This window comes from Emys orbicularis, chromosome 1, assembly GCF_028017835.1.
Source record: "Emys orbicularis isolate rEmyOrb1 chromosome 1, rEmyOrb1.hap1, whole genome shotgun sequence".
In the NCBI taxonomy this organism is placed as follows: domain Eukaryota; kingdom Metazoa; phylum Chordata; order Testudines; family Emydidae; genus Emys; species Emys orbicularis.
Window position 1 is genome coordinate 111,680,216 of NC_088683.1, and position 144,179 is coordinate 111,824,394.

At 44.8% G+C, this 144,179-nt stretch overlaps 1 protein-coding gene across 1 annotated transcript; it reads left to right on the plus strand.

Moving 5' to 3' along the window:
- Positions 1–29,908: 29,908 nt before the first annotated feature.
- Positions 29,909–99,019, plus strand: PKP2 (plakophilin 2). The gene is made up of 13 exons (XM_065417603.1): positions 29,909–30,125; positions 43,782–43,894; positions 47,155–47,864; positions 57,037–57,175; positions 64,452–64,659; positions 74,601–74,778; positions 87,193–87,310; positions 89,789–89,950; positions 90,462–90,635; positions 91,257–91,410; positions 93,399–93,588; positions 95,395–95,482; positions 98,951–99,019. Exons 1-13 carry the CDS (start codon positions 29,909–29,911, stop codon positions 99,017–99,019), a joined length of 2,520 nt encoding a protein of 839 aa, XP_065273675.1.
- Positions 99,020–144,179: the final 45,160 nt, after the last annotated feature.

Genomic DNA, 144,179 nt, shown 5'->3' on the forward strand with positions numbered 1-144,179 from the left:
TCCACAGAGAAGGTGACTGAGTAGGGCTAGTTAGAAATTTGCCATCAGAACTGTTTTTTGCCTGCAACGGTGTTTTTGACTAAATGAAATGCAGAAAACTTCAAGTTTTTGCTGAAACAATAAAAATGCAGCCAAAAAGCAAAGTGTTATTTTTATTTTATTTTTTGGATGAAAATTAAATTTTGTTTTCATCAATTTTCTGCCGGAGAAAAAATCCATTTCCAACCACCTCTATGGCTGGGGTTGTACTGCCTTGATAGTGTATTCACCATGTGGCTGTGTGTTCAGCGCACTCATTCCCTTGGTCTCCCACTCCCCTGTATGCCTGGCGCAGCAGAGGACTCTTCAGCCAAAAGGGCAGACTCTTGTTCCACACAGAAAGGTCTGGCCTCTGGGAAATGTGACAGGTAACCTTTATGTCAGAAAAGCACGGGGGGGAGGAGGGGGAGAATGGGTGAAATATTTCACCCAGTTACAATTATCAGATTCTTTTATCAGAAGAAAGTAATCATCAGGCTGAACGAGCAGTTAATATTACCCACATGCAGACCATAATACAGCAAAGCGTTTAACATATGCTTCAGTCCATCCCTTGCTTAACTGGACCTAAGCAAGTATTTAAGTGCTTTACTAAATTGGACCCTAACAAGTTTAAACATACCCTATACAGCCCTTCATAATCTCCATTTCCAGCAGAGTGATAGCCCCATTTTTGTCTCCTATGGCTGGAAGGAGCATTTTAGCTTCTCTTCTGGGATTCCTTGTACCAGTGTGCTAATGGCTGTAACATATCCACTAGTCCATCCTAATGGAACATTTCAAAGGAGTTAGATTATATTTGATCTGATGGTTGTTTACCTGTCCTACTTAGCTTCTTTTAAAGGGTTTATGATGTATCCCAAAGGTTACTGGCATTTAAAGAAACTAATGAAAAATGCCCGCATAAATGACATGACATTTCAATAATCTGCACTCAGATTTTCACCTTTATGGCTTTCTGCTTCAGTGAGACAGTTTAAATATTCCCTTTAATGATTATTTAGGATTAGGATATTCAATTGGAGATGAAGGTATGACCTTATAAAACATTATAGATATGTTGAGAACATTTCGACACTTCACTTGCAGACATCTGATCTTATACATACAGCATGTGTATACATCCATAGGGAGACAAGGTGGGTGAGGTAATATCTTCTATTGGACCGGCTTCTGTTGGTGAAAGAGACAAGCTTTCAAGCTACACAGTTCTTCATCAGACCTGGGGCACACGTACGCATGCATGCAGATGTTTTATGCCAGCTGTAGTTAAGGCTATGTTGAGGCTTTCATTATAAATTCCTTCTTTCAACATGTTTGTTGTGTTCTAAAAGATTCTCTTTTGGGGCTCAGATTTTCTGTGGTTGGCCTCCACCCACAGGGGACTATTTCTGGAAAGCTGAAGCAAAATTTTCTCATTCTGTCTTTGAGTTATGAGAGTGAAAAAAAATCCCATTATAGTGGATTACATAGATTATATGTAATCTTTAAAACAGCTGAATTTTACAGTTTGAAATGTTGTAGGCCCACCTCTGAAGAGCAAGGCTGGAATTATCAAAGAATCCTAAGGGAGTTAAACACCTAATTCTCATATCAGTAGGAGCCAGTTACCTCACCCTTAGGCAAGGTCTACACAACAGACCTGTATCGGTATAACCACATTGCTTAGGGGTGTGAAAAGTCCACACCCCTGAGCAATGTAGTTATACCAACCTAACCCCCCTTGTAGACAGTGCTATGTCAGTAGCGTTGGAGCATCTTCGCTTAAGTACTACAGCGATGCAGCTCTGCCAATTCAGTGTTTTAAATATAGACCTGCCCTCAGACTCTTTTGAAAATCCCAGATCAAGTTCTTTCTTTCTTTACACAAAATGACTGAGTTGGAAGCATATATATACTTAGTCTTCGTTCATGCATAGGAGTAATGCTAATATTGGGAACACCAATACTAACTGCAGAACTAAAGCCTGTCTCCAATGCAGAGCCAGTATTAATGGACTGTTCACTGAGAGAAGGAAGGGCAAAGGAGTGGAGAAGGAATCCTCCTCCAGACAGCAGAGTGGCACCTGAGCTGTTTCATAGCTGCTAAAGCAGGGCCAAGGCCTTGCTCAGTCACTACGCCACAGGGCCGCTCAGAGGATTCAGGGGGCCCGGGGGAAAGCAATTTCAGGGGCCCCTTCTATTAAAAAAGTTGCAATACTATAGAATACTATATTCTCGTGGGGGCCCCTGTGGGGCCCGGGGCCTGGGGCAAATTGCCCCACTTGCCCCCCCCCCCCTCTGGGCAGCCCTGCTGCGCCATTCTGGAACATTCAGTGGCACAGGTAGCCCAGTCCTGACCTGTGCTTCAGAGAGTGCAATGGGTCTGACAGCCTGCTCAGCGTTTGCCACCAATTCACTCTTGTAGTGGATATCTGTATGGAGTGTTTTCAGGAGAGCTGGATGATAAACAGGAAAATCATTATGTGAAAATTAAATTTCAAAGTTCTTCCCATTTTGCAGGATTCCAAATGGACCATTTCCTGAATTTTTTTAACTGAAATTGTTTTTTGAAAATTTTTGTTTACCAAAACCCAGTTTTCTTTACAAGACTAAGATTTTTAGCAAACTGAATTTTGTGATGACTACTTTGAAAACTTTCTATAGGTACCTTGGGAAAAGTTTAACAATGGACATTTTTTCTCAAAGATTTTTTGATAAAAGGGCCACTTTTCTATTTTAAAAAGTTGTTCAAGAAATTTTCTGTCATCTCCACTTTTCAGTGTAGAAACTTCCTACACAAGCAGATTTCAATGCAGAAATAGATTCTGTATTGAATTTTTTATGCTTCCAACTCAGCATTTGCAAGCTCAGTGGGAGAAAGGCTCCCTCCTGTGGAGCTTATGATCTCTGCAGCTTTTCTCCTGCAAAGCACATAAGATTTTATTTCCTTTATTTTATTTTCCTTTCTTTATTTTAAAGTTGGCAAAATTTTTGAGACAGCCAGAGTTCAGGATAGGTGGATTCAAGACGCCATAATCAAACAGCCATTGAACTTGAAACCTTAGGATGAAATCTTGGCCTCATTGAAGTCAATCACCGTTAGGATGACCAGATGTCCCGATTTCATAGGGACAGTCCGGATTTTTCGGTCTTTTTCTTATATAGGCTCCTGTTACCCCCCACCCCCTGTCCTGATTTTTCACATTTGCTGTCTGGTCACCCTAATCACTGTTGATTTCACCCTTGGCTTTGGCAAGGTGGCTTTGGGAGGCCTTGACTAGGGATGACTATGTTCAGAGATCCTGAGTTAAGCTCAGCCATGTCTGAGAAGCTTTCATGAAAGGCAAGCTTGTTTAGAAGGTGTCAGTTGAGAACATTTGGTTTAAGGAAGCTGGGTTTGGGACCTTTTACTTAAGGAAAGCAGCATTCAGAAGGCATAAACAAACAGAAATACCCTATGTATCTAAAGATATGGGGAAATTGCATCTTATTACAGAACTATACAGTAACAGACATTGAATTAAGTTCACATTTACCAATCCTACTCACAGGAAGATAACACAGGCCACCCACTTCAAGTACAAAATCATCTTTCATCCCTATATCAGCAATTCTTTGATAGATATCTAAAAACATCTATACACCCCCTCTTCCTCGTTACTGTCCAAAATATAAATCAGCATATTCGGAGGATATTCCAACTGTACACCCACAAAAATGTGGGTTTTTTCTAAACTCGTGGAGTGTTATCCATCCACTAGACTAGGGTGTTCATTGACAAATTTTGGCGGGGTGGGGAGAAAAGAAGTAAACTATAAGTAAATGTGTTCATTGATAAATGTTACCGTTTTATGTAAGACTTTCAAAGACTGTTCAGGGTGTTTTTAAATACACTTTTGCATTTGTCTTTTTTTAATGATTACTTCATTTGCAAGATCATTTCTTTGATTTCAGATAATCCATTTGGTGCTGTGCTTCACACATTCCAAGGTCCCAGTGTGCTCTGGTGGTTGTGTGATGATCAGAAATTTCAGACAAAACAGAGTCACTCTGAAGCAGTATGCTGTTAGTGTTTTATCTGCATTACAACACTGCAAGGACACTAACCTATCCAAACCCAGAGTTTATAGTAATAAATGACTTTCTCTTAGCAATTTGAAGTGGTGGTATAGCTGTCTTAGTCCCGTGCAATTAGAAAGAGACAAGGTGGGTGAGGTAATATCTTTTATCGCCCCAGCTTCTGTTGGTGAGGGACAGAGCTGAAAAAGAGCTCTCTGTAGCTCGAAAGCTTCTCTTTCTCCAACAGAAGTTGGTTCAATAAAAGGTACCCTCATCCACCTTGCTTCTCTTAGCAAAGCAACATGGCACATCCACTAGACGTTGCTGACCTTTTTCTACCTACAGGAATAGCAGCTCCCCCTGTGTAGTATATTCTAGGTGCATATGACCCATCACTAGGAGAACAGACAAACCACTCTAGTAACTAAAGTTATTCTGCACATCTGTTAGACTTGCAGGAATGTAGCTAACAGATAATGATAGAAAATGGGTATTGGCGTTATAGAACTCTAAGCAAGGATTAGGTTAATCATTCCATTTAAATATAATGTACTGTATCTCCCTCCTGGAAGGTGATTATTTACTTTCCTTTGCTGGCATGGCAGAATTATATATTACAATCTTACTGCAGAGGAACAAGTCAGACTACTGAGTCATAGAAATAATAGGGACATTACAAGCTTCCTCAAGAAATACATTTTGAAAAGCCATTGACTTCAGCGGACTTACTCTACATTTACACCAGGGTGACAGAGTGTAGAGACGGGCCCAGTTGTCCTTTAGGGTGTAATATTGTTCTTTAATAAATTAAATACATTCATTTCCCCCTAACCTCAAAGGAATCTGCTCAAAAGAGACCGTAGGCTGAGTGGTTGTATTCCGTGCCAGAAAACCCCCACTGGGGAAGTTCTGGAAGCAGCGGACAATGGGGGAAGCTGACAGAGGGAGGAGGGTGCGAAGGCAGTGCAGAAGCCCCTGGTTTCCAATGGATTGTCCAACAGCCTGGTGTGACAGATTTTTGTTGCCAATCTGCCTGGGCCACAGTTGATCAGGCTGGGCCACAGGATCTTTTCAGGGAGAAGATGATGAAGCACACCAAGGGTCTAAGTTTTAAAGCTTTATTAATAAAATAATAAAATACAGCAGAGAGTGCTGGGAACACTCCCCCATCACTCAGGGGAAGAAAGAAGAGCCCCAAGCCCTAACCCACTTTCATACTCAGTCACGCACTACCCAAAACTGGCCAGGCCTGGGGGTAACGTAAAAAGAAGAGGGGGAGGGGTGGACAGGAGTTCTTGCCCTGGGCCCAGGTTGTCCGGGGAATCCGCTGTAATCTCCGAATTGCTCCAGCTCTTGGGAGGGTTTTAAGTCCTGGGTTCCTTTGGGGGTGTCGTCATCCAGGGCCCTCTGTGCCTGGTGCTCTCTTTGTACCAGTCCAAACAGGCCTGCTGTGGCCTTCCCTGTTTCCCAAGACATCCCGGCTCCGGAGACTGTTTTCCCTTCTGTTGGCCTCTGCTGTTGCTCTCACTGTTCTCGTTGTTATCTCTGCAACTCTGCATTTCATTCTCTTCTCACAGCTGGTCGGGGGGAAGGGTTGGACTTCCCCCCTTCTGTCTTGACAGGTAGCAACTGGCCTTGGGTGGGAGTCAACTTCTTATCTTCAGACAGAGCTTGCTAGCTACAGTGTTGAGTTAACCCATTCTTCTTCCCTCCCCCCTCCCCCCTCGGACTCTGTAAGGAAACTTCCACTCTCCACTCACACACCTTTGACCCTCCCCAAAATGCTTTGCGATGCTTGCAAGGGCATTAGCAATATACAGTGCTGATCTGCCTTCCCAGGGGACTCCCTAAAGGGAGGGGGCCATTGGATTGTGACACTGGGTTCTACAGTTCTGCCAAGGGAATCTTATGGCACCCCCGGCTGGTGGCTTTCTCCCAAGGAGGCGGGAGGAGTGATTTGTCCTCAAGCTGAGAATCTTGGCATCACTGTCAACCACACTTAGACCATGGAAAGCCATTTATCAGCCATGATAGAAGTGTTTTTTCCAGGCATTGAATTTATGTAAGCGATGCTTTAATTAAACCCGTGATAACCTCTGAACAGCCGTGCATGCCTTGAGACCACAGTACCCCATTAGCAGTGTCTAAATCCCCTACGCTGCTTTGAAAAGCTCAACTGTTGTAATTTAATCCAGTTTTGTTCTTATGCAGCACCCTTAGTACCGCAGTAGATATCTACTCTGCAGTATATAGAAATATTTAGTCAGTCAATCACTTTTCCCTTCCTTAGACCTTTCATTTGAAAGTTCCTCTTAAAAATGTAACCCTTTCCTGTCAGACATAAATCAACTTTTACACCAGTATAATTTGTGTCTGTCTTCATTTCTTGCAGCTTTTATATCTCTGAGTTGTTTAGATGCTTTTCATTTCTATGTCAAAATGTAAAATTAGAATTTACACTTAACTGATATGGATGGAAACTGTTAACATTATTTTCCAGAGAAGACTGGAGGCATTTAATTTAGTTAAATCAAGCAATAATTTTTAAAGCCATGGTCATTTTTTGAGCACCAGTATTAGCCATCACACACACACACACACACACACACACACACACACTGTTTGCACATGGAAAGTTTCTTCCATTTGAAAAGCTTCTACTGGCTTGAGAGAAATTCCTTATTCTTAAAAGTTGTGATCCAATGCCCATTGAAGTCAATGAGTCTCTCCTTGGACTTCATTGGGTGTTGTATCAGGCTCAAAGTGGGGAATGCTGATAGAACTGGTAATAACTCTCAAATGAGAAATTTTTAGGTTCACCCTCTGTATGTTGGTGGGTATGTGTGCATGTATAAAATAATTCTTCTAATATACAAAGAAAAGGCAGTAACTTAGCTAAATGTATATTTTAAAATGTACTTGTACAACGCTCAGTAGCTCCATAATGTAAGTTCCATCTGTCCGTGGCAAAGTTGCAGCCTGTCCAATTCTTGATCAAAATAACAGTAGAAAATTAAATCTCAGTATTTATACTTAATGCAAGTAATTTCACTTTATATACTGTACAAACTGAAAGATTAGTGTCAGCCTATCAAACATTCAGTTCTGTGAAGTCAGATGCATCTGTAGAATTAGATTTCAAGTAGATAATCTGCTCAGAGTAACAGCTCTCACTGCAAATATAATTACTCCTGTCTTAATCCATTTTAATTAGGTGAGCAAAAAATAGGTAGGCCAGTTTAGTAAACAAACCTTGATAAATGTAATCAAGAAAGACATTACTTCAAAATTACTAGCTACTTTTTTTTTTTTTTTGCTGCTATTTGGTAGATTAAGTTTAGCCTGCTATTTTTAGTTAGAGGTAAGAATACTTAATTGATAACCTGCAAGATGTAACAGTTTTCCTGGTAAATGAATTCTGCCACACCAACTTTATTAAATTCTAGTTAATATCATGTATTTGTCACAGGCTTGAACAGGTGGGTCAGTAATTTAATTAAAATCAAATTGGATATGGAGATTAGGCATTAGTTAATTTTATTTCAATTATGGCTTGCAATTGGATTAGAAAGCATATTAATACCTGGGTTACATATAATGTATACAATGTTCAAGTGAGCTAATGTAGAAGTTAAAATTTCATGCGTCAAAACATATTGAAAATAACAATATAATCAGTCTTGATCCTTTTTAAAAAAAAATGGTTTAAATGTTGACTGTGTTTACATAGGAAGTAAAAAGAATTAACAATCCTCTCTAGAAAGAAAGAATCATTGAAAGGCTGCATGGTCCAATGAAAAGGGCACTTGACTGGGACTCAGACTTGGGCTGTGTCACTGATCTGCTGGGTGACCTTGGACAAGTCACTTTGCCTTTCTGTGCCTCTGTTTCCCCATTCTATGTAGTGTCTATTATAGGCAGGGCTGGAAGCAATGCCCATTATTAAGGGTGCCCTGACATTTCCCATTATGAGACCCTGTTTTCAGTTATAATGTTGCCAAACTTTTGCCAGTCAGACTGAAATTTTACATTCCAGGTGTATGCCTTAATTTGGGCATTTCCTAACTTTTGAGTACTTGACGTTGCAACCTTAATGTTCTTTTAATTGGAGTGTGGGGCGAGGGGAAAGAGAGAATAATTTAGGCTGCAAGCTCATTATGTTTTCAGTATGTGTATGTACAGTGCCTAATATGATGAAACTCCAGTTGTGGCTGCCACCACTAGGCAGTATTGTAATAAGAAATCATCATCACAGTTGATGGATGCTTGGACGCCTTGTACTGCTTGTAGACAGGGTCAGATCAGCACAATTGCCCCAGTCATTGGCTACAGGCAAGGAGAGTACACAATGCAATTTGGAGGCTGACCGTGTGTTCAAAGATGGCTTTAAGCCACCTTTTCTCTCCTTTCTCTCCTTCAGTGGGTGATCACCAGAACACAAAGAAGCCCCAACTATACCCTTTTTTCCATGGCCGTTCTCATCCTCCATCTCTCATTCCAACTCAACTCCTCCAGCCAGGACATCTACATCACTTCTCCCAACCGTCTCCAGTCAGCATATTGTTCCTCCACTGTTCGTGACTGACATGCTGTTGCTGCAATGCCCAGCTACTAAACATATGCCCGGCCAGCCTCTCTTCATGGTTTTTCTGTCTGTGCAGCTCCCTGCACAACTTCTGATCTAAGCCAGCTACCTGCCCACATCCTTCTCCAAAATTGCCACAGCCTAGTCCTGGATCTCATGAACCTGTGGTTTAATACACACCTGCCTATAGTGCTGTGCAAATTCTGCAGTAGTCACTTGCAAGCCATGCAAGTTCATGCAAACCATATCACACAGAGTAAATTCACGTGTTGACAATGTGTCACTTGATGATATGAGTTCCATAGCAATTGTGCTCTAGAAGAGAGTAGTGATAGGAACACTGGGGGCATCTGTGCCTGCCAGCTCTGAGTCAGCATCAGAAGGAATGGGAGACATTCGTGCCATTCATTGTCTTCCTGGGAAGGACAAGTGAATCCTGCTTCTTTGTAAACCATATATAGGTTGGAGGGGTGCATAGGCCCATACAGGACACACACCTGCACAAAGACCCTTTTAGAGCTATCAGTGACTGCACTTCCTGAAGATCCCACAGAGATGGACAGGCCACCCAAACACCCTGGGGGAAGGTAGGGGAGGATGGTAGTTGGAAAGGGTGACTGGAGGAAGGATGTGGGTGGATAGTAGTAGGTGAACAACATTAACACAGATTTGAAATCGCTGTCTTATCCTTCCACTGCTTGGCCTGATTCTCCTCTCACTTCAGTCAGCCTGCCACTGGAGTAGCTCCTTTAACTTCAATGACTCCTGAGAGACACTGGCATAAGGCAGAGCAGAATAAGGCTTGTTGTCCATCACTTTGTCATCCTTTTGGCCTGGTTCCAACTGCTTAGGCAGAAACACCCTAATAACCAGAGAGATTTTCTAGGGAGTGTAATACTGATAATTCCTATGCTTCCTCATATTCTCTCTCTTCTCTGGTGTTTGGATCCAATAAAGGTCATTCCAGAGGTTAATTTATGTGGATTTATATGACTACCGGTACTTAAATTGCAGTTAACCACATTTTCAAATCACAATTTCAAGCAGCGTGATGTAGTCTTGGAGTGTGTACCGTGACTTGGCTCCATTTAGCTGGTTCTTTCTACAAACTGTTAAATTTCTAATGGATGCTGAATAGCCAATGTGATCTCTTCAATTTTCCTTTTAGAAGCCTCCTGGCTTTGAGAGGAATTTAGACCATTCCTGACCTCATTTCCACTGTCTCTCATTCAGGCTAAACTTAAATCTAAGCACCCTCCTGACGATTATCATTTTAGCTCAGGTCTTTCAATCCATCACTCTGTGATGACCTGCAAGAAATGTTGAGATTTCTTATTTAATCCATGATTTATCACTGCTTTTTTTATGTAGGAAATTATGACATTTCTGCTCAAAATAAATCAGCCAAAAGAGACTGAAATTCCTGTCTTCACTAGCCCCAGACAGTTCAGTCATCTCTTAATACAAAACATATTTTATCCTTATTTCTCCTATAGTATGCTGCTTATGTTAACATTCCCTTTCTTGTGCTGGGAGCCCCTGGATTGCTTGTAACATTACTGTATGCAATAGATTAGTTTCATTCCTGGTCCCCTCATTGTCCAGTCAGGAGATACTGCAATGTCAGCACCAGCATTTCTCACAGGGGAATAGAGAAAAGAATTCCCAGTTACTAACCGAACTCCTCCTCTTCCCTCTCCAACTTTCCTCATTCTCCCATTTTCAGTCAGTGCTGAAAGTATCAACCCCCAGTCCTGAGTGACAAGGAGGATGGTAACTTTGACTCTTTCCTCTCCCTTACATCCAGGACTTCTGTTTCAATGAAACCTAAGGATATGTCTACAATGGTGCTGGAAGGTGTAATTTCCAGCTTGAAGAGACACAGCCTGCTAAAAATAGAAGTGTAGCCATAGCGACACTAGGGGTTGGAGGTGCTACCCACCCAAAGTACATACTTATGGTCTCAGATGGGCTCATACTTGGGACAACTAGCCTGGCCCACCACTCACGCTGCTGCGGTTACACTTCTATTTACTCCTTCCAGCTCTAGTGTAGACAAATCTTAAGGAAGGGGGAGAAGCTGTGAGCAAAAGCAGTCATACAGCCGGATTTCCACACCCCTGTATGTGGCCAAGAGACTTGGAGCCAGCTTGTAGAAATGAGATGGGAGAGGGGCCTCAGGATCCACAACCATGCTGATCCAGGGAGAAAACCAATGATTACATACAATGACTTTTTAAAAAAATTCTCTACGAACTGATACAAGTAGAACTTGGAGTTTTCTTTTAATGTTTGTCCCAGATTTTATGGCATTTAATATACACTCTCCTCATTTATTTTTCTAGTTCCAGAAGCTGAGTTTATATTTTTTTTTTTTTACATTTTTTTAATTATAACAGTTTAGTATGTACCGGTAACTGCACTGCATTTAAAAAAATCCTGAAGTTTACTTTCAGTTAGAGAGACTCATAATGCAAACCCCAGATCTAAATATCCCTAAACTTAAAGTGGATTGTCTCCATCTCCATGTTCAGATATCTATGCTCAGACTTAGCGGTTTCATAGTAGCATTTTTATCTAGTATGTAAATGTAGAAAAGCACCAGCCCTCCACCTCTTCCCATTCTGTCTCTCCTACATAGTATTTTTACTCTTCAACAGGGCATAAGCATAAGCTCCCCTACTCTCCTACATAACTACTTTAAGTCCCACTTAACAAACTTCATCTGTTTAAAACCCTGCCGTTGATACACGCTTTACCTAAATGCAGACTATCAAATCCAAATAGTCCTCTCTCATAACATATGGAATTCCAGTGCTCCTTGAATTCAGATCACAGATGGTGCCTTCACTGGTATCATCCTTATCCTTTCTTTCTTCATGCTTGCCAACAGTAGGATCTTTGAGAAGATTACATGCTATGCTCCTCCAAGGCCCTTTAGACATTTTTGGTTCCATCAAACCTTTCTCACTGATGTCAGTTGTTCCCATATTAATTCCATTCAGTGGTATGTACCAGCATTTTTAAGGATTGCTCTTACTCTTATTGTGACATACTTTAGTCTAGCACCCTCCCAGCAGCCTACCTTCCTTTGTTTACCTTATCTGGACTGCAGGTGTCATGGACTATATTCCTTATTATGGACAGATTTCTTTGTGAATACTGTCTGCCAGTGCTTGCCATGTGTTCTTCAGCTGAGCTATTCTTAGTTTGATCCTCCTCCTGTCACATCAAGGGCATGATAGCTATTGTTGATATCAAATTAAATGGTGCCATCCATGTTTCCCTTCTTCTCCTCCTACAGCTTCTAATCTCCTTGACATCTTCATCTTTCTTCATTTTCCTACTCTCCCCCATCTAATGTATCAACCTGCCATGTCTCTCCTGATTGTTCCCATTGGTGTCTGTCCATTAAAACCTGTTTTGTTTTTATCAGGGACTCCAGCTTGTGTTCAGGCTCCTACAACTGTTTTGCTGATTTTTTTTCTTCTCACAACAGTTTTACACTAGTGCAATTCTATTGGTTTCAGTGGAGTTGCTTCTGCTTACACCAGTGTGCGAGGAGACTCAGGCCTCTCGTCTGCAAATAAGGAACCAAGCCTCAGCAAAGGGCATGTTCAGACTCACTGATCTCTCTGTCTCAGGGTTTGCCATTTGGTTTCAAAATTAATATCATACAAGTACATATGTAATAGCATGATTATCCTCACTATCAAAATTTCATTGTCCATATCCTAAGTAAGAGACCCAACCGTAGAAATGGGACTAGGCAACATTTTAGGCAACTTTGACTGCAATCAGAGATTTAATTCAGGAAGTAAATCTTGATGTATTTTAATTTTGCTTCTCAGTAAGATCCGCCAGATATATCACTGCTGCATAATGTCCCTAAGCAGGGAAAATGACTGACAAACACAGTCCCATTTGTTTTCACTTTACAGGAATTGCCAAGTAATAATGGTAGCAATCATAAACAACACCAGCTTTAGAGAGCACAGTCATCAAATCGACGTCTGTTTGATTCATGTCCATGCCCCCAACCTAGCAGGTTTCTCCTCCTTAGGACTGTGGTTTGCTTCAAGCCAGGATAACCATGTGACCAATTCAGTGCTTTCTTGAGGACTAAATTGTAGTTTTTCAACACAGCTGTGCATGACCCCACATCCCAGTTAACATTCCCACATAAGAATACAAGATTTTCAGCATGTGTATGTTTACATATGAATACATACATGTGCTCATATATGAGGAAAGGTGTCACTTCGCCCACTGCTAAAATCCACCAATTTCTGAAAGCAGAGCACAGCAGCAGCTTACAAAGGCTACAGTAGCACTGCACAGCAACTAGGACAGAAAATGAAGAAAAATCACCCCAGAAAATTGAAATGGCACCAGAAATTTAGATAAGCAGAACATAAATTACTTGAAAGGGACTGTGGCCATGAATCATCCACCAACACTGCTATTTTTTATGGAAAGTAATACAGAAATCTGCAGTCAGATTTTCAAAACATTTTTGCGTGCGCAAGTCTGCTGTAAATGAAAGAATTTACATATACATTCAGCACTTGTACATGCAAGTATCTTTTTGCCTGTGCAAAATCTATTTGCATGTAAGTACCATAGTATGTCTGACTGGGGCTCCAAAAGGAGTTCCTAATAGTTCTCTTTGAGTGAGAAGATGACGACTATGACACTGGATCAAAAAGGGTAGAAGGGACATACTGGGGAAGATCTTTAGCACTCTAAAGCAAGTGCAGAGGACCCACCATGGTAAAACAAGTTAAGTAAAGGTAATTTTCTGCATATTCCACAGCCACACTCATTTTCATAATTATTGTACAGAAGTATTGTTGACTGAGGGAAAACCTGTAGCAGAGTTTTTACAACAGAGTTAGACCTACCAGGGATAGAGGGTACACAACATGAAACTCTCAGTTAAACACTTGGCCGCTGGAATCCCAGTAAATAGCAAACACTGCTGAGCTAGAATCCTTTTATGCAGTTTATTGTGACAGGTAGGGTACGGGCAAGAAATGTACATAGCTGCCTTCCATTCTGTTCATTGGAACGAATATTCTATTTTAAACTGCTCCCTGGGTAATAAGCAAAGTCCAGTAGCAGCAAAGCAATTATCAACAATGGTATTCTGAGGGATCAATTTGGCCACTGGCAGGGAGAGCACAGCTTGAATAAGAATACCAAACCTGGTCTAGCACTATGGCAGACCTTGCTAATACATTAAATAAATTCTCCAAGGATGTTCTACTAAAACAAATTAGAAGGATTCATTGGGCACCATGGACCACATTCATTCCTGATTTCTCTGTGTTATCCCCAACGGCACCACATGAGGAATAAGTTTGGCCAGATATGTTCAGATTTCCAGGAGGTGCTTTTACAGAGCTCTTTATTCCCATCTGGACTTATTGTCTAAAGTTGATAAAGAGTCATGGAATGGAAAGGGGAGGAATACTGTGGATTGAAAATGCTCTGAAAGAGGAAAATGCTTGTACTCAACTTCACGGAGCTAAAAAGAAGCAGGATACGCCAGTGACAGAAATTGGAGCGCTAGCCTTTTTTTATTATTTAGTTAAATAATTCCAAGAGTTGGCAATAGAAGCAACACATCCAGATTTGCATCAGATATTTTAATGATATTATTTGGGAGCCACAGCAAATCATGAGAAACAATGTATTGGCACAGAGAACTTCTACCATTTAGGTCTAACACCTGGGCTAACAGATGGCAAGTGGCACAAAACTGATCAATATAAATGAATAAATCCAAGGAGGCGGAGAACAGGGAAGAGCTTGCGCATATTGATCAAGCAGCATATTTGTAGAAAAATCCCCAAAGTTTCACTTCAGTTTGCAGATTGCCTGGAGTAAGGGAACAGGATTCCAATCATTTTGTTCCTAGTGATGTTGTCATGTTTAATTCATTATTCTATGCAAAACACCTTGAGATCCTTGGATTGAAGACCCTGTAACTATGCAAACTAATATAATTAGAATGCAATCAAAGGAGAGATCATCACTGCACAAGGTGTTTGCTAATCAATACATTTCCAGCCCAGAAAAAATGAGTCTTGTATATCTTTATGTGGGCGGGCAGGGAGGGAAGAGAGAGTGCATAATTTAGTTTTTATGTAACTAGGGTATAGCCTGTTGGAAGTTTGGAAACATTGAGAGAGGTCAGTGAGACTTTTGTTCGAAGTTCACTGTCTCTCATGATAACAGCTGCCTTCCTCTTGGTTCCTGCATTTTATTCCACGAAAATTTTTCTTTTGGCTGAAAAGCCATTTTCATTGAAAAAAGCTTTCCCATAAGATCTTCAAAATAGATGTTAAGGTGTGACTGCATTTTGATTTAAACTGAACGATTCTGCACCACTCTCTAGTCTAGGCGGTAAACTATAAACAATACCGAAAGGGTGGGAGGGAATGGTTAAAGCACTGGATTAAGATTCAGGCGGTTTGGGTTCAATTCCCAATTCTGCTACCAGCTTTCTATATGCCCCAAGGTATATCACTTAATCTATCTGTGCCTCACTTGTAAATGGAGATAATAAGACTTCCTTTCACCTACTAGTTGTCTGTCATGTTTATTTATACTGTAAGCTTGTCAGGGCACACAGACTCTCTTACTATACGTATGTACAGCACAATGGGCCGCTGATGAAAAATGCGCTACTGTAATCATTACTCTAATGAACTCTTCTACTGTGCCCCCTCTTTCAATGAGTCCTGTAGTCTAACTACTCACGCCTTCACAGAGGTAGGCAGCACCATTTTTATTTATTTATTTATTTTACTGTGGCCAGGTTGTCAAAGCATTGAGAAACAACAGCTGTTCAAGAAGTTTAATCACACTTGTCATTTAAGGCAATGACTGTAGCAGGGGTTAAACCTCCTTCGTTGCTTTCCAGCACTGAGCTGACTGTACAAAGAAAGTGACTTTCTACTCACATCCGCGACTCTTTTCAGCACCGCCAGCTGGTGAGATGATTTGAATTTTCTTCCTGCCACTTTCCTGGCTGTCTCGCTTGTGCCCAGAGCGAGCAAAAAGTGACAGGAGCTGAGCTCCCTCCACAACTGGCCCAACTACCTACACATCTGAGTCTAAAATATAAACAGCTTCTAATTGTTTCACTGGAATATGAAAGAAGAGAGACAAGGACAGAAGGCAGGAAAGAGGAAAGAAGGAACGGAGGGCATGGATGGGCGGCTAATGGTAAAACATGCAGGAAGGGGGTTAAGGGTAGAGTACTCCACAAGGAACTCCTCTACTACCGTTCCATTGAGTGGGCCAGGATTGTTGCCCACACAGAATGAGCTGCAAGTTTGGTCCCACCCCCGCTCTCCACTCCAGAATGAGCTGCAGGTCTAAGTCCAGGACCCATGAACTTTGCAGGAAGTCTGCGCTATCTCAACCAGTTCGGGTCCCTTTCCCGCATTTCCCCCTGGTCCCCGTGGGCTCCCCATTTCCCTTTGCCCCTAGCTCCTACATTCCCAGCCCTTGCACCCCCTTCACCCCTAACCCCTGCCCCTTCCTGTGCCCTAACCTCTACACTGTGTCCCTTTGCCCCTAACTCCTGCATTCCCCTCCTGCGCCCCCAGCCACTGCCCCTCTCCTGCTCCCTCTTCACCCCTAACCCCTGCACCCCCCTCCTGAGCCCATGTAGGGAAACTGATCTGGATGCATGGAGCAGCTGGCATTGCTGCCTGCTCCCCCCTGGAACGCTGCTCCTCTGCGCACCCGTAGGGGGCTGGCGGGGGGGAGTGAGGAGCCATGTCAGGGCTCCCTGCATCCAGGTGACTTTCCCCACCCAGGCTGCATAAGTGGTGGGCAGAGAGCAGCAGCTTCTGATGCTCGCCTCACAGCACAGCCCACAGAGGAACGTTGGGGGGTGGGGGGTGAGCTGTATCTGTGTGTCACCGCTTCCCGCACCTCCCCAATGTTCCTCCACTGGGAGGAAGCAGGGAGAAATCTGGGAGCCCCCCAGAAAGCAGTTTCTGACACTACACCAGCAGCGCACATCTTTGTACTGCCACAGGGCACCCCCTTGACCACCGGGTGCTCTGGGCAGCTGTCTGGGTGGCCCACCCCTAGGGCCGGCCCTGCCTCTAGGTGGCTTTGAAAATGTGAATTTAGATGGCCTTAAAAGACAAACTGAGGAGATCTGCCTAGTGCTCTTGCACATGCAGAAAAGGCCTAAAAATGCTACTACAGGTCATGAACTGAGATGAAATGCTGATCGCCTATACGTTTAGTGCAAACAGTGAATTTCATGGTGTTCTAAAAATCCTGAGATGTCCAGGGCTTGCAAGATATGCCATAATAATCTAATGAAAGAAAAACAGATTGCTTGTGAGGATTATTGTGAGATAAATGTGGTTTCCACATGATGGCAGTGTAGCTTCTGCTCTCTCTGAGGTTATACAAGTCCGCAGCACAGAATCAAATTGCTCATTGATCTGAATTCCATGGGGCTTAAACTTACTCTGATCTCTTCTGACAAGGAGTTCCACTACCAAGGCCCTATTACTGACACTATTTTGTTCTCAATGCCTCATCGTCAGAACCTGGGTCTACCCAGACACATACAATGGGGAGTTGTGCTGAAAGAGCCAAGTCTTTCTTTATTTGTATTACCATAACACCTATGAGCCCCAGTCACGGAGCAGGACCCTATTCTGCTAGGCGCTGCGCAAACACAGTACAAAACGATGGTCACTGCCCCCAAAGAGCTTACAATCTAAGTATAAGACAAGAGGCGAGTGATGGACAAAACCAGACAAGGGAGTACAAGGAAACAATGAGACAGTATTGTCAGCATGGTAGACATTGTTCTCTGCACACCAGCAGCCTGTTTGCCTTGTTTTTTGTAGGCATCTTGGCAAATGAGAGTTTTGGGGTGGGGTTTTGAAGGGCGATACCGAAGTAACTTTGCAGCTGTTTATGAAGAGCACCTCCCAGGCATGAGGGGCAGCATGGAAGAAAGCACAAAAGTGGTTGCTGAAAATTTAACAAGTGGGCAATGGAGGGGTTGTATCCTGGGCTGATTGGAGGCGAGCATCAGCAGCCCGGTAGCAAATGAGAGAGAATAGGTAGGGCGGGGATTTACCATGAATGGCCTTGAAAATGAATACAAGCTGCTTTTGTGTGATGTTATACAAAGGGGGAGCCAGTGGAGGGATTCAAAGAAAGGAGTGACCTGGTCAAAACTCCTGTAGTCTTCACTCAGGGAAAAACTCCCATTTACTTTACCCAGTCAAAACTCCTGGTAAAGTTTGCAGGTTTTGGGCCAAAAACTTTACAACAAAATAAATAAGTTTTAACTTGAAATGTTTTGGGTTAAATGACCTAGCAAGTCAGAAAATAAATTATTTCTTAGTATGGGGCTTCTGAATGATTTACCATATGTGTTCAAATCTAAATGTCCTGTCCCACTGAGCCCTTTGGGAGAACTCTTCTCTCACTAGCTGCTGCTGGCACTCTGGGAATAATTCAAGCAGATGGCCCCAATGAACTGCTTTGTTTAAGAGCAACTCTCACATTTTGTATTTCAGTCAACCCCTCCACCAACCATTAGCAGATTTTGGGAAGTTTCCCACTGGAGGAGAAAGCAGCGACACAAAGTCTGTGTGTTTTCTTAGTGTAATTAATTTTATTGGCACTTTATACCCCAGACCTTGAACAGAGGTGGTCACAGATGGCATGAAGCAAACTCCTTTTTCAGAACTCTCAGCCCCAACACCAGTGTCTAGGTCCCAGAAAGCAACTCTGCCCCAACAATTGACTTTTGTTGCAGAGATTAAGGCAGAGAACAAACTGCCTGGCCTTTTGCATACAGCTTGCTCAAAAGACCCTGCATCTAAAGGAAAACAATCCAGCAGTTCTTCAGAATTATGTGTAACAGTGCCATCTGGTGATTCCTGTCATAACACTGTTTTCAAAATCTTAAACAAATCTGCTGCACAGTTATTGTATATGTGAAACTGACTTGGTTTAGATTTTAAAAACTATCCATGTTTTGTGATTGTGCTTTAATTCCAAGTCTTAAACTGATTGCTAAGGGAGGTGATTAATCTGTAATCATTGATCATGTGTGCAAATCCCACTCTTTCTTACTGTCTGGAAAGAAAGTGTAATCTGTTCTTTGCTGGAAACCTTTGTAAATCAGTAAATAGTCCTAAAATATTTTAAAATCATTTCTAGTTCTGGGGTGTCTCGCTTACTGTTTGTCCCTTCCCTTCCTTCCCCACACTTTACATTTTCTTTTTCTCCATTTTCCTGAGATGTTTTCTGGCCATCCACCCCTCTCTACCTACAAGTCCTCCCTTACCTCATGACTGTCCCATATCTCTGGTTCCATCCTCTCCACAAATTCCTGGTCCTTCTTTCTCTCTAGGTACCCCTGCAGCGGCGGTTCTCAAACTATAGAGCGTGCCTCCCAAGGGAGGCTCAGGAATGTGTCAAGAGAGTCACAAGCTGTGTGCTTTTTTTTTTAAGAGCTCGGGCTGTCAGCCCTGGGTGGCTGGGGCTTGTGCAGAAGGGCTGTGTACACCCAGGAGGCGGGGATAAAGAGGACAGAGGGAGCCCCGCTGCCCCGGGACTGACAGACAGTGTCCCACCCTGGGCTTGGCTCTCCTTCTCCTCCCCCCTCCTCAATCCCTCACCGGGAGGCAGCCTGGGCTCAGGCTCTCCTTTGCTCCTCCCCGCAGTCCGTCACCGGAAGATGGCAGGACTCCGGCTGTCAGCCTCAGGGTGGCAGCAGCAGCACAGAAGTAAGGGTGGCAATGGGGCGCTAAGTCTGCTGTGAGAAACGATATTGACAAATATCACTCTTCACATTGCCACCCTTACTTCTGTGCTGCTGCTGGCACAGCGCTGCCTTCAGAGCTGGGCACCTGGCCAGAAGCCACTGCTCTCTGCTCTGCCTCCAGAGCTGGATAGTGGGGAGAGGTGTAAACGATTACAGACACAAAGAAGGGTGTCCAATCAAGTAAGTTTGAGAACCACTGCCCTGGAAATTATCTCCATATCTCCTGTTCCCATAAGGTTCCACACTAACTCACCCCCAGATTTCTTCTTCCTTTTCCTCCCTGAGCAGAAAGGTCACTTACTTTGAACGTAGGCCTCCCTTCTTCTTATCTTACATCGAAACTATCCTCACATATCACTGATTCTTTGATGAGTCACATTACCTCCAGGGACTTCCCAGATCATGTCTGATCCTCCCTAGTAGTAGCATAATTTACCTCAAAGAACAAGAAATGGCAGCTGAAAAAGTATAGGGCCAACACCAGGGGAGGGAAAGGGAAGCTATTAGGGACAGGCAGGGAGTTGCAGTGAAGAAAAATGGGAGACAGACAGACTGAATCAGCCCAGAGGAGGGGACCTATACTGCTGGTGTAGCAGGTATGTCAATATGGAAAAAAAACACTAGTAGGAAATACTGGCTATACTGGCTCTGTTTGTGCCCTGATTGCTCCATAATTCACAGTTACCTATTGTTGGGGTAATACCCTTTTTTCATTTGCTCCTAATTTTCAAAAAATTCACTCTTTTAACTAAAAATCTCCAAAGTTGGTCCAAAGGTTTTGTTTGTTTTGTTTTTAAATTGAACAACACTGGTTCCTCTGTGTCTTTTTTTTAGAACAGGAAAAGTGAAAGTACACACTTTCCCATTCTAAATAAATTCCTGTGGGTTTTTAATCACTTAATTGCCAAAATGGCTGGAAACAGAAAGTCAACACTTGGTTTTGAGATTGTGTGCACAACATTAAGCCTTGATCCAGCAAACTCTTGTGCACAGGTATTCCTTCACCCCCAGCAGTATAGTTAAGCACATTGTAGCGGGGCAGTCACCCCGCTCCGGCCCTGAAGGGGTTAAAACAGCCCTGGGAAAGGGCTGCCCTGGGGAGCCAGAAGGCTAGGCTGATTGGGAAGGCAGCCACAGCTGGGGCCACACCCCAATCAGGCTACAGCAGGCCCTATAAAAGGGCTGCTAGACAGGTGCTTAGGCAGTGTCTCTCTCTAGTTGTGGAGAGAGATGGGCTTGGTTGCAGGGCAGGGCAGGGCTGGGCTGGGCTGGGTTAAGTTAAGGCGAGAGAAGCTGGGGAGCTCCAGCCTGGAAAACCCCAGGTTGCAAGCCTTGGTAAAGGCTGGGAAGGGTACTGGGGCTGCAGAGGTGCAACCCAGGGCAGGCAAAGGCAGCAGGTCTAAATCCCTCTTGCCAGTGATGAGTGGTTTACAGACTGCAGTGAGCGGGGGCTAGATGGTGACTAGCAGTAGCTGCTGAGGTGAGGATAGGGAGTTGGAGGTTCCCCTAGGAGGGGAGACCTGAAGTGTGGGGGTACTGCCAGGGGGCAGCACCCCAAGATAAAGAGGCACTGGGGTCTGGGAGGGACATGGGACCAGCAGCAAGGTGAGACACTGGCCTGCAGATGGTGCTCTGGAGCTGGAGAGCTAATTCCCAGGACAACCAGCAGGAGGTGCTGTGCTGGTGAGTCATTGCCTTGGTACACATATGCATAAGTGTTTGAGCCTTAACTTTGGTATTTTTGATTGGTTTATTTTTTTTAAGTAAATCATTCAACCTTGACGATTATTATTATTATTATATTTATTACATATCTCAGGAAGTTCTAATGATGATGTCAATGTCAGGGCAACTGCACCTGCCTTTCCCCTGCATGGTTCACCAAGGGCACCCACTCCTTGCTTGTGGTTCCCAGAGGTCACCTCTCTTGGATAAAGACCAGCATCTCACTCCCTCTTGACTGGGGATTTTAAGGCTGTATAGCTCCCTGCCTTACACTGTGATATCCCCATCAAGACGAAACTGCCTAAAAAGGCATTTTTTTCCCTCTCTCTCTGAGGGCCATGACTAGTGTATTGCCCATAGTTAATAAGTTACCACAAAGCGCCTTCTAAGCCAGCACATGTTAAAGCACTATAGACAAAATATTACAACCATAAAAGAAGCTAGACAAATGTTAGAAAGCCTATCAGAGTTCAACTCCAACATAGGGTTCTAGGAGATTTTAGTCCAGGGGTTCTCAAACTGGGGGTTGGGACCCCTGAGGGGGTCATGAGGTTATTACAGGGGGGGGGGGTCGTGAGCTGTCAGTCTCCACCCCAAAGCTCCCTTTGCCTCCAGCATTTATAATAGTGTTAAATATATAAAAAAGTGCTTTTAATTTATAAGGGGGGTTGCACTCAGAGGGTCGCACTTGCTATGTGAAAGGGGTCACTAGTACAAAAGTTTGAGAACCATTGTTTTAGTCCCTTAAAACCCACAATGGCAGTTTCCCCCACGGTTACAAGTTCATATCTGTCTTGGTTCTAAAACCAGAACAAAGGCTGGGCAGAGCAGCCATTTCTTTATACAGTTCTAGCTTTTGATCTTGGCCTTATGTATCAGGTAATCAGCAGACAATGACTGTCTCCTCAGGGCATAGCTTCAAAAGGCTGGGTTTTTTGCATAACTGGAGCTGGGGAAACCTCTCCCTAGGGATTTACTAGGAATCCACTTAATGCTTATTATCCCAAAAATCCATATTTGTCTCCTGTGGCTCAAAAGCTTGTCTCTCTCCCTAACAGAAGTATTCCCAACAGAAGTCCAACAAAGTATTCCCATACTTGTCTGGCACATTTTCAATAGTCTTTTGAACTCCTTTTTGCTTCCCAGGTCTCACATCTGTCACATCTCTCCCCTCAGGGAAGTTGCATACAATCCCGGCCCGCATTAATAAATTTAATACAATAAGGTCTTCCCAGGTGATTGCCATATCTGTCACTCAGTGAAAACATCCAAATCAGTAGGACTTCATTTTCATAGTTGTCAGAATCCTGCATAAACAAAGTTATCTACAGATTAGTAGTGTCATAGTTAAAGAACTGCCCAACATTTTGTATTTTAAAATGTGTTTATTAAAATCATATACAGTATATCCTTCTGTCTGCATGTTTACTATTTTTAAGCTTCAGTTTCTTAGAAACATGGGAAGGAAGGTGTGAAGCTTTTTGGGAGTTGTAAAAAAAAAAACAAACAACCCACATTTGTTTGTTTTCAAAAAAAAAAAAAAAAGCATGATGATTATATCACTGATAACAAATAAATCAGCATCATTTTCTTTATTTGCATATAGTTCTGTCAGTTAAAATGGTGCCTGTAATTTCCTTTGGGCTTTCTTCTCACATTCTGAAAAAAGTATTGCTTCTGTGAAGTCATAGCTGCGAAGTATAGCCTTCACAATACTTCATGGTTATGATATATGTATGCTATTACACATGTCAAAACTCACATTATAGGGTAATAACATATTTTAGCTGTGTTTTTAAGGTCTGAGTGCATGAAGCTCTGATCATTCCTATTACAGTATCACATGTCTTGGAATATGTCATTGCTTCTAGTTTTGAAAAAAAAAATGTGGTGTATGGGGGGGGGTTATTTTGTTTTTTTTAATTGTCTGGTTGCTCCAGTAAATCTACTAACTTGGATTCATACTTACATTTGAAGCAATTAAAGCACTGTTATAGCTAGGGTGACCAGATGTCCTGTTTTTAAAGGGATAGTCCCATATTTAAGCCCTCCTGCAGGTCTCCTGACTCTTATTTTCTGTTTCTCCCTTCCCCCCCTCCCCCCCCAGCAGTACTGGTGGGTCCTGCTCGCCAGCCGCCCGTCCACCAGCAGTGAGCGGGAGGGGTGCCGACGATGGAGGTGAGTGTGTGGCGGGGCTAAGATGCAGTGCATAGGGCCAGCCGCTCCCCTGGCTGGCCTATCAGTGAAGCCCCCACTGCGTGCTGGCTCTTGGCCAGCAGGGTCCCAACCCGTCCCGTTTCCTGCCAGCACTGGGTGCGTGCTGTGAGCTGCGGTGGCTGGTGCATGCGGGTAGGCACTAGGTGGCGGCCAGTTACGTGTCACCTCTGCTGCACATCCATCAGCCCTTTACATGCTCCCCCTCTTGTTGTCTTCTCCCTGCTTTGCCCCTTCACCACCCGCCCAGCCCCACTGCTCCTCCATATCCTCCACGGCGGGGCACATTCCACTCCCAGCACTATAGGGAGAAGCTGCCCCTGGTCAGAGCGCTCAGCTCACTAACAGACTGGCCAGCAGGCTCCTTCCTTTCCCCCACTGCCTGTGGCTGGGCTGGCATCCCAGGAAAGCCCAAGACCCTCCAGCCTGGGGCACTGGCCAGGAGGAGCCGAGCCCTGTGTGCAGGGATTTCCCTACACCCCCCCCCCCCTTCCCCAGTTTTGTGAACTAGTTACATGTAGTGTTGCCAATTTAGTGATTGTTTAGAAATTTGAATTGAAATTGAAACATTAATACACACTTTAAAAGCATATAAAGTGTATGGTAAAATGCATGTATCTGAAAAAGTTTAATAGATTTGAAAAGTATGAACATAGACTAGCTTCCTTATACAGCTGTTGTTTTTTATGACAATGTCAGTGCATTCATTTCGGTGATGTTGGCCAACCTAATCATTTCAAATTATGATTTGTAAGCAAAATCTAAATGAGCTCTCCCTGACAGCTAGTGATGAGCTAGGGGCTGAGGAAAAAGGCTTCAGGACCAACTGACTGGCTAGAAGGATGTGGTGCAACAGTGAAAGACTCAACAGTTGAAAAAGTGAACTCTCACCACATTCAAAACAATTGCATACATTGCTGATGAATGCACCAATGCAAATGGGCATCAAGTATTAAGTCAGTGTACGTTATCTTGATGTCAGTGGTAGGCCAGTAGATGCATTTCTAGATCTTCAAGTTATAGAAGACACATGGGCTGCATCTGTGACAACCCACATCTTAGAGTTAAATGCTTATCAATTGGACCCCAAGCAGATGGCTGCTTGTGCATTTGATGGAGCTGCAAACTTCTCCAGAAGACATGGTGGAGTACAAGCTTTGCTCAGAGAAAACTGTAACCCTAATCTCTCCTGTACACACTGCAGAGGCATCTACTCCAACTAGCGCTAGTATTAAATTTAAAGCTTTTAAAATATCTTTTGATATCTTCATATTCTTTTTTCAGTAAGAGTCCAAAGACTGAATATCTTGGAAAATATAGAAGATACACTTGGACTGAAGTTCAAATTAGTCCAGCCTGGGAAAACCCTCTGACTGTCTCATGAGCGATTCTTGGCTGTCTTAAAATTACTGCAGTGTTATTACTGGCTTTGGAAAGTATCCACCAAGATGGGATGGATCTAAGTAGTGAGGCCGGTGGATTACTTTTTGCTACTACGTTCAGAGAACTATTGCCATTCTTTCTTGTAACTCTACGTTGAAACCACTTGGGTCATTAAATAATACCATCCAAGCATCTGCTACAACAGTAGTAGATCTTTGTCCAGCAATTGATTGATCCAAATGTAGCTTCTGAGAGCTATCCATTGAAAAAATACTGGAAGAAGCAAAGACTTCAGTCCAGAAGTTGACTAATGAAGGCATTTATATTGAATCCTTAAGTGAAGAGATCAAGAAGTGTTTAAGACAACTGAAAAAGTACAGACTTTATTCTTAATCTACAACAGCCATTTCTAGATTCTACTCAACCTCTACGTAGCTTTTACAGATCCCTGTCCTATAAAATACCGACAGTTGAATGGAGTGAGGCGCTACCAGCAAGGGGACTGCCATGTGCTCAGGACAGAATTTGAACACAGAGTGGAATATCATACAACAAATGAATGAAGATGTGACTTCAACTTCTTTTTTTATCATCACTAGTGGCTTGACCTGATCTTTATGCTGTTTCCCAGGATGAAAGAAGTAGGAATTCATCCCTTGCTACTCCCAGTCACAACAGCTACAGTTGAGTGTTCTTTTTCATCATTGAATAGAATTTTGTGTTCTGAAAGAAGTCGCCTTCTGCCTGATCATGTGAATGAACTAATGAGCATATCAATTGAAGGAATGGAAGTACTGGACACACAAGAAGCCACCAAAGATGAACGCACTGCATTCAAGAAGTTCATTAACAGAGTTGTACAAAATTATAACAAGAAAGCAAGAAGGATGTAGATGTAGTGCTTCATAGAAGGCTTGAGTAGCCAACTTTAATTTGTGTGATTTTTAAAACATGAGTTAAATCTAATAAAAGGGTCATGAAACATTTTTCAGTTTTTACTATGATGCCATACAGCCCACCTGCGCCCTCAGTCTCACCCCTCATCAGCCCTGACTCCCCTCTTCCCCCCACTTGCAAATTCACACACACACACACACAATTTAAATTTCTGGGGAAAACACTGCCTGTGTATGCAAAAGCCCTGCACAGCACTGGTATGGGGAAGCCTCTGTCCCTCAGCTAAGCTCTGGAGTGGTGGGGGGGGGGAGGAGGGGGAAGCGATTTCCAGCCTGTTCATGCCCCAAACCTGCAGCCTCCAGGGCTGAGCCACCTCTCTGGCCTGGTTCACTGAAGCCCCTGCAGTCAGGTTCCCTGGGCCCTGGTGCACAATGCATCCTTAGGGCTTAACCCCTTCCTGCCTGCGCTGTAGCCAGAGATGGCTGGGTCATAATAGGCTTTGCCCTCCCTGGCACTACCACTGACCCACTGCCAGACAACTGGGCTGCGGTGGCCCCCCTCTTCCCTGAGACCCCCACCGCTTCCTATTCCACCCTCCTCCCCTGAAGGTCCCCACTGCTTGCCACGCTGCTGGGGCTGGCAGCTCAGCAGGTGGAGAAGGCCTTCAGGAGTGGGAGGCTGCCCATGGCGCTTGGCCTGGCTCAACTCTAGCAAGGAAAGAGCTGGTGGCTCAGCCTGGCGCTGGGGCCAACCTGGCACTCAGGGGGCCGGTGGCTCAGCCCGGGGTGGGTTGGGGATCTGGCTGGGGTGGGCAGGCCAGGGCTCCACTGGTCTGGGGGGGAGGGTGCCCCCTCAGGGCTTTTCCTTTTAGGGGGGATTTGGGGCTCCAGTGCACGGGGGGTGGGGCTAGCAGGCTAGCCTCCCCAAAGCAGAGGTTCACCTGCCGCCCATGGGCTGGGTTATGTCAGTGGCCAGCAGCTGCCGCCGCGCCTGGAGGTGTTAACTGCATTTCCACACTATGCAGGCACGAAGGAACAAGCTGCTTCCAGCCACATGGCAGCGGGTGGTGGTGGGAGAGAAGAGATGAGCTCTGCAAAGACAGGGGCCAGGCCATCCCTTCTCTCTCCCCTGCCCCCCTAACAACTGGAAGCCGTTCCTATTCCTTCCCTCCCGCACAGTGCTGAAAGGCTGCTGGCAACGTTCTTGTGTGAACCCTGGCAGAAATCTGGGGAGGGGGGGGGCATGTGACCCTGTGTGCCCGCCCCCAGTGTATTGGAAGATACAGTACCAGGAGAGGTGGGTCCATCCCGGGGGCCCAGCCAGGCATGGAGGGTAGAGAGTACTGGGCAGGGAGGGTCGGGTTGGTCAGCCACCCTCCCTGTGTGAGAGAAGTGTACAGGGTGTGTGTGTCACCTCTCCCTGTGTGAACCCTACAGCCATAAAGATGAGGTAAATAAAAAGAATCCAACTACACAATTTCTTTTTAACAGGGGCTCAGTCAACTTGTTAATTTGAATATACTGCATAGTTCTGATTGCCATTGAACTCAAATACAAGTAATTTTACCACGTGTCCTGTATTCACCATAAAGAAATATAGTCACCCTAGTTATAGCTTTAACACTACTTTTAGTGTAGTACATATTGTTAATATTTATAATTTATCATTTTAAGTACCCAGACCCTAAGACCTCTGTGTCATGAGAAAGAAGTAAAAACAATAAATACCTCCTAACATAGTAGGAAAACAACCACCCGCACACAGGGCCATGATGCTGCCAACACTTAGGCTAGTGCTGAACTTTACTGCCCTGTATGCCTAAGAGTTGGCAGGGTCAGGCCACAGTTAACAAGGGAGAAAAGATGTACAAGTCCTGTATGTATGTGTGGACATATCTACATGTGCTTTGGACTGTGCCCCTTACCCATCTGGATTATACATTCTTTCCTGTTTGGAAAGTGCCCAGCACATTGTCCCAGCTGCTGATCATAAGTAATAATTTGTGTGCGTGTGTGGTTGGGATAGGGGGCTGTCTATGTAAATGTGTGATTGTGTACCTATCTTTTATGTGCCTTTATGGCTGGTTGCTTGGGTGTGTTTGAGTGGGCATGGGTGCGCCTAGAAGTGTCTGCATTCGTATGTTTGTGCACGCCTTTATGGCCGGTTGTTTGAATGTGTGAGCGAGCATAGAAATGTAGGGCTAGAAGGAATCTCCAGAGGTCATCAAGTCCAGCCCTCTGCACTAAGGCATCTGACAGTGTAGGTGTGTATTACTAGATGTGGTTTTGTTGAAATCAAACTAACACTTTTATTCTAAAATATGTGCCCATGCGCTATACTGGCACAAGGACTTTTTTGCTGGTACAAGCTGTGTCTACACCGGACCTTTTGCTAGCATAGCTATGTTGAGTGGGAGTATGGGTTTCCTCCCACCACATTCCTAACAGACATAGCTATGCTGGCATAGCTTTTTAAAATGTAGATTAGGCCCCAGACTTTTACCAAAGTAACAGGTATGGGTTAAAACTAGATTAGTTAAATTGGTGCAGCCCAGCCCCATGGGTGGCTGTGTATGACAAAACTTCTACATCTGTTATTCAGTAGGCCTTGTTCTAGGCCCTGTCTACACTACAAACTTTGATGGAGGCCCGTTATTGGGTATAATTAGTGTATTGCTCAGGCAGGGGCACACTTGGTGCTATGGTGCCAGAAGAGCTAGTCTGTTGCCTATAGGGTTGCCAGGCATCTGGTTTTTGAGTGGAACACCTGGTCGAAATGGGCTCCACACGGGTCCCAGAAGTGGCCGGCATGTCTGTGTCCCCTAGGCGTAGGAGCGGCCACTGGGGCGCCATGTGCTCCCCTGCCCCGAGTGCTGGTTCCACAGCTTCCAGGAGCCAGGAACTGCGGCCAACTGGAGCTGCAGGGGCAGCACCTGCGGACAGAGGCAGTGCACAGAGCCATTTGGCCCTGCCTCTGCCTAGGAGCCAAAGGGAAATGCCGGCTGCTTCCGGGAGTCACCTGAGTGCCACCCAGAGCCTGCACCCCAAACGTCCTCCCGCAACTCAACCTCCTGCCCCAGCCCTGAGCCCCCTCCTACACCCAAACTACCTCCTAGAGCCTGAACCCCCTCCTGCATCCCAACCCCCACCTCAGCCCATAGCCCCCCACTCATACCCTGAACCCCTCATTTCTGGCCCCACGCCAGAGCCTGCACCTCCACCCCAGAGCCCAAACCCCCTCCTGCACATCAACCCCCTTTCCCAGCCCTGCCCCAGAGCCTGCACCCCCAGCTGGAGCCCTCGCCTGCCCTGCAGCCCAACCCCCTGCCCCAGCCCAGAGACCCCCCTGCACCCCTAATTTCTGGCCCCACCTCAGAGCCTGTACCCTCTCCCAAACCCCTGCATCAGACCCGAGCCTCCTCCCACACTCCATGCCCCCTAGCCGACACCGCCAGCTGGAGCCCTCACTCACCCTTGCACCCAACTTCCTGCCCCAGCCGAGAGCCCCACCCTGAACCCCTCATTTCTGGCCTCACCCCCTCCCACACCCCAACCCCCTGCCCAGCCAGGGAAAATGAGCAAGGGTGGGGGAGAGCGATGGAGCGGGGCGGGGCAGGGGTGTTCGGTGGTTTTTCCGCAGTCGGAAAGTTGATCACCCTAGTTTACCTACACGCTTTGTTTGGGGGAGTCTCCTTTCGGCCCTGACCAAAGCTCATGGCAAAGTTGCTTTGTCCCCTCCCCTGCTATAAAGCGCTGCCTGAGCCCTGCCCAGCCGGATCCTTGTGTAGCAAAAGGGTTACTGATCTGCCCCGCCCCCTTCCTGCCACGCCGCGTTGCCGGTGAGCAAACGCAGGGCGAGGCCGGCTGGGCGTGTGGGATCCGAGGGGGCCGCGCCCACGCCGCGGAAGTCCAGGAGCCCTGCCCCCGGGGCTAGGGAGGGAGGGTGCGCTCCTCCCTGCTCCCATCGCCAGGCTGGGGGCGGAGCAGGGGGCGCGGCTCCCTCCTGCCCCTGGGGCGGCAGGATCCTGGCAGCCAGCTGCTACCTGCGCTGCGGGGAGGGCGTGGCAGAGCCACGGGCTGCCCAGCCCCGTCCCTCCTGCACTGGGCGCTGGGCGGCGGCGGCTGCTCAGCTAGGGACCGTCGGGAGCAGGCTCCACCGCAGCCTCCGCTGGAGCTTCTTCCCCCAGCTGGACCATGGGCACCCCGGACTCCTCTGCCGCCGACCGCAGCTACATCCGTACCGTCCTGAGTCACCAGACCCTGCAGGAGCTGGACAGTTCCACCCTGGCTTTGCCCTCCGAGGCCAGGCTGAAGCTCTTGGGCAACCGCGCCGGGACGGAGAAAACTCTCCGCATCCAGCAGCAGGTCAAGCAAACGCTGTCCAGGAAAAGTAGAGGACACTTGTCAAATGGTGAGTGCCCCAAGCAGGGCCCGATCACGTCCCCCCTTGTCACTCCCCCCTTTTGCTTTCCTCACCATCCCCCCCCCCCTTTCTTTTCTTCCTCATTCTCCTTGTTCTTTTGATTCTTCCTCCCTCCCCCTTACCAAGATTAATACCAATAGTCTCTGGTACATTTTGCTTTCTTCTTTGCAGTTCTCTCACAAGGCAGCCTTATCCTGTAGGAAGGCTCCTCCTGAAGGTGACACTGATATTCCATGACTCTCTGTATTTCCATCTGGCCCACACAAAAGTTTGAATCACTCACCTCCAGGAGTCAAATGTTTCCCTTACAACCTCCCCCCCCCCCCCCCCCTTCAAACCATTCTGCCTGTCTTCCCCCTTATGGGCTGTTATGCTAAGACCAGCTGTGAGGTTCTCCATTTTTCTGGCTTCTTTCAACTGTGTGTCAGGTCTCCAGTTGAAATTGTCGCTATGCAAATGTAACCAGGAGTGCCTAAAGGATTTAGGAGTGCAATCTTGATTTGAAAGTCAGGGGGATTTATGCTCTATCAGTGCTTTTGAAGATTGTGGGCATTTTGATTAAGCTCAGTATCGGTTATGTTCTCTATCTTAGCATTTGTAAACTGCAGTGGCCCTCCGGGAAATCAAGTATCAGGGGGTAGCTGTGTTTCTGTGGTGTGGTGTGTAGTTGCTGGTGAGTATTTGCTTCAGGTTGGGGGGTTGTCTGTAAGTGAGGACTGGCCTGCACACCACAGAAACACCAACCCAGGAACCAATCCCTGTAGCAAACCTTGTTGCCTACTCTGTCCCCATATCTACTCTGGCGACACCATCAGAGGACCCAACCACATCAGCCACACCATCAAGGGCTCATTCACCTGCACATCTACTAATGTTATATATGCCGTCATGTGCCAGCAATGCCCCTCTGCCATGTACATTGGCCAAGCCGTACAGTCCCTCCGCAAAAGAATAAATGGACACAAATCGGACATCAGGAATGGTAACATACAAAAGCCAGTAAGTGAACACTTCAATCTCCCTGGTCATTCTGTTACAGATTTAAAAGTCACTATCATTGAACAAAAAAACTTCAGAAACAGACTTCTTCAAAGAGAAACAGCAGAACTAAAATTCATTTGCAAATTTAACACCATTAATCTGCGCTTGAATAGGGACTGGGAGTGGCTGGCTCATTACAGAAGCAGCTTTTCCTCTCCTGGAATTGACACCTCCTCATCCATTATTGGGAATGGACTACATCCACCCTGATTGAATTGGCCCTGTCAACACTGGTTCTCCACTTGCGAAGTAACTCCCTGCTCTCCATGTGTCAGTATATAATGCCTGCATCTGTAACTTTCACTCTATGCATCTGAAGAAGTGAGGTTTTTACCCACGAAAACTTATGCCCAAATAAATCTGTTAGTCTTTAAGGTGCCACCAGACTCCTTGTTGTTTTCCTCAGGGAAATGGCCTTGAGATGATCTAATGGGACTTTCCTGCCTCTTACAGTATTTACCATAAGATCATAGCTGTCACTGTGTCTCTTCTTTTTTCTTTAATGCTCTCTCTCTTTCCTTTCTGATTAAATAAATTAGCCCTGATTTTCCTCTCTTGCTACAGTATTTTCACAGTAGTATACCTCCATTGACTTCAGCTGAGTTACTCCTGGTTTACCACAGGGTGGAAGAAGAATCATGTTTCTTCCTCCTCCACCCTGTAACCATTTCTGTGTGTGTGTGTGTGTGTGTGTGTGTGTGTGTGTGTGTGTTAATCCTCTTTTAACTATTTTTTCTAACTGTCCCTATTTGCTAAAGAAATAAAGAAAATATTGTCTTGCCTGCCTTCAGGCTACAAACATAAAATAAACAAAGGAGAGGCATAATAAAATATACATGGGAAAGGAGTTATTAGGAGACATGGAAACAATAATACCATAGAACAGGGATCAGCAACCTTTGGCACGCGGCCCGAGGGAAATCCACTGGTGGGCTGGGGTGGTTTGTTACCTGGAGCATCCCCAGGTTCGGCCGATCGCAGCTCCCACTGGCCGCGGTTTGCCATTCCCAGGCCAATGGGGGCTGCGGGAAGTGGTGGCCAGCACATCCCTCGGCCCGCGCCGCTTCCCGCAGCCCCCATTGGCCTGGAATGGCGAACCGTGGCCAGTGGGAGCTGCGATCGGCCGAACCTGCGGACGCTGCAGGTAAACAACCCCAGCCTGCCAGTGGATTTCCCTGATGGACCGCGTGCCAAAGGTCGCTGATCCCTGATATAGAAGATTATTATTCATACTATGCATTGGTGTGCATAGTGCTTTATAATTAAATAAAAGGGTATCAATCCCTGCCTTTAGGAGTCTCTGACCTGTGGGTTGGATTCATGCAGCCACACTCTTTGCACACCACATGGCCTAAGAACCTAAATTTAAATAAATTGAGATATCCTATCTCCTAGAACTGGAAGGGACCTTGAAAGGTCATTGAGTCCAGCCCCCTGCCTTCACTAGCAGGACCAAGTACTGATTTTGCCCCAGATCCCTAAGTGGCCCCCTCAAGGATTGAACTCACAACCCTGGGTTTAGCAGGCCAATGCTCAAACCACTGAGCTATCCCTCCCCCCCTCTAAAGCGCTGAGAGATGGGTGCCTTCAGCTCTTCTTATAATAGGCCCCTATATTAGTATTAATTGGTGTTGGAAATATGTTTTTATTTTAAAACAGAGGCATCCAAAAAGCTGAGGATATAAGGATCAATCATGAAAGCTTTAATCCTGTTTTTTTTTTAAGTAAAAAGATGAGAAATATTGACTCACTCTTTATTATAGTCTGCTCCATTTATGTGAAGAGTCTTAAGCTGAGTTTTAAGTATGGAAGCTATCATCTTTTTGTTCTCATAAAAATATGAGATAAAGTACCTCTTATGGATAAATATAATTCATCTAGCTGTCTTGTCCCCAGCAAAAAAAAAATAATAATAATTCTGATCTAGTGCTATTGGTGGCTTCCAGCTTAAAAAAATTCACTAAAAATGAATGGGATGCAGTCACAACTGTACCTTTGTTAAAAAAAGTTTGCAAGACATCCATCAAAATTACGTACCCTTGGTTTCACAATCAAGTGCTCAGTAGCTCTAGACAGAATACAGTTTATATGTAAATTCTCAGCTTGTGAGCTTGAGTATAAAAGAAGCTTCCAAAGATTTTAACAATTGCCATTTGTTCTGTTGAAATGCATTTTTATTTTACTTTATTTTATGGCTAACAATAGAGTTGAGACTTTGAAAAATGCTTCTTTAAACAGAAGCTGACAAAGGAGGGTGGATTAGGACAATGCAAATGTCAACACACCCAAAACACTCTGAAAGAGAGCTCCAGACCTACTACTTTCTCTAATTCCTCTGCAGGGTGTTTGCAATTCTGATGGATTTGGGATATTTGGGGTTTATTTATTTATTTATTTATTTATTTACTTTGTTTATTTGAAATTCAAGTATTGCAGACATTTTGTATTTTTGAAATGCCAATAATTTTTTTTTAAATAGGCTTCAGAAACAAGAAGCCTATATATAAAATGCCTGTGATATGTGCACTAGTTATGGCACTAAGGACTTTAACAACAGTTCTTTTTCCTAATATGTACCTGTGCTCAATTTATCACACTTCTTTGGGTTATTTCCAACTCAAAACACAGAAAGACCCAAGAAAACTGGATTTGCTTCATATTAATGTTTATACTTAGGTAAGCCCCCTCCACAGAGATTTGCTACTATTTTAGATGAAAAAAATGTCCATCTTCCTGAATTATAAAGCCTTTTAAACTTTGCTTTGACACCACTGGCTAAATATACACCAAGTGCCTAATCCTGCACCCCTTAAAGTCAATGGGAAAACTCTCATGCACTTCAAAAGGAGAATGCTCAATCCCCTCTGATATAAATGCCCCATTAGTAAGCATTTCAGACCCAGTTCAGCAAGCCACTTAAGCATACGCATAACTGGACTATTCACACACTTAAAGTTAGGCAAGCACATAAGCACTTGTTTCTACATGTGTAAAGAGGAATCAATTATAGGTACTGCAAAGGGCCTGATCCTATAGTCCCTGTGTCCTAATGATTTCCATTGACTGAACTGGAAGTTTTGGGTGTGCAAGGAGTATAGCATCAAACAGTATATTTTCTATAAAAGGCACCAGACTAATGGTTCCAGCTCAGCCTTAACAAAGAGAAACAGATTGGGTTTGTGCCCTTTTTTGCTGTTTCATAATGCATAAAGAAGTCTGAAAGTGTTTTGTTGTTGTGGGTTTTAATTTAGTTTCTTTCTGCTTCTTTTTTCTTGTTAGAAGTTCAGATCCATCTTGAAATATGTGCCTTTTTATTTATTGAAAAAATGTATAGTTAGTCTTGAAATGAGAATTACTCCAGTTGCTATACGATTAAAATTAAGTGCTGTTTCAGTTCTATTTTAAAAGAAAAATACCTGGTCAGTGATCAATACCAATAAACAATCTCCGTTGTCAAATTATTATATTATTATTAAATATAAGATAGTAAGTGGCATTAGTTCCAGCTACTGTTGAACCAGTTGCTGTAGCTTTAAAAGTTTGGTCAGAAAGAAATAAAATTGAGCACTAAAGCAGTCAAATGAAAATTTTGATTGTCTGCATCAATAAACTCTCTGCCACTTGGTCTCACTGCAAAACAGAATCTGTTATCATCACAAAGAGAGATAGCAGTATCAAAATGTTATACAATAATGGGTCTGGAATTCCTCCCTTCAGTTCACATGTGTAATTTAACAGTAGTGGCGATTTCATGTGCTCTTCAAGAGATTAGAACCCATAATATTTCTATTTCTCCTTTTCACCAAGCTGGATCTCTTTGATGTGTCTTTTACTGGCTACTTAATTCTGTTTCTGGCAATTCCATTCCTCTAGTATAATTGACCAAAGTCCACACTCTTTTACATCCTTAACAATTTTATTGATGGGTAGAAAAGCAGAATCCGGCACCGTAGCTTATCAAAAAGGGCCCTGACTACATAATTAATTTCACTGAAGGAGTTGCATTCAGTTTTATGAGTAATAGACCTATAAATCTTCTGAGGTTTTGGAGGACAGTTTTGGGTGTAGGCCAGTTATGGATTAGGTTCCCTTTTATGTCTCCCTTACGTTTCTTCATTTGAATAGGTCTTAATGGGATTTTTCTCCCTTTTAGCTGATTTTCTCTCTTCTAGTTTGAGTAGATGTTTCAGTAGAAGTTGGATCATACTCAATCTCACATTTTAAAATCAAAGAAAATCATTCCCTTTTAAAATCATTGTAGAGAGAGGCGTTGGGTAGAAGGAACATTTGCTGAAGACTTCCATTCATATTTTTTCCTGTTAAATTCTTTGCTACTTCTTCCTAAACAATAAAGGCTTTTTGTTTTTCTTAAACTATGAGAAATTGTGCAACTGTTCCAGCCTGGACAAATGTAAAGTATAAAACATTAGGAAATATTCTGTAGGGATCACTCCTCCATTGGCAGGGAGATGGACTGAATGATCTGGATGACTCTTTATCTCAAGCATCTGTGATTCTGAGAAGGGCTGATACAATATGGTACAAATGTAAGTGCTTCCGTGTTTCATGAATGTTTGAATATTAAATTAGATAGGAGAAGGAAGAAGGCAGGAACCCACAACTCTGAAGGGTACCTGTAGGGGACACTTTCGCCCACTCGGGGAGGGGGGGCAAACAGAGCTTCATGAGGTGAGGAAACCATATCAATATGAGAAGATCATGACCGCTAACGGACTCTGACTACCTGGGGTGTGATTATATTGAGACCTGCTGGGTTTCTTGGCTCCATGAGGTTTTTGTGGTAGCTATCCAAATACAGGTACAGATGGTAAAGAACCTCATAATTGGGATGTGAGCACACACAGCGTTTGAGGCATTTGGTGCTCACTGAGTCTTTACAGACTGACTGTCCCATTCATGTTTTGTGCTGTCTCAGTTACACCCAGATTTGTCCTATTGTCACTGTGACTTAGAGGTTGGGTAGTAGATAGGTGGACTTTGGCTGCAAGCTGCAGACAGGCTACCATCCATGACCCAGGATTATTGGGAGGCATTCAAAGCACTTTGAAGCCTTTCTGGACACAGGAAAAACTCTGGTACGACGTTCAAGGGATCAACAAGGGCTGGAGGAGAAACACTTACAAGATGGGTGGGAGCTTTTCCCAGAGTCCACTCAGACTCTTCAAGACGCCCTTTTCATTACAGAAGATGTGTTGCTAATTCTCATGATTTTATCACAAGTCTAGTGGTGATTGGTGGCTTTTTTTAAAGCACCAGCTTCTGGAGTCCTGTGATTATGTAAGCCTTTTTGTTAAAATGAAAGCTGAGATTAAGCTTCCGGCACCCTAGTTGCAGAAAAAAGCCTTAAAATCTGATCCCTAAAGTCAGGAGTGTGCCCTGCTTGTCCGCCCTGAGACCCACCCTGGCCTAAAGGCTCAAAAACCAGAAGGCAAATATGGAACACCCAGACTTCATTTATGTTTTTTGTTAAATCTCATGGTTTTTTAAGCCAATCTTCTGATTTTGGGGGCCAAACTTGTGTTTTTTGAATATTTGGAGTTGGCAAAACTGCAAGTCTAAGGGCTTGTCTACACTTACAGTGCTATAGACCAGGGCTAAGAGTTGGAGACAAAAAGCATGTATATGTCCAGCACAGAACCTAGAGAAAGGAGTCAGTCTCCTTACTCCAGGGAATGCAAAGGCAAATCTGACTTAGAGCTCCTTCGCTGGGTCTAATAGCTAATGGAGAAATCCAGCATTAAGTAGCAACACTTCCTTTAGAAGCAGAGTTTCACAAGAGCATTGAAGGTCAAACCAGTTGGCCAGTTAAAAATCTAAAATCCTTTGCTTAGTAAAAGATCTCTGAATGCTGCAACTTCTGATCAACAATATTTTGGCTTTGCAAAGAGAACAGCTATGCTTGGTATGAAGCTTAGGCTAATTTAGTTAATGGAGAGCAATGTAGTCATCGTATTATTGGTTGAGTGCAGACAGCGAGTTCAGAGCTGCACAAAACATGCAGGAGACAGGGGCCTTGCTCACAGGAGCTTTATGTCTTAACTAAATAAATAATAGACAATATAGACCCATAGCCTGGGATTTTCAAAGGAATCTAAGGAAGGTAAGTCCCCAAGTCCTATTGAATGTCAAGCTGAGTTGGGTCTCCAGTCTAGATCTCCTTATAAATACCCCAACCATAAAGCACTGGGCAAACAGGAAGTGGACTAATGAAACAGCATGATTGCAAATATATGTATTTTTAAGGAATAAATAAATAGCAGTTCTTTGAGTGGAGAAGTAATACTGCTCGGCTTCAAAAAACATTTATAATTGCTGAAGGAGTTACATCAGTAAATTACATCTTAGTACGACTGGGGCCTTGGGACAGGACAATGATGTGTGATATAAAAAAGTCTATAAATTAAACTATATGAACAGGTGGGGTCTCAGATGGTATCGCACAGTGGTAGGCAGAATAACCAGAGTGCACGTGTTTGTAGAGCAAACCAGACATCGCTGGCACCACTTGGTCAAATACTTAGGTATCCCTTGCCTGGTATGAAAGACACACACAGACTTAAAGTGACAGAGCAATGCAGCTGGCACATATGACTGAATTTGGCCCAACATCTTTAAATGCTTTTCAGTAGTACACATAGGTTCTGATTTATCCTTACACTGTTACATTCCAATGAAAATCCATAACCGCTCCATGACATAATCCTTTTTCAGCCTCTTGGTCTGTTTCATTTTTGCCACATCCTTTGACAGCCTCAAAATAGTTACCCAGGTCCAGATTCACAAAGGTATTTAGATGCCTAAAAGCACCTAAGCAAGTTAGATGCTTAACTCCCATTGAAAGTCAATAGGTGTTTGTTTTTGCAAATCCCACTAGGTTCGTAACTTTAGGCACCCACGTATCTTTGTAAATCCGCCCCCTAGAGTTTTAAAGATGCAAATTTCATCCAGTTTTGGCTCAGTTAACCACGTAGTTCTTTAGTTGTGTTCCTTCTGGTATTCGAGATCAAACTGCCTTTTGGATCAAAGTGATGTGACCAGTCAGTTGCTCTAGGTCAGGGGTCGGCAAGCTGCGGCTCTGGAGCCACATACGACTCTTTGGCTGCCCCCTTGCAGGCAGCCATTTTTTGAGAGGGTGCAGGCTCTGGCTGGGAGGTGCTTACCACAGGTGGCTCCCAGCCAGCAGCGCAGCAGGGCTCTGTCTCCACGCTGTTCCAAAAAGCTGCTGGCACATTTCTGCACACCATTGGGGGGAGGGAGGCAGCGGGTCTCCGTGCGCTGCCTGTGCCCGCAAGCACACCCCTGCAGTTCCCATTGGCCGATTCCCGGCCAATGGGAGCTGTGAGGACAGTACTGGGAGCAGGAGCAGCGCGCGGAGCTGCCTCCCCACTCCCCCCCACCGGGGGCACGCAGAGACATGCCAGCAGGCTGCCGCTTCCGGGAGCAGCATGGGGCCAGAGCCCTGCTGCGCCACTGGCCGGGAGCCACCTGTGGTAAGCACCTCCCGGCCAGAGTCTACACCTCGCATCCCCTCCTGCACCCCAACCCCCTGCCCAGGTCAGAACCTCCTCCTGCACCCAAACTCCCTCCCAGACCCCACACCACCTCCCGCACCCCAATCCCCTGCCCCAGCCCGGAGCCCCCTCCTGTTTATTTTCAAATTCAAATGGCAGAAGTCGCATTAAAAGTATTGGTGAGTAGTATTGGTGAGTAGTAATAACTCTAATATGTTCAATTATTATTAGTTGATAATACTACGAGTAGCTTTGCGTGTGATGCGGCTCTCAAAATATTTTGGTCAAAGACAAAAACAAAAAAAATGTCTCTTCTTCTTTGAAAGGTTGCCGACCCCTGCTCCATTGTTGAAGACTAGTGTTCTATCCATATAAACTACTGCAATTATGCTTCAGTCATATCCTTCCTGAGATTTTGACTTTTACTTTACCCCTTGAAACACCTCTCTATATTTTATGTGTATAACAGTATTTGCAGTTAGTCATAGCCAGTGGATTCTTGTGAACAATAATTTAATAATAACAACACCTGTTACATAGTCAAAAAGTATTTTTTTTTTTTTTTTAAGCAAGGGACTTTACCTTTAGGAAGCATTATATTAATTATAGACTCACAACCTGAAAAAACGTTAAATGAAAACAAAGAATCTGATTGTAACCAAGGCAATAACAGTGAGTCACAGTTTCACCTTCAGTGCTAGACTTTGGATAAAACCTGAGAGAGACAGTACAGCATGCCTTCCACACTTTCTGTAGGATTACTTAACCTTTCAGGATTGGGACTGTTATTAACCCCCTTTCCTCTCTGAGGGTCTTATGCCATATGTCTCCATAATCCATAGAATTTGCTCATGGCCTCTTACTGCACTCTGCGTGCAGAACTCAAGTGATTAATGAAGCACTGCCTGCTCCAATATGTATGTTACCACTAGATTAGAGCCTAAGGAAAAAGAAACCTCAACCGTTGAGCTAGGCAAGTAGGCAGTGCAGATTATATATACCATGTGTGCTGCATTTTTCAAAGCTCTGTCAAAATTGCCCCTGCAATATATGTACAAGGAATAGCATTGACACATGAGCATGCATTTTCGCAAGAATTTCCATCTGCAATTTTCTGTTTTCAGCCCTGCTAGCAGGAGCACCGCCAGCTTTTTTGCCACCCTAGGCGGCGGAAGGTCCCGCCCCCGAAATGCCACCCCTGACAGAGGTGGCAGAAGGTCCCGCCCCCGAAATACACCGACGACCGGGGCGGCCGAAGATCTCAATTCTGCCTTCTTCCTGTTCTTCTCCTCTCATGGTACTGCTCTGCTACCTACTCCAATATAGGAGAACTAACAACTTAAAATGCCTTGTTCAAAGATTTTAAGTAACACTTTGCTGTTCAGGCATTTGAAAGTTATGTAACTTTTCTTGTCTGCATAGTAAACACTGGCATTTTTATCTGCTTGAATAATCAAAGTGATGCTTTCCGTGCCTTCTTGGTTGCAAAGATTTGAACTGTTTCCTGAAGGTCCACAGTCTGGGCCAGCTCATGCTTTATTGAGATGGTTGCAAGGCCGACCAGCCTCTCCTGTGTCATTGTGGAGCGTAGATATGTTTTTATTAACTTCAGCTTGGAGAAGCTGCGTTCTTCACTGGCAACTGTTACAGGAAGTGTTAGAAGTATGCGCAGAGCAACAAAAGCATTTGGAAAGAGGTTGGTCATCTTATTAGTGCACCTATATTCCAGAACAGCCTTTGGAGTTGATCCTGCTGAAATGTATCTTGAAAGGGCTTTCAGTTCATCACCTAAATCACTTGCATCAATATCACGCATGTCATCATGTGTCAACACTGTCTCTAGTGCCCTGCATTGCTGCTGTAGGTCGTCTTCAGGTATAGTGAGGAGTTTTGGAATATCATACAACATCTCAAATATACTGCTGTGTTCCTTGTGCTGCATGAAAAGTTCTTCAACTGACTGTATTGCACAATCTAGCACCTGGTTAAAGAATTCAACTTTGAATTGTTGTTTGGGGTCTCTTATGGGATTATCCGTGCCTCGTAATCAAAATGTCGTCTTCTTCGCTGACCCTTGCATTCTTGAATGGGTGGGAAAATAGCTTCAGTGTGAAGTTCCTCTGCCAATTTCTGTGCACTCTTCAGAACATTTTGAAATCCCTCAACTGACCGGTAAGACTGTAGGTATGACTTTGCTTTGTCCGGTTGTTCCATTGCTCCAGATATATCAAGGTCAACACCTTGGAGTCTCTGACTTACAACATTTATTTCAAACAATATGTCATGCCACAACACTAAGCCACACAGAAATTTGAAGTTATGTATGTTTCTGGTGATTCCATTTCCCTCTGCCACTGTTCTCCCATGAACAGTTCCTGTCATAGCCTTATCCTCCATAATGGCAACTATGGCATCATCTATCTTCCCAATTTGGTGTTTGATAGGCTTTATCGCCTCCACTTGACTTTCCCATCGTGTGGCACTCGGTGGTTTCAGTGTCAGAGAGGATGTTCCCAGATGTTGCTTCAAAATTTGCCATTGGTGAGTTGATGCAGAGAAAAATACATAGATGCTTTGAATTACATTAAAAAATTCAGCAGCCTCACTAGAAGCTGACGCTGCATCACTGACCACCAAGCTCAATGAATGAGAACTGCATGGGACAAAAAAAGCTCGAGGGTTTAACTCTCGGATCCATGTCTGCACTCCTCTGTTCTTTCCTCTCATGTTGGCACCATTATTGTAGCCCTGACCTCTCATGTCCGCTATCACAATTCCTGTACCTTCCAGCTTTTTAAGAAGCACATTTGTCACACCAGCTCCTGTAGTATCATCAATGTCAATAAATTCTAGAAAATGCTCTCTGACAGTCACCATTGCAGGGAGATTTTCACTAGGTTCTGTTGTTACAAAACGCACCATTAAAGTCATTTGTTCCGTATGGCTGATGTCAGGTGTGCAGTCCAGAATAACAGAGTAATATCTTGCTAACTTCAGATCTGCCACAGTCTTCTGTTTGACTTTTGTTGCCAGTAACTGTATGATCTCATTTTGAATTGTTTTTTCAAGGTAGTGGTGTGTGTACATTTCTTGGGTGGTGACTCTTCTTAGATGCTCCTGGAGTTACAGCATCAAACTCAGCCATCAGCTCCACAGTTTTAAGGAAGTTTCCATTGTTTGGCATATGCAGTTGATCTGAAGTGCCACGCAGTGCTAGGTTTTGGGTAGCAAGCATTCTCACAATGGCAATGAGCCTTTTCAGAACATTTTGCCGGTAAAGAGACTCTGATGCAATCTTCTCTTGATGCTGATCATCTATGGTGGCCTTTAACCTTAGTCTCATCTCAAGCTCTTTCCACCTATGGAATGCTCTCCGGTGATTTGCTGCCTTCTCATGGCATGTCAGATTTCTAGCCAGATTTTTCCAGTCCTTTGTTCCTGTAGAACCCAATGTGGCTGGAACATTAGACTGGAAGAGTTTGCAACGAAAACAGTATGCAGCATTCTGGGTTTTTGAGTACATAAACCATGGCCTCTCCACTTTGTCATCATTGGGGATTTCATGCCAGTAATGTGTTGGATGGAAACTTCTATTTTCATTGTCTTTGGGGAACATGCAGTTTTTCACTTGCTGTGGCCCATGCAGTACAAGGAAGTCCCTCAGGCTACTGCTCAAGTGGGTTCACAGTCCTGGATCATCTAGACTTAAGGAACTAAACTCAGCAGCAGCTGTTTCTTGTGCCTCCACCACACTCTTCTCTGATCTACTCTTTTCTTCAGGAATGTGCATGGTTACATCCATTTCAGATGGAGATATGGATGCTGCAGTAGCTGCCAGGTCACCTGCACTCTGACTAACTGGAAGATCAGGCATCTCCTCACCATTCACATCCTCACTGGGGCTGGAAGGCTCACCATGAACATTTGTGTCTATGTATCTCAGGAGAGCTCCTTCCTGCTTAGAAAAGCTTCCTTTGCTTTCTTTCTTTTTCTAAATGCTGCCCCAGAGGGGCGTTTTCTTCTTTCACTCATGACTGCTGATCTGTGCCAGCTATAGTGGCTCTCAACACTCAGTTGAAGGGGACAAATAAGCATGCTGGTAGCAGGGCCTGAGTGAGGCAAGATATCAGTGTCTTAAGGGTCTAACTGGCTCTTAGTATTTCAGTTAACTGCCTGTTCTCCTCAAGTGGGTTCAGGGAAGCAGCAGGAAACAGGAAGCTCCCTGAGAAGCTGGTGTTAATCAGTCCAGGCTCCTGGGGGTGCTAGAGAGGTACATAAGAGGCTCCTCCTCCTCCTCTCTCCCTGCAGCTCCTGCTGCTTTCTGTTATTACCCCTCACCTTTTCTTCTGCCTGCCTGTTATGTCTCTTGTGCCCTCCTTCCTCCAGCACAGCACTCCACCATATCTGTGCATCTAGAGCAGAGAGAATACATATGCACCAGCAGCAGACACAATTTTCTACACTTACGGTCCTAGTGGTGCCCCCCCACAGTCTGGCACCTGAGGCAGCCATCTCAGTTCACCTCATGGTAAGGCCAGCCCTGCTGCTAGCATATTTTGTGTGTGCTTCAGACCCTGATTTTAAAATTGTAACTCTGTGTGCATATTTTGGGTTATCATGGAAAACAATTGTTCTGTAGTTGGAAAATGTGCCTTAGAGTATCCATTCATTGCTAGAAGCTATATTAATGTAGTCCCTTTGTTACTTTAGTCAATCATCCGTCAGAACATAGGATGTTTCTAAAAATTCTCACTTGCTGTTATTAAAATATTTTTATGAAGTAGTTGTTTTGGCCTCTGGCCATAAGAAAACTAAGAGGTAAAAATTATCTAATATTTAAATATCTATAATATGAGAGACTGAAAAAATGACCTATTGCTATCAGAGAACATTGCCTATCCATTACCTGAATATAATACAGCGAATACCTAACACCTTTTCCATTTCTCCTTGTTCAGTCTCCAGGTAATATGTATGTTATTAGCATCATAGGCTGGACATATATTGTCCTTTTGTTATAAAATAGTGTTTCCTTAAGACTGTACTTACGTTAGTCTTGTTTCAATTACAGGCAGTCTCCATCGGGCCATCAGTGTTCCAGAACATGTTTATAACCTGGACACAGTCGATAATTATTCTGTTTCAAGACCTCCACATGGAGTCACATATTCTTCATCTTTCCAGGTGAGGAAAATGTAGGCAATAACTGAAAATATGTAGAATTGCAAATTCATGACTTTGTTTGCTGCCACAAACAGTGGCTAGATTTTTTTTTTTTTTTCTATCATGTTAAATGTTCACATTGCCAATCACTGGTTTAAAGAGATTACAATCTGTGGCCCATCAGGGTAATCCGCTCACTGGCCACCAGACAGTTTGTTTACTTTTGCGCAGCTCCTTGTGGCCGTGGTTCGCTGTTCCCAGCCAATGGGAGCTGTGGGAAGCAGCGGCCAGCCCACACCACTTCTCGCAGCTCCCATTGGCCAGCGAACCGTGGCCACTGGGAGCTGCAGGCGACCGCGCAAATGTAAACAAACTGTCTGTTGGCTCGCCATGGGCGGCAGGTTGCCCACCACTGCTTTAAACCTTGCAAAATGCAAGAATTTCTGCCGGGGTGTCCTTGTCATATAGGATTAGTGGAAACCTGGGGCTTTAAAAGCACCTCATACCCATGAACAGAAATAATTATTATTTACTGTATGAAGCAATTCAGATCTGAGACAGAAATGTGTAAAGGCACCTGTATAACATCTCCACCCGTGAGGAGCCTAATCCCTATTTCAAATGCTAGATTTTTGGTCTTGTATAAGTCAATGTGAGTACTGTTCTTGTTTTTGTGTCCCAGAGGACTAACATCGCCCTCAACAAAGGAAGTAGACCACTTAGGCTGAACCTGTGCTTCCTGGTTAATTAAGTAGGACCCAGTTTTAATTACAATCTCTGTTTTCTGAATGTATCTATTTACCCTTTTCAGACACCCTCACAACCAATTACATAACTGCACTTGCCTCACTGCCACCCTTATGCTCTCTCACCACCCAATTAGAAAATATTTGAAATGGGTTTTACTTCAGATTACAGAATGAATAGTGTCATCTCTAGAAAGGAGGGAGCACAGAAGGCAGGAACTAGAGGTAACACAGGAACCTCAGCGAGATGTCATCATTTTGATGGTAGAAATGGAAGAACCAGGGAGAGTGGATGGTATGGGAGAATGCCTTGCAGCCTCCCTGTACCACAGTGTGGGACTGTGACTCCTGAAATGAAGCATCCTTTCCCCCCTTGCAGTTCCCTCCATTGCCTTTAAATATGTACCTCTCTTCAATAACAAATGCAACCAACCCTATGAGCCTGACCCAATCCGACAGCTAGATTGTGCACCCCTTCCTTCCACTGGTGAGCATTCCCATTATTGAGACTGTCCCTGAGAGGAGCTCCTCACCAGTGAGAGTAAGAAGTTTGCAGTCTGGCCCCTAGATGCTATGGCCTCCACCCTAAATTCATAATTCACATTAACTTTTTAATGCACGTGCATGTAAATGAGGTGTGGTTTAGGGATTATGACAAGTTGCCAATATGCCCATTGGTACCAGAAAAGCTGTTCATCACTGCTCCAATGCAAGGTCAGATAAGCTGATGGCATGTACAAACCTGACTAGAATATCATTGTTAATGCTCTTTGCTGACATAGCCTCTTTCATCTGTCTGATCCTTTGGGGTCTCCGATCCTTTGCAGACGTTTAACTTCAGCTGGAGATGTTGGTGTTCAGTATATTTGAAAATCAAGCCCTGGGTGTGTCAATCTGAACACCTAAAAACGGAGATGAACCCAGCATGTAGAGGTCTTTTTGAATATCTAGCAATTTAGTGACTTGCTCAGGATAACACTCTGGGTTCTAGTCCCTGCTCTGCCACTATCTTGAAGTCTTGACTCCTAGTCCTGGGCTCCTAAGCACTAGAATGCACTCCCTCCTCGTTTCACTGGGAGGTTAATGAAGAAGTGCAAAAAAAAAAAAAAAAAAAAAAAAAAAAACCCATTGTCATCTGCATCTTTGATTGAAGTTCTCATTTTATTATACTGTAACTCCTCGCTTAACATTGTAGTTATGTTCCTGAAAAATGCAATTTTAAGCAAATCCAATTTCCTCATAAGAATTAATGTAAATGGGGGGGTTAGGTTCCAGGGAAATTTTTTTCACCAGACAAAAGACTATATTATATATATGTATACACTGTAAATTGTTTGTTTAAAACTTATAATACTGTACACCACAATGATGATTGTGAAGCTTGGTTGAGGTGGTGGAGTCAGAGGGTGGGATATTTTCCAGGGACTGTCTTACTGCTAAATGATAAACTTGCACTCAGCTAAGCCCTCAAGGGTTAACACATTGTTATTAATGTAGCCTCACATTCTGCAAGGCAGCACAAATGGAGGGAGGGGAGACGGCATGGCAGACAGAGACACACACCCTGTGTGTGTGTGAGAAAGAGAGAGAGATGCACATTGCCCCTTTAAGTACGCTGACCCCACTCTAAGTACATTGCCTTTTTAAGTAGATCAGCAAGTTGAGACAGCAGCTGCTGCCAGCAAGCTCCCTCCGTCCTGAGCCCTGTCGTGTCCCTCTCTTCTGCCCCCACCGCTCTATGGAGATAGGGTAAGCGGAGGGGCAGGGGGGAAGGGAACACCCTGACATTAGCCCCCCTCGTTGTCATCATCCCCCCACGCGCGCGCACACAGCAAGCAGGAGTCTCTGGGAGCAGCTCCAAGGCAGAGGGCAGGAGCAGCACATGGCAGTGGGAGGAGGGACAGTTGAACTGCCGGCAATTGATAGCCTGCAGGGTGGCTGCCGCACAGGGAACTTAGGGGGGTAGGGAGCTGATAGGGGGGCTGCCGGTTCACCCTGGTTCCAAGCCCCCACCAACTAGCTCCAACGGGCTGCTCTTTCTGCAAGCAGTGGACAAAGCAGGCGGCTGCCAAACAACGTTATAAGGGAGCATTGCGCAACTTTAAATGAGCATGTTCTGTAATTGATCAGCAACGTTAACAACGAAACAACATTAACCGGAATGACTTTAAGTGAGGAGTTACTGTACTAGTCTACTAGCAACTGGCAAAAAATTTTATCCACCCAAATTATAAAAGAATAATTAAGAAAACAAAAGAGAGTCCTGTGGCACCTTTTAAGACTAACAGAAGTATTGGAGCATAAGCTTTCGTGGGTGAATGCCCACTTCATCAGACGCAGGGGGAGGGGGGATGAAGTGGGCATTCACCCACGACAGCTTATGCTCCAATACTTCTGTTAGTCTTAAAGGTGCCGCAGGACCCTCGGTTGCTTTTTACAGATTCAGACTAACACGGCTACCCCTCTGATACTTAAGAAAACAAAAAAGCTCTGTTCTTCTGGTGACTTTTGTCCCTCTTTGCTTCTTTTGTACAGGTGAACTCACCAATCACTTACAGAAATGGCTGGGGGAATACAACCACACAATATAATTCATACAAGACAATGGAAGAGAGGAATCAAAGGCAGCCTCTGAAGAGATTAGAAGTTTCTCCCCAGAAAGGTCCTGAGAAGCTGGCATATGTATACAATGATTTCCGCTACAACAGGGGAAACCAAGTTGGATTCACTCCAAGGCATAGTGATAGGATGAGATCCAATGTTATTGTCCCACCAAGATATGCTCGCTCTGAGATTGTTGGTCATGGTAATCATGATTCTTCAATCAGAGAGCAAACTTATCAAACCCAGTTCCATAGAGGATCTTTTAATGACACAGTCTTTGACAGTGCTGCCACCAGCCCAACTGTATCTATGTACCCACAAGCTGGATTCTGTCGCAGTATGACCAACCTCTTAGAGAAAGAGAACTACGTTACTACAGGTAGTGCTGTGGGACAAATCAGATCACCCATTGCTTCCCAAATTGGATTGCAGAACAGGGAGTTTCTGAAGTCCAGCTGGCAACAAAGTAACTTCAGAAGCGCACAGCCCATGAGGGAAACTCCCCAGACAGCTGCAGTGACCAGTGCTACTGCCGAAACAGGTGGGAAGAGGATGGCAATGACTGCTGCTGTGGCAGCAGCAGCAGCAGAAAATGTTTCCTTACACATTGGAAAAGCAGGCTCCAGTGGATCTCAGCTAGGGTAAGTCTGACTCTAAATCTCCTCCAGTTCACAAATACCTGGAAGTTTTCATATGGATTTTGTACCCCACGTGTTTCCCAGTAAAAAAAGAAATGATCCCAGTCCATCAGTTCACAAAGAATAAATGCATTTCTGGCCAGTTGCTCAACAGCCGACTCAATCTAAAATATTTCAGTGTGGAAGAGTCAATTTATGATTTCTTTTTGGACTCTTATTTTGGATGAATGGAAGGAAGAAGGAAAAATTATTATTATTACTATTATTATTAACTATATATACTATAGTGCCAAAAAGCCTCATGACTGGGGTCCCATTGTATTAGGCACTAGTCAAACATATAGGGAGACATGTTATTTGCCTTGAATAATTTACAGTCTAACTTGCAATAATATATTGACAGGCCTTGTGCTGTTGGGTAGATCAGATCATTTCAGCTCTGGTTCATTTGGCTGTTCTTCTTTAGATTGAACCGCTTGATAACCAGAAGAATATTACACAGTTTACTATATTTCACATTCCTATTTCATGTTTATTGTAAATGTAATTTAATTGTTCTGCTAGCACCAACGGTGCAATTAGAGAATTTCCTTTTTTTCCACAAGCGTGTAGCCTTCAAATTCCTTTTTACCAAAGCTTTATTTGCTTTCGTATTTTGTTGTTGTTGTTTATGTTTGCTGCTCTATTTGATGGAGTTTTGCTATGGGGCTTGAACATTTCTGATCAGATAGCTACAGCATCATTTGTTTACGAGGAATTAAGTGTACAGACCATTAAGGTTGCAGTATCAGAGTAGAGCTTTGTTCTGTGTGTTTTCAGGTCAGGACAAGTTATCATACAGTAAAATGATTCCAGTCAAAATACAGCCTGTTTAAACAAAAATACTGAATTCCTGATGTGATTCTGATGCTCTTTTAAAGCAGGCAAGGTTAAGGGATTAAGCTGACTGAGGCTATGGGGCAGGCAGTGCTGACAACTGAATTTCTATATCTATCCTCTGACTAGGTATGAGGAAGTGACTGGGTGAACCTTAAAAGGTTTGGCTGTTCATTTCAGTTGGGATATGCATGCAAAAGTTCAGATTTTATTTGTACCTGAAAAGAAATATCTGAACCTTAGTTGCTTAGTGAAGTTGTCCTAAAAAAACTCTCAGGAAGAGCCTCTCTCATGGGCATTCCTTACTTCCTGTGTCCAGTTGGCCAGTTCTGAGAATGATCTGCCTTGAGGTGTTATGGCACTTCTGGTCCTAGTCAGAACCAGGAAGTACAGAAGCACAGGAAAATGAAACAATCGGAATAAAAATTAGCCACGCTTTTTAAAAAAACAAAAAACTCAGAACAGGTGGGTTGGTTTTTTGGGGGGGGCGGGGGGGAGAGTTGGTTCAAGTTTTAGCTCAAGATTTAGGCCAGTTCTTCCTTTATCCAGGCCAGTTTATTTCTCCATTGTATGACTGTCAGTTGTGTCAAATGATGGATTTGATTCACCCTTCGTCAAGCTGCTTCAGCAGATACATTTATACCGGAGATAAGGTAGACACAAGTCCCATTGCTGCCCTCCCTCAAAGGTCCTGCTAGGGGGAAGCAGCCATTCTCTGAGACTTCCCAGAAGATATGGTAAATCAGTGCATCTCCTGGGTACCCTGGTCCCATGCTCTCTGTCTGACTGTATTCACTATGTGAGCAGTGTCAGTTGGCTCCAGGTTCCCCAGCAGTGCACAGACTGGGGACATGTTTATATCATTTGGTCCCAACACCAGAGGAAATTTCTACTGCATAAGCCCACATCTTGGATTCTACAGGCAGAATGAATCAGGCCCTCATATTATATTTTCCTGTATAAGCTACTATTAACTGTTGAATGGTAATTTAAGTGGCTTTGTTCCTCCACTAAGGCCCTGATTCATGAAAGCACTTACATGCCTAAGTCCCATTGACTTAAGTATGTATTTAAAGTTAAACACGTGCTTAAGTGCTTTCCAGAATCATGACCTAACTCTGGACTTGATTCAAACTAAACTCATTCAGGGGAAAGAGGAGTGCTTTACCCAGACACCAGTATATTTTTATAGAGAAGGGTTTTTTTATAAAATTAGAGGAGCAGCATAGAACAAAATACAGAAATGATTCACAATTAGACAACATGTGGGTGAGTTTTCAAGGCAGCACCCAAAAGTAAATGCCAAAATCCAGTTAGCAAACAACTTGGCTTGTATCTCCCAAGGTAACAACACTTCAAGGGCCACAATTTAAAAACAAAACAAAATCCTTTAGCTTTGTGCTGGAATAACTTTTGTGTTTGTAATTAATTGTGGGCACAAATACTAGAATTTAGATGTCAGACTATAAGGCTTGTTGGCAGAATTGCTGTTCACACCTGCCAGTGTGAGTCTGTATTCTGTTGTTGTGCCTATAACTGATTGTGACCATGTTCAAGTACAGAGGCAAAATTAGTGGCCAGATTGAAGCCCTCTTTGAAAGTGTAGCCATTAACAGCCAATTTTTTTCAGCCCAGCTTTTGCGGGTACTCTATATTTTTGCCCCTGGCAAATTATGGGCACAAATAACACTGGTCTACAATTTTTGAGAAGTCGTCTGCTTCAGAGATAAAATGTGCTATTTATTATGTATTTTGATGTGCTGAATTCAAATATGACAATTAAAACAACTGATTGGCTACTGTTTCTAAGATATTTAAGTTTTTACATTTTATGTCTATATGTATATTATGTAGATAGTAGAGTTTTAATCATAAATTGTAAACCTAGGTCTTTTCATGTGTTTATGGTTGCTTTACATGATATGTCACCTGTCCTGTTTATGTAACACTTTAAAAATCAGCAAAAGGGTTATATAAATAAAATTTATTATGAAACAAAAGGCAAAAAACTATTATGTACATAGTTTAGTCCTATTCAGTGTCTACTCAGCGCTTCTTGGCTTATCTCTTGTATTCATTAAATGGAGCATCTCTTGTCACTGTCCAGCAATAGTCTGCAAGCGTTGATGGGCTCCATTTGCCCTGATAGCGTTTCTCCATTGTTGCAATCTCCTGGTGAAATCGCTCGCCGTGCTCGTCGCTCACTGCTCCGCAGTTCGGTGGAAAAAAATCTAGATGAGAGTGCAAAAAATGTATCTTTAGTGACATGTTGCAACCAAGGCTTTTGTATGCCTTGAGGAGGTTTTCCACCAACAACCTGTAGTTGTCTGCCTTGTTGTTTCCGAGAAAATTTACTGCCACTAACTGGAAGGCTTTCCATGCCGTCTTTTCCTTGCCACACAGTGCATGGTCAAATGCATCATCTCGAAGAAGTTCACGAATCTGAGGACCAACAAAGACACCTTCCTTTATCTTAGCTTCACTTAACCTTGGAAATTTTCCACGGAGGTACCTGAAAGCTGCTTTTGTTTTGTCAATGGCCTTGACAAAGTTCTTCATCAGACCCAGCTTGATGTGTAAGGGTGGTAACAAAATCTTCCTTGATTCAACAAGTGGTGGATGCTGAACACTTTTCCTCCCAGGCTCCAATGACTGTCGGAGTGGCCAATCTTTCTTGATGTAGTGGGAATCTCTTGCACGACTATCCCATTCGCAGAGAAAACAGCAGTACTTTGTGTATCCAGTCTGCAGACCAAGCAAGAGAGCAACAACCTTCAAATCGCCACAAAGCTGCCACTGATGTTGGTCATAGTTTATGCACCTCAAAAGTTGTTTCATGTTGTCATAGGTTTCCTTCATATGGACTGCATGACCAACTGGAATTGATGGCAAAACATTGCCATTATGCAGTAAAACAGCTTTAAGACTCGTCTTTGATGAATCAATGAACAGTCTCCACTCATCTGGATCGTGAACGATGTTGAGGGTTGCCATCACACCATCGATGTTGTTGCAGGCTACAAGATCACCTTCCATGAAGAAGAATGGGACAAGATCCTTTTGACGGTCACGGAACATGGAAACCCTAACATCACCTGCCAGGAGATTCCACTGCTGTAGTCTGGAGCCCAACAGCTCTGCCTTACTCTTGGGTAGTTCCAAATCCCTGACAAGGTCATTCAGTTCACCTTGTGTTATGAGGTGTGGTTCAGAGGAGGAGGATGGGAGAAAATGTGGGTCCTGTGACATTGATGGTTCAGGACCAGAAGTTTCATCCTCTTACTCGTCTGACTCAAGTGAGAATGATTCTGGTGCATCAGGAACCGGCAGTCCTTCTCCGTGGGGTACTGGGCGTATAGCTGATGGAATGTTTGGATAATGCACAGTCCACTTTTTCTTCTTTGACACACCTTTCCCAACTGGAGGCACCATGCAGACGTAACAATTGCTGGTATGATCTGTTGGCTCTCTCCAAATCATTGGCACTGCAAAAGGCATAGATTTCCTTTTCCTGTTCAACCACTGGTGAAGATTTGTTGCACAAGTGTTGCAGCATATGTGTGGGGCCCACCTCTTGTCCTGATCTCCAATTTTGCAGCCAAAAGAAAGGTGATAGGCTTTCTTAACCATAGTGGTTATACTGCGCTTTTGTGATGCAAAAGTCACTTCACCACAAACATAGCAGAAGTTATCTGCACTGTTCACACAAGTACGAGGCATCTCTGCTCACTTTGGCTAAACAGAAATGTGTCCCTTTGCAAAATCAAACACTGACAAATAAGAGAGCACGACACTGTATGATTTCTAGAGCTGATATAGGGCAATTTGTTCAGCAGAGTGATGTAAGCTTCGTTAGGATTGCATCATTCATGACTTCTAGGAATAACATGATGCAATTCATATCATGTATGCCGCAATACCAGCTTCAGATTGCATCATTCATTGTTTTGCCTAAAAAGCAAGTACTGTCCAAACCCAGTCATAGATTTATTCATAGATCCAGTCAAAGATGTATTTTAGTCATTTCTGGTTTAAATTGAGATCCCTTCCCTTTATAACTCACTTATCCTCTGCCATTCCCAAGTCAAGGGTCGTATATACTGACCCAATAGCATATCTTGAAAACTAGAGCCAATCAACAATTTTAAGCATCATTTTCATTCTCAGTGACCCAGAATTAGTAAAGTTTGACTACATTTATTTCAGAAGCATTTTGGCTGTAGAACAATTATAATTGTGGGAAGCCTGTAGGCCACTTGAGTATCTAAATACCTATATGCTCCAAGTTCAGATGTTCAGGTGCCCTAAATTGCATTTTTGAATTACAGCCATATTATGAAAATCTAGCCTTAAATTTCCATAAGGACTTGGCATTTACTCAAAGTATAATAACCTGTATAATGGGTCATATTAGTTAGAGATTGGAAAAGACAAATAGTCAAGATATAGTCCCTGAAAAGAGATGTATCACTTGATAGTACACTTGATCTTAGACAAAAAGTAAAGAATAAATTATAATCATGTAAACTGTCTTGTAAATAATGAATTAAGAATAGATTCATTACAGGTGCTGGTGTATAACAACACACCTGCAGAACACAGGTATCTTCTGTTCAGGCACCTACAAAAACTGTAATTACAAACTCTACAAATTCCCCCTTATTAAAAAAAATCTCTAGATCTGAATAACATTTAAGTAGAGCAGGGATCGGCAACCTTTGGCATGCGGGAAGCAGCGGCCAGCACATCCCTCAGCCCCCGCCGCTTCCCGCAGCCCCCATTGGCCTGGAGCGGCGAACTGCGGCCAGTGGGAGTCGCGATTGGCCAAACCTGCAGACACGGCAGGTAAACAAACCGGCCCGGCCCGCCAGGGTACTTACCCTGGCAGGTTGCGTGCCAAAGGTTGCCGATCCCTGAAGTAGAGTATTTTTTGCAGTTCATTCTATTCCATATTAACATGGTCCATCTACTCTTACAGACTGCACAGCATAATGTAGAATTAAGTATAAGAGATACCAGACACATTGTGCTCTCATGTACTCCATTGTAAATTGAGTAGCGTAACTACACTGAAGTCAAGGCAATAAACTGTGAGCATAAACTGATTTATTCTGGGTTTACATCAATGATACCAAAAACAAAATTTGGCCCTGCAAATGTCATTCTGTAATAGTAATTACCATAGAGGAAGAAGAATCAGACAGGTCTTTCTCTTCCAGTAAATGCTGGATAATTAAATGTTATGAGTCCAATTCTGTAGTCTTTTATTGACTCTTTGGGGTCTGATTGTGCACTAATTAAATAAATGAGAGTAGGATCAGGGCATTACTCATGTAAGGCAAAGAGAATGAAATCCTGCCTCCATGGAAGTTTATTGGAGTTTTGTTATTGACTTCAGTGGAGGCAGGATTTCACGCAGAGTAATCACTCCCCTTCCCCAAATATCTCTTAATCTAAGACATGAGTAAAAAGTTGAGCATTAAGCCTTAGCAAATTTCAGCATTTAGCCTTATAATAAAGCACACACTGTGTATTTTACAGCTGTGTGCAGGAAGTTATTTAAAATTTAAGAATTCAGTCCTACTCTGGTCTCTTTAAAGATTAACCGAGAGGATGTAGAATCATTAAACTTTTTATATATAAAATAAAAGCATTTAAAAACATTTACAGACTATTTAGTTAACACTGTGAATAAAGAGCACAAGGCATAGAGACACTTGTCCCTATCTTTTGGACATGCCAATAGGATGATGCACCAGAAAAACTCTCATATCAAAGGCTTAGAGAGTTCCTGGAGTGCTGCTGCCCTTTGATGTTACACAGCTGTTCAGAGAGCAGTTCCTTCTGGAGTCGTCATTCTAATTGTGCTGAGTGCCACTGTAAAATTCTCAGACAAAATGGTGTATCGCAGCTACTCTATATTCTGGTAATCAAGATAAAGTGGCAAGCCCTCATGGAGTAGTCTGGAAGAGATACAGGTATCTTGGAAGTTCATTTGCTTATTTACACTCTGCTTGCTCGTTTGTAATATGGTAGTTGTTCATCTGTGAAGGTTCTGGAGTTAGGACAGGATCAGAGCTTCAAATTCTGATTTTTAAAACGTTGACAAAATTTTGGGGTGTTAGAACTTTTGAATATGCCACACAATGGGTCACAAATAATGTATTCTACTGTCCTGTCAGATAAACTTCACTGAAGTAAAAATCAGACTAAGCCTCAGATCTGTTATAATTAGCCTCATAACAATGTGAACATGAATGATGACTAGTGAAAAGACTGCAGTACACAACAACAGGATGGAGACTTTGGGGTATGACATGTGAATGCAGATATCAGCCACGAAGAAAGACTTTCAGTGAACCATATATTGCTCTAGATCGCCTTGCAGAATTACACTGGCTTCAATGGGAGTTGTGTGTATTCATTTTGGGTAGTACATTACCTTGTCTTTCTTGACTGATCTCAGTGCCATGGATTAGCTGTTCCTGATGTACATGTCCTGCTATCGGGCCTACTTTTATAGCAAAAAGGGTGGGAAAGTATGTACTTTTCTGGCTCACATTAAGGGGAGTAAGAGGAAGGAATGTGATTCAGTTTGATCAGTTCAGTGCTGTTCAGGTTCATTATGTATGATTTTGATCAATTGTAAGATCCTTACACCAATGTTGCAATTTAGAGTACCTCAGCAACTGCACTAAATTGCATCGGCGCCAGGGCCAGTCGTGAGAATCAAGGTGCTGTAACTGGCGCCAAGCACAGTTTGGTGCACAAGACAAGCTAGTCCCCGTTATTATTATTTTTGCTCATAAGCTTGTTTCTATTTCTCCCTTCCACTTGACACCCTCATCCAGTTTCTCCTTCACTTCAGCTTTCATTTTTGTCCTATCCTTTTCAAAGGTGTTATTGATATGCCTAGCAGATGTCTATGTCCTACCAGAGCACACTCCTTGGCACCTCTCTGTTAAATAGATCAGTTCAAAACACTAATTCAGAGAAGAAGAGAAGACAGGAGATTGCATGATTCATAATAAATGACAACATACTGGAGACCTCAGGACATAGGAGTGTAATTTCATTTGTGATATGGATGTCACAGTTGTTTTCCTTCTTTTTGCTGTTCTTGCAGTCCTACTAATCACGTCTTATGCCTTCCAATAAACCTCCAGCAGCGATAGATTATAATTTACAATTAGAGTTGGTCAGAAAAACTCTGATAAAACATTTTTCCATTGGAAACCTGCCTGGTTTCCTGCCACATCACTCACCTCACAGGCTGCGGGGAACACCAGAGCTCCCAGGGTCTGCAGCTCCGGGATAGCTCACTATTTGGACTGCCTTGGAGTCGGTGACCTCTAGGCTTCCAGACTCCTGTGGCAACTGGCTCTCTACTGTTATCTTGACAACAAGAGTCTGGTCAGTTTCACAGTGTTGTTCAGTGGTGGGCACAAGCAAATCTGGCAAGCTTCATGTTAATTTCAGTCAGAAGCAACCAGGGCTTCCTGAGTCCTGGGTTCAGCTGCAAACCACCAGGTGAGCAACCAGGGATTCCAGGGATATATTTTGTTTTGGAAACACCGTGCTTTGGTGTTGCCAAAATAAATTATTGTGGGATTTCAGTTCCATGAAAATTTTTTGGTTTTTGCCCAAATTCAAAATGAATTTCTTTTCTGAAAACTCAAATTTTCATTGAACTGAAATTCTGGTACTGTCTGTCTGAAACAAAAGCAATTTTCAAGCCGCTGCCTTTCCCTTCCTCCCCCCCCCCCCAAAAAAAAAAAAACCCCCACAAAGGCCAATGCAGCAGATGTTCCATGCATAGAGCAGCTGAGAAGGATAGGACATGGTGTGTATATGCCATCATAATGGGCATTGCAGAGAAAAATAAACATCAGAGAACCCTGACAGTTACAAACAAACACACTTTCTAATTTGGCCTCCCGTGGGGCCCAATCCTTCATGGTGCTATGCACGTCCTAAGGTCAGTGGGAGCGGAGGTTGCTCTGCACCTCACAAAGAGGGGCACTTGAACTTCTGGTGTGGTTGTGTAATTCCGGCAGGATTTATCGTGTGCTGACCCACTTCATGTTATAACAACTCCACTTGTCAGAATTTTTTTCCAAAGCATGTGTTAGGTCATGGTATCCATAACAGCCTTTCTCAACTCTCCTGTTACTGGGAGGAGCATCATAGTCTAAGTATAACTAAAGAGTGTTATGAATTGCCTGGTAAAAAAAACACTGTCTGAATGCTGGTATTCTGCCATCTTGATTCACCATAACTTCCATGGCTATATATTTAGGAGTCCAGAAGGGGGGATGACTCTGGAGCTCGCAGTGAACACTCTGGACACTGAAAAGACATCCTCGTTACCCAGGATCCTTGCTGCAGTTAACTTTATACAGCATGAGTGCTTCCAGAAAGCAGAAGCCAGAAGGAAAGTGAGTAATTGTTTTCAACTTCATGCAAGGAATGTTCTGCATTTACTGTACTGTGTTGTCTGCCATTGAAAGAGAAAAGGACAGTTTAAGAAGCATCATGGGAAACAATAAATAACATTCTAAGCCAGACTCTGTGCTGCTGCAATTTACTCCAGCACCATTGAAGTCAATGGAGTAGCTCCAATTTACACTGGGAAAAAATCTGGCCCTCTATTTAGTATTACAAGCAGTTGTGCTTACCATACAATTAATATGTATTTTCTGTTTCTCTTCTCCCTTCTCCATTTTTTAAAAATTAGGGACAATTTCATTAAAATAGATGTTCAGTTACAGTGGAGATGACAGCCTGATAAATACCTAGGTAGAAAGAAAATAGGGTACTTTCATTGTGCCAGTGGAAATTAAAATGTGCTGTGGTGTTTGGACAGGAATATACGCTGTGGAATAATGTGAAAGAGCAAAATTATCTAAGGGTCTTTCTCATTTAAGTTGAGAAATGAGTTACCCGGTTATTTAGCACTACAATATCTGAGAGTTGGACATATAAATAAAAAAATAAAAACCCACATAACCTGCTGAACCTAGCTCAGCAAGTTGCATGTAAATATAGTAAAGTGAGTAGTGTGATTCCTCATTTGAGAAGAAAATGATCAATTATGGACCACTAATTCCAATATTTTTTAAAAGATATGTGCCCAGAGTTAGGCTCCTAAATTCATATTAAGGCATCTAAATAGTGGCTTCATTTTCAAAACTATTGAGCACCCAGGAGCGCCTAAATATGAACTTAAAAGCCTCACTTTAGACATGATTTTTAAAAAAGATCTTGGTCAAAATCTACATTTAGCAACTAAATGTCCATTTTAGATTCCTAAACCAGTACTTGGATGACTAAAACAGGTATTTGTGTGCCTAAATACAAATTTGGGCATCTAAGTTTGATCACCCAAGTTTGAAAACTAAGCTTTTTATGACTGTATCCTGTTTATAGTTGAGGTGATATGGACCTGAGCTGCAAAGTTAAGACCTAGATTTGTACAGTACTTTTTCAGGGTTTAGGAGTAGTGTTTGTATTGGATTGAGATTCACTTGCTCAGCAGATGGGCCTAACAAATCTTTATTAAGGCAAAACCCTCAGCAAGGGATTGTAGTAAGAATTATACTGGGTGATCTCAAATCTTGATAGCATAGGAAAGCCTAGATTTAGGAAGGTGGTCTTGCTGTTTTTAATGGCACGAAAGCCTGAAAAAAATACAAAATGTAGTATAGCTCACCTTCCTCCTAAATAACCCAAGTGTTTGTACACCCTCCCAAGACATACAAAGTAGAAACAGTAGTTATTACATAGTTTGTTGTTACTGCTCAGCATGCTGTCTTGTGAAGGCATTGTGTAGACTATTACATGTGCTGGGTTTGTCTGCTTTGTATAGTAATGTTCAATCACTCTTACTAGACTTTTTTAACCATTAGAATAGCAAATAGATAAGTGACACAGATATCTTTATTTTAAAGAGCCCTATTAGGTTATTTTACATAAAGGCTGAATTAAATAGAAAACTATGTTAAATAGAAACATTTACTTACAATATAAGCATTTTTATCTCTGTTGATTGTGAAACCACTTGTGTCATACAGTAAAAATGCTGATCATGGTGGACTGCTGAATGTTCCCCTAACAAATTCTTCTATCCTTGGATCAGCAGCTTTATCAGGAATATAGTGTCCCACAGTTTGGAGGGTTGGGGGGGGGGGAGGAGGTGTAGACTGTATGCACGCCATTCCTTCTAGTCCATGTTTTATGACATTTGGAACCCAGATACTGAGTATTTTGTGTGATCAGTTTTCATGGTATATTGGATGCTATGGAGTGCTTTATTTATTACTATGATCTTGTGTAACTGTGGAGGTGTCTATAGTAACTCCATAGGTGAGGCTGAGTTGAGTTTTGCACTTAAAGCAGAGAATCAATCTCTTTATTCTATAAGAGAAATACAGTGTATCCACCCCAAAATTACTGCAATTACTCTTTTTTTTTTTTAAATACAGAATGAATTTTCTGATAATTTACAAGTAAATCTGTTAATTTGTTTAGGAATTAAAACGAATTAAAAATGGGTCCTTTAAAGAAAGTGAGTATCTAGTCTCAAACTTGTTTTTTCATTTCCCCAAAAATACTCAGTAACACAACAACACAGACTCTTCAAGCGTCCCATTAAGTTAAAACTCACTGAAATATTCGGATATTTTGAATAGATAGATGGATGGATGATAAGGATCAATGGTCATTTCCCCCCGTTATTCTTTATAACTGAAAGTTTCTCCTTCAGCAGAGACCGAAAGGTTAAAATGGCCTACAGAGAATACCACGAAGAACCTCCCTCTTTCAAAATGGCTGCTTTATCCAGTTGCTCTCAGTGGGACTCACATTACTGCTGACCTCAGCTGGTGGCCATTTTAAGAAAGGTGTCCTCTCTCTCTCTCTCTTTCATTGTTCTCAGTGGTTCTGAGTGTCTGTACTTCCACACAGCATAAGGGGCCACCGTGGGAGTTTTCCCTGAAGACAGCTGTGTCCTCAGTCCCATTGAGAACAAGGGGAGGTGGTAGCCATTTTGAAAGGGGCAGTTCTTTGTGACAAATTTTCAGTTATAGAAAATAATGGCAAAAAATTGCCATTAATCCTAACCATCTTTTCAAAAGCTGCCCTTTGCATCAAATGTACTAAACTGGTAGGGTGGGAGGAGGGGGGAAAGTAATGCATGTGCATGCATATGTGCATGCACAGAGAAATGAAGGGGGGGTGCAGGAGGCAGAAGTAAGCAGATATGTACATGGAGGATAATGCACAAAGGTGCAGGAGGGAGAGAGAAATTGGATGGGTGGAGGTTTGTGGTGTGGGGGGGTGGAAGAGGCAGGGGGAATTTGGAGGATCAGAGGGAGGGGGAAACAGGATGTACACTCTGGCTGGTTTGCATTGCTCTAGCTAAATAAAGCAGCTGTAAACCTATTTTAACTAGCCCCATATGCTTTGGCTGCTATTTGCTGCTCCAGATTGGGGCAAAGCAGTCAAGAGTGTGTCAAAGAATCTGGTCATAAAAGTTAAAATTATTATCGTCATATAAAATATCAACCTTTTTTATATCTTCAAATCACTAGAAATATTACAGGGCAACATTCCCTTTGAGTTTCTGGTTTAGGGTTCATGTGTGAATTTTTTAAATTGAAAAATAAACAAGGAAATTCCTGAACCACCTTAATTCTGCCCTGTTGCAGACCCAGCAATCTTCTCATATAGTTAAAACTCATAAGCTACGTTGAATTTTTTCCAGATTAATACTTATTATTTCCCCCCATTATGCTTCATAACTGAAAGTTTCTCCTTCTGCAGAAATCTTAATTCTGCTCTGAAATGACAACAATGCAAGAGCAATACAATAATGTTTAAAGCTTGTTAGTGTTTGTGGATCCTGCTTAGATTAAATGAGTTTCAAAGACTCATTTGACTTCCCCCCCCCCCCACACCTTTTATAGTGTCAGTACAGGGCAGAGTTAAGGTTGATTGGGTGCCCTAAACTGTGCATTACCAAACCATAACGTGTTTGGATTTCCTTTAAATTTAATCTCTACGTGTGAATTTCCTGGATTTCCTTGGTTTTGAGATAATTACAACAACCTTGTAATGTAGTCTACCCTAAGTTACTGATAAGTTAAGGTACTCTCAACCTTAACTCCATTTTAATGTAGTCTTTTTCTGGGAACATGTTATGTTGCTATGTATACTAATCTTATGTATGTATGGATTACTACTTGTTTGTTTAATTAAATGCCAGATGTTGAAGGGATTATATGGCTTAGTGTGTTGGGTACATGCTACAGAGCATCTTCCTACTTAGGTCCCAGCTCAAATACACTTAGGCTTCTGTTTTTCTGAGTTTATTCATTCAATTTTCTGGGTTTATTTTTAGCAGTTAGAGTTTTATGTAGATGTGAAAAAATCAGCACGTTTCTGGGTTTTCTCCTTGTGTATATTGTAATAAATAATGCGTATTACATTATGGTAGTATATACTTAGGGCTTCGGATTTTAGATTTTAACTGATAAACACTGATAAAATGCCCCTGATTTTTTTTTTTAAAAAATCTGTATTTATCCAGTGAACACCAGAAAAAACACGAGAAATGGTTACTTGGATTGAAGGGCTTGTCTACACAGAGCAGTAATACAGACTACAGGGGTGTGATTTCTCAAGCACACTAACATTAATTGACTTGTATAGACCCTGCTGGTGTGCACTAAACATTCCTTGCTGTGCTTTAATGTAGTACTGTTTGAAGCAGAACAATGTTAAAGCGCACTAAGGAACATTACAAAGAGATTAGTCATTACAGTATATACTACTCTGTGTGTGTATATGTGTGTGTGTGTGTGTGTGTGTATATGTATATATATGTGTGTGTGTGTATATGTATATAAGTATACATTACTCTTTACGGTTTATATCCAGAGAGCCTCAAAAACCCCAGTGTTTGGACATCTACATACAACTCACAAATTGCTAAAAAATAAATCAAAAAATGAAATTCATAACCCACCCCCCCCAAAACAGAGCCCTGTATATACTGTGAAGAATAATCTCTTTGTAATGTGCTGATTATGCTTTTAATGTAGTTCTGTTTCAAACAGCACTGTATCAAAGCACACTCAGGAACCCTAGTGTACACCAGCACACGCTAGTGAGCTTCAGAAATCACACCCCCTATAGTCTGCATTACTGCTCTGTGTAGATGAGCCTTAGCTGCAAGCTACCATTTCCAGTGTTTATTAGACACACTGATTTTTTTGATTTTTTTTTTTGGTAGTGGGGGGGTGTTTATCAGTTAAAAACAAAAATCAGAATCTCTAAATAAAATCTAGGTTAGCAGAGACCAAACCTTGTTCACTTCTTTGGTGTTCTTAATCTACTTTCTGCTGAACCAATATCTGCATTTTAAAAACTACCGTCATAACTAGCGCCCTTATTTTCAGTCTTGGCAGAGTCTCAAAATGGGTTGTGAAGGACAGTTCCAGCAGACCAGAGCTTGAGGAGCATTTGTGTGGCATCATGAAGGAAGCTTGTATTGCTGCTTCTTGTGTTGTACTTGTGTGGGTTAACAAAAGAGTTCAGCCTCCAGGTCTGGAAGCTTGACTGTGGGGCCTTTTACCTTTCCCTGGTCCATTCATGCATCCAGGTAGAGTTCCTCTGGATGGTGTCCACTGATTCCTTGGATTCCTTCTCAAAGCAGTGGATGTAGTCTGGGGTTCTCTACTTGGTGTCCCTTTCAGGTTCCCTTGTTTTAACCCTTCCACCTGCACCTGTCCCCTATTTTTATTCTTTGTCCCCTGTAATCTGTTACGTCCTGTGGCCCCTTCTTCATCTGAGAGCATGGCCATCTGTTGTTTGGTGGATATAAATAGGCCAGTAGCTTTCATGCGCTCTAGAGTCACTGACAATTACAAAAAGAAAGCCAGTAAAAATGTTTAAAGAAAAACAACAAAACTAAAAAAGCAATGTCAAAAGGTCATGTCAGTTTTGTAACAGTAAGCAAATAGTCCTTCAGTGTTTGTGCTCTACTTATCTTGAGAGATGGCTGTTTCTCTAGTTCACTCTATGAGAATCAGAGTGCTGAAAGCATAGGGAACCAAGTCAGTAGTGTATTAGCAGGAAATTTTACCTTTTATGCAGCTGAGTCAAAGCAGAGGCAGGCATGCGGAGTACTTTGAAAGGGCATGAAGATAACAGGAGGCTTTGTTGCATTTCATTTCTTCCTGATCTCAGCAGCTGCCGGTTAGATTAAATCCTTTTTATCATACGGCTCCATGCTACCCATCATAGTTATATCATGTTTCTAAGTCTTGTATGTACAATCCTTGCTACACAAGGATGAGTTTGTCCAGAAGACCCTATTGCATTATGGGATATTGGATTAAACCATTCCTAACTGCTTGACTGCAAGACCTACTGCATAAGAAACTTGTTCCTAAAGAAGCCACAACTCATTTACACCACATCTTGGGATAACTGGGATACTGAGAGTTGCCACAGCATATAATCCCTGAAAAATATTTTATTTCCCTACTGCTGCTGTGATATAAAATGCTCTTTTTATTTTGCATTCTTCTTGGGTCAGATCCTCACTATCTGGTCTTCTAAAAAGAGATTGAAGAGATATCTCTTCTATAGGTACTGCAGTGACTTAAGAATTGTCTAGATTTATTTATTTTATAATTGTGTGTACTCTGAGGCTTTGTTTTATGTTTTTATTAAATTCTTGTATAGTGTGCTACTGCTAAGAAGTGCCCAGTAAGTAAAATAGGTTATTTATTATGCCTTCAGCCCATGCAGCAGGGGACAACAAGGAAAGCTGCAGGCTGGCTAGCATGGGGAAATAATAATTTTGAACTTCTGTAGCACCTTCCATCCACGACGCTCAAAGCACTTTACAAATATTATTGCATTAAATCTAAGGACAACCTTGTGAGGTGCAGAATTATCATCATCCCCATTTTATAGATGTAGAAGCTAAGGCACAAAGAGGTTAAATGACTTACATGAGGTTGCACAAGACTGTGGCATATTTGGGAACGGAACCCTGCTCTCTTTAATTCCAGCCCCACGCTTCAAACTATGCTACCTCCCTTAGCTGTGGATTTTGACTGTGACTTATACAGAAGCCCTAAGATAATGGGTTCCATACCAAAATTTATAATTAGAGCTGAGCAAACTCTTTTATTTGGGGGAGGGGAATAGCACATTTGAAAAATGCAATTTGGGGGTAACTGAAACCATTCACATTTGATGAATAATTTAGGCTAGATACAAAATGAGGGGGAGGGAAATTTTAAAAAGCCAAAAACATTTTCAAAACAAAGTGTTTTGACATTTCTTTTCTAAACGACCTATTTGGTTTTGAAATGTCATTTCATTAGATCCAAACAAAAAAAATTTGGTTTTTCATTTCAGTAGGAAAACCTGAAAAAAATTACTTTCCGTTAAAAACTAACCAATTTTTTTTCAGCTTTTCAGTTCCGCCACTGAACCAAAAACTTAGTTATTCACTCAGCTCTAGTTACAGTCCTGGCCGGTTCACTGCCCTAACTTTTAACAATCAGAGCTTCAAATCATTCAGCCTACTGTTAGACCTAAGCAAATGAAAAAGCTCACAGAAGCTATAGTTGAGAAGGCATTTTTTCCCCCTGTAGCTAAACAATGAAAACACTTCTCTTTGGTTTCCTTTCCCAGGTTTATTTACTTGGTGGCATTCCCAAGCTTCTACAGCTTCTGAAAACGCAGAATGAGGGCGTTTTGCTGGTGGCATGTGGAGCTTTGAGGAACTTGGTGTATGAGGACAATGACAACAAACTAGAAGTGTGTGAGCGGAACGGGATCCCAGTCCTGCTCCGTGTACTCAGACAAACCAAGGATGTGGAAACTAAAAAGCAGATAACAGGTAATACTTGCAGAGTATTTGCATGCACGTTTGCAGTGCTCTACATAGTGCACAGGCTTGCTGTAATATGTGTTTGTTTATTTAGCTGGATGATTGATGGGTCAAACATAACCGGAAGAGGAACAAGGATTTAAAGGGACATTGTCAGCTAGATAGGGCTCCTGTCCTCAGCCAAACCCTAAAGTCTTGATTCAAGGCCAGTTTGTTCTCCTAGGGAGTAATAGCCACATAGGAAACTGCAATTTCCCTTCTCTAATCTTCTGAGTCCTTACATTGGAGGGCACAATGGCCTACAACTCCGGAGAAGAAAGTCGGGGGCCCTTTCAGACGCATGCTGCTCTGAGAAATCCACTAGGGTCAGAGGGCCGCTGGTACCGACACCATGTATCTCTGCAGCAGCTCTGGCCCCCTGCACCTCTGCCCTGACCTCCTGACAGCTTGACTCCAGTTTGTGAGAAAATTTAAGTCATCATTTCACACAGAGAAATAGATCACTCTGTGAGCGCTGCCTGTTGGCTCTGCAGCACCCAGTCAATGGACAAATGCTCTCCCCAATACTTCTCTATGGCAGTTGTGTACAAACTAGAAAATAAGCAATCAGGGAGCCATGTTAATGATCTTTATGCACAAAGGAAAAACTTGTCTGTGTTCTTTCACAAATGGAGAAAGACAAAATGGGGAGACAGAAGGGATTTTATGTTAAGATATTTTTACTCTCAAACAAGAGGAAAGTAAAAATATTGAATTGAATAGAAAAGCTATTAAATTAATAGCACTTGAAGATGTCTTTTTAAGTGTTTGAAATATTGTGCTTCCTAAGGACTGGAAATGAATCCTCGTGTTATCACCTGTCTTGGCCCCGCAGCCACGGCACCATTAAAATGCATGAGAGTTCCTTACATGCAGCAACTGCAAAATCAGGTCCCTCAGGTCTTTTCATATGCAGCATGTTCTCTCTGTGTATAGTGGTGCATTTACACTGGGAATGTTCACTCTTTCCATCACCATTGGTCCAATCCCAGCGTGAGAAGATCTGGTGGTAAAAATGCCTGTGCTATGTGGATACTGGTAGTTCCATCATTCCTGTCATCAAAGGAGCTGCACTAGTGCTAGGGCAAAGGCAAGAGAAGTGGTAGTGTAGGCCAAGATATTTGTGACTATTACTCTGTTTTAACTTCTCAATATAAAATTCAGATTCAGCAATTTTGCAGTTACAGCTACCACTGAACATGAGTGTTGATATTAATGAGTTGGAGAATATCTGTCTGGAAAATGTTTAAGTACTAATACACAGTGTGTGGCAGTTTGCATAAAGCAGGATGTTCTCAACTCCCATAGACTGTTTTATTCTGAACCCAGATGGGCAGGGCCGGCGCAACCCATTAGGCGACCTAGGCGGTCGCCAGCACTACAATTTGGGGGGTGGCGACCGCGGCGGTATTTTGGCGGCGGGACCTTCCGCCGCCTCTGTGGGGGGCGGCATTTCGGGGCGGGATCTTCTGCAGCCTAGGGCGGCAGAAAAGCTGGCGGCGCTCCTGCAGATGGGGCAGCCCTCTCACATCAATTTCATTGAGTGGGTGATGCTTCCAGTTTGAGGTTCACCCACTAGTTTTGTGACTTCAACTGTGAATGCCATTGGCCTCCTCTGAGGGCTAATGGAATATCATCATGACTGTAACGTAATCACAGTGGCAATATACTTTAAGGGGGAGGTCTTAGTGTAGAATCCCATGCCAGAGGTTCCCACCTTTTAACATGACACCCCAGTCTGTTTTTCACACCATATCTTATATTAATTACTTGTTAATTTATGACTGCAAATTAGTCAATGGGAAAAATCCCCAGAGTTATTCCTATAATTATCCTGCCGTCAGAGCTATGTGAATGTCTTGTTAACTTGTCATAGTTCAGGAAAGTTTTGGACCTTGGCAGTGCCAGACTTAACTCCTGTAAAAGTGAGAGACTTACATCCTAGAGTCTCTCATAGCCTAGAGCCTATGATTTTCCTTAATGATGTTGTAATCTCTGTATAAGACCAGGGCAGGAAAGAAGCACATAGGAAGCACAGCACCAGAGTTCTGTATCTGAGGGAAAGAATGTAAACTTGAGGAAACTGCTAGCCTTTAAAGAGTATTAGTTAGCTATTCCTTCTGTGAAGAGGGTCAAGAAGTTTTTGGTCAAAAATTCTGTGTGTGATATTTATTCTCCACCAAATGACAGAAAGATTATCTAATTTTCATATACATGAGAGCAGTGCATCCTGACCTTAGAAGCTCAACTTCAAGGTCACTGATTAGTTAGTGGCAGGACTGTTAATGTAGATTTAATTGGCTAAAACTAAGCCACTTCTGAAAAGACTAAAATTTATCTCTCGGTTCCTAATATGCTGGGAGACTACCTCCAGTGTGTGTGTGTCTCTCTCTCTCTCTCGCACACACGCACACACACACACAAAACAGGGCAATGGAGTTCCCCTAAAGAAGAGTGACTCCAACTATATGCCTCTGGAGTATGTAGCCTATAGGTATTGGCTAGGTAAGGCATAGATATAAGGTAAAATATAGGTATAAATTAAGACTGTACAGGTCCCCAAGTCTGTAAGACAATAGCTTAGCATAAGGCCTATAAAGCCTTAGCAGAAGTGACCCTAAGTCACAAGGTATCATAAGATAAACAACTATGATTAGATGGCTGAAAGGTAACTGCAAAATATCAGTTGATGCTAGTTTAGATATTTTAAGATAAGAACATCAGTAGATGTTCAGCATGAAAAGTGCCATGGCAACCAATTGACATATATGCTAATAAGATTAAAGTAATTAATGTACTAACCTATCAGAAGACAGCACCCCAACGTTATCACGGTAGGAAGTTTAGATATGCACAGAGGAGGCCAGGCATCCTTATGAATATTCATGGTGGCCACAGAACTGTATATCAGGGCCGACTACGGCCTACGCCATTGGGATCTTAGAATGCCAGGGATAGGATAACCACTATTTTAGACTGCCTGTCTCACCAGTTTTAGGGTCTCTGCTAGGGATGGTGTGAATGTATGGAGTATCAGATGCTAGACATAGTGACTGTCTTGTATTATCTCTATCTACTTTGCTGGGTTGGCGTGTTTGTACTTTTGCTAACTGTACTAATAAAAATATGACAAGGATAGCAAGGTATGATGGGGACGCTCACCTCTCATGAGTGCCTCCTGTCAGCTGGGTGTGATGCTGCAAGCTCTCCTTCCCCAGGTGCACGCTGTTGGTTGTTGACCTTACTAGGTGGGTCTTCAGTGGCACAGCCCTCCAGCCAAGTCACACAGTCTAAAATGAAAGCTCCCCTTCGGGGGTAGCAAAGAGGTCTGCCCTCACCAGACCATGTTATGATGAGACTGCCTGCAATGGCATGTGGCAGATCTGTGCCTGCTATTAGCAAATACCCCAATGACAAGAGATGGAGCACTAGATGGGGAGGGCTCTGAGTTACTACAGAGAATTCTTCTCCAGGTGTCTGGCTGGTGGGTCTTGCCAACATGCTCAGGGTTTAACTGATCGCCATATTTGGGGCTGGGAAGGAATTTTTCCCCAGGTCAGATTGGCAAGACCGGGGGGGGGGGGGGTTTCGTCTTCCTCTGCAGCATGGGGCATGGGTTGCTTGCAGGTTTAAACTAGAGTAAATGGGGGATTCTCTGTAATTTGAAGTCTTTAAACCATGATTTGAGGACTCCAGTAACCTCAGCCAGAGGTTATGGGTCTATTACAGGAGTGGGTGGGTGTGGTTCTGTGGCTTGCAATGTGCAGGAGGTCAGACTAGATGACCGTGATGGTCTCTTCTGGCTTTAAAGTCTGAGACAGAACACCTTTCCTAAGGGTAATTATCTCCCTTGTGCAGAGTGGGGCTCTTGTAATAACTCCCGAACTACAGAGTGTTAATAGGCTTCTCTAATTAATCCATATAATACTAGATCAGGTAACAAGTAGCAAACTGCAAATGGGTGGCATGGACTGACACATAAGGTAGGGAAATATCATACTATGTGTGATGTAAATTATGCTGTGAAACACTGTGGTGATGTATGCTGCTTACAGCAAGCGCTACCTTCTGCCACGTACTCTGTGAACCCCAGCAGAGGGTGAGAGAAGGAAGCCATGTCAGCCCCAGATCCCTAAGTGGCCTCCTCAAGGACTGAACTCACAACCCTGGGTTTAGCAGACCAATGCTCAAACCACTGAGTTATCCCTCCCCCCATTGAACCAGTGTGTTTTATCCAGATGTGGCAAACAACTGCAGGGTTCCCTGTGGCATTTTCTGTGGATCTCCGGCCTAGTCACAGAAAGGTGAAGTGACTTCCTCAGAGTCACAGTGGAAGTCATGGAGTTGTTAGTTACAATGCAATTATGAAGCTATTAAAGAAAGGAAAAACTTAGATTTTGCCCCCAGTTTAACATGCAAACCAATTAAGATATTTGAATTAGATTCTTTTTAGGCAGGGAAGGAAGTTGCAAATTACTTGTAGAAGAGTATGTCTGGTTGGGAGAGTGGAGGAACTGAGAGAAATGCCACCCACCTGCCTCAATGGGTGGGGGAACTTGATGGGACCAGTGGCGAGGGGACCCAGTCTCAGCAGCAAAGGAGGAGACACTCGCTGAGGGACACTAGGTAGCCCTTCCCTTCCTGGGAGCCTCTGCCACCCATTGGCCAGTGGCGGGAAGCATTCACCAGCTCCCAGGATTTAACCTGGTGCAGGGGCTATGTGGAGCCTCTTTTGGCTCCATTCCAGCAGCCCCACCGTACCCACCCTGAACTAGGAATGGGAACCCGGCATGACCGCTGCTGCTGGCCTAGCCAATTGCCCATTTGGGGGCCAGGAAGGAATTTTTTCCTCTCATGGGCCAATTGGCCATGGATCAGAGAGTTATTTGCCTTCCTCTCGGCACCTTCAAGCCACAGTGGGTTAAGTAGGAATGCACTTAGTACCTAACTCAGGTACTTGGGTTGAGTTGTTAATTCGTCACAGCTTGCGGTCAGGTTCCAGTGCAGTTAAAAGGATAAATGAATGGTTCCCAGAGGTGAAAGACCTGGGATTTTGGTGATGGGCCGTGGGCTCATGTGATAGGGTGAGACCTTGTGGCGTTTGTGGGCTAGGGTCAGATTTTGTGGCCATCGCGGTTCCCACCCTGCTGCACTGCACCTTCCAGGACCGGCTCTAAGCACCAGCAAACCAAGCTTGGGGCAGCACAATTTCAGGGGCAGCATTCCGGGTGCTCTCAGAGGTGGGTTTTTGTTTTTGTTTTTGTTTTGCTTGGGGCGGCAAAAAACCCGACCCTGGCACCCTCTGTCCCCCTCTCCATAGGTGCCGAGTTTCTAATCTGCTGGGGGGGAGGGAGGGACTCCCCGCCCAGGCCCTACCCCCACTCCACCCCTTCCCCCAAGACCCCCATCCCTGCCCTGCTTCTTCCCACCCCCACCCCACCTCTTCCCTCCCCACCCAGTTCCTCCCCCAAGCATGCTGCGCCCTCCCTCCTCCCCCCCAGCGCCTCCTGATGCCGCAAAGCAGCTGATCTGCGGCAGGCGGTAGGCGCTGGGAGGGAGGGGGAGGTGCTGATCACTGGGGCCCGCCGGCATGCAAGAGCCGCTGGGGGGGGAGAGGGAGGTTCTGTTAGGGGGGCTGCTGGTGGGTGCTCAGCACCCACCATTTATTTCCCGTGAGTGCTCCAGCCGTGGAGCACCCACGGAGTTGGCGCCTATGCCTCTCGCAGTTGGGAGGATGCTAGGACTCAGAGAGAGCTGAGTCCTGAGGGGGGGGCGGGTAGGCTGAGGAGAGCCTACCCCACATTATGGGTTATACGGTAAGGAGCCCTGTAACCCCTGCACTGGAGCCAATTAAATGCCTGCTAGTGGAAAGTCTGGGTGATGGGCGGGTGGCAACTCTCCTGTGTGCAAAAGTTAAATAAAAGTTGCGGCCTACTGCTTAATTCCATGCATGGGACTGTCCTCGTTTCACCGCCGTGTCTGCATCAAACAGCATATTTGTTGATTATGTAGAGAGTTCAGTGGGGAACAGAAAGTAGAACACCCAGAACAAGAAAAATCAGCTTTTGAAGGTGAGCCAGGTAAGCCTGCAGGGGAGTGTCTAACCTCTTGATCTTGTTATTGTGCAACATTCATCTAAGAAATGAAAGAAAATTTCTCCTGCAGGCAGGATTACAGCACAGACAGGCCGAGCTGTCATAGAAAGAAATAATAATTTAAAAGGAAAACCCTCCCATCTTGCACGAATCAGCTCTCTAAGGGAAGAAACATATGCCACTACTAGCATACTGACAGGTTTCAGAGTGGTATCCGTGTTAGTCTGTATCAGCAAAAATAACGAGGAGTCCTTGTGGCACCTTCGAGACTAACACATTTATTTGGGCATAAGCTTTTGTGGGCTAAAACCCACTTCATCAGATGCATCACTCCGATGAAGTGGGTTTTAGCCCACGAAAGCTTATGCCCAAATAAATGTGTTAGTCTCTAAGGTGCCACAAGGACTCCTCGTTGTTTTTACTAGCATACTGTGTAGCATATCTGAAGGTAAAGGCCCTGATCCTGCAAACATTTCTGCATGTGAGTAACTTGATCCATGCCTATAGTCTCAGTGGGATTGCTCACATGGGTAAAATTAAGCATGTGTGGGAGTGTTTGCAGTATCCGCAACATTTTAAATAATATTTTGGCAGCTGTGAGTCTTCTGTTCGAGGTGCGTCTATTTTTTTTCTCATTTTTATATAACACCTGTGTTCCTGTGACAAATTGATATGTTGTTTTGTTACATGAATTTTGTTTTACATAAGCCAGTTCACAACATATTCTACTTGGACCCTCCCATTTTACTTCCTATTTACTGCACTGATTTTTGTTTGTTTGTTAGTGTTTCATTTTTCCTAGAAGAAGGTTCTTGTAATACACAGGTGTGGCAGCATTCCCAACATTTGAGTGGGTTTTTTCCCCACTGTTGGCAATTATTGTAATTAAAACATATGTTGTATCTAGGTATTATAAAGGAAACGTTATCCATGAGCTGCTGAGAGGAACATCAGCCCTGCACTGTGCTGCTTTTTTAAAGGATGAGGTTTATGAAAGAGCAGCAAGCTGGAAAAACAATCGTTCTCTTGGTAGTTCAGAGCAGCAGTTTACGTATTTCATTCAGAAAAATACCTTTAAAATCCTTGGCTTAGTCTGTTAGTTTTTCCCCTACACTATTCTAACTAGTTAAAACTAGCTATGTAGACTAACATACACAGTATACAGCACCTCTTCCTAAGTGTTCCTTTGGCTGGCTGGCTGGAAGATAACAGAATTCCAGACATTACTATTTTTCACTCCTGTGAGGAATTCTGCTGTTAAATGTGGAAGGAATGTGGTAACAGGAATCTCTCATCTTGGTGTCTGCAATGTATGATGGTGATGTGCAAAATATTCTGTAGTGAAGTATTGTTGGTGAGCTAAAATTCCACCCGGTGACCAGGAAGGAGGGAGGGGAGTGGGTATGACAAAGGTGGTCAGGGGATTTGCTGATTCAGAGCATCCCATTCTGACTTCCACCAAGGGGTACCAAGTGGAACTTCAAAATGCCCATACCTGCATGACCTCAAAGGTATACTGCCTCCCTGCCTCTAGAAAGAAAATAAAAGTAAGAAAAGGTGAGATTTTTGGAGGGCAGCCTTAATGGCCCCACCCTCCAAAAAGAAAGAATTTACTGTCTTATACCATCTCCTGTGTCACACCCACCTCCACCTTCAGTTTGGGATTTTTTTGTCAAACCGCTTATATCTAGCTTTCTTTGAGTACCTGCCAATGGTAAAGAAAATGCAATGACAGTCATAATTATACAGTGGTACCTATTCACAGACCCACATGTTCCAGACAGGTAGTGCTTTGCATATCAGGCTACTGCTTCCACTACTGCTCCTAGAAAATGAAAGACAATACATTCAAAGGGCCATATACTCACTATAATCCACCCATTGAAGTCCATGGGAGTTGTGAGTGCAGATGTTAGGAGACTTAGGATAAGTTTCTCAGGTGACATGAATGGACCTAGTACTTCATAGCTCTGTTGATATCATTGGAGCTATGCCAATTTACACCGGCAGTTCCTTTATCTATATACAGAAAACAGAACTAATCACATTCTCAGTACCTTCGCTCCCTTTTCTTCTCCATTTCCCTTGAGAGTAGATACGTGAATGAGTAGTTACCTAGAACACCTACTCATTGTTCCCTTCTGGGCTTTGGAACCCCACCATGTGGTTCAGATCCTTCTGTCTTTATCCTTTGACATAGTGCGTATACTATGTTACAATAGCTCCATGGTGGGGGAAGGGAGCTCTCACTCATTTGATCTGTGTGTTTAGTTACATTATGGAACTCTTTTTTAAAAAAAAAACAAAAACACCTTTTTATGGTAGCTAAAATGTATATCGAGAGAGAGAGCAAGGAAAGTGAATAAAAAAACTCATCAACTCTGAGCGGAAACTCAGACACATGCAGTCACTTCTGTTACCATTGTAGGCCCCTGGGCACTTCTTACATGCTTGTGCAGGTACAGTAAATGCCAAATGGAGTTCTTTGATCATTGTTCCTCACTAGCTGCCTGTCTCCTGATTTTTGGCATTGCTTTTCATTAATTGGTCACTGCTGCATAGGGGAGAAGTTCTTCTATACTTGGTTGATACTATAGAGTTTTCCTTTTAAAGGAAAAAGACTGTGTTGTATTTAAGGACAAAACCTTAGCCTGCGGACTTCAATTAAAATTGTTTGAAGTCCTTTGTGAGTACTTTCAGGATTAAAAGCTATGGCTTGTAAGCATAGTAAGATCAGCAGTGCAATACTTGTCCAGTAAACCAGTATTACATGAACTATTAAGCATCTGACTTGCTCAGTTAAAATTCCTGTTTAAATTTAAACATATGCAGTAAAATACCATAAATCAGTGGTTCTCAAACTTTTTTTTTCGCTGACCACTTGAAAATTGCTGAGGGTCTCGGCGAACCACTTAATGATCTTTCCAAATGTTGTTTGTACCGTTAGCTAACTATTGTAAAGCACTTTGGATAAAAGCGCAATATTAAAAAAAACCTTAATAATAATTAACGTTTTTTTGTTCTACAAATAAGCACACAACTCATATTTTAATATCAGTAGTCTTACCTTTCTAATGTGATGGATGTGCCCTCTCTGCCCCACCGCAGCAGTCCCCGAGCTGGGGCTGGGAAGGAGGCGGATCTCTCCCTCTCTCCCCCACTGCGGCAGCCCCCGAGCTGGGGCTGGGAAGGAGGGACGTTTCTCCCTAGCAGCCGCAGCCCTAGAGCTAGGAAAAGTCGCCTCTTTCTCTGGCAGCCGCTGCCCTGCACATCCCAAATTCCCCCCACTCCCTCTTCTCACCCCACTGCCCCCTCACACCCACCCCCTATTCCTCACAAGGCCACCACCTCACCTTACATGTGAGTCTTCTCCAGGGTCCAGGCATCTAATTAGTGGAGCCACACCTGCATAACTCCACTAATTAGGTGGGTGGCCCTTCATTCTCTCGTGGGCAGCCGCCCAGGTGTGCACCTTAGAGGGAACTATCCGCGGACCACCTGAATGGAGCTCGCGGACCACAGTTTGAGAACCTCTGCCATAAATCACTGTGCCTTTCCTTCTGTGCATGATACACTGCCATGCTTCTCAGCCTGCCAACACTGGGAATTCGTGATATCGGTTCCATCACATTGATGCTTTAGGTCTAATATAACTGAGGATAGCTGGGATTGAGTCTTCTTTTAAAAGTTATCAAATTTTCACCTCTGATCCAAAGCCCACTGAAGTCAATGTGCATCATTAATTACAGTGGGTTTTGGATTAGACCTTGTAAATTGAGTTCTTGTTGCCATTCTAATTTATTTTGGCTATTGTAGGTTTGCTGTGGAACTTGTCCTCCAATGACCAGCTGAAGACCCTGCTGATCAGAGACGCCCTGGAGCCACTGACAGAGACCATTCTTATCCCCTACTCTGGTTGGCCAGATAGAGATTACCCAAAATCGAGTATTGTATCTGACCCTGATATCTTCTACAATGCCACAGGATGCCTGAGGTGAGTTCTCCATCTACAAATACCCTAAATGCTACTGATGATAAAGCTGGGTTGAACACTCTTTTTGAACTTTACATGCTTCCAAGCACAGAGGGGAATGTCTTGTTTTCAGGCTGACGTGTAGGTCGGATTTTGAAATGCCAACCTAGTACGTATCTGAACTGAACAGCTGCTGTTCAGTATCCTAAAAACAACTTTATAAATAAAGTTCCTACAACCCTCTCCAAGGAGTGCAGCTAAAACATTTCAGTAAAAATAACCAGTAATCAAGGACCCAGTTATGCAAGCCTTATTCCTGCAAATAGTCGCATTGAAATCAAGGGGAAGGCTCATGTGAGCAGGAACTGTGGCTGTGGCTTGCAGGATTGGGCCCTAAATGTACATTATAATATTAAAGGTCTTTTAAAAAATCGCACTATTACAAAGTCTGTGCAGGGGAGGGGAGAGTCATTTAGTCCAATACAAGGGAAGACAGTCATTTAAAAAAAAAAAAGGAAAAAAAGGAAAAAATACTTTTCCAGTCAGTTTTGTAAAGTGTAGAGGGATGGGTGGAGCTGAGTATCCAGCTTTCCAAACCGAGGGGCCGTTGCAGCAAAGCTCTCTCACCGACTGATCTAAACTGTGGCTGATGAAAGGTAGTGGTTGTCTCCACAGGGAAGAGATGTCAGAGCACATGTACCTCATCCACAAAAGTACTGCCTCTGACCCAGCTGTCACATCACTTGCAGAATCAATGCCTGTTTAATTTTGTTCCGTATAATTGATAGGAACAGTGAAGTTCTCGTTCAAATACCTAGTAGCTGGCCCTTTGGCAGTCTCACAAAAACATGTCTGCCCTTTTGCTCCTTCCCTCCCATACACACCCAAAATACTTAACATACTCGCACTCAGCTTTGGGTATTTGTCAGTACCTCTGGACAGCTGAGTGGGTTTAGGATTGCAATAAATGAAGCATTATTATTTAAAAAGTAATATTGAAATGCTCAGTGATGCGCGTGGAGAATAATAGTTAAACCAATAAGTTTGTTTAGTTATTTTTTATTGTGCTAGAATGAAACATTGTTATGGAAAGTACTTACTATAATTTGTAAGTATCCTCAGTACGTACATACAAAGAAACCTGTCTTAAGCATTCATGTGACTGATACATCAATTCCTTGATTAGAATGTGGCCTTCTAATAAAGATGAAGCAGAGCTGTATTGTGTACATGTATAGCTACTTTAGGGTGGTTTCTTAAGAGATTATCAAACAAGGCAGAAGGCTGCCTGTTATGTTGATTTACTATAATGGGGATATTTTCTGAAATTCTGGGTTCACTGACCACTCACAGGCAAGACTTCAGCAATGTGGTCACATTTATAATTAATGAAGCTGAGCATATTGTAAAACAATGGCTTGTGCAACCTCTGGAGAGGAGGTTCCAGCTACATGAGCAATTCAAGTGCTTCTGTGGTGAGTCTGTGACACTGGGATCAATCCCATGCAGAATTTGCTCCTCTGCCTTCCCAGCTGTTGTAACAGTGCTGTGAAGCTGTGATGTAGCAAGGGGAAGGACATCAGATACACAGCTGCATTATTTATGGTCCTCGAGCTGGCCAAAATATTTCTTTCCCATGCTGCTGTACTGCATCTGCTTGAGTGAGACTGGATTCCAGATGTCCCCACACACCTAGCCCACTGAAAAGAATCCCCATCGGTAACAATTTAATTTGTGAACTCAGCAATAAGGCATTTTGGTTCTGATCCAGCACTAAATAAAAAGGGTCTTTCCATGGACTTTAAGGAGTCTGGATCATTGAATAACCAGATGAGTAATTACAAACTATTCACACTGGAATTGTAAAACAGACACTATTCAGTTATAGTAATTTTATACCAAATATGTATTTACTTTCTTATTCACTGATCAGTGTTGTGCCACTGGCTTTTTATTTGTTATTGAGAGCATGGATGAGATGCAAAATTAATCCATGGAAAGCCTAAGGTGTGTCAGAACTGGAGATTAAAACTCGACAGTCAGTGAACACAGTTGTATTCTATTCCCCTCTGTCCTTTCTGGCTGCAGGGTGTTTTTCTTTAAATCTGATATGTGATACACTGAGACACATCTTAGTGATAGAGACTTTAAAGAAATGTTCCTTTGTCTTTAATTGGAAATAATCAGATTGCTGCTTTGTAGATTTCCCTTGGGATACTATGAGGTGGTCATTAGAGAATATATTTAATTTGTAAGTTCTTCTTTGGAGCCCCTCCCATGTTATCCCAGGACTGCACAAACATTACTGAATATATCTTCACAGCAGCCCATGAGGTAGGGAAATACTATCTCCACTTTACAAAAGAGGAGTCTGAGGAACAGAGATTAAGTAATGTGACATGCCTGTGGTCACACAGGAAGACAACAGAAGAGCCAGGAGTTGACCCTAGACTTCCTGATTCCCAGGCCAGTATCTTAATCACAAGACTCATTTCTATCAGCAGTGAAAGGAAGTCTCTACATTTTACCTGCAAAATCCACTTTAATTATTTATCTCCTCAAGTTAGTTTTGATTTTGCAGCATCAGCAGCATGACAGTGTTGTCCTAAAAACTTTGAGGCTGTTTTCTAAAGGCAACTTCTAGTTTCCTGGGAATGACACAGAAGTGGTGGGCACTGCATGTTTTTGTTTGTTTGTTTTTAAACGAAAGGCTAGGTAGCTGCAATACCCCTTCCTCCCTTTGAATCTGAACAGTATCCACTGAATGCTCATCAACTTCACTGAGCATTGGATCTGCCCCTGAAACCTGAACGTGCTCACCAATGGAATGGCTATTTTTATTTCTACTCATTCAGCATATAAAACATACTAACATTTATATTATGGAAGCACCTCTAGGCCCCAACTGAGACTAAGGTTCTATTGTGCAAACACATAGTAAGGGATAGTCACTGGCCTGAGAACCTTACAGACTGAATAGACAAAACAGACAAAGGGTGAAAGGGGACACACAGATGAGAATTGCCCAATATCACATAGAAGGTGAGGAGCGGAGCTGGGAAGAGAACCAGTAACTCTAGATTCCAAGTCCATAGCCGTAGGACTTTACACCATGGCAACTTTTATATGTTGATAGCTCTGTAACTGATTTAGTTAAACCATTGCAAAAGGCTAGGTGGACACTTATTTCTGTTTAAACTTATTTCAGTTTAGTTAGCTTAAATCAGCTTCTAATCAGACTAACTGGCAAAAGCCACTCTTAAACCAAAGTACAAGTGTCCACACAGTTTTTTGCATCAGTTTAAATGAATTGGTTATAAAATCAAACCTTTAGTTAAAGCAGTGCAACTTTCTTATGTTGAGAAGCCACTGGGCTCTGCACCACATTATGACTTCAGCAGGACCGGCTCCAGCCTTTTTGCTGCCCCAAGGCGATTGGCGGCACTTCAGCGGCAGCTCTACCGCGCCGCTTCATTCTTCGGCGGCAATTCGGGTCCTTCGCTCTGAGGGGACTGAGGGACCCGCTGCCGAATTGCCGCCGAAGACCCGGACGTGCCGCCGCTTCCCATTGGCCGCCCCAAGCACCTGCTTCCTTTGCTGGTGCCTGGAACCGGTCCTGGACTTCACACAGGTGCACTACACTTGCAAGAGCTAAACACAAGTGTGAGCACAGGAGATTTTTGTTTTTGCTAACAAGTCCAAGAAGATGTATAGTAGATCAATTATTGCAATTAATTATAAGTCAATTATATGAGCAAAGTAACCTGGCTGTAGTTTTGGACATGCCTCAGTGAAGTCCATAGAGCTGAATGTGAAACTTCTAGCCTGAGAAGCTGTTCTATTTCAGCTTGCAGATGTGTGTTTTGTTAACAAATTCTCTTTGGTTTGGCATACAGATCTCCTTCAGTGGAGTAGTTGTGTGTATATATTGCAGAAACCACTGCTGCTGCACTAAAGGTATTGCATAAGCCATTCTCCCTTGTCAAACATCATGGTTTTACAGCACACACGCAGTGGTGGTTATACCAGACACATGTTCAACAATGAAGATTCTGTTCCTGTAGGAGCACTGCAAGGCCACAGATATCCTAACTACTAATTAACTTCAGTTATAACGGATAATAAACCAATGTAAAAGGCAAGACATTTTATTTGAGGGATTATAAAACCGAGACAAACATTAACTACTTGGTATAAACTTTTGTGTCCTAGTTAATGTCTACTATGGGGTAGCGTACATGGAACTAAAAAGATAATCCTGGCATCTGTAAACGCGCCAAAACTTTGTGTATACAAAGATATGCCTGTTAGTTCTGCCCCTTTACAATGGGCATCTTTCATCTTAGGCTTGATTAGTTATTTGCTTACATATATAGCCCAGAACAGCCTCTTCAAAGTCAGCCAGGATGCAGAGGCACAGAATTATTCCCAGTGCTGGCCAGGAACTAGTCTTACAAAGCTTATTGTAGCAACTTTACAAACCATGCTATTTGCTTACTAAAGGATAAAGAATCCCAATGTGAACTGTTTTGGATCAATTAAAAATGGACATTGAGCCAAACTCGTCATTGGGGTAGCTCCACGGAGTTCAGAGGAATTACAAAACCTGTTCAGAGAATCAGAAGAATTTTGATTAACTTTTTTATAAATTCTTTTTGTTTGCATTCTTCTGCCCTTCCCACTTTTGTGTAATGAAATACCATGAGAAGATGTATTTCTGACCAAAATGAGATCAAGAAGTACTGGGTACCTCACAAATAAGGCTGACCTGTCAGATTGTATAACTCAGTTCTTGGGGGGGGGAAATATTCTGATAAGATTTAGGATCCTTGCCAAGCCAAGCCTTATAAAATTGTCCATTTTCAATAAAGGATAAAGAGAAATGGTCTTGATTTTTTTTTCTCTCACACTTCAACATTGTTGTAGTCCCATAGATTACAGTGGAATTATCCCTGCTGTGTGTCTGTATTAAATATGGGAGAATCTGGCTCAAAGGATCACTGAAATCCAAAGGAATGCTACAGAAAAGTCATACAGTGAAAAACAGGGCACAGAAGGTGCTATGCTGGCAAATAATTTGTTTTAATGTATATACATTGCCAGAATATAAATCTGTAATTAGTCCTTTCTTTTGTAATAACTGACATGTTTGTTGCTCATGTTGTTAGTCTGTAGCCTGCAGCCTGTATTGCAGCATGAAAGCTGTACTTTGAAGTCTAAAAACTATATGTGGCATATGTCTCGTGTTAAAGGTGAACTGCAAAGCTGCTTTTCAAAAAATTATCACACTCTTCATGATACCAAACGAATAGCTGCCAAAGATAAATGCAGGCCAAAAAATAAGTAAGAAAAATGTTTTAAGAAATTTACATGGAAATATTTAAAAATTTATTCCTTCTTTACTTACAAAATAAGTCCTAAATTCAAGATTCACCTTCAACAGCTGATAACATTGTAAATAGCTAAAACGCTGCAATGAACACAGGAAAATGCTCAAGTATCAGAGGGGTAGCCGTGTTAGTCTGGATCTGTAAAAAGCAACAGAGAGTTCTGTGGCACCTTTACATCTGTTAGTCTTAAAGGTGCCACAGAACTCTCAGGAAAATGCTCACCACCTCTGGTCCAGTGTGTATATGATCTTGGTCAATTATTTCAGGAGAAACATAGAAGCCCAGTCTTGAGTCCAGGATCAGGTCCATGAGCGGGGGCTGGGGTGGGAAGAGGATGAAGGTTGAACTGATTTTCATATATTTTGCTTTAGAGTGTTAAAATATTGGCAGTATTTACCCTGTGTATGTGATATGAGTGATAGTGGGTTGTGATTTTTAGAAGAATTTCAAAATCCCTTTCTACTCTGATATTTGTGATCCCCCTCCAATTGTTTGCTCTCTCTTGCAAATACTGCCGGTCATAAAGCTAAATATTAGAAAACAATCAGGCATGTTTCAGTAGCTGCCAGACACTGAGCTTCTGACACAATGGCATTGTTTGTATCTGAAAGAAACTTTGGCATTGTTTCCTGAACACCCAGAGTTAGGTAAATCAAAAGAAAGGGTGTGTTGCCTAACAACCAGGCAAATAGATAAAATTGGCTTTACTATTTAATGAGCTAGTCAAAGGAATGCTGCAGACCTGGAACTGAACCCAGGGAAAGTGTTGTGGGTTTTAAAGGTAATGTTGCATGTCTTTCTCTTGATCTGAAAGTACTGCACTCTGCTCTGCTTTGGCTTCATTCATTCCCTCAAGTGGAACTAGATGGGTTGGGTAGCCTCACAGCCTGAAATGTTATGGTAGCCACTACCCGCTGAATATATGGTCTTGGATATGTCGGTGCATGGCTCTGCCTTTAAAATAAAAAACAAACCCCTGTTCTTAGCACAAGATTCCTTGTGTTTCTTTGCTGTACTTTGAACACTGATGAGAATGTGATCTCCCTTTTGGTATGAACTACCTATTCAGAAGGGTTCTTCATGAATAACTGGAGATAAATGTCTCGCACTGGACAGAAGATGATTGTTCTGCCTGAGCTACTGCAGAAGCAGATTTACACAAAGCAGGCGAGAGGCAGAGCTCCTTAACTGCAGAGTGGGAAGGCTGCTTCCTTATCAGAGCTGTATGCTGCCCTTACTAGTCTCTGGAATAGGGTTACCATATTTAAAAAATAAAAAAAGAGGACACTCCACGGGGCCCTGGCCCCGCCCCTTTCCCACCCCCGGCCCCGCCCCAACTCTGCCCCTTCCCCAACCCAACTCCGCCCATTCCCTGCCCCTTCCCCAAAGTCCCCGCCCTAACTCCGCCCCCTCCCCTGAGCACCCCGCATTCCCCCTCCTCCCTCCCAGCCACGCGAAAAGGGCTGCACGAGCGCTACCGGCTTCACGGTTTGCCGGGCAGCCCCCAGACCCTGCGCCCCCGGCCGGCGCTTCCCCAGCGCAGCTGGAGCCCGGGAGGGGAAGCACCCAGCTGAGGGCACAGGGTCTGGAGGATGCCCGGCAAACCGTGAAGCCGGTAGCGCTCGGGCTTCGGGCAGCCTCCATGCCTCCGGACCCTGCGCCCCCGGCCGGGCACTTCCCCTCCCGGGCTCCGGCTGCTGTGCTCCTCCCCTGACTCTTCGGCTCTGTTTAAGAGCTGAGCTGCCCGAGCGCTACCGGCTTCGGGCAGCCCCCATGCCTCTGGACCCTGCGCCCCCGGAGCCCAGGAGGGGAAGTGCCCGGCCGGCGGTATTTTTCCCAGACATGTTCGGCTTTTTGGCAATTCCCCCCGGACGGGGGTTTGATTACCAAAAAGCCGGACATGTCCGGGAAAAACCAGACGTATGGTAACCCTACTCTGGAATGTTCATTCCCCCTTCACTGTCCACTTCTTCTCCATACCAATTCATTCTTCATTTAAAACAACACAGACCTAGGCCGTAGGAGCTAGTGCTCAGTGTACCACAGCTGCCAATCTTTCTTACTTCAGCAGAGGAGTCCTGGCTTTTTAAAATCATTCCTGTGGAATGTCCCACAGAAAAATGCATCCCAATTCTTTGAAAGGACGGATGGTCTTTTGGTTAAGGAACTGACCTATGGCTTAGGAGATCTGGATTTAGTTCCCAGTTGTGACTCAGAATTCCTGTGACACCTTGGAAGAGTTACTTAGTCTCTCAAAATGTGGTTGTACAGTGCTCAGCAGACTGGGGCCTTGATCTCAGTTGGAGCCTGTAGGTGCTACTGTGATATAAATTAGTAATGATATTACACCTCTTTGACCCCTGTTGCAGCAGGACCTTTTTACATTATCTCCATTCTCTGAATCTGTCCCTATCTTTTCTGGTCTCCCACCCAGCTTCACAATCCATTCATTTCCTCCCTGTTCTTTCCAGCTCAGCAGCTTGCAGCCCAGCACCTTAGTCGGTTACTAAATACATCCCTGAATTCGTAGCCCTGGCTGCTTTCGCACTTCAAAACTGTGTAAGGCATGAAGGGAATGCTGCTCCTTGAACTTCCTGAGATGTTAGGAATGCCATTGTCCAATGACACAGGAAGGCAAGGCACTGATCTCTGGCCTTCACACACAAAGTTTTTCCATTCACTTTTTAAAATAAAATTTCAGTGACTTTCATTTTGGTAGAAGGAGTACAAAAGTCCTGTATTTATCAGCAGAACAGCTGATGCACAGACCCTCAAAGTACAGTATAAGCAGTCCCACAATGCCCCGCCAATGTGTCTCAGTGCTGGAGGGGCCTCTTCTCAGCTTCAGTTCAACCTTAATATTAGTAGTTCTGTAAAATATTCTTTTCTTTCAAAATCTTTTCTCGTTTTACTTTATAGTAATCCTTTGCCCTAATATGCACCTCTCATCTCAGGATCCAAACATATTTTACAAAGAAGAATTAGTTGAGTCTCTAGAAACACCCTTATGAGATAACTAAAGGATTGCTTCAGCAACAGGACATAACACTGCAAGAGTTTAAGACGGAATGAAGGGAATAAGCATATTGTGTAGACATTAAATGAGGAATTTAGGTGGGCAGAATTACTCAGACTAGTGTGTACTCAGGTTTGGCCAGGTCACCAGGACTAGCACCCCTAAGTGAACAAGTGCCATGAGATTTTTACTGGCCACAGGTGATCAAAACCTGATCCAAAAGAGAGCGCTGCCAGCAGCAGTGTGCTCCCTAACAGTACACAGCAGCATTGATTCAGTACAGCCTCAGAACGAAAAGCACCACCTACTGATTCACAACATCCGCTGTCCTCGTGGTGCTCCCTGAAGGACTCTCATCCACATTCTGACCTGGCCTGACCCTGCTTAGGGCCAAATGGTCACAGCCCTTATTTGGTCATGTACAGGGGAGTATGTCTTCCCTCCACCCCGTTACTCCCCTGCTCAAATTGTGGTAAGGAATGGGAGGAGATATGGCCATACATGCGCACACAGTGGAGAGTAAAGGAAGGGATGAAATAACTTACTCCTCCCTAGAGCAAAGGAAGGTCAGTGGAGGAGTCATGCCTCTGAATCGTAATTTCTTCTCGGTTCTGCTCCTTAGGCAGTGCAGCCATGTGCCAGCCCTGGCCAATCGCAATTGGAAGGCTGCACTCTAGCCCTTTGTAAGATCTGACAGTATTACACATCCAAGCACTATGGCTGCTGCTGTCATCAAAAATTCATACATGAGGATGCTTTTTGTGCAGTGATTTTAAACTAGTGTGCTGTGGCATAGTGCAATTCCATATCAGCTAGTGTGTCTTTGCCAATAATGGAAATTCCGTACTTATCATTCATGATATTTTTAGCTCTTATACGCTAGTGAAACTATTTTTGATATGCACAAGCAAGGCTGTTACACACACACACACACCCCTCTGTAGATATAACCATAAACTGGCAAAAGGGATGACTTGTTTCAAGTGTGTTGTGTCTGAGGAAAATTAAAATTGCAAAGCAACACCGATGGACACCATGTGAATAAGCTTGATTTCCAAGTGCATTAATTCTACTCAGTATCATTTCACAAGGGAACGAATGAACTCAGAATTATGCATACTAACAACAAAGCGTGACCCAAAAGAAAACTGCAGTTATAGTGTATCCTTGTTTAAACTGTATGAAAACCACCAGAGGCAAAAAAGCACGAGAATTGCATTGGCAGCAGATAAAACACCACATCTGTTTTACAATGCATAAACAATAGGGAACTTTTAAAGTGGTAGCTCATCAGCTTTATGGCATTAATAAAATTTTAAACCATTGTAATTTGCCACCTGGTTGTGTAAAACTTTTTTGATGAATTTATTGTGAGTGACTCATTTAAAGGGAAATTTTGCTACTTTGTGATGAACTGTGATATCAGACTGCATTTTATATTCTTTTCCAACAAAGAACCTGAAATGTGGTGCAGTATGCAGGCCCCTTCCCAGCAGAACTGCCTGAGGTCTAAATAGTGAGGCTTAGATTTATGGTGCCATTAGTCTGAAATTCAGATCACATTCCGTTATAGAAATAAATGTATCTTAAAGTTATTGGCCTCATTGCTCTCTCCATAAATTGGTAGTTCATTCGGGGCTCAGCTTCAAGTGGGAGGTTTTGGTTTTTAAATCACTTTTATAGTTCATGTTAAGATTATGTCTCACAAACCGCAGATCTTCTGACTGAAAGCTGGGGCGGACAGTTGTTCCCTGTTGATCTGTGATGCAAAAGAAATCATGCAGCACAGATTCAGTGGCACTCTGTGCTGGAATGGGGGAGGGAGGGAGGGAAAGGTGACTTTAAGCTGCCTTTGCACCTCCTATATTCTGGGACTCTTCAGGAGCCCTCTGGGCTCACCTAACTTGGACTCCAACTGCCAGTAGCCTTCTATGGGCCATGGAAAGGAGAGAATAGCCAGATCGTAGTATGCTCTGGCCATGTTCCCTACCTCTCCACTCCCTCGGTAAATTACCTTTGTCTGGGGATAGCAAGGGAGGCCAGCGTAAAGTTGCCCTGTCAGCTGTATGCCTCTGAGCAAAGCCCCTTACACAGAGGGCATTCCCTGGGGTGGAGACACCTACTTGCTGCCTTTAAGACCCTTTTATATAAAGGGGCCTTGAAGCAAACAGGGAATCAGGGCTAGGATCCTATATTGGGACACTAAACCAGGTGAGTGTAAATATCCCCCCACCTCTCTTTCACCTGTGGAAGCAAAGGGGAACTAAATATTTATAGCTGATGAGGAGATAGGCCCACAAACTCACCAGGCGGTCGAGGAGATGAGGTGAGCAAGGAAGAGGTGCTTGGCCACTGACTAGTCCATCAGTTCTTCATAGCGTCACTGTGGGGACTCTAGGGGAGAGAAGGGAGCCTTTCCCAATGGATCTTGCAAAAGTCTCCTCTCATGCTTACCTTTTGCATGCAGCAGCAGCAGCAAAAGTGGCTCATCTCCTCACTCCAAGAGGTGAGGCAAGACTGCTGCTGTCGCTTCCAGGTAAAGCCCACTTCCTGTTCCCTCATGCCACATTCCTATCACTGCTGCTGTAAAGAAGCTCTGGGCCTTTTTCCCTCCTGGGCTGAGTTCTCCTTACACTCACAGGAGCTGTGGGCTTCCCTTCAACACTCACTAAGTTTGGGAAGTTGTTTCTGCAGCAGAATTAATCTCTGGTTCTCGTTTGCTCACCAAGTGAGGTGAAGGGCAGTCGCAAAAAGGGAGGGAAATATACACTTGTTCACTGTCCCGGTACAATAGCTGGGACACGTACTCTGATAATGTCTAGGCCACCAAAATAAACCCAAAAAAGAACAGAGTATGACTCCATCACCGCCTGTGGTCTCTGCTTTCAGCCATTAGGAAATAGAGATAGAGGCTGGGGAAAGAGGAAATACAGTATGAAAATTAACTCTAAAAGTGAATTTGAAGAACAAACTCCCAATTGGAATTCAGCTCCAAAGGAACTACTAATTCCTGGCAACCCTTATGGAAAAGTCCTAATATTGTTTACATCTAGACATATATTATTTACATCTAGACACCAACTAAGTTGGTACCCATTTGTACTAGTGTTGTACACATAGAAATGAGAATATAGTAGGAGTGAAGCCAATAAGGTTCAAGTAATCTATAGAATCCTCTATTAAATTCTATAGGTTTTTTAAATCAGCCTAATAAATTCTGTTGCTGGAATATAGTTCTCTATTAAGTGCTATATGGTAGAATTTTAAAAAAAATCTATAGAAAGGCTACTTGAATTTGGCCTCATAACTAAGATTTTAAATTGCAGTGAGCTGAAGAAGTATGAACTTGTTTTATGGCAATTTGTGGAATTGGGGAATAAGTAGTTAGAATGCAAAGTATGGAGAAGGGAGTCGTTTTCCATTATACAACACCTACGTTTTATAACTAATGTACAAAGGTTGCAGAACTTCTTATCATGTGTAACTATAGATGAGTGATTGTGGTTTGGAGGATTGAATTGGTTTGGATAACTGCCCCAAAGCATGGATGCTTATCCAGACCGGGGGTTTGCCATACTGTGGCAGAAATCTTAAAATAATCTTTCCAGTGATATTTTGACACATCCATTTACAGTCCTGAGCTGAACTAGAAATCTCAGTGGCACATGGAAATTAAATAATGGAAAAAGTCTATCCAACTTGTTCGAACTTTAAAAAGTGTTGGTCCAGCTTCTGGGTGAAGATTTAATACTGGTCTTATTCTATACAAATAGATTCACTTATCCTTCTACAGTATTTTATATTGTCTGGGAGTACTTCCAGGGTTTTAAGATGACCACTTTAATTAGCAGAGTCTTTTGTTACTTGATGACTTTTTGATTACTCAACATCTGGTGACACCCAGCAGAAGAGTCAAGTCATGGCCCCACAACTTCAGTATCTTTTCTACTATTTAGCCAGTGGGTGGCAGGAAGACAAGGAAGTGACCAATATAAATCTCTTCTTACCAATGTATTCCTTTCTGGACAGAAATATGAGTTCTGCTGGCCCAGAAGGAAGGAAAAAGATGAGAGAATGTGATGGATTGATTGATTCTCTTGTGTATTACATCCAAGGAACCACTGCAGACTACCAGCCTGATGACAAGGTACCTCTTCAAAATGAGAGGATTCTGCACCAGGACTAATTGAGAGGGGGAAACAACCAAACCATTCAATTCATAGAGATATGGTAGAACCTCAAAGATATGAACACCAGAGTTCCGGACTTACTGGTCAACCGGACACTCTGTGGAATCGGAAGTAATCAGGCAGCAGTGGAGAAGCACATACACACACAAAAAGCAAATACTTTACTGCCTCGGGGCTTTAGCCCTGGGGCTCAAGGATTCAGCTGGGGGGAGAGAGGTTAGGGCTGCAGCTCCAGGGTGGTGAGGAGGTCAGGGTTCTGTGCGGATGTGACATTCCCCTCTGGTTTTATCTGGACCGGTGATCTGTTAGGTCACTCCAATCCTTAACTCTGGGAACCAGCCTTACCCTGCTCTGCTGTCAGAACCCCCACTCCTGGGCCTCTGGCATGTAAGCTGCTCCTTGGATTGTGCAACTGAATGACACTAGCCAATAGCTCCAGTCCCAGACACGACCTAGGCACCTCCGTCTTGCAGTGTCCAGTTATGCCCACTGGAAGCTTTATATGAGTTTGTCAATTTAACAAAGAAATTGATATGCATTAGGCTTGTTATCCCAAGGTGAGTCTCGGACACGCTTGAAACCAAACACACTGCTTCAGGTAGAACAAACACATTTATTAACTACAAAGATAGATTTTAAGTGATTATAAGTCGAAGCATAACAAGTCAGATTTGGTCAAATGAAATAAAAACAAAACGCATTCTAAGCTGATCTTAACACATTCAATGCCCTTACAAACTTAGATGCTTCTCACCACAGACTGGCTGGTTGCTCTTCAGCCAGGCTCTCCCCTTAGATCAGTGCTTCAGTCGCTTGGTGTGGTGTCTGTAGATGGAGGTGGAAGAGAGAGGAAGAGCATGGCAAACATCTCTCCCTTTTATCATGTCCTTTCTTCCCCCTTGGCTTTGTGCCCCCCGATCCCCTTCAGAGTCAAGTGAGCATTACCTCATCTTAGTCCCAAACTGACCAAAGCAAGGGGGGTGACTCACTCGAGAGTCCAACCGATCCTTTGTTGCTGCCTAGGCCAGTGTCCTTTGTTCCTGGGAGGCTGGGCTGGGTTTGTCCCATATATGCCCTGATGAGGTGTGAACTGCCCCTCTGCTCTCGGAGAGTTTTTTCCTTGGGCTTGTTTTAAGCCATGAGGACACATTTTCAGCCTCATAACTATTTACATGAAATTACAACCTATAATAACAATTACTATAACATCACTATGGGCAGGTCTATATTACAGCCGGGATCGACGCTCTGAGATCGATCCACCGGTGATCGATTTAGCGGGTCTGGTGAAGACCTGCCAAATCGACAGCAGATCGCTCTCCAGTCAACCCCTGTACTCTACCCCCGACGAGACGAGTACCCCCTTGGTGTAGACCCCACGGTAACTCGGCCTAAAGTACGTTGACTTACCGTGGTAGTGTAGACATAGCCTATGACAACAATGCTCAGTGCATCATGAGCCTTCCGAAGACACCCGACATGACAAACTTTGCACTGGAAACCACACAATCATTTTATAAGGATGAACATGGGGGTGCTGGGTGTTCCCCGAGGTACAGAATGTCACAGCTCAGGGCTTTAGATCTTGGGGGAGTGCTGGGGCTCGGAGCTTCAGCCCCCTGGCTCCTTTCCCGGCTTCAGCCCTGCAGGGGGTGCTGGGGCTCGGGGTGCCCCCCCCCCGCAACTGAAACCAGGAGTGGAGCCATGGGGAGCCCCGAGCCCTAGCGCCCCCGCCCCGGGGCAGAAGCTGGGAATGGAGCCACGGGGCTAACACCCCTAGTCCCAGCACTCCCCCCAGAACTAAAGCCCTGAGCCCTGGTGCTCCCACGGGTCCGAAGCCCTGACCCTCCTCACCCTGCCTGGAGCCCTGACCCACCCTGCAGCTGCAGCCCCAACCTCCCCCAACCTCAGTGGCTGAAGTCCGTAACGTCTTGTTCAGAATTATGGACATTTCAGAGTTACGGACAGCCTCCATTCCCGAGGTGTCCATAACTCTGAGATTCTTACTGTATGCAGAAATGATTGTGAAGGAACTATCGCATTTTCACTTAGCAGAGATGAAATGTCAGATAAGACACTTTTCATAGGGGGATTTATCATTGTGTCCTATGAGGATAACACACATAGGTAGAGTGTAACATTTTCAAAAATGCCTACGTGAATATAATAAGATGCCCCATATTTTAAAACGTGATTTAGAGCTAGATTTGTTAATGTATTTAGAAGCCTAAATATGTAGATGGGTATTTAGTGGGGTTTTCAAAAGCACCTGTGGTTTCTGGTGGCCTAATCACTATTATCTAGTTCTTCTTTAGGCGACCAGAAACCCAAAGGTTGGCCATGTAAGATCCTGAATCAAACATTCCTCCCATGTCTGATTGTCTCTTTGACACGTGCAGAGAGCTATAATGACATTTACTTCTTCATTATTTTAGGCCACAGAGAACTGCGTGTGCATTCTTCACAACCTCTCCTACCAACTAGAGTCAGAGCTGCCTAGCAGTTATGCCCAGAACATCTATACACAAAGAAAAAATACTCCTACCAATGATAAAAGCTTGGGATGCTTTGGAACACGCATCAGGAAAGCAAAAGTGGTAATGTGTGAATTTATTATACGTTGAATTGTTAGGCAGTTCTAGTGTGGCTGGTGGCGAATGGTGATCTAACAACAGCTGCAATAGACCTGGGGTCCTTCAGGGTTAATAACTTGTCTGGCAGGGTGAGCCAACCAAACTCACTTCAAATGAATGACACTTCACTAGAAGCTTGTAGGTTTGTGACCCACTGCTGTTAGTATTACAATGTCTGATGTCACAATATTTTTAAATACTTATCTTTTATAAACCATTGTTTGAGTTCACAACATACTGTAGTTTGTTATGTCTGGGGGTCTGAAGAGCCAAGCAATGAACTTGATTCTGATCTTATACTAGTTTTACATTGATTTAATTCTGTTGACTTCAGTTGGTGGGGTTACTCCTGATTGACATTAGTAAAAATAAAAGCAAAATCAGGTTACAATTACAGAATGCCTGCTTTAGCTTGTGATGCGTTGGGTCATATAAGTTCTCCAGTTCTAAAGGTTTGATCTCTTTACATGTTTAGAAGCAACAAGATACTCTGCTACCCGAGGAAAAGAGCAGTCCCAAAGGTGTAGAATCACTCTGGCATTCCACACTTATTAGGATATATCTCTCCTTAATAGCAAAAAGTACAAGAAACTACACTCAAGAAGCATCTTTGGGAGCTCTCCAGAACCTCACAGCAGGCAGTGGACCAGTAAGTCATCCTGTTTCTTGTTTCTTTAATTTAGAAATGTGGAGATGTTTACAGCTTTGAGCTCAGACCCCCCCTTGTGAAGTTGCAAGTTCACAGAATGATCAGTAAGAAAGAATCTAAGAATATGGACGTGGGGGAGCAGGCTCAGAATTGTGGATACTTTCTGCTTAGTACATTAAGGGGCTGTTCCTTCTCTGTATGTGTCTCCTTCTATATAACAAGCTAATTCATTGGGACAGAGATGAAGGCGTGGGTGTATATAATAATGATGTAAAACATTTTTTCTTCTAATATTATAATTATTTCTCTATGAATTTCCTCAAAGAGCAGAGAACTCCCTCTGGCACACCCACAGCCAAGGTATTTTGGCCAAACAATCCCAGGATCAGGTGGTACAAAAGGGATTTAAAGCTGCTATTGCATCACCCATCTCTTCTGTCCAAGCTTCCACATAGTTCAGAATCTGGGCTAATATCTCAAACGTTCCTGAAAATGATCTATAGGGAACCTCGTAACTGCATTGCCTGCGCTTTTCAAAAAATGAGATAACTTAATGTGATGGTTGTTTATACAGCAGTAGAGTCATAACAATTGCTCATTAAGCTGTGTGCCTTATGACAGATGCCATTTTCAGCAGCTCATACTGTTGTCCAGAAGGCAAATGGCCTTCAGAGTATTCGATTCATGCTGCATGTAAGCAATCCAAGTATAAGGAGGACAGCCGTCTCATTGGTCAGGAACTTATCTCGTAATGCCTCTCTGCAGAATGAAATAGGTGAGCAAAGGACTAATGTTTTCTTTCAGATTTTATCTCGGTCTCTTCTCTATTTTCAGTTTTCCTTCTTTTTAAAATTAAAAAAAAAAGAAAAGAAAAGATTGGATTAGTGGATTTAACAGATTTAGGGCCAAATGCTTGCAGTCTTTTTTCAGGTAAAGGTCCCATTGACTAAAATATAGGTTTTGCCCAAGTGAGGACCATAGGCTTAGATTCTCTCTGTTTAACAGTATTATGTATTTCTCATCATATCTTTTCAGAAAAGAACTTATGAAATGAAAGAACTTAAATCAGTCCAATTTTGGAGAGGGAAGATAGTTTTGCGTTTAAAGTAATTCACACTCTCACAAGTTTATCAGGACGTAATTAATCCCTATATTTGGCCCTTTGAGTGTAGCCACTAGCGGTCAAGGTGACTGTATGCTGGCAGATCTTCTCATTGCAGCCTCTTCCCACTGGCACTAGTGTAAGGCCATGTCTACACTAGCACTTTCGTTGGCAACACTTTTGTCGCTCAGGAGTGTGAAAAAACACACCCCTGAGTGACGTACGTTTGCCAGCAAAAGTGGTAATGTGCACAGCGCTATGTCGGCGGGAGACATAGCTACTGCCGCTCGTTGAGCTGGTTTTATTATGTCGATGGGAGAGCTCTCATAACGCGGTTATACGAGCAATACCGTAGAATTACACTGTGTAAAATCTATGCAAGTGTGTGTAGAATCAGGCCATTGTTCACGCTACTTGTGTGTTCTACCCCTTCCCCCCCTCCCCCCATCCTGTGTCTCTTGTCTATTTAGGCTAGGTCCACACTACCCGCCTGATTCAGTGGGTAGAGATCGATCTTCTGGGATCGATTTATCGCGTCTCATCTGGACGCGATAAATCGATCCCAGAAGCGCTCCCCCGTCGACTGCGGAACTCCTGCTCGCCGAGAGGAGGAAGCGCTGTCGACGGGGGAGCTTGCCTGCGCCGCGTGGACCCGCAGTAAGTAAACTTAATTCGATCTAGGAAACGTCGACTTCAGCTATGCTATTCTCGTAGCTGAAGTTGCGTTTCCTAGATTGCTCCCCCGCCCCAGTGTGGACCAAGCCTTAGATCGGAAGCTTTTCAGGCAGGGACCATCTACTACTCTGTGTTTGCTCAGTGCCTAGCACAGTGGGGCCCCATTCTCAGTCACTGAGAATAACTGAGGCACTACCGTCATAAACATGATTAGAAACACGAACACAGGAGGCTCCTTACCCACTTTACCAATGCAGCCCAGTGCAGCATTTAACCCAATAACTGCAGTATATTTTGTTGTAGGGATTCATGCTGCATATTTCTGTGCATCTTTTGAGAAGTGCTGAGTATCCAGAACTCTCACTGATTTGGTCTCAAGCATCATTTTTCTGAAAGGGTTCTTAAGCACATGCGTAACTTTAAGCACATTTAATGTTCAGCCCATGCGTAGGTGCTTTCCTGAATGAGGATTGGTTTATGCACAATCTTAAATTCTTTCTTAAATCAGGGCCTTGAACTGGAGTTCAGAAAGCTTAGTAGCTCCTGTGATCAGGCCCCTAATGTATATACCTCACAGTTCAGAATTCCTACGCTAATATTTATGCTATATTCATCACACCTTGCACAGTTAGTGCAAAAATATTTTATAACAGGTACATGAATTAATTGAAAGTTCGTGAAGTGTCCCCAGCTTGGATGGGTTGGAGTAAAATATAATATATGTTAATCTGCCTCAGACTGGGGGGGGCTGCAAAATATACTGTAGGGAGGAAATATCAGCTTAACAATATTTATAGCTAGACATCATTATACCCACAATTGGCTATAAAATACAATCATGAACTTTCTTATGAAGGGACAGCCCACCTGTTAGCAGACACCCAGTAACATGGGTGGAGTAAACCTGGTATTAGTGTGTTGTATATACAAAGTAGACTATATGGTACATTTGTAATTGAATTCTTTGTTTCCCTTTCAACCTCTAGCCAGAAACGTCTTATCAGATTTGGTCTCCCTACTTCCTGACTCTGTCCAAGGGTCAGAGGTTACCAATGAGACCACAGCTTCTATCTGCTACACCTTGTACAACTTGACCCAGAACAGCTCCCAGAATGCCCGGCTTCTCCTAAACACAGGTGGCCTGCCAAAAATAATGAACATCAGCAGGAGTGACAAGTAAGCCATTTTAAAGTTCCCCCAAGATAAAAGAGCAGCAGCATCCATTGGAAAGAATATAACTTAAAGGAATAGACAGCCTAAATAATAATTGTAGTGTGATTCAAATCAAACACATTGGGTAAAACAATGAAGCCCTTTTTAATAACTGCTCTATCCTGTCTTTTTAAATGGCTCCTCAAAAGGTGATAGGTAAGGCTGCGAGTCTTTCACGGAGGTCACAGAAGTCATGGATTCCGTGACTTTCTGGGACCTCTGTGACGTCTGCAGCGGCCAGTGGGGCTGACCCCAGGGCTGCCTGAGCAGCTGAGGCGGCCCCGGGGCCAGCCACAACAGCTGCAGCTCAGGCGGCCCTGAGGCCAGCCACACCAGCCGCTGCTCCGGCTGCACCAGGCAACTGGTCCCGGGTACTGCCCGGGAGCAATGGTCCAGGACCAGCATTGGCGCCCCAGGCCGCCCCACCACCAGCAGCAGCTGTTGTGCCCCAGGCCGCGCCTCCACCCCCATTCCAGAGCAGCAGTGGTGAGGCCCTGGGCCACACCCTCCCCCCAGGAAGCAGCAGCAGAGCCTCGGACCCCCCCCCCCCCCCCCCCACACACACACACACCCAGCAGCAGCTGTGGGGTCCCAGGCTGTCCCCCTGGCAGTGACAGGGCCCCGGGCCAACCCCCCCAGCAACAGCGGTGGTATACCAGAACAGCAGCAATGTCCACTGGAGCGCCCCCCCTCCTCCGAGCACCTGCAGCACCCTGGAGCCCCCTAGAGCACCAAAGGTTTAGTCATGGGTATTTATAATACAAGTCATGGACAGGTCAAGGGCCATGGCTTTTTGTTTATTGCCCGTGACCAGTCCATGACTTTTACTGAAATTACTCTTGACTAAATCATAGCCTTAGTAATATGCTATGGCTATATCTACACTGCACACCACTGGTGGCGTCATGTAGGGCATGTGTAGATACACACAGCAGTGAAAAGCAGGCTGTGTCCACCTGCAGTGTGTACATGTGCAGTGTGTACGGCTACATGTGGCAGTGAAAGGCTCTGGCAGGGGAAACGCAGTGGGGAAAGGCTCTGGCAGCAGGGAGGCAGTGGGACACTATGCTGGTAAAAATAGTAGTGTAGACAGGGGAGGCACTGCTAGAGCATATAGAGAGCTATGTAAGTAAGGTACATACCCACAGGGTTCAGGCGTATCTTTACTCTACTTGCCTAAGCAGTGTCTCACTATCTACACTGCTTTTTATACCTGTACTAGGGGGGCGTGCAACGTATGTTCTCTATCAGCCACTGTAAGGAGCGAGCAGTGTAGACATACCCTATATTATAGGAAATTCATCTGTTGGAGTATTAGGTCTTTTATATAAATAATTCTCTTTGTGCCAGCCCTTCTCTCATAAGGCGAAATTCACCTCAGTGCAGGGGGCCTACATAAGACCGTCCATAAACTAAAGCCCCACTTTAACCCTCAATATTGGGTTTAACTAGGACAGAGGGCCTTCGATGGGCCCACTGTGCTGCAGTGTCTTTCACCCTTAATGAATAGCCCTTAGAGGTGGCGAGTTCAGACTATTCTGCTGGGACTATCATCACTAATAGCTAAAGCAAGGAAGTGTGTTCCCTACACTACTGTAGGTGGTAGAGATGTCATGAGCTGTGTTGGGGGACCTGAGAGAATGAACTCAACTCTTGTCAGGGAAAGGAAGGAGGAACTGATCATAAACAATCATGTTTTTAAGTCTGAACACACATTGTGTTCACAAATTGGTATTTTAAATGTTTTATATTTCTTTTTACAAATTGCAGTAATATGCTCAGCAAAGCTAGCAAAGCTGCCTCAATCCTCCTGTACTCCTTGTGGTCACATACTGATCTCCACAGTGCCTACAAAAAGGTAAGATCTGGGTTAGTGCAGACATTGAATCTGCCTTCAGATTAAACTGCTTTGGGGGTTTCTTTGTGCAATTCATGGAATGCAATGTCCTGTATACAGAACCAGGGCTGGCTCCAGGCACCAGCGGAGCAAGCTAGTGCTTGGGGCGGCCCATGGAAGGGGGCGGCACGTCCGGGTCTTCGGCGGCAATTCAGTGGCGGGTCCCCCAGTCCCTCTCGGAGGGAAGGACTGGCCGCCGAATTATGAAGCGGCTTTCCCCCCCCCACTTCGCCGCTTGGGGCGGCAAAAAAGCTGGAGCCGGCCCTGTACAGAACACGTGTAGAACATCTGGTAGTTCTGCATTGGTGGTAACAAATCCATGCTGTGGATCACACTGGGGAGAATTGTATTCTTAATTTGGTGTCTGTATGCTGGATCCTGCTAAGTAACGAGTGCCTCAACCCCCCGCTTGGGTACTCAAATAGTCTCTGTTTTGGGCTTCCTATGTGCTGCTAGAGTTGATGTAGATGCTGTTGCTTGTTGTTGCAGTAGCACTGATGGTGGGCTATATATCAGCAGGTGTGAATCCAGCACCTGCTGAACTAATTTGATAGGGAGGGAATAAGACATCAACAAAAACAAAGGCAGGGCAGGGCACCGCCATCAAGGCAGTTTTGTTCTGGGCTTTTTTGTTAGTTTATTTAAAGCCCAGGTCTTAGGCTATGTCTATGCTAGGGCCTTGTCTACATTAAAGAGTTTTGTCGACAAAAGTTACACCGACATACAACCACCACTTTAATTAAACCACTGTTGCATGTCCACACTATGCTCCTTGTGTCAGCAGAGCGCATCCACACTAGCAGCTCTTGCATCGACACAGAGAGTAGTGCACTGTGGGTAGCTATCCCACTATGCAGCTGGCCGCAGGGTGCTTTGGGAAGGGTTTGCAATGTCTCAAGGGGCAGGTACAGCATCATATGATGCAGGTTTCTCAAGCCTATCATTCCATGGGCATTCTACTAGATTACCAGCCGCTTCACCCACACACACATCAGCCCCCTCTGCAGCAGCAGCCTGCTTGCCGCTGTGTTCCTGGTGCAGGAGAGAGCAGGATTCCACGTGAATTATTTTCTGGTTGCTGCTGGAGCGGAGCGGCATGCTCAGTTGTCAGAACTTCCCGGAGCTTTGAAAGGGGAGGGGTATATGCCTGTGTAGCTGGAATGCAGGGCAGCTGAGTTCAAAACAATGAGCAAGAGCGGTCACAGTGGGAATTGTGGGATACTGGGGGAGGCCAATTATGTTGATATAATAAATGGCAGCATCTACACTGATGCGTTGTCGCTTTAACTTTGCCGCAAAAAACTCTGTGCCTCTCGTTGAGGTGGTTTTATTTTGTCGGCAAAACAGGAGAGTTTTGCCGACAAAAATAGCACTGTAGTGTGTACACCTCCACTGTTTTGTCGCCAAAAGCTGCCTTTTGCCAACAAAACTATGTAGTGTAGACAAGGCCTAGAGAGCTTACAGAAGCACAGCTGTACCGCTGCAGCTGCGACGCTCTCAGGTCACCCACATAGCCGCTCTGTGTTGAAGGAAGATTTCCCGTCAGCATAATTAAACCACCCCCAACGAGGACGGTAGCTATATTGACGGGAGAGCGTATCCTGCCGACATAGCACTGACCTCACCAGCGCTTCCATCGGTGTAACTCATGTCAGTCAGGGGTGTGGTTTTTTTCATGCCCCTGAGTGACATAAGTTTTACCGACAGAAGTGCTAGTGTAGACACAGCCTTACTCCTATTCAAACAAAAGGGAATGGCAGGGGAAGGAGTGTTGGCCAAATTAAACAAACAGAAAATGGTCAAAACAGAATTGGCCAGCAAACCAGCTCTCGTCTTTCCACTTGGAGCCTACGCAGTTGCTTTTTTCAGCCTACAAGGGGGATCACTTAAATCTGGTTGATGAGTTGGGTGCCTCTTCCCTGAATTTCTTAAAACTTTCCTCATTCTTTTTTCCTGCTGTTTAGAACTTTCACCTTCTAAAATTCTTGGTAAATTAAGAGAGCCCAGCTTTCCAAGCTTTATTGTTTTTTTATTATCTAGTTCCATTCTTGAGAAAAGAGAGATCTTGTGTAAGATCACTCATAAAATAGGTTTATGAATTAGTCAGAAGTACAGTGTAGTTCACTGGAGTTGGTCCAAGTAATCTGGTCAAAAATAGCCTTCTTCTCTTGTATGCATACAGACTTCAGTGTCCAGGTTCTGTAACCAAAGGAAAGCCTCTGTATCAAGGAGGGCTAAGCATTGTAAACCACCCTCCAGATGCTCAGTTGGGCACTCCTCCACCACATGAGTTATTGTCTGCAATGATGCCCCACAATCACAGAGCGGAGAGGAAACCAGGTCAAGCCAATGCGTACTTGTGGAAACTCTGGATGAGCTAGAGAATAGTCTGTTGAGCTTGGTCCAGGGTCTATGATCAAGTGGACAAGGAGGCAGATGCAGCAAAGGACTCCTGAATATACTTAGAATATTAGACTTTCTTTCCCACTGATGCTTCCAAAATCTATAAGACTAACTTTCAGCTCCCTGGAAATGCTGATCATCCATTTGTATAAAGGACCAGTACACTCATAAGTGCATAAGTTACTATAGCAAAGTGGTGCTGAAAGATCAGCTGTGATGTCACAACACAGTCCACAGGAGTTTGTCCTCCACTGATGCGAGCAGATCTTTGAGTTGGCGCTGCATGTTGTTTCCTGTCTGAAATTAGAGCATCGGTCAACCGTAGATATAATAAGTTGGTTTAATTTGTCATAGCTCTCCAGGCAGACTTAAAAGTAATGGCATCTCATCTGTCTACTGCACATTGTGCCTCCCATCACAGTAGCAAAAAGCAAAGCTAAAGTAGACCAAATGCAAAATTGGAGCTCAAGTTTTCATAATAAAAAAATAGCATTACACCATAGCATACAGAATGTTCTTTCACCAGTACTGCATACACAGCTATATATACGCAAACCAGAAATCTAGGTTGTAAAGTAAGATGCTGTAACTGAATCACCTTTAGCATTAGTCTCCATTGTGTACAACCACAAATTCATTAGTGTCATAGAGTTAAGATAAAAGCTGATGGCCTGAATTTTCAAAAGTCACGAGGGGCACTTTTTTGTGCCCAAATTGAGATCCTTTAAAGGGGCCTGGTTTTCAGAAGCTGCTGAGCACTGTCCTTTTGAAAATCAAACCCTTTTAAGGTGTCTTAGATTGGGCAATGAAAAATTGAGGCACCCAAAATCACTGCTCGCTTTTGAAAAATTAGGCTGACAACGCAGCACGAGGAATTACTTGAACAAATAAAATCTTAGATCATCTTTTTACAGTAACATTTCATATACTTTGTCTCTGGCTGGCAGTTGGCTTTCGTCCTATGCATTCCCTTTGTTTTCAGAACTGTCATTAACTATAATTAGATCTTTTTGTTTCATTCCAAAGGCTCAATTTAAGAAGACAGCTTTCGTCAATACCGGGACAACGAGAGCATACAACTCACTCAAAGACTAAGGCAGGATACAAATATAGAGAGACTGTGTGTGGATTTGTATAATTATCTCCTCAATATCAGCCTGGCCACCATGAACTGTCAAGTATCTGAAAAAACAGAGACTGATTTTGTATGATAGCTGATGCTGTCTTCTGCCTTTACCCTATATCACACTGTTCTCAATGTACTTCAAAATATCAATCGCCAAAGATGGTATTGTTAAGGATTCCTGTGCCTGTTTTTTTAAGCTTGCTATACTAGTCAGTGTTTCAAACAATAGGTGTTTATACAGAGAGGTTTGAAACTCTGACCTGCACCACATTCTTTATAGGCTACTTTTTAAACATGGAATTTATCTCCACACTGTGTGAAATGGAACAGAATATACAAAAAGTTGTTTTATCATGTGCATTTTTAAAAGCACCCAGAAAGTTAGGAGGGGTTGTTGTTTTTTTTTTATAGAAGGGGGTGTTTGTCTTTGTTTTATTTTAGTTTTTGTTTTTTCTATTACTTGTATTCATGTGCTCAATGGCTCGCCAGTCTCTTTTGCTTTGAGATCTCAGTAGCAACAGCAAAATTGACAAGCAGTAATGCAGCTTCGGCCCACTTTCCTCCCCACCTCCCGTTCACTGCTGCCAGAATATTTGGCTGTGTCTCAGGAGTTTTTAAAAGTGCCGTTAAGTTACTCTTGGGGGAATTCTGTGCCACTGCGCAATGCAGAGTTTTGCAGAAATTAATGTTGTGCGCGCAGAATTCCCTTTTTTCCCCCACAAAAAAGGGCTGCAAAGATGTTGGCTGCCACTAGGGGCCCCTGGATCCGTCAGAGCCCAGCTCGCAAATAGAAAATGAGGCCAGGGGGAGGGGGAAGGAACTGGAGGTTTCCCAGCAGCTGCAGTTCCCAGCATGCCCTGAAGGAAGGAGGTGGCAGGGTGCAGGAAAGTCCATGCAAGCCCGGGACCGAGCATCAGGCTGTTTCTCCCTCTGGATCCCTGGGCTCTAGGAGGGTAGGGGGGTGAGTGTCTGGGCTTTGGAGGGCCCCATGGCTGGTCTCTGGGGGGAAGGGGGCATGAATGTCTGGCCCCCCGACTGGGCTTTGGGAGGGGCGAAACAGGAACTGGGTTGTCGTGGGGGTTTCTCTACTCTTGGGGGAATTTTGTGTGGGTATTGTTACAGACATACTTGCTGACAGGTATTTTGAAATAAATTACCAAAAATAATTGAAACTGGCATGATTATATAGAGTTATTTTGAGAAATAAAATTTGCTGAATTTTAAAATATTGTGCGCCAAATTTTTAATTTTTGGTGCAGAATTCCCCCAGGTGTAATCAGCGTCAGGTACCTTGGGCTAAACTAGAATGTGTCATTCATTGCTAATTGGGTTAGAGAACTGATGTTGATTCATGGACAAGTTTGAGAAACATTAAATTTAAAAACAATTCTGTTGATAGCTATAAATCAGGGGTGGGCAAACTTTTTGGCCCTAAGGCTACATCGGGTACAGAAATTGTATGGAGGGCCGGGTAGGGAAGGCTGGGGGAGGCTATGCCTCCCCAAACAGCGAAACATGGCCTGGCCCCTGCCCCCTATCCAGCCCCCCAGAAACCCAACCCCCATCCAACCCCCCCTCCCCCGCTCCCCACCCCTGACTGCCCCCCGGGACTCCCGCATCCTATCCAAACACCCCTGCTCTCTGCCCCCTGACCACCCCCCTGGAACCTCCCCGCCCCCTATCCAACCCTCCCTGCTCTCCCCGCCCCATGTTACCTGTGGGGTGGGGGGGGAAGGGGGGCTCAGTCCTTTCCCTGTGCATTTCCCCTGCTCGTTTGGCTGCTCTCCCTGGCAGTCAGGCAGGGCTCGCTCCCTGTCTGGGCTTGGCTGCTGGGGACAGGGGCCGAGCATGCTGGGGTTGGAGGTGGGCCCTGGCTTGCTCTGCCCCTGTCCCCGGCAGCAGGGCCCAAGCCCCTTGACTGCCCCCCTGCAACCTCGCCTGCTCTTCGCTCCCCCTGCTCCCCACCCCCTGACCGTGCCGCTCTGGAGCACCAGGTCTGGCGGTGCTATAGCTGTGCCGCCCGGCTGGCCAGAGCTGCAGCCACACTGCCCAGGAACTGGGGGAACTGTGACTGAGAGGGAGGCAGGGGAGCAGAAGGAGAGGGGCGAGGGGCTAGCCTCCAACCCGCTCACTGCACTGCCAGGGAGTTGGGCTGGCTCCTCCACAAGCCTGTCCTGATCCTGCTCCCTGGCAGGAGCTCGGGGGCCAGAGAGAAGGGTCCTGCGGGCTGGATGTGGCCCGCAGGCCATAGTTTGCCCCCCTCTGCTATAAATGGTAACGAGAGTGGAGATTGGTCCCTTATCTTTATTACTAAGGATATAAGTGAGAGATTAGGACATTGTTGCTTAGGAGTTCATCTGATCCTGCTTTATATGGTTTCACTTGCAGACAAGTTATCCATCGGCAAAATCATAGTCTTTCCACAGCAGTTAATTGCAATATGACAATCAGAGGAGTATGACATCAGATGTGGGAATAGGTAACAGCAGGAGATAAAATTCTAAATAATACAAGACTTGGGGTTTATGACATGATCCTGTACCTGGAAGAGGGGAAGTAGGCTAAAATACAGAAAACATGCAATGCCCCTCAGTAAAAAAGAACTGTCTCTTAATAAATTTTTCATGGCTTTCTTTGAGCCAGCAGCTCATAGACTCATAGACTCATAGACTTTAAGGTCAGAAGGGACCAATATGGTCATCTAGTCTGACCTCCCGCATGATGCAGGCCACAAAAGCTGACCCACCCACAACAGAATCTTCCAGCCTGCGACCCCTGCTGATCTTTAATGTATAAAACTCTATAGGCCAGATTATCAACTAGCATAAATCGATGGCACTCCATTGAAGGCATTGGAGCTATGCTAATTTTATGCTAGCTGAGAATCTGGCCCTACCTATTTATAACCCTCTTTTGCCCGGCCATCACCCTCTCAGCACCTTCACTACCAGCCTCTGGCACAGGAGCTATTATCGTAGCCCTGATCCACCAAAGGATTCCTCCATATTCTGGAAATCCTCAGCAGAGTCTGCTTTATGCCAGGGGGACTGGGAGCAAAGACTTAATGGGCCAAGAATTGTACCCATTCGTTTTAACAGTCCTTACCAAAGTTTCAGATCTTACCTTACCTAAAGCTATAACCAAATGAACCACAGCACAGCAGCATATGCAAATGTATCTCTGGATACTAGGAAGCTAAATTCTGCTCTCAGATGTACATAGCTGTCATTGACTTCTGTGGGAGCCACATATGTGCATCCAATGCAGAATGTGTCCCAGGAAGTTTAACAACCATTTTCCTACCCTAGATCATTTTCATATATTAGTTGAGGCTTTTTCTTTGCTTTGAATAACTAACATCAAATGCATCAAGTGGGAGGTTCTTAAAATAGTTTGATTCTCAAGGGACATTTGCAACAAGTTCTATACCCAAATATAGATATTGCTAAAAAAAAAAAAAAAAAAAAAAAAAAAAAAAAAACACCACTACAAGGGGAAGACAAGAATGCAACCTCATGTATGTAAAAATGTTTTCATTTTTTAAATGCGATTGAAAACAGGTATTTAAAATCTGAATATTTCTCTCTGGTGTTGTGAAACCAAACCCTGCTGCATTGTACTAATGAATGAACACCAGGAAGTGGCACTGAACAGTGTTGCACTGCCCTGAAATGAGTGAAATGCAAAAAAGTGTACAAAGAGCATAAAGGGTGAAAGTGAAGAATGAAAACCAACACAAGTACCACAGAAACAGAGAAGAAGATCTAAGAATTGAGAGGGAGACTTTCAAAAGTGCTCAAGATTGGCCTAACTCTGCTCCTTTTGAAGTCTGATTTAATTAATTATGGTGCTAGTTATAGCAGGTACAGAATGTTGTTGTTGTTTTTGTTGACAGTGTCCCTTTAAATCATGTGTTCAAAATGTATTTTGCTGTTGTAAGCAGGAAAAGTCAGATCTGCCAGCATTTGACAGTGATAAATGGGGATGTTTGGGAAGAAATCTAGAGACACCTTATTATTAGGCTTGGGAGGATTCGATTTTTAATCGGTAAATGGTGAAATCGACATTTACCAACATACACGTTGTAGGGGAGCGGACTCACCCCTGCGGCGCCTCCTGCTGGTCGTCTGGGGAATCAGCTCATTTCAGCCTTGGAGCGCCCTCTGCAGGCCGGTGATCCGCCTGTCCTCTCTACTTCTGGCCCCCCGTGTCCCTCCCAGGACCCCAGTGCCCCTTGCTCTGGGTGCTGTCCCCTGGCAGTACCTACACAGGCTCTGGGTCTCCCCTCCCAGGGGAACCCCCACCCACTAACCCCACCTCACCTCAGTGTAAGGCCACTGCCAGTCACCAACTAGCCCCCGCTCCCTGGGGCAGAGTGCAGCATAGGCCACTCATCACAGGCAAGGGTGGGTTTGGACCTGCTGCCTTAGCCTACCCCTGGGCTGCCTTCTGCAATCCCCAGTACCTCTTGGCCTTCTGCTAGGCTGCAGCCTGGGGCTTTCCAGGCTGGAGTTCCCCAGCCCTGCTCCACTCAGGTACCCTGTGTCTAGCTCATACAGCCAGGCCCTTCTCTCTGTAGTCAGAGAGAGACTGTCTCTGGGCTTCTGGCTCCCAGCCTCATATAGGGCCAGCTGAGGCCTCATTGGGGTGTGGCCCAGCTGCAGCTACTTCCCCAATCAGCCCAGCTTTTAGAGCTGCAGCCCTCTGCAGGGCTGCTTTAAACCCCTCAGGGCAGGAGTGGGGTAGCCACCCTGCTACACACGTACAAAACAATGAAAAAATATTTCCATTGATAATAATCAAAATGTACAGAGAGGCAAAGTAAGAAAAATGCTGCTTGAGAACGTACTAGAGCCCCATCTTAATGTGTGAAAAGCGTGTTGTAATGCCGGCATTAGCAGAGCTGGGGCTCCATTTAGGTAGCTGTAACTTTTTGAATCTCAGTATCTACTGTCATTAAGTAAGTGCTGTCTGACCCACCCAAATGTCCAGCAACTGTGAAAAAATGCTTAAAACCCATAATTTTGTGCAACAGAACATTTTAATTGATAAAAATCAAATTCTGCCAAGCCTATGTATTACAGCTGAGCTTCTTTGTTTATATGAAATCAATAACATTTCAACTGGACTCCAAGGGGGGAAAACTGTTAACTGGAGAAATAATAAAGCACTTGCTCAAATGGAAAATTTTCCTTTGGATTGTATTGCTTTTAATAGAAATATTGGTTCTGAGTGAAAACGTCCTGCTTTCAAGCCTAATCTACCTTAAAGAGGGCAAGTCCATTTTTGTTATTAGATCGTGGTATGGAGAAACAGAATTGCTGTAAAAGGATCATGTAGTGATGCAGTTTAGCTGTTTCTGGTTATACCAAAGAACTCCTGTATTAATCTGTTTACAATAGAATGCCTGTTACGCATTCCTTGCAGATGCAGTAATGATCTGCCCAAACACTTGGCATTCCTGAGGTTCTCACTAGCCTTGCAGAGGTGTTTTCTATTGGGCTGATCACACCGGTAGTATCTGAACATCTCATAAACATTAATAAAATTATCCTCACTGTGTTCCTATGAAGCTGGGAAACATTATTACCCCACATTTTACAGAGGGGTAACTGAGTCACAGAGAGATTAAGTGATTTACCCAAGGTCATCCAGGGAGTCTGTGGCAGAGCTGGGAATTGAATCCAGATCTCCTAAATCTTGGGCTGGTGCATTAACCAGAAGAACCTCCATTCTCCTTTAGCAGAAATAATTAGTAGTTAATAGTGCTGTGCTAGGACCATGGGATATTGAGATGGATTCACTGCCAGAGAGTGGTTCATTCTTTTCCTTGTTCCACCCATCTAACTTCCTCTCTCTGCTGTCATGGCTGGTAAGTAAGTGGCAGGGCTCTCGCTCTCTCCCTTGCCAATCAGAGTTCAGTTGCAGCCATCCACAATTATGTATCGTAGCCAAAATAGCTTAATTAGACTATGTGTATATGATTTTTTTTCCAATTTGGGGTAGAAATGATAAGGTATATATTAAGTTAAACCCAACCACTGCAAAGCTTAGCGGGGGAGAAGAGTTAGAACCATAATGAGCCCTGAGACTACAAGATCTCCAGCCCTTGCAACATTTAGAAGTGTTTAGCCTGTGTCCTAGAAAGCAACTTATGAAAGCTGAGGGATTGCTTCTTCTGTTTCTTCAATCACCCTTAGTCTGGATGTCAGTGTGTCTCAGGGGTTATCTCAGCTTGCCCAAAGAACTCAGATTTCCCTGTCCCTTGGGTTGTAGGACAGAGACCAACAGCCTGAATTCACACACCTCTCATTGCCCAGATTGAGACACATTCTGCCTCCTAAACACAGTGAAACTGCTACTGCTGTGCTGCAAGTGGGGACAGGTCATGGCAGCTCATGCCAGGTGTAGTAAAGTGCTCATCAAGGAGCTAACTGGGTTACTCAGAGTATAATGGGGAAATTGAGGAGATAAGTACAGAAAATGAGGATTGGCAGCAATAAATTGAAAAATCAGGCCACTGTTTTCTTGTAAATGAGATTCTAGATAAGGACAGCCAGAAAGCTATTTTCCTCAGTGCCCTTGGCAGTAAAACCTACTCCCTCTTACAGCGTTTCTTACAAACTCAGAAACCAGGGGATAAAAATTTGGAAGGTCTGCAGATGCTCCTAACAGAGCATTACCCATCAAAGCCAAGCGTCATTGTAGAATGTTTCCAGTCCCATAGTAGAATGAGGAGGCAGGGTGAAACTAGCTGGGAATGTGAGAGAGCTAAATAGATTAACTGCCTATTGCTCCTTTGGAAATGTCCTAGAGGAAATGCTGTGGGACAGATTGGTTTGTGGTATCAATAATGAGAGAATTCAAAGGCAATTGCTGGCTGTGACGGAGTGGGGATTTTCCCTTGTTATGTTGTATGTGAGTCTTACTGTTGAGCCTATGTGAGTTTTACTGTTTTGCATGAATACGGTGTGTGCCTCAGTTTCCCTGTGTGCTGCACCAATACCTCGGTGATGGGAATAGGGGTGTGTGACATTGGCTGAGACCTCTAGGGCAGGTGAGGCTGCTCCAGCTGCCTGCACATATGCTATGACCAGTGCCCTTCGTAACCTGAGACCCGGGAGGGGGATGCAACCAGGTGACTCTTTGCCCTGTAAGTAAGACAAAGACAAGGAGGAGGAGCAACGGGGGTGTCTGAGGTCAGGTCGCTGGAAGCTGGCAGTCTGCTTGGGGGAAATGGAAGAGGGGGAGTCCAGGGCTTCTGACCCAGGACTCCCCAAGAGGGACTTGGCTGAAAGTCACTGATTTTTGTGCTAACAAGTTCTGTCCTACGCTGTGTTCCTGTCGACTAATAAATCTTCTGTTTTACTGGCTGGCTGAGAGTCGCATCTGATTGCAGAGTTGGGGTGCAGGGCCTTCTGGCTTCCCCAGGAGCCCCACCAAGATGGACTCACTGCGGGAAGCGCATGGTGCGGAAGGGGATGCTGAATGCTCCGAGGTCAGACCCAAGAAGGTTGAAGCTGTGTAAGCTTCTTGCCCTGGTGACAGTATGCTCAGAGAGAAGAGGCATGCTCCCCCAGAGACCTGACTGGCTTCATATGGAATAGTTCCAGAGCATTGCCCGGTGACTGGCCACAAGGGAACTTAACCTGGCCCAAAGCAGTAGACTTCGCAATTGCAATGGAAGCAGCAGTGGAAAACTTACAAGATTTGCACTTAGAATCAAACTGACTCAATAAACAAAATGCAAATCCAGTTGCAAGGGATTCAGACTCCTGAGGTGTATGTTCATTCTGGAGGAGCTCATTTTGCACCCCTTTGTAAACTTAAAACAGCCTGGTGTCATATATGCCTCAAGATTGGACACTTGGCCAGAAAATGCAAAGGTGACTCTCAAACAGCTGTCATGACCAAGAGGGTAGACTTGAAAAGGCCAGCCAAAAAGAAGAAAGCAGAGGGCTTTTTACCTTGAGGGGATGGGAGACACAGAGAAGGAGGTACACAATATGTACCATCTAAAAGGCAAGAATGTGGGCCTGTACAAAGTAATGGAAAAGTTTAAACAATGAATCTGTACAAATGGAAGTAGGTAGAGGGGCTTCAGATCCTGTGATCAATGAACATATATATTAGCAGTGCCAAGCAGGACTGAGTCCACTAGTGAATGCAGGAGCCCACCTACCTACACCGGGGAACCCATATAGGAGGTAGGTTCTGTGTTTTTTCCTGTAAAATATAAAAACCAGAAGAAAAAGTTACCAATCCTAGTGATCCAGAGATAAAGGCAAAATCTCTTAGACAGTGATTGGTTGCAACCATGAAAACTGAATTGTGATGAAATTTTCAAATTAGAACCTAGCAAAACAGCAGCATTCCAGAAGTCCTGGACACTCAACCAGCCATGTTTAAAGATGGGTTAGTGACCCTGGAGGATGTAACAGGTGGTATCTAGGATTGGCTCAAGCCAAAATACCTTAAAGCAAGACCAGTTCCTTATGCCTTCAGAGAAAAAGACTGGGACTGAGTTATCCAGGCTGGAAAAGGAGGGTATCATTTCACCAGTGCAGTTTTCTGAATGGGCCTATGAGGATGCCACCTGTAACAACCTGGGTACAAAAGGATCTTAATGAGGAACCAGAACTCTGAAACTGAACCAAGAACTCTGATTGGTTTTAAGGGGTAGCAATTTAAATTAAATGACATACAAAACACAAAATTATTGTAGAGAATTAACACCCATTGCATTAGCAAGATTCAAGAAACAATTCCACTCACTTACAATTCCATGCACCACTGCTACATTGTATTCCTTCAAGCAAAATTATTTAAAAAATAAGCTAAAAGTAGCTACTAAATTGCATTCTATCTTCTAATGCATTATTTAGCCCTCCTCAAAACAAAAGAACAAAAGGACAGGGACATTCAATGAAATTAAAAGGCCACACATTTAAAACTGATAGAAGGAAATGTTTATACAACACAATTAGCCAGGGAAATTGAGTGCCAGAAAATAACAGCTAACCCAAGAGATGAACAGGATTCAAAAAAAGGACCAAGCATTTCTATGGCTAATGGGAATATCCCAAGTCACATTATACGTGTTTTAAAATTTTTAAAAATGGTTGGAAGGAATATGAACCTTCCTTTTGTTAAGACAAAACCAACCTCTAATGGAGCAGAGGTCAAAGAAACTTCCCCACAGGGGATCCATAATTGATCACACCAGAGTTTGCAACACAATTTTCTGCACCTTTCTTTGAAGCAGCTCGTAATTTGGCCACTGTCAAAGACAGGACAGTGAACTAGATGAACCACTATTCTGATCATGGCAGATGCACATCTGTAATAGTTGGATGTTCACGTGATGATCTCCACTGCTACCTGTGGAAAGTGCAGACAGACCTTTGCCACAAGGACTATGAGTTGTACTTGTCACAGACAATGGGCCACATGTTATGACCAAGGGGTTTAAAGACTTTCTGAGCAAAAATGGATTTAAACATATACAAACTTCCCCCAAAGGCTTAGCAGAGAGAACTGTGAGGAAGAAAACTCATTTGGCCTCAGTCCATTCCAGCCTGGAGTGGGAAGTGTTAAGGAATCAAGCTTTTGAAAAACAAAACCATGGCTGTCATGCTGAATCCAGAGAGTTGAGCCCAAAGGACCTGGTCTACAGCAAAAGTTTCAATACTTGCCTGCCAACGTGGATTCTGGGTACCATCCTAGAACAAACTGGACCCTTGTCTTTTAAAGTCTTATTATTTGACCATTACTTAAACGGACATCATCAAGATCATGTTTGCTTGCAAAGTAACGTGCCAGCACCACAGCCTTTGTCCTTGGGTAATGACCATCTGAAAGAGCCAAGGTCAGGAGAGGACACAGTTTTGCCAGGAATGCTGGGGGGGGGGTGTATCTACAGAAATGCTGGACCAGTAGACTGAGGGAGATGGGTCTCAGCCCCTGTAGGCAGCCCTGGCTGTTGAGGAGAGTTGTACTCTGTGAAAGAGAGAAGAGCCCCATTTAAAAGACTATGTATGGGCTGTAAAGTAAGGGGAAGGAAGTAGTAAAGTGGCTTAACTGGGTTTCTCAGAGTATTATGGGTTGGCGCTATGTTCCAACTCCCCCTTCCTGTTTAGTTAGTGGGAGCTTTCCTCCTGACTCTACTGTGGTGCAGTAAAATAAAACAGCCAGTTCCCAGCCTGCAGCCCTAAGAATAAACTTATTTCTGTTGCACCGAGCCATCCCTTTGCAAAACAAAGTGACTCCACACACCCCATATGCTGCAGAGCTCTGCTTTGCTGAGCATCTCTCAGTGATAGAATAGAAGAGAATTTAGAAAGTGGCCATTGAATCTAGTACCACATGAATTCATAAACTTGAATTCTCCACAGATAGGTGTACAGGGGCCTAGCTACTAGCATAGCTGTAGTAGTGGCAGAGACAACGCTGCTCTTCACTCAGCTACCAGTTTACAGGGAGGGATGCCTCCCCCCCCCCCCCCCCCCCCGCCACCACACACACATTTTTAAATCCCGCCAACAAAACCCATTCATTCTGACCTCGTGCAGGAGGAAGGATCTTCTGATCCTTGAGCAAGGCTCACTTACAAAAGCAAACAAGGTAACCCAAGAGTGTGACTTTCTGTGTCGAGTTAGCCGATATAGTGCAGTGCTATTGCACAGCACTTTTCTGCTAAGTGGGCAAGTCAGTGACACAACAAACAGAACAAACCGCCTTTTTATAGCAGTCAATATACTTAAGCTGGTGTTTTCCATACCCCTTTATGTGTACTGCACTTTTATAGGTTTATTCTCGGTGAATCTCAATTCCGGGGGGGTGGGGAGGGAAACAATCGGTTCGTTTCCTTCACACACTGATAGCAAAAGTTTTTTCCATATGCAGATAGCAGAAGAGTTACTAATTCAGTATCATAAATTTGAATTCTTTCCTCTAATGTGTCTTCCAGTGCTTTACCCAATCTACTTTTAAATGGTTCAAATTAAAGGGCTTTAATATCATGGTTACAAAATAAACCTGTTAGTTATCCTAAGATCTCATGTCCTTAGTTTTATCCCATTATTCCTAGCGCTATGCCCCTAAGCCTGCCCTAAAATAGCCAGGCATATAAGGAAGGAGAGGAATTGGTTAATCCTTTGATATGTCAATATTAAATATAACTTAGAGAAATCACAGGAACGCCCCACAGACACAGAGACTTTTGAACGTGAGCACCCTCCCAACCAAGAGAGGAAAAGCATTGCGGTAGTAAAGAGGAACTGGGATCTCATGGTTAAAGCACAGGACTAATCATCAGGTTCTGTTCTGCCTCTGCTATGGACTGTCTGTGAACTTGAGTGAGTCAACTTAGCTGTGCCTTGGTGTTCCAGTCTGTAAATCGGGGCTAATACTTACCTGCCTTGCTGGGCTTTTGTGAGGATTTATGAATTAATGCTTATAAAATGCTTTGAGGTCCCCTAATGCAAGATGTTATAAAATGTAACATGGTGGTGTGATTCTACTTGGAAATCTTGTTCAGCCCCATAAATGGGAATCTCAGCATGCTTCTGACACTATGGAGTCTGTGATCTTTAGTGGGAAAACTAGTGGATGGATGCAGGTACTATGTAATACAAAAAGCAACTCTCTCTATTACAGTTGAGAAACCAAAAATAGGAGTTCAGGTTTGGATAAGAAAATTAAGTCTTTAATTCTGAAATAAATGAGCTGGAAATCTCGTGAAAACAGATTTTCTTGTCATATTACTAGCACTTCTGCTTTCTTCATGGCCAGAAATGGAAGTGGGGAAAAAAGTCGGTAACTTAACTAACCTCCACACCAAAGCTTTCGTTAGCGTGAGCAAAATTCAGAAAGCAAAATTGTACATTATTTTGCTGAATGTAAGCACACTAATAAAGCAACATGTCAGGGATGACCAAACCAGGTTGGAAAAATAATGCCCAGCACAATAGGATCGAATCTCTGTTGGAGCCTCTGGCCTCTATTGTAATATAAATCATACTCAGCTGTTTCCTGTTCTGAATGTAAGGTGGAAATTGTACTATCTCAGATATCATTGTATGGCAGCTCTTGACACCATTACAGTGAGCAGTAGCACCACTGTTGTTCAGGCTGCATCATAACTTCTGTTTAAAAATCAATCTTTCTAAGTCATCTAAAATTGACATGCTTCCTTTAAAATTTGGTGTGCTTCAGGTGGGTGAAGGATAGGGTTAATTAATTAAATTTCGGATCATCTGAGGCAGGGGTTCCAGAGATATAAGCCCTGGAAAAAATAGCCATTTTTCAGAAAGTTTTTAGGTGGGTTTGGGGGCAGTGGGGATTGTTTTTTTGCACAGAGCTAGAGAGCAAACTATTCATGTGATGTGGGTCAAAATGAATCATAGAATCATAGAAGATTAGGGTTGGAAGAGACCTCAGGAGGTCATCTAGTCCAATCCCCTGCTCAAAGCAGGACCAACACCAACTAAATCATTCCAGCCAGGGCTTTGTCAACCCAGGCCTTAAAAACCTCTAAGGATGGAGATTCCACCACCTCCCTAGGTAACCCATTCCAGTGCTTCACCACCCTCCTAGTGAAATAGTGTTTCCTAATATCCAACCTAAACTTCCCTCACTGCAACTTGAGACCATTACTCCTTGTTCTGTCATCTGCCACCACTGAGAACAGCATGGCTTCATCCTCTTTGGAACCCCTCCTCAGGTAGTTGGTCTCAATATGTCACGTTTTACTCAAGGTAATGCATGGCACCCACTAAATCTTTGAAGAACCCAAACTGAGAGTAGTGTTTAAGAAAATGTACATTTTTTACAGTGTACATGCATCAATACAGAAAAGCAGTCAGTAGGTTTCCATTCCCACTATTTGCTATGCTGTAAAACTTGACTCTTGTAAATGCTCTAAAATCTATACAGTTCCTCGGATTGCTAGGAAATGTGGTGTGTGTCATTGGCGGGGGGCATGGAGCACCATTAGTGATCTAAATTTGGGGTCATTTGACCAAGGGGTTCCCGAGTTACAGGTCCCCCCAAAAAACAGCTTCCTTCTGCTGCCTTGTTCTATTAAACTGAGAGGTACTAAATAATGACTGAGTGAATCACAGACCTCTGTGAGTTCACTGGCTCTGAATTCACCCTTCAATTAACATAACAAAGGATAAATTAATCAGAAGCCCCTACTTAAAATAAAAGGAATTCGGGAGTGTGTGTCTGGAGGTTGCTACAATTTGTGAGTCATGGGTGGTCATTTTATTTTAGGGGAATGTAATCCCAGTCTTTGGGGAAAACAAATCAGACATCTGACTGCTTCCTGGGAGGGGAGGGATATTAGGTGGCGGAGAAATGGGTCAGGGACTGCAGCAAGGAGAGGGGGGTTATGGGGAGGGGGATAAATGAGAATGAGTGGGAGGAGTGGGTAGTACCAGCAGGGAATGTGCCGACACTGTTGCCGCTGATGTCTCTATTCAGAACCTTTGTACATTGTGCAATAAAGATTTGCTAACTCATTCTGCTTTCTACACATTGCCTCTGTCATAATATAACATGTTTTTATTTTAGGGGGAGGCTTACTGTGATCACAGCAGAATAGTCAGCAGCCAGTCTAACCAAAATTGTTGTCCTATTGGGTGAGGGGGAGCTGGAGACACAGGAGTGTGTGTGTGTGGAGAGGTGGGGATGGGGGATAAAGACAGGGACAGGGGTTGCAACCATAGAGGGGGTTGGGAAATGAGAATGGATAGTAAAGAAGCCTGTGATTGGTTGTTTGAAAAAAATCTGTATTTTACTAGCCTCTGGGGGGATGGGGAGAAAGGGACAAGTGGCTGCTTCCTGATAGGGCAGATTAATGTGATGTTTCCAAAGACACATAATGCAGAGTGTTGGAACTGACAGCGCAGGTACCTTGACCACTCAGGAAAATGAAATGTGTGCACTGCCAGTGTGTCGGTTCTGGGCAATTTCTGGATCACAAAGTTGCAGAAGTTTGCGGGAGAGCAAGGAGTACACCATGACATGGGGATTGCTGACAACAGGCTGATTTGGGTGGAGAGAGACAGCCTGTGTTGGGATCATCATTTTGCCCACACTACAGTGTCTAACTGGTGATTTAAAAGTTTGTGATCTACCGGACATTGTGGTGATTCACACGGGCAGAAATAATCTGGGCCTTATTCCCGCTGTGCACCTCATGGAGTGTATGAGAGCAGATTTGGATGGCATCAGAGATTTGTGTCCCGGAGCTGCAATAGTTTTCTCTGATTTGGCTGAGCAGCTGACTAATTGCTACAGTGACAGTATGAAAGCTATTAATAAGTGTTGGAAAAACATTAATCAGGAAATTGGAGGGTTCATGGCTGACTGGAAAACGTGTACCGTATGGCATAGAAACATTACAAGCTCTGACATCCCCTGTTTCTTGTAGATGGGGTACATTGGACAGGGGTCTGAGGATCTTTCTCTCAAACATAAAACTGTCAGTCATTTGGAACAGAAACGTTATCTGTGATTTCTCTCACTGGCCCTACCACAAACTCCACCCTCCCACCATTCTGAAACACCAATCCACTGTAACATAATTGTCCTTCGCTCCAGGCACTGCATGTGAGTTGAATTACAGGAGGGAGAAAGAAGTGGTAATAGATACATTTATATACCAGGAAGTAAGGACTTCAGGGAGATGAGTTCCCTGCTTGTAGGGGGTGGTGCCAGGGCACAGTAATGGGGAAAAGGCGGGGGGAATGCAGTGAATGGGTCAGGGGTATGGCAAGGGAAATGTGCTGTAGCAGGGATGGTGGAGCCAGCTCATCGGAGGAGAGGCTGACTAGCTTGGTATGCAAATAGTAAGACATATGTACAACTGCCTGAATGATTACTAAATCCTACCAACAATATCTGTTTTTCTGTTAAAAAAAGCGGGAAACTCTTAATGCAGAGTTAAGCTTATTTGGTGGGATGTCGTCCCCTTGCAGAATTCTGAGTTGACCAAGACTCAAACTTCTGAAAATCAGGAAATGCACAGTTAAGGTTGCCCATGCAACCTTAACTCTGCCCGCTTTCAGCACTGTTCAGTATGCCCCCATCAACAGACATACCTTTAGTCTGGTTCCTCATAATTGCTGAAATGTATGAGTGCTTTACCTCTTTTTACAATCCATTCACTCTCACCCAACTCAACATCCTGCAAAAGGATGACATACAACCAAGCAACCTTAACTCTGCATTAAAGTAGATTTTTGCCATTGAATTGAATTTTTAACTGGTACCCATTGTACTCCAGATGAAATAGCTGTGTATCATTTCTACAATATTTTTAAAATTCCCTGGCATAAAGCAGGTCGCTGAAAGGGTGTAATGGACCATTTTAGGTGTGAGGGGATGAGAAAAAGAAAATCTAGGAGTTAATTGTGGCCTGGGTGTAGTGGGGTATTTTCCAGCTGAACATAACCCAGCTCAGTGGTTGGGGTTTCAGGTTGATCATGGCCCAACGGACATGAGGGAGACTATAAAAGCACTTGTTCTAGCTAACTGGAGCAGTAACTCAGCTTGGATAGTGAAACTAGAATGCTCAGTTTCACTTTGATTTCAATCAGTTTCTCCTTCTGGTTCTCATTCACTGGAATAAAGCGGCTGTGTTTGGGTTCACAATACCACAGGTTAATGTTTACAGTTTTGAATGTTTCCACTGACTTTTGTTTTAACTGAATCAAAAACATTTCCATTGCTATGAGGCTTTGTAAAATCCTTTCTTTAAAGAATGAAAATGTTGAGACTAAAACAACTTGTCAGTGTCCCTTCAAGGGAGTCTTAAAATTAGTAGCTTCAAAAGGCTCGCCATATCTCAGTTATTATATTTTGCCAAGTTCTTGATTTCTCCAACACCATCACCCGCCTGTATTTCCTTTCATTCCTCCCTTCTCCACCCCCATCATTATAATTCTCATATTACAGCTCCAATAGCCACAGTGAAGCAGGTTTGGGACAGCTGTCGCCCTTCTTTTACCCATCTCATTAATCAGAGAATCAGACATAAATCCCACTTCAAGAACTTGTTAAGAGTCTCGTTTAGCTGATGAGTGAACAGCATCAGTCAAATGTCAAGGACAACTGAGATAAAGATGAAGGCTAAACATGTCTATGCAATCATTTTGGGCTGCTTTAATCAACAGATTGCTTTCAAGAGCTAACCCCAAAGCCACTTTAATATTTCTATTAAAGGTCCCAACATCTGGAAATTAATCAGTGGAGTCCACATCTTTCGCGCTTATTTTTCTTCAAATGCAAACCGTTGTGCTGAGTGGTCATGTAAATTCTTACAGGATTAGTAAAGGCTTTAGGCCACGATCATCTAAATATCTTTGATGCCTAACTCCTATTGATTTCAGTAGGAGTTAGGTGCCTAAATATCTTTGAGGATCTGGCCCTCAGCTCCTCCCACTGGTTTATATTGCTTAGAGAGAAAGGCATTATAATCCTTAATTCTCCAAAATTTTACTATGAAAATCAATCAGTTTAGAAATTGTAGACCTTCCCTTGATAATACACAGTATATCGTAAACCAGAAAGATAGATTGGCATTGCTCTCCTTTTTCCCTAGCTTCAAATGGGAGATGTTAACCCCACCCTGTGAAACTTAATAGAGTTGATTGTAGGATTAAAGGCAACCTCCAGCTTTGCTTGAAGCAACCACAGTGACTAGGTACCACAGACAATAAATGAGTGATGCTGACGTTGCATCTGGCACTTGGTAAATCCTTGGCCCTGAGCAAAAGGAATGGAGAGAGGTACCGTGGTATGGAATGAAATAACTATATTTAAGGACATCAGGTGAAAGAACCTCACACAGAACTAGTTCGCTTGTTATGCCTCCAGGCCAGAATACCATAACACTCTGCTACCCTCGCTATGATGAAGGTGGACTGGCCACAAGATAGCGCATGGGTTCCTTTGCTATTGAAAGTAGCTTCTGAAGAAGGAGTGCTAGAAAGTCTGTCCCCAAGTTGTTGATACCGCCTGAGAAATATTCTGATAGTGAACCGTTGCCTTGCATCCTGAGTGCCCAGATACCATGGTGATGGATGGCGTAGACATATATAGAATAATTAGCCTTGTGCTTCTAAATGTGAGGTGTTATGGGATTCCATGCAATCTTACGTTGCTCCAGAGCAGTGTCAAAGGATTTCATTCCAGATCGCACTAGAAAATGTTACCCCTAAGTCATAGCTTGGTGTTTTATAAGAGACTTAAGAGGTGAGGGGCTTGTCTGCGCTGCTGCAGCGCTGTAAGTTTGGACAAGCCCCTTGGCTTCTCAACCATTCTATGATTTTGAAAAATTTAGGCTAGGGCCATTGGGGGCAAGGGTTACACTCCGATGTTAGGCTTCTGAATGTCAGAGCCACACCGAAAATAGCTGCTGCAATAAACTGAATCTTGAGCCTATCTCTCACTCTGCAGAGAAATGATATGGTTCAGAATGTACTGTAGACACAGACCAACTGGTTTTACCTGTCTTTGCACGTTGTACTTAATCTTCCGACGCCCATAGTTAATCTATTTACAAAAGCTCTGTTGTCAAATTTGTGAAAGGTTCTTTGCTTCAGCAAAATCTATAGTTGACCTGATGCCCTCCAAGTCCAGCACAGTCTCACAAACCAATTTTCACTGGCATCAGCTAGTACGATGATGGATCCGTTATCCCAAACGATGGCGTCTTCAATTTGTGAGAGAGATGTCATTGGGACAGAGAACTACCTGTTATTAGTATTATTTATTTGTACTACTGTAGCGCCGAGGAGCCCCAGTCATGGACCAGGACCCAGTTGTGCTAGGAGCTGTACAAACACAGACCAAAAAGATGGTCCTTGCCCCAGTGGGCTTACAATCTAAATATAAAACAAGAGACAGTAGTGGATACATCCAGAGGGGAAATACAAGGAAACAGTGAGACAGTATTGATCTGCATGCTAAGCAGTGGTCTTTGCACACTAGCAGACACCATAAACTGTGATGGGGTGTATCAACCCCGCACTGGCAGTGCTGGGGTTAACAAACTGTTTTGGGCTCAAGAGGCCATGCCCCCTCACCCTTGCTGGGTATGCCCCCAGTGGAGGGAACATATAAAAGGAAGCAGATGAGCTCAGTCCGGGCAGGCTGAGGAGGAGCGTGGACATGTGCTGCAGAATCCTGCTGAGAGACCACTGAGGCGGGTATCTGAGCTGCGCCAAGTGCAGCGAGCCGATCGTAGGGACCCAAGGAGACAATGAGCCACAACAAGCAGAGGAGATACCAGAGGTAAGGGGTAAGGAGGAAAGGGTAGGAAGCGACCCAGGGAATGCGCTTGGGAATATGGAGACCTGAGCCCCATAACAAGGTAACTGGTTTTGAAGGGCTGTGGGTCAAAATCCGGTGGAGTAGGGTGGGCCTGGCTTCCCCTCCGCCCTCCCCCGCACTCACCACTTGGTGATCTTGCCACTAGGGAAAGTGGCCTACTGGGACTCTAGCCATTGAGCGATACTACCGCTGGCCACAGAGACTACTGGGACTCTAGCCATTGTGTGGGACTGCCACTAGGAAAGCGGCCTACTGAGACTCTTTAGTTCTTGGGCGATACCGCTGCTAGCTATAGCGGCCTACTGGGACTTGAGGCATTGAGTAATACTGCCACTGGCTACAGTGGCCTTCTGGGACTTGAGCCATTGTATGCGACTGCCTCTAGGGAAAGTGGCCTACTGGGACTCTAGCCATTAGGCAATACTGCCACTAGTTACAGCAGTATTGGGACTTCCGCCATTGTGTGGGACTGCCCCCGGAGAGAGGGTGGAGCCTTGGACTCTTGCCACTAGGCACCCCCACCATCAGAGAGAGAGGGCAGCTCCTTGGACCCCTGCTGACTCCTTAACACAAACTCATAAAATCTAAATTCATTCAGAGCAGTATGTTACTAGTCAAAATCCTCCACTCCAAGAAATAGTCACGTCACTATTGAGTTAGAAGCCGGCGGTAACAATATCATTCATTTTTTAAAGCGTGCTTTTGTCTGACTATATCCCAAGGCTACAAAATGTTATTACAAAAGTGTCCTTTTTAAAAATGTTAAAAACATGGGTTTAATTAGCTAAATCACTTTGGAATGTGGCAGTCCAGCAACAGCAACAGTCTATGAAGAACAGTGTTTGAATTGGGATAAGGTACAGGTGATTACACTGTACATCCATGTCTCACCGCTGCTGAATGCGTAAAGGAAACAAGACTGAGAAAAAGAGAAAATGGACCATGATGGAGCTGCTTTGCAATAATTTATGAATAGTGTATATTGACCCGATCACTGGAACGTTCACTGTATGAAGATATTGGCTTAACACAACAGGGACTGTCTCAAAAAATAGTTAAGAAGGACAAGAATAGCTCAAGATAGCCACCTCTCAGCAAACACTTGAGAGCAGTTAAGTGACAATGACAGGATTATTAGCTTTAAAGATTTTGCCTCCTTCTCCAGCCAACCTACAAAACTGGTTTCGACCAGGACAGGAAAAGACCCCTAAACACAGGAGATCAAAAGATTTATGACAGGATTTAAAAGGAACACTTTTTCAAAAGAGGCAGCAGTTGTTTGGGGGAACCAGATTGCAACACACTATACTGCACTCCGAGATTACCTTGCAAATAGTACAGCATGATTTTTTTTTCATGAGAGCCAGTGGGTCAGGACCACAATATAGTTCTTCAGCTCATCTTCTGGAGACAGATGCTAAACACATCCCTCCAAGTAAAATGTTTCCTGACATGTTAATTTTCAGAACTATTATAATAAACCCATATCTAAAAAGAACAACAGAAGACCAGATGGCATTATTGCAGAATCTGAGCACTCTGACTGCTTGTAAATATAGCTGGTATTTTCTTTTGGAAAATACTCCACCCTCAAGGTCAAATAACTACCTGCTGTGTTTTGCATTCAGATTTATCCCTTCTGACAGACAATGCCATATGAAATATATTTAGGCACTCCCACACATTTGACTGTAAGATTTTCTTCATTCATCATGCTAGCCCAGGGGCACTCTTTACCAAGGGAGTTCCCGCAATCCGAAGGCAGTTATTAGAGAGGATTAGAATTAAGACAGATAGAGCCCTAAGCTCTCACCTGCTCCCTCATTCGTTACATACAAAATAAAACCCTAACAGAATGTTATTTAGGTTGCAAACTCAAGCATTCAAAAGTTAGGAAATGCTAGTGTGACGGTTGGACCCCGCTTCTGGGTTCCCACCTGATTTACTGGGATTTCACTGAGCCTCTCTTGCTCCACCAGCCTGGGTTCCCTCTCCCTGCTTTGCTGAATTAGGCTCTCCGGCCTCTTGCAGCACACACACAGAGGTAGGGCCACACCCCGCTGCAGACACAGACACAGAGGTTTCAATTGCACACAGTTCCTGGAGTAATCCTTGTGCTTGTGTGCATTTCCTCAATAAGCCACTAACATTGTTTGGCCTCATCCAACGTAGCATATTTGAAATACAGAGACAGGGTCAATAGGCCAAGATTCAGGTACAAAAATGATACATGCATGCCAATTGGATAAACACGTTCAGTAAATTATAACCTTTCCAATGATATCTTACAAGACCCATCATGCATAAAGTATATCTTAGTTATACCATATTCATATCATAAGCATATTTCTATAAAGAATATGGGGTGTAATGTCATAGCTAGATTGACGGTTGCCCATGTAACCTTAATTCTGCCCTCTTGTGCATCCATCCTATGCACTGAATGAGGCGGGGTCCCTTGGGAAATATAGCACGAGATCACACAATTAAAGAGTGTATCATAATGCACATGCACAAGGGGACCATGAGCATCTTAGAAGTAAACTCTGAATGTGGTGGTAATAATTATTGAATCTTCGCCCTTCCCCAGTACTCTGTGGATACTTCATGTGGCCTAAATGCTGATATAACAACTTGCTGCTACTATAGTAGTGTGTCTCAGAAAATTCATGCAGTCTTAGTATGACTTTAGCAACCCTTTTTCTCACGGTTACTAAAACTGCAGAAGGCAATTAGGGCTGGGTGAACAGCTCAGGCAGAAATTTGAGCCTGCCTGAACCACCCACATTTACATCTGACCCATGAATCCCAAATTTGGCTTGGCAGAAAGCTATTAGATGTCTGCATTTTCAGTGTTTTGATGTTGTGTCAGGACTCAAACATCTTATGCTCTCTGGGCCTATCCCATGGCAATAGCGTGTATAGGAAAATGACCAGGGCCGGCTCCAGGCACCAGCCGACCAAGCACGAGCTTGGGGCGGGGCGGCGCTCGGGTTTTTTATTTATTTATTTATTTATTTGGTTTGTCAGGGCAGCGCTGGAGGGGGGTTTTTTGGTTCCACGGCGCTTGGGGGGCTGGGCTTCGGGCAGCGCTCGGGGGCTTGGCGCGGCGCTGGGGGGCGGGGGCTGGCGCGGCACGGCGCTCAGGAGGGGCAGGGGCTGGCGCGCCGCAGTGCTCGGAGGGGGGCGGGGGCTTGGCGCGGTGCTCGGAGGGGGGCGGCTTCGGGCGGTGCGGCACTGGGGGGTGGGGGCTTGCGCGGCGCTCGGGGGGGCGGGGCTTCGGGCGGCGTGGTGCTGGGGGGGCGGGGATTTCGGCGGCGCAGCGGTGGTGGGGGGATTCGGTGGCGTGGCGCTCGCAGGGGGGGGTACAGCAGGGCGGCGCTCTTCTTTTTTGCTTGGGGCGGCAAAAAAGTTAGAGCCAGCCCTGAAAATGACTAAGTGAACTCTACTCTGGTAGACCATCCCCAGAGCACAGGAGGGAGGAGTTCAAGTTTGCCAAACTTCAAATATGTTTTTAGGGATCAGCACTTGATACAGTTTGAATTTTGCTGTCAAACACAAACATATCATGCCAATATTAAGAGCACATCCGATCTTCTTAGAGTGAGGTTCTATACGGAAAAGCAGCTCGGGGGAAATGACAGCATGGGGATCCATATATATTCACTCAGTCACTTTCAGATTCCAGTTTGCTCGGATTACAAGGGAAAAGATGACTTTTCTGTCTGCCAGCTCTGCAAATTCACTCTGGGATCTCTGAAAAATCAAGCTCTTTTCCTTCTTCCCTCACATTATCACTAGGGCCCTACCAAATTCACAGCCATGAAAAATGCATCACAGACTGTGAAATCTGGTCTCCCCACCTCCGTGAAATCTAGTCTTTGGGCACGTCTTCACTACCCGCCGGATCGGCGGGTAGCAATCGGTCTATCGGGGATCGACTTATCGTGTCTAGTGAAGACGCGATAAAATCGATCCCTGATCGCTCTGCCGTCGACTCCAGAAATCCACCGCGGCAAGATTGAAGGTGAAGTCCATCCCGTGAGAACAGCTGTCTTTCCCCGAAAGCCTCCCAGTGGCCATACATCCCAAAGCCCTCCTTATAGCACCACTCCCTTAGCCAGCTATTTATCCTCACAATTCTGTCAGCCCTTTGCTGTCCTTCTCTAGGAACAGGCAGAATCCCACTGAAGATAATCTGAGCCTCAACTTCCTTAAGCGTCTTCCCCAGCCTGGCATAATCTCCCTTGATTCTCTCTAGCGAGAACCTAGCCGTGTCATTCGTTCCTACGTGAAGGACGATCAAGGGGTTCTTACCTGCTCCTTTTAGGATCCTTTTCAACCGCAGGTCCACATCCCGTATCTTAGCGCCCGGCAGACAGCACACAAATTATTGGAGACTGATGTAGAACTTAAAGGCCTTGTCCTGCAATGCTGACACAAGCAGCCTGCTCGTGTTCACTGGGACCACTCAAGTGACTCGTGAGTACGGGCTGCAGGAATGGTTCCTAAAGATGGATCTCAGTGAAAACCAAGGGGCCAGTCATACTAACCAGTACTAGCCATGCCACTGAAGCCAATAGAGCTTTAGTATTCAAAAGGGTTTGGGGGAATGGGTCTCAAATAATGCCTCTCTTTTGAGACATCCTACAGATATAAATACAAGGTACCAAAGGGCACCTGAACACCTTTTGACTGATAAATATCACTTATTTTACAGTTTAAGTTATATTCTATATAATAATGTCTCTGTTCCTTAGCAGAAGATGAAATGGCAAAATCTCGTTATTGGAGGTTATTAGGAGAAAAGGCTGCATTCAGTTTATTTGCTTGCTTCAGAGATATAAATCAATCAGGAGTTTCACAAAGTGGCACTAATTAGAACTCAGTGCAAAAAACACTATTCCAATCCTAGTTACATTATTTTGTTGTTCTCCTTCTGCTGAATCATGCTATTAGTGCTTTCTAACCATATGCCACTAGTAAGTCCTACTTGAGTTACATAGATAAAGTGGTACATAAAGGAGCGGCTGTAAGTGACTGTTTGGAACAGGGGACTGGGAGTCAGCACTAGGGTTGGTCAAATGTTTTCTGTCAAAACTTTTTTTTTTTTTTTTTTTACAAAAAAATGGATTTTTGACTAAATGAATTTTGTTCACAGGAAGTGTCTGCTTTCTTCTAAAATGTTCATCAGAAAACCAAAAATCTGAAAACTGAAAGTTTTTTGGCCAAAAAACTATTTTTGGTTTGTTTTATGCCACTCAAAAATGGGAGGGGTGGGGGATGGTATTCAGTTTTTTGACAAAAAGTCAAAAATTTCCACAGGGAAAAGAAAACCGCTCTAGTCAGCACTTCTGGGTCCTGTTGTTCCCAGGCCTGTTTCACTACTGCATTGCTTCAGCTTTCTTCCACTGTAATGCCATTGACTTCTGTGGTGTTACACCAATGTGAAGCTGGCATAATATTGTGTGAATCAAGCCCGCTGTCTCTGTAGCTGACTGCTTCAGTGACCTTGGGCAAGTCATTTATGGGCAAATTTTCAAAAGTGGTGTCTAACTGTGGTTGCCTCCATTTTGGAGGGGGTATTTTTAGTGGCTACACTCTCTGGGCCTTAGTTTACTCACCTACAAAATGGACATAATCAAGCATAACAGAGGTGAGGGGAGGCTTTATCATCATTAATTGTGGACTTGGATAAAAGGGACTGTGTATAAGTGCCAAGTATTAGTACTATGATGCATATGCAATGGGATTTCTTTGTGCTCTCTTTCTACTGAACAAGATTTATGGTACATAACAATGAAATAGAAATTACATTGAAAAGCAATATGCTCTGGCTGTGCAGATTATGGACATTCCAGATATGAACTGGGGATACCTGATGTGCTTCTTTGCATGCCTTATCCCGAAGGCGCGTCCCGCTATTTTGTAGCAGCACTAAAGACGTGTGAGCCTTAGGAGCACTCTGAAGGCCATGTTTACACTTCAAGGCAGGAAATCATTTTGGAGTTGGAAAAATCCAGTGTGGGGGCCGTAGTCATGCAAGTGTGCAGGGCCACTAATATTCTCCTGCTACACAGAACAGTGACTCTCTGCAATGTGCAGCACATAGTGGATGGCTTTGCAGCTATGGGGTTTCCGAACTGTAGTGGAGCAACAGATGGCAGGCACATCGCTATTTTGGCCCCAGGGCACCTTGCCACAGAATGGGCTACTTTTTCATTGTTATGCAAGCACTGGTTGATCACCAGGGACGCTTCACTGACATCAAAGTTGGCTGGTCCCGGACGGTGCGTGACGGCGCATCTTTAAGAACACAGGACTGTTCAGAAAGCTACAAGCAGGGACTACCTTTCTTGACCAGCAGATTCCCATTGGTGATGTTGAAATGCCAGTAGTGATCCTGCCTACCTGGCTCATGAAGCCATACACTGGTCCCCTTGACAGCACCCAGGAGAGATTCAACTACGAGCTCAGCAGGGGCAGACTGATAGTTGAAAGTGCTTTTGGTACATTGAAAGGATGCTGGTGTTGTTTACTCAACAGATTGGATATCAGTGCAAAAAATATCCCCCTGGTTATAGCTACCTGTTCTGTCCTGCATAATACTTGTGAAGCAAAGGGAGAGAACTTGCCCCGGGGTGGAGGGCAGAGGTGAAGTGGCTGTCCACTGAGTTTGAACAGCCAGACACACGGGCTATCAGATGAGCTCAGCAAGGAGCTATATGGCTTAGGGAGGCTTTGAAAGAGCACTTTAACAGCCAGCCACAGCAATGTGCAGTGGTGTGCTGTGTTCAACCTGGTGCTGCAGTTTGGGGGCCTGTTAGGAATCATGTATTGCTCACTGCACAGCTCTGCATATATCCCTGCCAGTGCTTGCTGTACATTTCTGACTAGTATACTGTTTGCCACTCATCCTGTGGATTGTGAGTGTACAAGTCCATTATGTTCACTGCCAGCAGGCCCGGTATGCCATGTGCTGTAAAGTAATAAAGATGAGTCACTTTCAAAACAAGAGTTTTATTCAGTTACGGAAACACCAAACAAACAATCTGAAGAACATAGTAGCAAATACATTATTATGTCAGAATTTTGGAATCTTAACTAAACAAGGGAACGGCACATTGATGTCCACTGTAGCTACACACACGGACCTGTGAGAGCCGTGGCTGATGTATATGTGAAGCTGTGGTTGTCCTGGTGTGGAGTAGCAGGGTAGGTGTACTGGCCCTGAAGCAATGGGGAGTGCTGAGTTGGGGATGTAGGGAGGCACTATGCTGCAGTACTCCACAGACTTCAATAGCAGTCAAACCCAAGATTGTTGAACCTGGAGGTCCACAAGAGTCTGTAGCATCTGTGTTTGCTGACAGAGAAGCTCCATTATGTCCTGGTGCATTTCCGTCTCCCTTTCTTGCTGGGACTCCTGGACTTTCTCCTCTCCAGTCTTTCCTTCTCCATACAGTCTGCAGTATTCACCATCCAGGCCCTCTGTTTGAGGTCTGATGCAGCAATGGCTTGCAGGATCTCGCAGAATATGTCCTCCCATATCCTCTTTTTCCTCCTAGTTATCTGGGTCAGTCGTTCTGCTGAAGTGGAGGGGGTACCCCTCAAGGCCACAGTGGCTGCAGCTATAGATGAAACACACAGAGGTAACAATGTCAGTATAGTATGTACAGAAAGCAAAACTTCCGATTCAGAACTACCCCCTTCCCTTGCTCCCGAAAAGAGTTAAACAAGACATACTTATTGGCACTTCTGCTTCAGAGTTCTTGTTCATGGTGACACTAACTGCACCAGCAGTGGTGAGTATGACCTGCCAGGAGTGAAGGGAAATACTCAGTTGCATGAAACGATGAGTATAGGGCACTGGCACTGAATACTGGTGACATTTTCCGCAGGTAGTGGTTTTAGCTGACATTTCACTTCTGAGGGTAACAAAGGCAGAGAGAGCACAGCTGCAGCTGGCATCCCGAAATCACCTGGGCCTGTATGTCGCTAGCCTGTTTAAGGCAATAGTGCCTGCCGAAGTGATCGGCGAATTGTGTGGGAAGGAAAAAAGGAGGAAGAAAAAAGGCTGCCATCCCTAGGAACGTTCAGGAAAGGATTGCAGAGTACCTGAATTGAGATCTCTCAGGAGGATTGAAGGAACATCCCTGTGTATATAAACAAACTGCTTTGCATATCCCCTCCCCGACCTAACTCTAGAGGGGAATGAAAAGCAGGTAACAACTCTACCTCTTTGTTGTTCCTCTACCTCTTCTAGTACAAGTAACTTAATGGAAATTTTATAGCTGTGTCCTGTTAAGATGGGGGTGCCATGAGTTGTTATAGGAACTGTATTTAAACACTTACCCAAGTTTCCTTCCCCTGCTTCCCGCTCGCCTGTGCTCGACTGCAAGGATTGGCCCAACTGTGGTGGAGTCAAAAACAGGTCCTGGTTCGCAGTACAGCTGGACCTGCCAATTGTCTGTCCCCCATACTCCTCCTCTTCCTCATCCACCTTCTCCTCATCACTGTTCACAGAAGGAGCCTGTGACTCAGGCTCCTCGGAGGTATCCACAGTGGTGTGCAGGGGTCATGGTGGGTCTCCACCAAGTATGGCACTTTGTAAACCTGACAAGTCTGCAGCTCTGCACCCAAACGATTGTTGGCCTCCATGACCTTCTGGTACGCCTGTCACAGCTCCTTGGTTTTCACGTGGCACTGCTGCTGGTCACTGTCGTCAGGGCCGGCTCTAACTTTTTTGCCGCCCCAAGCAGCAAAAAAAGGCGCCGCCCTGCCGTAACCCCCCCGCGCCGAGCGCCGCGCCGCCGAACACCCCCCGCCCCCTGCGGATCGCCGCGCCGCCGAACACCTCCGCCCCCCGTGGAGCACCGCACTGCTGAAGCCCCCCCCCCCCCGCACGGAGCACTGCCAAGCACCAAGCATCAAGCGCCGCACCACCGAACACCCCCCGCCCCCCGCGGAGCGCTGCACCACCAAACACCCCCCACTGAGCACCGCGCTGCCGAACCCCCTCCCCCCACGGAGCACCGCCGAACACCCCCCGCCGAGCGCCGCGCCGCCAAATCCCTCCCCGCGGAGCGCCGTGCCGCCGAACACCCTCCGCCGAAACCCCCCCCCTGCGCTGAGTGCCGCGCTGCCCCCCGCCATCCCAAGATTGGCCGCCCCTTACCAGGTGCCGCCCCAAACACGTGCTTGGTTGCCTGGTGCCTGGAGCCGGCCCTGACTGTTGTACCCAAGGGCAGCTCCAGGCACCAGCACACCAAGCGTGTGCCTGGGGCGGCAAGCCATGGGGGATGGCCTGCCGGTCGCTGTGGGGGCGGCAGTCAGGGAGCCTTCGGCGGCATGCCTGCAGGAGGTCCGCCGGTCCCGCGGCTTCGGTGGCAATTTGGCGGTGGGTACGCCAAAGCCGCAGGACCGGTGGACCTCCCGCAGGCATGCTGCCGAATCCGCGTTACCAGCCGGACCTCCCGCAGGCGCACCGCCGAAAGCCGCCTGACTGCTGTGCTTGGGGCGGCAAAATACATAGAGACGCCCCTGGTCGTCCTTCTTCTCCAGCATCTCTGAGCAATCTGCGCATAGACGTTGATGTTTCTATGGCGGGTTCGGAGCTGTGCCTGCCCAGCCTTTTCTCCCCACAGGCCCAGGAGATCCAACATCTCCTGTCTGCTCCAGGCAGGAGCACGTCTGGAGCGTGTCGCCAGCATGGTCAGTTGCACACAACAATGGAAAGCAGCTAGGTGGGCTCGCTCAGCTGGAGAACCAGGAAAAGCCATTTAAAAATTTGCAAGGTTTTAAAGTCAGGGAGGGGAGGCTTCCAGTCGATGTGACCCCTGGCCAGTGAAATTAACAATTGTGTCCAAAGCAGTGTGTGTCTGGCATTGTGGGACAGCAGCTGGAAGACTGTTAGGGTCCATATAGGTAACGCAATGTCTACATTTGCACTGCATCAACCTACGTACATTGACCCTGGCTCAACGCCGCTCGGGGAGGTGGTGTTGCTATGTTGGCATAACAAGGCATTTACATGGTTTGGAGACAATTTTAAATGGAGACCTATGGACAACTAGGTGGATGCAAGACTGCTTATGTTGGCCTAACTTTGTAGTGTAGACCAGGCCTGAGTTCTGCACCGTACTCACTCACCAGGATTGAAGGGTCTGCCTTCATTGAGCCTTCCCGGCCCTTTGATCTGCAACTTTTCTCTGGAAGTAGTATGGTAATTACCAGCTTATCTGTAGCTGATAAGTCATAACTGATTCTTTGTGTGAGTAACAGGCTATAAGAAAGACTTCACTGAGGTGACTGGCTGATTGTACTCTAGCCAGGAAAACCACACCCAGCCTCAAATGCAGTTTCAACTGGATTATTCTGACTCTGCACATTAGTTTTCCCTGCAGTGTTCTCACCAAATGTACTGCAGCCGTTATTTACGTATTGGAAACCCAGGGATCCTCCCACAATCTGTGCAATCTTCTGCAGCTCAGTGCCTCTGCAAAGACACTGGGGCCCACTGCCCCCTACCCAATTTGATTCCCTAGTGCACAGCACCAGTCTAGCTGCGATGCCAAGTGATACTTTCTGGCTACAGCCCCTGAAGTCCCTCCTTAGTTAGGTTCCATAGCAAAGTCAATGTTGACTTGGTTTGTATTATCATTCTATGTTGCAAAGCCTAATGGGATTGATGGGGGTCGGGGTCATGGGTATCCTTCCAGCCTCTCCTGCTCAGGTGTGCCCGTTCTCTAGACAGATCCATAACCTTGTGAAAGGTTTCTGCAGGGAATGCTATTGCAGGGAATGCTGTTGCAGGGAATGCTGTTGCAGGGAATGCTGTTGCAGAGGTGGCACAATGCCAGCTGAAAATCCACAAGATTTTCATCCCTGAGGAAGTGGAGAGGACACTTTGGCCAAATGCACAGCCAGATCATGCCATTCAGGCACAGGTCTACATTGCAGACCATGCAAAGCTGCACTAACCTATGGAAAACACCAAAGAGATTTTGCTGCAGAGAGGCGTCCCAGAACTCCATAGAGAGCCTACACGGTATTGCACCTCGAAGGTGCAGCATGCTTCACCCCAGCATGGCCAAGCAGCGCTACTGGCTGGTGTGTGGGGCCAGGGGAGTTATGGCTCCATCATCTCCCAGTTCCTTCCTGCCCCTTTTGGGTCACTGTACTTCCTGTGGCAAGCAACCCAGCAACAACCCAGCACTCCCCTGAATGCAAGGTTTGCCAATTCTAGCAGGTGTGACTGGAGTCTCTGTGTGCCTATTGTAAAACAAATAGTGAGTGATAATACCAAACAAACAACCCTGGGAAGAAAAGGTGATGCTGACTCTGTGTCTGGAGATGTTTATACATTGCCAATACACCAGTGTGATGCTTGGCTAGAAAGGGTTAAACGTCCTGCAAAATAAATAACCCTCAAAAGACATGTGGGGAGATAATGTTTGTGTTTTTGTGTATTTACATATGTATGGGTAGGGTGGACAATGTAACCAACAGTCCCTGTCTATGCTGTATTCTGATAATTCAGAGGTCAAAAGAACATCCTAGCATTTAAATGAATTGTAAACACAGGATATCTCAGTTTACATCTCTCTTTGAAATGTACTGTGAATGGTGGAGGAACAAGCAAATGGCCGTATGTTAATTTGTATAGCTAAATACCAGTGATGGACCTCCCTCAAAGTCATGGTAATTACCTTTTGTTCCCTGAGGAATTCCAACTTGTCAAAAGACATGAAATTGTATAAAAGATCCTTGAGTCCTGATTCTGTCATCTCAGATCTGCTTCATCAAGGGAAGTTTGAGTTGCAAGTTATGTTGATACGCCCTGAATATGAGATTTGGACATTGGACTATAACCTATGAACTATTTCTGAAAGAACTCTTTGCAACTACAAAGTGCACCGTCTCTGCTGTGAATCTGAACCTCAGTGAACTGAACTCATGTCTGTATGTATATTGATCTTTTAACCATACTCTCTCTCTTTTGTTTTTTAATAAATTTTAGTTTAGTTAATAAGAATTGGCTGTAGCATGTATTTGGGTAAGATCTGGAATATTCAATAACCTGGGAGGTAATGTGTCCGATCCTTTGGGATTGATAGAACCTTTTCTTTCATATGATGAAATAAGATTTACAGAAATGTTCATCATATTTGACGTGGGTACCTGGATGGAGGCCTGAGGCTGGACCATTTTAAGGGAGCTGAGTAACCAGTGAGGTAAAAAAAAAAAAAAGCTGTTTTATGCTGGCTTGGTAAATCTAAGTATTGGAATATCCACCAGTTTTATGGGGATTGTCTGCCCCATTCTTTGCAGTTCAGCCTAATTGATTGACCATAGCTGGCCCCCACTGGGACCCCGGTCACAACCAGCTACTGACTACTTTATTAAAAATCTATTTTTGCAGGAGAAACAGACTCGGTGAGAGCCTTATCCCTGCTCTGGTCCCTTTATTCTGCATGAAAGGGCTGGAGCAGCATAAAGGGGCCAAAAAAACAGTGACTGTTGCATAGGGAGGATTTCCCTGATCCAAGCGTTGCAAAGACAGCCAGAACCCTTTGCAAGCCCCAGCATAGCACATGCACTTGGTGGGGGAGGGCAGCAGAAAGCAGCACTGTGGAGATCCCAGGAACTACTGTGATCTATAGGCAGCCATAACTTAACAAGTTATATCTGGGGCCTCACCAGTCCCTGCAGCAACCCAGGACTTGGGATGGTGGCTTAAAACTACCTTAGTCACCCTGTTGCAGGCACAGAGGCCCGAGGACAGCAACAGCGGGGTTCGTTGCCCGGTGTGCTTCGTGCCAATAAACATACCGGGGTGGAGAAACAATCAAAGTTTATTTGAGATCTCAAAGTGGTGCAAGGAGACAGGCAAGTCTCAAATCGAGCACACCAGCAAAAAAACAGTTTCTCTCCTCTTATACTTTACAACTAAGCCCCCCCTCTCTCCCCCTCTACCACCACCCCCACTCCCTCTCCCCTCTCTACCGAAGGCATGTTTATACATTTAAGCCGTTAAATCATTCTAGGGCTATAAATCTAGCTTGTTAGTAACATTCCTCTAAACAGGTATTTGGTTCTGTTTACCCTTAGTTTATTACCCCTTCTCCACTAATAACATGCAAACCTCATCATTATTGCTTGGTACCTGGGTATGAGGGGGGGGTTGTAATTGATAACTAGCTATTTACACATTCCAATTCCTGTCCTTGGCTTTTGAGGTCGATTAGAGTTAAACATGGAAGGACAGAGTTTAAACATGGAAGAACTCTGGCTCATATAGGCCTAGTAAGCCCAACTGTTCCCTCCTTTGAGAATACTCAACAAACTTTTGGCTGAGTTTTCTCATATTCTGTAGACAAGATACGATTGAGTGCCATAGAGCTAGGGTTCTCAATGAGAGGGTATGCTGGGATTTCTGGGGAACGGGGGGCACAAAGCTTACGGAGGAGCAATTTAAAACAAGCAATCAGGAGGAGGGTGACCAGGCACAGTACCACATCTGTGAGGAGGAGACGCACAAGGCTATTTCCCAGTCCTCCTAGGTTGGGCAACCAACTCCAAAGGGAATCAAAAACTGTGGGTTCCCTTTCCTGAGCCTTCCACTGCTCAAAAGCCTGTTCGGCTGACAGGACGTGCTTGTTAATGTCCTGTGAGTTTTCTGGGACATAAGTACAACATTCACTCCCAATAAGGACACACACCCCGCCCTGGGAGGCTAAAACATAATCTAAGGCTTGTCTGTTTTGCAGGGACAGCAACCGGAGCTGGTAAAGCTCTGAGTTAAGGCTTTTCTCTATGGCCAAGGTCTCATTGGCATACTTGGTGAGAAACACAGAGAGCCTACGATAAAATTGAGCCAGTCGTCCTACCCCATAGGATGGGAGAAAGATCATACCCAATCTGTCTCCTTCTGTAATGGGCTCTGGGGTGGCATACAAAGATCTACGCTGCCTAGGGCGGCCAGGGGGCAGTTTAGGGAAGACACGAAGGGGAGGGGCAAGATATCCTAGATAGCAGCTTCCATACCACCGATGCGGTAGCCACTTATAGGCAGAGGTACCGCAAATATAAAAGGAGTGGCCATTACCCTACCAAGCCATTATAACCGCTACTCCACCTATTTGTTTGTCTGTCATTAAACGATCCGAACCGGGCGGTAGAGTCGGATTTGCCATTAACATAGACAGGGATGGAAGCGTCACTGTCAGGGGATAAATAATACTGACAGGTGCTATTCCCAGCAAACCAGGTGTGATTGCTGGACTTAAACTGTCGATAGCACACCAAACCAGGGGCCACTGGCCGCAACCTAATAGGGGAAGGGATATACGTTGAGTTGGCCTGCGGCTTCCAGGGGTCGTCCCTTAACGCATACTGGGACTCAATGGTACAGTTCTGTGACAAGGGGGTATCCGAGGCATTTTTCCCCCTACTGAACCATCCCCAACAGATATCTGACCAATTCTGGGGAACTACCCTCCAGGGTAACCCTGCAGCATGGTGCGGGATTTGGGAGCATACCCAACAGTTGGAGAGGTTAAACACTTGGGCAAAGCAAACCTTCAGGGACTCATATGTGTTTGTCTCTAAGTTAGTAGGGATTCCTTTCCATCCCACATGTGCCTGGGGGGAAACGGGAGTTAACAAGAGGAGTGTCTCTATGGCAAAGAGCACCACTGTGGCAGACCCTGGACCTGAACTCATATTGGGCAGGTGACCCTAGGGCCTAACAATCACAATTAAAACAACAGGGACCAGGCCACCAGGTTAGGCCGGCCCTGTGAAAATAAACACAACCAACGCTCAGAGGTCTCGCGGGGAGTGCGCTGTGACTGTCCAAAGAGATCACAGGGCATTCCCATCAGACACTATTGTCGCCTGAATAACAGCTTAAGTCCCAGATCGTCGCTGGCAGTCTTCTCTGCAGGCTGGACAGTCCACCGTTCAGGAGCAGGCACTGCTTTCAGGCGAGAGTGATGAATCCAGTTCTTGTGTCCCTCAACCTTTGCTGCTGTATGGGAGACCAGCAGGACGGTGTGAGGTCCCTTCCACTTCTCTTGGAGAGGCTCGTCCTTCCAAGTCCGAACGAGTACGGAATCGCCTGGCTGCAAGGAGTGGATCGGGGCATCCAGCGGGAGAGGCTGCAAATCTTTGGTATACCTGTGGAGAGAACAAAGAACAGCAGACAGAGAGCACATGTACTGAGATAAGAAGCCACACCCCATTTCCCACTCCCCTGCCAGAACCGGTGTACCATTCATAGGCCATGTCCTTCCAAACATAATCTCGAAGGGACTGAGCCCTAACCTGCCCTTAGGGAGAGCGCGAATGCGGAGCAAAACAAGGGGCAAAGCATCAGGCCACTTAAGGGAAGCCTCTTGGCAAACCTTTGAGAGGTGCCGCTTAAGAGTCTGATTTGTACGCTCCACTACCCCACTGGCCTGCGGTCGCCATGGTGTGTGAAGCTTCCAGGGGATCTGTAGGGCAACCGATATCTTCTGAACGACTTGGGATGTGAAGTGTGTTCCGTTGCCAGATTCCATCCACTGGGGAAGCAATCTGAGCCTTACTCTGTGCTACTCGATATCCTCGGAGTCCAACAAAGTTCAAGAGGCTCACAGTGGCTTTAAGGCAAGAGGTTAGACCCACAGCAGCAATTAACAAGTCATCCACATATTGCAGGAGGAGGACTTTGTCCTCGTTGTCCCACTCCTCCAAGTCTCTAGCCAGGGCCTGGCTGAAAAGGGTGGGGGAATTTTTAAATCCCTGGGCCAGCACTGTCCAGCAAAGCTGCTTTCTAACCCTCCTTTTGTCCTCCCACTTGAAGGAGAAAATCTCCTGAGACTGGTGGTCAACCGAAATCGTGAAGAAAGCATCCTTTAAATCCAGGACTGAAAAATGGGTGTACTGCCCCCCTATAGAGACCAACAATGTATACGGATTTGGAACAAGGGGGTGTAGAGTCTTAACCCGCTCATTAACTGCCCTCAGGTCCTGGACCAGCCGGTATGTGCCATTGGGCTTTTGTACAGGCAAGATAGGAGTGTTCCAAGCTGACTGGCATTCTCGAAGTACCCCGCACTTTAGGAACTGGTCTATAGTCTCCTGCAGTCCCTCTCTGGCTTCCCTTTTGATCGGATACTGCTTGATTCGCACTGGACCTTTTCCTGGCAAAAGCTGAACAATAATAGGAGTATGATGGGCTGCCTTTCCTGGGATCCCTGATGCCCATACCAGAGGAAAAACCCACTTCTCCCACTGACTCCACTCTGGGGCTTGCATAGCTGAGGGCTCAATTGCAAGTGTCATTATCCAGGCATTCTCTGGGGGTAAGGTGAGGCTTATTTCATCTTGAGTGAAATGCAGGGTGGCACCTAAGCGACAAAGCAGGTCCCGTCCTAATAGTGGCGTTGGACAATCAGGGAGATAAACCAGTCTGTGAGATAGAGTTCTGTTTCCCAAAGCACATTCCGCTGGGGCATATACTGGGCACTTAGTTCCTTTCCCTGTGGCTCCCACCACAGTGAGGGAATCTGCCACAGGCAGCTGCAGGGGTTGGTTTACAGCAGTTCATGCAGCTCCAGAGTCTATTAAAAAGTCTATGTCTGAATCTCCCACCCGCATTTTTACTCGGGGTTCCAGGGGCAGGATAGTCCGTCTCCCCTGACACCCCTATTCTTGATCCTCTGCTGCCATCATAGGGGTACCTTCCCTTTCGGGGCACTCATTTTTCCAATGTCCCTCCTTTTGGCATATGGCACACTGGTTGCGACCCAGACGCCTTTCCTGTAAGCCAGGGCGCCCACGCCCACGTCCTCTCATTCCCCGGCCCCTTCCACCTTCCTGAAATCTTCCCCTGCCACCAGCCTGTACTGCTGCAACCATCATTTTCACTTGCCTCTTTTCCTTTTCTCCCTCCCTAAGACTGTAAGCCCTGTTTGCAGTTTCCAGAATCTGTGCCATTGTCATGCCCATCAAATCCTCCTTTTTCTGCAGTTTCCTTTTAATATCAGGGGCAGCACGGCTGGTAAAGATACCCTTTATAATTGCCTCAGTAATCAATGGATAGAATCCCACCGAGGGGGCAATCTCTGGGACCTGAGGCACCCTGTCTTTATATGGTGGGGGTGTTGGAGCCGAAGGGGACACCGACTCTGCCATCACAACTGTGGGAGGGTTCTGGGGACTAACAGTAGTTACTACCGAACCTGTCGGAGTCAAATTACACCTTTGCAAAAGATCTGACCTATTTCTTAACAACATAAACAACTGTACATACATATGTTCATTCCATTTACCCGTACGCTGACAAAACAAAAGCAATTGAAGGATCGTATTATAATTAAGTGATCCCTCTGGTGGCCACCTTTCCTGGTCCTCTAGCTGATATTGAGGCCAGTCTACTGTACAGAATCTTTTCAGTTTACTTTTAATCAACGGATCCGATCCAAACACTTTCCAGTTCACCAGAATGCATTCTAAGGGCGTACACCTTGCCCTACCTGCAGTACTCTGTCCCTGCCCCCATACTCTAGGGAGACACTGGGCGTCCCCAGGTCAAAACAGGTAAAGTCCCCACTGGACTGTTCCTACCTTATCCAAGGGTCCGGTTATGCACCGTCGCCCGCAGCTGCTTCTCCACTAATCGAGCGACTGTCCAAAGAGATCACAGGGCATTCCCATCAGACACTATAGGCCTAGTAACCCCAACAACCCCCTCCACTTGGGCTGTGAGTTCTGTGATGTGCTTCTCAGAGGCCCAGTGCAGAATCTCACCCACCGTGTATGTATATATTTAATTTGAAGAGATTGTATTTTAAAAGGAAAGTCCCTCAGGTGGGGGACTCTGGAGGGCTCTTCCAGCTCTACATTTGTGTGTCTGTGGGTACGTCTACAGTACGAAATTAATTCGAACTTATTCTATTTGAATTTTTGGAAGCGATTTTATACATTCGGTGTTGTGTGTCCCCACTAAAGCACGTGAATTCGGCGGAGTGCGTCCACAGTACCAAGGCTAGCATCGAATGTTGGAGCGGTGCACTGTGGGAAGCTATTCCGCAGTTCCCGCCGCCCATTGGAATTGTGGGTTAAGCTCCCAGTGCATGATGGGGCAAAAACATTCTTGCGGGTGTTTCTGGGTGTGTGCCATCACTCGCTCCTCCCTCCGTGAAAGCGACGGCAGACGCCATACTGCCAGCAGACGGTGCAGTACGGTGTACCGCCTGTCTCCTGGTACTATGAATCCACCTCGCATGTCCTCTCATCTTTCTATCTACTCTTTTATCTAACCATTTCCCACCTTTTTTTGGCTACCGTGAACCGAGCAGCACAGCTTCCGCCGCAAACTCTGCTCTCCCGCTCTTGCATCGCTAGCTAATTTTTCCATGTTGTCTGTCCTGGGCTCGCGTGCAAGCTACACAAGGCAACAATTCCCCGCCGTTTTTCAGCCATTGTGAACTGAGCCGCACAGCTACCGTTGCTTTTTCCATGTTGTCGGTCCTGGGCTCCCGTGGAAGCTACAGAAGGCAACAATTCCCCGCCGTTTTTCGGCCATCGTGAACTGAGCCGCACAGCTTCCGCCACAAACTCTGCTCACGCTTCCACTGCAAACTCTGCTCTCCCGCTCTTGCAGCTCTAGCGAGCTTCCCGACCCCATGAAAGCTACAGAGGTCAACCATTTACCGCCTTTTATCGGCCATCTTAAACCGAACAGCTCTCCCACGTTTCGCGCCCTTTTTCCAGGATTACCTGTGCAGGTGCCTTAGCGCAGCAATCATGGAGCCCGCTTAGATCTCTGCTGCAGTTTTGACCATTGTAAATACCTCGCACATTATCCAGCAGTATGCATAGGTGGCAAGTTCCATACCCACGTGGTGCTCGGGCACCAGCAATATTCAGAGCCAGGAGTCCAGCTCCACCAATATTTGGGGCCAGGTGTTCCCCCCAGCCCCATCTGCTGCCCCCCCATGCCTCCCCCGAGTGTCCCCTGGCCCTGACTTGCTCCCCCCCCCACCCGCCTTCCCGGCCCGGCCCGGAGCAGAGAGTCACTGTCTCACTCTCTCCCCTGCAGGCTGCAGCTCCATGCTGCCTCCCTGCAGCAACTGCTGCTGCAGGGTCCTAGTGCCCCCTAACTCCACTGCCAGGGCAGACTGACTCTGAGCCTGCCCTTCCCCCCCAGACCCTTTCATTTTCCGGCCGGACCCTCCAGCAGCACAGGGCCCCCCGCCCGCAGTCACTGCTCCTGCCCCATGCTGGGCAAGGAGGCAGCCCCATCCCTCACCCTCAGTGAGGCTACAGTCAGGGGCAACAGCAGGGGAGGAGGCACACGCAGGACCCCCCCGGCACCCACCACGGGGGAGGCGAGGGAGATTCCTGGACCTGAGAGGGGCCCTAGGAGCACATGCAGTGACAGTGTGCTGCTGGGGAGGGGCAGGAAAGGGGGGCTCCTCCCCCAGAGCTTGCTGCTGCTGGCAGGGAAAGAGCTGGGGGGAGTCCTCCTCTCTGGCCCCTGTCCCGGAGCAGCCTGCCTGCACCCCAAACTCATCCCGAGCCCTGCCCCACCCCTAAGCCCACACCCCCAGTCAGAGCTTTCACCCCCTCACCACACCCTCTACCCTAGCCCTGAGCCCCTCCAGCACCCCAAACACCTTATCCCCAGTCCCAGCCAGAGCCCTCACCCCCACACTCCTACTCTCACCCTGAACCCCTCCCACACCCCAAACCCCCCATTGCCAGCCCCAGACAGAGCCCTCACCCCCTACACCCCTACTCTCACACTGAGCCCCTCCCACACTCCAAATCCCTCATCTGCAGGCACATCCCACAGCCCTCACCCCTGCACCCCATCCCTCTGCACCCCTCCCATCCCCAAACTCCCTCCCAGAGCCTGCACCCTGCACCCCAATCCCCTGCCCCAGCCTAGGGCCTGCACCCCAGACCTCCTCCCTCACCCAAACTCCCTCCCAGAGCCTTGGGAAGGTGGGGGGTGGAGTTTGGGCGGGGGCAGGTTCTGGGCACCACCAAAATTTCTACAAACATGCCACCCCTGGCAGTACCTGCAAAACCGGGCGAGGAAGCAACGACAGTGCAATTACTATACTGATGAAGACATGGACACAGACGTTCCTAGAAGCACGGCATGTGGCGATTGGGAGATCATGGTGGCATCGGGCCAGGTTCATGCCGTGGAATGCCGATTCTGGACCCAGGAAACAAGCAGAGACTAGTGGGACCGCATAGTGTTGCAGGTCTGGGATGATTCCCAGGGGCTGTAAAACTTTCGTATGCATAGGGCCACTTTCATGGAACTTTGTGACTTGCTGTCCCCAGCCCTGAAGCGCAAAGACACCAAAATGAGAGCAGCCCTCACAGTTGAGAAGCAAGTGACCATAGCACTGTGGAAGTTTGTAACGTCCGACAGCTACTGGTCAGTTGGGAATCAGTTTGGAGTGGGCAAATCTACTCTAGGGGCTGCTGTGCTACAAGTAGCCAACACAATCATTGACCAGCTGCTATCAAGGGTAGTGACTTTGGGAAATGTGCAGACCATTGTGGATGGCTTCAATGCGCTGGTTCCCTAACTGCGGCGGGGCGATAGACGGAACGTATATCCCTATCTTGGCCCCGGCACACCGGGGCAGCCTGTACATAAACCGCAAGGGGTACTTTTCCATGGTGCTGCAAGCACTGGTGGATCACAAGGGATGTTTCACCGACATCAACGTGGGATGGCCAGGAAAGGTGCATGACACTCGTATCTTCAGGAACTCTGGTCTGTTTGAACAGCTGCAGGAAGGGACTTACTTCCCAGACTAGAAAATTACTGTTGGGGATATTGAAATGCTTATAGTTATCCTCAGGGATCCAGCCTACCCCTTAATGCCATGGCTCATGAAGCCGTACACAGGCACCCTGGACAGTAGTAAGGAGCAGTTCAACTATAGGCTGAGCAAGTGCAGAATGGTGGTAGAATGTGCTTTTGGACATTTGAAAGTGCGCTGGCGCAGTTTACTGACTCGGTTAGATCTCAGCACAACCAATATTCCAATTGTAATTGCTGCTTGTTGTGTGCTCCACAATATCTGTGAGAGTAAAGGGGAGACGTTTATGGCGGGGTGGGAGGTTGAGGCAACTCGCCTGGCAGCCAATTTCGCACAGCCAGACAACAGGGCAGTTAGAAGAGCGCAGCAGGGTGCGCTGCGCATCAGAGAAGCTTTGAAAGCCAGTTTCATGACTGGCCAGGGTACGGTGTGACAGTTGTGTTTGTTTCTCTTGAAGTTACCCGCCCCCTATATATATGAAAGGAAATAAAGTCAAAATTGTTTAAAAACTGTTGTTTATTATTTGTTGCACAACACATTGAAAGAAATCAGAAGGTAGAGGGGGGTATTGGGTTAGGGGGGGTGGAGGAGGAGGGAAGGACAAATCCAGAAACCAAATCAAAAGTTCGCATATGCCAGCTTTCTGCTGCTTGGGTGATCCTCTGGGGTTGAGTGTGTGGGGCACCGTAGCCTCCCCCATTGTGTTCTTGGGCATCTGGGTGAGGAGGCTATGGAACTTGGGGAGGAGGGAGGGCGGTTATACAGGGGCTGCAGCGGCAGTCTGTGGTCTTGCTGCCTTTCCCGCATTAGATCCACCATACAGCGGAACATGTCAGTTTGCTCCCCCATGGGCTTGACCATAGCGTCCTGCCTGCTCTCATCGCGCGCGTCCCTCCTCTCTTCGTGTTCCTGTAATGCTTTACGGGACTCCACAATTGTTTGCCTCCGCGCATTCAGCTGGGCCCTATCAGTGCGGGAGGACTGCATGAGCTTGGCAAACATGTCGTCCCGAGTTCATTTTTTCCGCCTTCTAATCTGGACCAGTCTCTGGGACAGAGTAGATAGGGGCCACGTTGAAACATTTGCACCTGAGGGAGGAGAAAAAGGGAGGGTAGTTCATTGCTGGTTCAGCAGTTTATCTCTTATTTTCCTGGAATTTTCCAAGAGGGACATGTAGTACCAAAGGGCAATTTTACTATATTATTGATCTGGATCAAGAGTATGTTGGAATGTATGGGGCTGTGACCCAGAGCACCCATTCGCCTCCCTGGGATTTTGGTACACTTGCCTGAGCTCCTTGATTTTTGTACAACACTGCTCTGTGTCCCTAGAGTAGCCTCTTTCCATCATGGCCCTGGAGACTTTAGCGTGCGTATTTGCGTTCCTTTTTTTGGAGCGTAGTTCTGCCATAACAGACTCGTCTCCCCAACATGCGATGAGATCCAGTACCTCCCGTTCGAACCATGCTGGAGCTCGTCTGCGAATCCAGGACTGCGTGATCTCTTGTGATGTTGGACTCTGCATGGTCGCCTGTGATGGTGGACTGTGCTGATGGTCACCTGTGCTGATGGTGACCAAATAGGAAATGAAATTCAAAAGTTCCCAGGGCTTTTCCTGCCCACCTGGCTAGTGCATCGGAGTTGAGAGTGTTGTCCAGAGCGGTCACAAGGGAGCATTCTGGGATAGCTCCCGGAGGCCAATAATGTCGAATTGCGTCCACGATACCTTTAACCCAGGATTGCAATCTCGATTTAAGCGCTACTCCACTTGCCGAGGTGGAGTACAGAAATCGGATTAAAGAGCCCTTTAAACCGAAAAAACCAGTTTGGTCGTGTGGACAGAATCTTTTTTTTTTTCTGAATTAACTCAGCTAATTCCAAAATAACAGACTAATGTAGACCAGGCCTGTGGTTCGTTTTTCGAAGTATTGATAAAATCTGTGTGCAGCAAAACCCCTTCTCAGACTGGTCCCTACTACCGCCAAACCATGATGTTATTATTCACACAAATAGTCATAGTGCCTGTATAAGTTGGCCCTTCTGTGAGCCAGTGATTGACCTTTTATTACTGACTCCAACCAGGGCCGGCTCCAGGCACCAGCGTAGCAAGCAGGTGCCTGGGGCGGCCAATGAAGAGGGGGGCGGCACGTCCGGCCGTTTGGCGGCAATTCGGCGGCGGGGCCATCACTCTGTCTCGGAGCAAAGGACCTGCCGCCAAATTGCCACCGATTGCGGCTTTTTTTTTTTTTTTTTTGGTGCTTGGGGTAGCAAAAATGCTAGAGCCAGCCCTGACTCTTACAGAAACTTAATGGTCCTGTTTTGGAAAGTTAAGATCTGAACTTGAGAAGCATGGAGCATCCACAACTCCCACTGACTTCCTGGGCCTGGATCCTAAGGCAAGAACTTTGAATCTTTTAGTAAAATATGGAAACGTTCTGGCCATTGAAAGAGCTTCTAGGATAATTTGTAATTTAATCTCTGTTTCTCACATGGGTGCAACAGAACAGTTTACAAATAATTAACCGAGCATGCCAGCACCTCTGAGTGTCAGAGCTCAGGACTGACATACTGCTTTATCAGATGTCCTTTGGCTTTACTTGTTTGAGTACTTAGTTAATAGAGCACAGTCAGCCCCAATCTTCAGCCACTGTGTCTCAAGGACAGTGGGATAACATCAATGTAAACTACATTATTGTGTAGTTCATTGCCGGTTCAGCAATTTATCTCTTATTTTCCTGGAATTTTCCATGAGAGACATGTAGTACCAAAGGGCAATTTTGCTATATTATTGATCTGGATCAAGAGTATGTTGCTTTGCCATCAACATTTTATTGACTCCACTGTTTTAAGACAATTAATGTTAGAGGCACTCAGCGTGGTTCTACTTGAAACAGATTTAAGAAACAAAATTCCAACAGACGTCAATGATATTTTTGATTACGGCATATACACAAATAACAGCCTAGCAATTTTTTGCCCCTCTGTTCACTGTTTTGCTGATAAAGAGGTCCCTGGGCCCAACAATGATAAGATGTGAACGGAACACTTTTTCACTGTTACCCCACAGCACAGTTAGTGTGTCCTGGATTTTTGTGTCAAGTTATAAGTGGCTTATTTCCACTGTAACAACCGCCATTTAAAATCTTTGAAATCTTTTCTGAAATAGCAGTTTTTATAGGCAAAACCCCTGTCCGCCATTCTTTTTAGCTGGTGTTATAGAGTCTTAAATGTTCCTTGGGTGGGGGGAGGGGTACAGAAGGAACAGTTAGCTTAGATGGTCTGGCGCGATTGTTGTTGGAGTTTAATTTGTTCCTTTTGGGGGCGGGAGGGGGAGAAGGAATGGTTAGTTTAGATGGTCCAGACCAACTGTTGTTGGAGTTTGATTCTGTTTCCTTTAAGGGAAAAAAAGCCAAACCTACACAGAAGGGGAGAGGAAAAGTCTAGCAATGGTAGAAAATGCAGCTTTTGTCTGATGTTTTCTTTAACTTGCAACCTCCCTGCTGAAGAAACAGCACACGGTCTCTGAGACCTGGCAAACTGGTACCAGCACTGAGATGTATGAGGCATTACTTGTAACTGTCTTTTTGGTCACTGGCTTACAGCAGTGCTGCAAAGGTTGTGTTGGCCTGCTAAGCCTAATTCTTATTGGACAGAGACAAAAGGAGACAGGAAAGAGAAGAAAGAAGGTGATAAAGGAAAATGACACCAGGGAAGGGTTAATGACCTATAGCTCACATCCCAGGTGGTATTCAGGAGTTAGCTGATGCTGTTGGAGGTGGTGATGATATCTGTTTCCCTCTCTGGCCTGGTCTGGTCAGGATGCCTTTCAGGATCAGGACGATGAAGGCCCAAAGGTGTCAAGATGGATCCCAGTGTCCCAGGAGATAGTGGGGGTGGCAACCATGATGGTAAAGCTTGTGTCTTCCAGATCATGTGACCTGACTTTCCCATCAGCAACCCTGACATAAACAACATCCAATTAAAATTAACCAATCAAAACACATTTCAGTGGTTTCAACTTTCAATATTTACTCTCATTCCTAGAGTCTTTTAGTTTATTGTTATGCCAACTATGACTTTACCAAAAGCCTTGAAAATCTCTTATCATAATTCTTTTAACTTAAACAAACCAGTTTGTACCAATCTGTTTGTCTCCAACTTTTGCTGACTTTTCATAAACAATTTTATGGAACCGGCTGAGTTGGCCTTTTTTTTTTTACCTTGGGCAACTTAGAGCACAGGACTTTGCACAACGCCACAAATCCTCATTATTCCTGCTTCCTATTCCAGACTCTTAAATGTATTCCCTCCCTTTGCCTGGCTAGGCCCAAAGCTGTGTTAAAACACAGCAGAACTAGCTGACCACAAATGCAAAAGAGCATTTCAAGCTCAGCTGCAGAGACATGAGGGCTGTTGCTTTTTTAATGAAATGTGTGACTTCTGTTATCAGTGCACTGCCTCTCACCTCTCAGCTGTATCTCATTCTGTGGGACATCACTCCGTTTGTAGGCCCAAAGTTCCTGGTGTTCCACACAAATTTGGGTCTCAGTCCTGTTATTTCTTGCATGATGGGTGGACTGCTGGGCTCACACACAAACAATTGTAGTAGCAGGGCCTACACTTTTCTTACTTGATATTACTGAAAAAGGTTTACAGCACTAATATAAACTGAAGGCACAGAAAGAATTATCGACATGAAAGGAAGGAATCTCCGAGGATGTAAAGTTTCCTGCATGGCTTGCTTTTGTGGAGCCCTCTTTCTGGGTGTTTGTCAAAACCTGGGTCCCACATTTGGGTCTTGGCAGGTCAAAAGTAGAGCTGGACGACCTTCACAGTTTTCCATGGAAGGGAAATTCCAAAGGAACATTTATTTTGGAAAAATCAAAATGTTTTGATTTAATTTTTCGGAAGTGAAATGGAGCAGCCGGCTGCCCCAACTCTCAGGGACTCTGCATGCTGCCCAACACTGAGGGACTCCCCAGGCCAGAGTCAGAGGCAGCCCAAGAAGTTGCCCAGAATTAGGGGCAGCCAGGGAGTCAGGGGCAGCCCAAAGGCTTCCTGGGAATCAGAGAAGTTCCCATCACAGAGCAGGGAGTCTAGAAGCCCCGAGAGCCTTGGCTTCCCGAGCTACCAAGCTCCTGGCTGCAAGGTAGGGCACCTGGAAGCCCCAGTGGTTCCCAGCCCCCAGGCAGTCTGACGGCAGGGCTGTCTTGGAGTCACAGACCCTGGTCGTACAGGCTGCCCAGCAGCCCACTTAGATTGCTGTCAGGAAACCAGGCAGGTTTTGGTAGAAATTCATCAGAAGTGAAACTTTTTCACAAATGAGCATTTTCCAGTGAAAAACCAGTTTGTTGGGAAATTGCCAACCTGTTCGAGCTGAGAACTGTGCTAACTGCACGTGTATGGTTTAACTCCAAACCCAGTTTTATTGGCTAAACAATGTTTCTAAAATGGGCTTTTAGCCAAAGGGCTCTTTTTAAAAGTGTTTGTTTTCCTGATCAGAACTTTTGTTGAGTGCTAGCCTCAAACTGCTCTGTTTTTTAATGCCTAGGTTATAAAGTGCTGAATAGCAGGTTTCATAATGGAACTGCTGCCAGACCTTCACCCAGACTGGCACTAGCGGGTGTTGAGTGAGAATCATGGTCGTGATTTGAATCGAGTGACTACTACTGTATCTGTACAAGAACAAACATGGAATCTGCATTGCCCTGACTATACCAAGCTTTTAAACCTTCATACTCCTGGGCCCCAATCCCAGCAAACTCCAGACCTTCAGTGAGCTAAATGTGAAATTTGAGCGTGCAAGGAATGCAGAATTGGGCCCTTTATGATTTTGCATTTACATAGGGTCTGGTCCTGAAAACTGATGTTCACGGGAGCAGTCCTTGGTGCTCCCTTATCTAGCTCCCACTCAGTGGAATTAACTTCATTAACTTCAATGGGAG

What these genes read in the sequence shown, in the direction of transcription:
- PKP2 (XM_065417603.1), top strand. Translation starts at nt 29,909, where the DNA reads ATGGGCACCCCGGACTCCTCTGCCGCCGACCGCAGCTACATCCGTACC. An exon ending in AATGCCACAGGATGCCTGAG is followed by an intron (nt 74,779 to 87,192) that starts GTGAGTTCTCCA and finishes CTTTCTGGACAG; the next exon opens with AAATATGAGTTCTGCTGGCC. An exon ending in GCATCAGGAAAGCAAAAGTG is followed by an intron (nt 89,951 to 90,461) that starts GTAATGTGTGAA and finishes TTACATGTTTAG; the next exon opens with AAGCAACAAGATACTCTGCT.